This window comes from Pelophylax lessonae (genome assembly GCF_965119305.1).
Source record: "Pelophylax lessonae genome assembly, chromosome: 4".
NCBI classification, from domain to species: domain Eukaryota; kingdom Metazoa; phylum Chordata; class Amphibia; order Anura; family Ranidae; genus Pelophylax; species Pelophylax lessonae.
Window position 1 is genome coordinate 564,139,150 of NC_138771.1, and position 144,179 is coordinate 564,283,328.

General features: G+C 43.1%; 1 protein-coding gene across 1 annotated transcript; it reads right to left on the reverse strand.

Moving 5' to 3' along the window:
- Positions 1 to 15,077: 15,077 nt before the first annotated feature.
- On the reverse strand, positions 15,078 to 82,844 carry LOC309553960 (chromaffin granule amine transporter-like). Its single transcript, XM_082255471.1, has 15 exons — positions 82,623 to 82,844; positions 69,080 to 69,212; positions 68,565 to 68,901; positions 68,412 to 68,470; positions 59,354 to 59,437; positions 50,433 to 50,525; positions 50,244 to 50,333; positions 44,766 to 44,809; positions 44,629 to 44,689; positions 44,369 to 44,464; positions 25,870 to 25,948; positions 25,727 to 25,778; positions 24,571 to 24,754; positions 15,769 to 15,902; positions 15,078 to 15,690 (listed from the first exon to the last, which is right to left on the reverse strand). The coding sequence occupies exons 1-15, from the start codon at positions 82,692 to 82,694 to the stop codon at positions 15,550 to 15,552; spliced, it is 1,659 nt and encodes a 552-aa protein (XP_082111597.1). The 5' UTR covers positions 82,695 to 82,844; the 3' UTR covers positions 15,078 to 15,549.
- Positions 82,845 to 144,179: the final 61,335 nt, after the last annotated feature.

The window sequence follows — 144,179 nt, forward strand, 5'->3', positions numbered from 1 at the left end:
GCCTTTAAAGCAATATACAGTATGTTATATGTGGTTTTATATTTTTTTTCTGGAGCTAATATTACTTTTAATTGAGAGTCACATGTTCACAAACTGGCGGCGCCCAACTGCTGTTTGCACAAGGTGTAGGGCATAGTAAGGTATGGTCTGTGCAAACAGCAGCTTGACAGTATAGTGCTAGTAGTATACTATAGTATAGTACTAGTGCAAAGAAACCACAGACCATAATAAACACATCTTGTATTTACGTTCCCTTGACAATAGGATTATCAATTGTGCTAAAAAAGGTGTGACTGACACTGCGTTATCTAAGGAGCTCTTACCCTGGTACACACAATGAGATTATCAGATGGATGATCATGGTTTTTTTTTGTATAATAGTCTCCATAACAAAAATGAGGGGGTAACTAAAGTTATGAAAATTCTCGTAGGACAGAATAAAAATTTGGCAGTGATGTAACATATTGTATATTGTTTTATAGCATTTTTGGATTTAAACTGTACTGATTAAATGAAAATCAAACAATTTGGTATCGTACAAGGAACGTTTTCCTACTTGTCCTATCGGATAATTTGCACGACCTGTCCTGATCATCTCTCGAAAGCTCTGGGCTAATGATCAGAATATCGTACAATCAAAAGCGGTATTTTTCATACAATTTTCTAATTGTGCGTACTAAGAGAAAGTTTGACAGACAACAAATTCAAGGAAAAGGTGACGTTTTGCGATAGCATAAATGCAAAGCTCAAACTGTATTTTTTAGGCCAAAAAAAAAAAAAAGAAGAGTGAAGTCCATCTCTGCACTGCATGTGCTTTTCGCAGCGTTCATAAGTATCTAGTGGAAATAGATTTTGTAGCAATTAATAATTTGTATCCGCAGTCAAATCCATATTACAGCTATGTCCATTTACCCTGCGGTACACTATATTACCAAATGTTTTGGGACACCTGCCTTTATGTGAACATAAACTATGATGGCATCCCAGTCTTAGTCTATAGGGTTCAATATTGAGCTGCTCCCCCCCCCCCCCACCTGCCCCTTTGTAGCTATATCAGCTCTGGGAAGGCTGTCCACGTGGTTTAGGAGTGTGTATATTTGTGAGGTCAGGCACTGATGTTGGGGAGAAGGCCTGGCTCCCAGTCTCTGCTCTAATTCATCCCAAAGGTGTTCTATCGGGTTGAGGTCAGGACTCTGTGCAGGCCCATCAAGTTCTTCCACCCCAAACTCGCTCATCCATGTCTTTATGGAGCTTGCTTTGTGCACTGGTGTGCAGTCATGTTGGAACAGAAAGGGGCCATCCCCAAACTGTTCCCACAAAGTTCCCACAAAAGGGAGCATGAAATTGTCCAAAATGTCTTGGTATGCTGACACCTTAAGAGCTCCCTTCATTGGAACTAAGGGGCCAAGCCCAACCTCTGAAAAACAACCCCACACCATAATGTATGACCATAGTGTATGACCTGGCTTGGCAGACGACTCTCCTGGCTCTCAACCTCGCATCGGCAGACGATCCCACATCGGCAGACAACCCGGCATCGGTAGACTACCCACTTCTGGACTAGACCCCGGCTTGGATGACTACATGCTTCTGGACTTGACCCCAGCTTGTTCCTGCTCTCACTTCCTCACTCTTGCTGTGCAATTATTGTTGTTTGCTACAATAAACTGCTTTATTTTACCTGCATCCCTGTGTGGTCTAGTTTCCTGGCACCCTGACACCTGCACAGAGTCCTGACCTCAACCCCATAGAACACCTTAAGGATGAATTAGAGCAGAGACTGCAAGCCAGGCCTTCTCGTCTAACATCAGTGCCTGACCTCACAAATGCAATTCTGTAAGAATAATTAAACATTCCCATAGACACACTTCTAAACCATGTACACAGCCTGCCCAGAAGAGTTGAAGCTGTTATAGCTGCAAAGAGTGTGAAAACTCAATATTGAACCCTACAGACTAAGACTAGGATGCAATTAACCACTTGCCTACTGTGCACTTAAACACCCTTCCAGGCCAATTTTCAGCTTTCAGCGCTCGCACACTTTGAATGACAATTGCGCGGTCATGCTACACTGTACCCATATGAAATTTTTATCATTTTTTTCACACAAACAGAGCTTTCTTTTGGTGGTATTTAATCACCTCTGGGTTTTTTATTTTTTACAAAAAAAAAGAAAAAAGACAGAAAATTTTGAAAAAAAAAAAAGTTTTTCTTATTTTCTGCGAGTAAATTTTGAAAATAAAATTTTCTCCCTCACTGATGTGCGCTGATGAGACTGCACTGATGGGCACTGATAGGCTGGACTGATGGGCACTGATGAGGTGGCACTTATGGGCACTGATGAGGAGGTACTAATATGCCGCACTGATGAGCACTGATAGGCGGCATTGATAGTCGGCACTGATAGGCGGCACTGCTGGGCACTGAGAGGTGGCACTGCTGGGCACTGAGAGGTGGCACTGCTGGGCACTGAGAGGCGGCACTGATGGGCGGCACTGATGGGCACTGATAGGCGGCACTGATGGGCACTGGCGGATGGCACTGATGGACACTGACGGGTGGCACTGATGAGCACTGATGGGCGGCACTGATGAGCACTGATGGGCAGCACCATCAGTGCCCACACTCAGTGCCCATAGTGCTGCCAGTCAGTGCTCATCAGTGCCTAGATGAGCAGGCACTGATGGGCACTGACTGGCAGCACTATGGGCACTGATTGTGGGCATTGATGGGGGCACTGATGGCAGGCACTGTGGGCACTGATGGGGGGGCAATGTGTGTGTTTTTTTTTACCTTTAGTAATCAGGGCACTGGTGATCAGTGCCCTGATTACATTTCTCTGTGTCCCCAGCGGCTGTCGGCTCCCCCTCCTTCCTCACACTGCAGTGTCTGTGTGAGGAAGGAGCGCCGGCGATGAGAGATGATCTCATATGTTTACATATGAGATCATCTCTCATTGGACGGCTTGATCACGTGGTGAATGGCCGCTGTGATTGGCCATTCACCACGATCTGTGATCGGCCGTGTCCAAGGGACACGGCCGACACAGATTCTCCCCAATGCGTGCTCGCGGGAGCGCGCGGGGGGCGTGTCACTGGAGGCCGTTTAAAAACGGCCTCCCGAAAATTAGAGTCCGCGCTGCAGCCGTATATAGGCTGTAGCGCGGATGGGAGAAAGTTAAAGTTCATGTGCGTGTAAAGGCAGACATCCCAGTTCTTTTGGTAATATAGTTATGTACTGTATGTTCTTAATGCTCCCTTTACTAAATGCCAATAGCCAGGTTATTGTTTTAGTATTGCAGATTTTTGTCTGTACCGCATTGGGGTTGATTTACTAAAAGCAAAGAGGCTCCTCACTTTGCAAGAACATTTTTTACTTAGTTTAGTGAATGAGGTGAAGGTTTGCCGACTTCCATCATCCAATCATGTGCAAGCAAAAATACTTTTTTTCCTTGTATGTGATTGGGTATTCTGTGCAAAGTGAATTTTCTCTACAATCATTAAGCGAAGGGAAAGTTTGTCTTTCAAAGTGAAAAAAATCTCTTGCAAACCGAGCAGCCTATTTGCCCTTAGTAAATCAACCCTATTGCTTAAGATCTTTGCTATATAGACTGTAATGATATCACGTACTGGACACATGAAAAGCTGTAGCAAGCAGCCATGTTGTTCAGTTATCATAGTAAGCCATATCAGTCTTGCAGAACAGTTACACATTGCCGCAGTGATATTACCCCCTCCCTCCTCCTTTAATTCATGGAATGCATAGGTTTTACACTTCAAAACAGCCATTATCTCAACTCAGAGACATCAGAAACCAGCGCTTAGGCCTGGGCAGAGCTGTAAACCACTAATTGAGTCCTGGCAGGATGTCTGTTTCTTCTGTCCAGGCCTATCGTAAAACTATGACCAAATCCATTAAGAATACCCAGAACTAGTGGGGATCGTATAGGCAATCAGAGAGCTCTGCCCAATTCAAAACTTAACAAATCCACACATGATTCATAAACTCAGACAGGAACATGACACATTAACAATACCTATACATTTAAATGAGAAATGTTGTACTGAACTAAATAAGGTCATACATGAACACACTAGCACATATAGAAGGGAAGAGAGCTGTCAGATATTCCCTGGATGACAAGTTTATCTGAGCTACCCAGTGTTTAGTATCCCTGGACGTGAAATTAAATGCTGAACAATAATCTATCAGTTTCAAGAATGCAACTGGTACAAATTGGAAGATATGATAAGTGGTATAAAAATGTCAGTAGAGGAGGGACCCAATATTGTCATGAACCCAGGACAGGCCATGGACACTCCATTTTATTGGTCAGGGACATCTGTCAACAACCCTTTGAACACAGAGAAAAAAGGGAGACCTAACCAGTTGAGAGAGTTCTCATGGTACCATCAAAGCAGGAACATCTGTCAAGGTTGAGAACCGATAACACCTGGCTCATCGACTGAACTCTGATAACACCCAGGACATTGACTGCAAGTATTCTTTTTCCACAATTCTACCTTTTTCTTCTATTGTTGAATTATGTCTCTATTTCTTTGAAACATCTTTTTTCTGTAAATATTTTATTTGCACCAACTTTGACCTTTTCATTATTAAAACCATATTTTGAAAAGTGTTAACCTTGTCCCTTAGCTCTTAATGCAAGCTAACAAAGAACCTGTCTCTTGAAGAGTGCTACTGTATAAAATAAATCCTATGAACATACCTGTTTGTGGTGACAGTGTGTGGTACAGACGATTATTCTGAAATCATAATTGGTATTGCTAGAATTACGAGCCTTCTCCTGCTCGGACCAAACGGAGGTGGTGGCATTTAAAGGGGTAATTGCCTAATTAGCCCAGTGACAATTGCTCTCAGCCTGCTGGCACCTAGATTGTGGTCCCGCGAGCTGGAAAATCTTTGTGCAGGGTGCAGCTGAGAGATGTCACATAGACATCTTCTGATGTTTAGTCAGCTATACTTTGTCATACTGGGATATTGAAATGAAGACTGAGTACTATATTGTAGGTTGAAGCTCTTTATTGTATACTTGTACAGACAAAAAAAAAAAAAAAAGATCTTCCTCTTTCTTTTAGCAATTTTTCATTATGTGCGTACACTGCTTCTGACCCTCAGATGCCGAGAATGGAGCCACATGCCATGGATGATGTAACTGTTTGCATGTTTAGGAACACCATCCTTAGTGGCACTCCAGCGGCTATAGAGGAGTGACACGAGACCTGGAAGAAGCGGCAAAGAAGACAGCAGCAGTGGAGGATGGCGTAGCAATTGTTAGCCTGGCCCTGCCAACACTAGAAGAGAGCACACTAGCAGGTAAGTGAGTATACTATGATGGCAGTAGCATAAAAACAAGCTTTTGGTGGGCTTCGTAAGGTTTTTAGTAGCTTGAACACTGCCAAAATTAATCCTTTGGCCTGATGCAATATGCAAATTCTTGGTAGTGTCAAGAGCTAGCCCATTATTCCCCGCTTCGCACTGTTGATGAGCTGATCAGAATTTGTGGGACGTGGCACGCCAGACTATGATTCCACCAGGAAGTGTCAAGATTTCCATGTTACAGCAGCGAGGAATCTGGGGCAACTAAGATGCTTGAAGAATCATCTACAAATAAGTGCACATGCCGATAGATGCTTGCATTGTAATGACAGTACATTCATGGTACTGACAGGCTGACTTGAATGGTTATGTCAACTAACACCGTAATCCCTCCCCATCCCTTGGTCCTTGCTGTGCTTACTACCCTGGGTGACGAGCTGTCAGTGCCCATGTAGCTGGTGTACCAGTCTTGGGATTTTAAATCCATGTTCTTCTCCCTCTTCTCTGTGCATCGATTCCAGGACAGATCAGAGCAGCGCTCTGTGCTGGCACTTACCAATTAAAATCGCTCTGATGTGTCCTGGAAGCCTGCAGAAAGAAGAGGGAGAAGAGCGGGGACTGGTAAATCCCCCGATGGCTACACCCGCTTTGTGGGCACTGACAGCTCATCACCCATGGAGGTAAGTAGAGCAGGGACTGGGGGGAGTTTGGAGGATGTACGGTAATTATTCTTCTTTTTGTTTTTTTTCTGAAAAGGTGAACTTATGTAATGTAATGGATATGAGAGGGGGTATTTTATACTCTTTTCTGCATCTACATCTGCCTTAGAGCTATGCGCAGGCAGCCTATGGAAGTGGATGCAGATGCAGCGGCTGCATGGACACAGCTGCATGTCAAAATTTGACATGCGTGCACAAGCGGGTACATAGATCGGAATCAGTGGCGTGTCAGGGTGTTCACTGCACATGGGTCCAGTGGGGGGGGGGGCACTCTGTGACCCACACTGTACCCATGGTTGATCCCCTGGTTCAAAGTGGGGGATGAATGGTGCGGTGGGGGGGAAACAGTTGCAAGCACTGATCTCCATTTTCAGCTGAAAGAAGCTTATCCTCCTCTCCTTCCTGCAGGCTGTCAGCTGAAAAGCTATACAAGGAAATCAGTGCTTGCAACTGTCCCTCCCGCCACACCGATAATCCCTGACTGTCCTCCTCCTCCGCCCCCCCGTGTCCTCCTCCTCCGGCCCCCGCCCCCATGTCCTCCTCCGGTCCCCTGTGTGCTCCTCCTCCGCCCCCCTCTCTTCCCTCCTCTCCTGCCGTCTGCTGTGGGGGAAGTCAGGATGGAGAGTGGAGGAAGGAGTCGGTAAATGTGAAATTTACCGGCCCCTTCCCTTTTCTGAATTGGACACAGTGAGCAATCGCTACCGGTGGCCCCTGTGTCCTTTCATACCTAAGCATAGCATGTGTTTATTCTGCTTCAGTTTATGAACAGGAGCCTCTGTCTCCTGTTCATTCATTTTCAATGCTGAGGCTACAGAGAAAGGGACTGAGGAATCTCTGTCCCCAGTCCCTTTCTCTGTCTCAAAGGTCAGGGGTCTAAACCCCATATTTCTCACTAACAGGGCTGATAAAAAAAAAAAAAAATGCAATAAATATTAAAAAATGTAATTGCGAAAAAATGATAAAAAATAAATTTGTAAAATTTGTAAAAAAAAGTAAACAAAAAACTACTGACACCACCCCCGCCCTACTGACACTGTCTATTGCCCCCCCCCCCCCCCCCAAAAAAAAACATTGTGAAAAAAAAAAGACAATTTAAAAATTGTAAAAAAATAAAGACATACAACACATACAAATAAAAAACGAATGACACCTTTCACTGCTCTACTGACACTGTCCACTGTCCCATACCACCCCCCAACCCCTTTCCCCAAAAGCGCTGTGATATAAAAAATATTTAAAAATGATTTAAAAACATAATAAAACACAATAAAAACAAAATTATAAAAAATAATAGATAATAAAATAATAAAAACAAAAACTACAGATACTGCCCTACTGACACTGTCCACTACCCCCCCCCCCAATCATAATAGAAAAATAAATTGTAAAAAATAATGAAAATTAAAAGATTCTGACACTGGCCATTGCTCCACTAACAACACCCACTGGCCCCCCAAAAAGATGATAAAAATAAAAATACAAAAAAATGTAATCATAAAAAAATAATAAAAATAATTAATAAAAAATAAAGAACTACTGACACCGTTCACTGCCCTACTGACACCATCCTGCACATACTACGCACCGTCATACACTCCACACTTCTCTCCTGCACATTATACCTACCACCATACACTCCATACTACTCTCCTGTACATACTACCTACCACCATACACTCCATACGACTCTACTGCACATACTACCTACCACCATACACTCCATACTACTCTCCTGTACATACTACCTACCACCATACACTCCATACGACTCTCCTGCACATACTACCTACCACCATACACTCCATACTACTCTCCTGCTTATACGACCCACCTATATAAACTCTGCACTCCTCTCCTGTACATACTACCCACCAGTGGCGGCACCAGCATAGCGGGCGCCAGGGCGCCGCCCCCCTACCCCTAAAAAAAAGAAGAAAAAAAAATAAAAAAAAAATGACAAAGCGAACAAATAAAGTTTTACAAAAAAAAAAATTGGGTTCGCCGGCCTTTGTAATGGAAGTGGTGGCTAGGGGGGGGGGGGGTTACGTCCCAGAAGAGGCACCGATCGGCAGCCTTCTGGGGGCGTAACCCGATCGCAAGTGCTTGCGATTGGACACCCCCACTTTCGGATATCCTGGCTGTGATTGGTCCAGTCTCCAGCCTGGACCAATCATCATCCAGGACATCCGATCCCTGACGTCACAATGGGGGCGGTGCCGGTGCGTGAGTCAGTCACTCACCGTCACCGCCGCTCAGAGGACGAGGGAGAAGCCGCTCTCCTTCCCGCCGCCGCAGAGAGGACGGACTGGATTGAGGAGGGAAGAACCCGCCGCCGCCGCCGCCAGGTAAGTGCATTAAATTGAAGGGAGCACGCACGCTGCACTCTGCATTGATTGGGGGACAATGCTGTGGGCACTCTGCATTTATTGGGGTACATTGCTGTGGCACTCTGCATTTATTGGGGTACAATGCTGTGGGCACTCTGCATTGATTGGGGGACAATGCTGTGGGCACTCTGCATTTATTGGGGGACAATGCTGTGGGCACTCTGCATTTATTGGGGTACAATGCTGTGGGCACTCTGCATTGATTGGGGGACAATGCTGTGGGCAGTCTGCATTTATTGGGGGACAATGTTGTGGGCACTCTGCATTTATTGGGGTACAATGCTGTGGGCACTCTGCATTTATTGGGGTACAATGCTGTGGCACTCTGCATTTATTGGGATACAATGCTGTGGCACTCTGCAATCATTGGGGTACAATGCTGTGGGCACTCTGAATTTATTGGGGTACAATGCTGTGGCGCTCTGCAATCATTGGGGTACAATGCTGTGGCACTCTGCAATCATTGGGGTACAATTCTGTGGCACTCTGCAATCATTGGGGTACAATTCTGTGGCACTATGCAATCATTGGGGTACAATTCTGTGGCGCTCTGCATTTATTGGGGTACAATGCTGTGGGCACTCTGTATTTATTGGGGTACAATGCTGTGGCGCTCTGCATTTATTGGGGTACAATGCTGTGGGCACTCTGCATTTATTGGGGTACAATGCTGTGGGCACTCTGCAATCATTGGGGTACAATGCTGTGGGCACTCTGCATTTATTGGGGTACAATGCTGTGGGCACTCTGCAATCATTGGGGTACAATGCTGTGGCACTCTGCAATCATTGGGGTACAATTCTGTGGCACTCTGCAATCATTGGGGTACAATGCTGTGGCACTCTGTAATCAGTGGGGTACAATTCTGTGGCACTCTGCAATCATTGGGGTACAATGCTGTGGGCACTCTGCAATCATTGGGGTACAATGCTGTGGGCACTCTGCATTTATTGGGGTACAATGCTGTGGGCACTCTGCAATCATTGGGGTACAATGCTGTGGCACTCTGCAATCATTGGGGGACAATGCTGTGGGCACTCTGCAATCATTGGGGACAATGCTGTGGCGCTCTGCAGTGATTGGGGACAATGCTGTGGCGCTCTGAATTGAAAGGGGCATGCATGCTGAACTCTGCATTGTGGGGGCACAGCACAGTGTTCATTGCATTGAAGGGGGCACAGCACAGTGTTCATTGCATTGAAGGGGGCACAGCACAGTATTCATTGCATTGAAGGGGGCACAGCTTCAAAGTCACGCAATTTTTTTACTGCGTTTTTTGGCGCGAAGCAATACCTATTACATTTTTCTTTTTGCGCCCCCCCCCAAAAATTTTGAGCACCAGCCACCACTGCTACCCACCACCATACACTCCATACTACTCTCCTGCACATACTACCAGGCTACCACCATACACTCCATACTACTCTCCTGCACATACTACCCACCGCCATGCACTCCATACTACTCTCCTGCACATACTACCAGGCTACCACCATACAATCCATTCTACTCTCCTGCACATACTACCAGGCTACCACCATACACTCCATAATACTCTCCTGCACCTACTACCTACCACCATACACTCCATACTACTTTCCTGCACATACTACCTACCACCATATACTCTATACTACCCTCCTGCACATACTACCCACCCCCTTTAAGCCACACCCAATATTTAACACAATTTAAGCCATGCCTACACTTTGCCGCGGCACACTACAAACACTGCATTTTTTTTTTTAATCAATGACTAGGGCCCACTTTTTATCTTGCACACAGGCCCACTGATTTCATGATACACCCCTGATCATAATGTATTTGGATCCATGTGCCTGCTCCTACAAACATGTCAAATGTTGACATGCAGCTGCTGTGCCTGCATCCACTTTTATAGGCTGCCTGTGCACAGTTCCAAGGCAGATGTAGATGCAGAAAACAGCGTCTCAGCATGTGGGACAGGTGTAATCACTTATATAAATGAGCCCTTGTCTTCCTCCCCTTGCTTATCACCTTCCCTTCACTCCCCTTCTTTTACCTTCAGTGTGTTGTGACTGCATCTGCTAGTAGAGGCCTGGGGCAGTCATTCCAATCATAATATAATTATAATTTATTAGACTAAAGAGCACACCTGTTTAGGGAAAAACAGAGCGGAGAGAAAGATAAATCAGAAGTGGGCCTGAATCAAGACAGTAATTTGACATTGAGGGCTTGAGCACACGATCTCAACAAGGAATTGTTTAGTGCATGCATCTGATGCCTGGAGTTCAGAGTATGCAAATTGTCCTGAGCATAGTACGCATACAGCATGTGAGCACTTAGCTCTACAGCACCCCAAACTAAAAATAATACACACGGCATTATCTAGTGATAATATGCCTGATTCCATTTTTCGGAACATAAATTGGATTCCACTGTTTTTGTTATAAATAAGCCCTTTTTGTGATATATTTGTCCTAAAGCTTTAGGCTAGCTGCAAATGTTAGTATAACTATGAACATAAAGTCCCATAATGACCATTTTGTTTATATTGTGCTATTTAGTAATTATTTGGAGATTCCTTACAGGGGGCTTACAGTGACAATTAGCCCTGTGTCCCATTAGGTTACTTTTTCTTCCCTTTTTTTTATAGACACAACAGGAAGTTAGAGGAAATCCCAAGGTGAGGGGAATTCCCTTTTCCTGACAGCTCAATGACAGCAAAGCTGGGTGAGCTCCTGCCCACCCCCTACATGATCAGGACATATCATTATATTGTCAGCATACCCTAGCCTTGGCGTTCCTTTTTCTTCTTCCTATGGTCAGAACAAGTGGCACCTTCGCTCCTAGCTGGTCCAGTGGCTAAGTAAAAAGAGAAGGATGAATCCCTTCAACAGGGACACAAACAGCAATAAAAATCTGAGGGCCAACCCTTTCCCACTCTACCCATACCTAGGAAAAAGATTTTTCTAGAGAAATATTTTAGGGTATATCTAAAGATATTTTTTTTTCTAGTTTTGGATAGAGCTTTATAAGAATTAGAACTCCTGTCAACTTTTTATTGTTGTCTGTTTTTCTATTGCAAACTTCCCCCCCACATCCTGTCTGGTTAACAAGGTGTCCCCAGGACAGGAAGTGAGGAGACATCTCTTTAACGGAGCCTTGGAGGGCAGTAAAACCTGTTGGTAGGTCGAAACTTTCCCCACTTTATCCCAAACTAGAAAAAAAAGTTTTGCTCATAGATATACATTAAATTATTTGTAATTACTCCTTGATCAACCTCTTTCTGTTAAGCATTTATAGGAGAGCCCCAGAAAATATAATTGGAAAGGACAGTAAAAGGTAAGTGTAATACATTAAATACACCTACCTATGTACAATCCTTTCTGAGATACATCTCTGAAACTATGACTGTACAAATAGCTCAATGCCTATAGCCCAGTGATGGGGAACCTTGACACCCCAGATGTTTTGGAACTTTATTTCCCATGCTCATGCACTCTGCAGAGTAGTTGAGCATCATGGGAAATGTAGTTCAAAAACATCTGGGGTGCCAAGGTTCGCCATCACTGCTATAGCCTATAGGCTTCCTAATTCGTATCTCTTCTATTTTATTATGGCATTATCATGTTAGCATTGAGCTAATGATACCACTTCTCTCTGGGCACAATTTTTAGGAGAGCTGGATCTTAGGGGTAAGTGTAATTAACATGTTTCATTTACCTCCAACTACCTTTTCCATTGATATTTCATGAAGATCTCCTTTAAGACTCACTTGCTAGGCCAGTAGAGTAACAGTGCAGCATTAAAATTAAAATTATCTGTGTAAACTACTGAACTATTGAATGAACAGTGCAGAGACTGATTGCAGGGAATCAAAATTCAGTTTCTTTAAAACAATATTCAACCCCAAAACAAAAAAAGTAACATATCGCAGCTTACCAATCCTGAAATGTGGTGGTTGCATTCGTTTTCTATTTTAGGCATTTCTTACTTTACTTTCACCAGGTGATCAGTAAAACACTTTCCAGCCAGAAGACCGAGCAAAAAAAAAAAGGTTTCCTCCATCCACACATGCAAGGTAGATGGAGGAATCCTCCCCCTTGTGCCAGTCTATTCTGATAGCGGGTCTCCTGTGTTGTGAGAATACACTGATCAGTGGCTGCAGCCGGCTGATCAACAGGAGTTTCCCAAAGGTGCTGTTTGACAAAACTGAATAATTAGATAGACTGATCTAATTTTGGAGTGGGTGGAACTGCCATAGATGGATCGAAATTCGGTTGGTCCCTGCTGAACGTGCTGAATTTTGGTCAATCTATTGACAGCTTTAGGGGTTCGTTTTTCTTCTGCCTCTTCTCAATGCAGTGCTTTCAGGACAGAAAGCGCTAAACGGAGAAGTCAGAAGGATTTCAAATCCCTGGACTGCTGGACCAGCCATGGGGATACTGACAGAAAGTACAGCGGGTACCGCGTGAGGGGGGCTGGAGTGTGCAGTGTTAGTTCACCTTTACTTTTTTCTGTAAAGATGAACTAAAACTTTATCAAATTAACTCAAACAAACAATTTTAAACAGTCACAGCAACAGTTTTTTTTTTTACTTAAAGTTTTTACATAAATTAAGTTTTTACATAAATGAATAACAGTTGACTAGTGTAAGCACCCCTAACAGTGTTAATTGGTTTGTCATGACCCTCTAGCTGACTTTTGTTGGACAACTGTTAAAAATAATAGAGTTAATAGAGTTAATAGTAATAGAGCAGGATCAACAAATGAAAATAGATTAAAACGCCTAAAAAAATTCAAACAAAGGCAGCCATCACATCTAAGAATTGGTAAGCTGCAATATAATACATTTTTGTTTTGGGCTTCTTATCACTTTACTGTAAGTTGGACCAGTACAAGATAGAAGTATTATACAAAACCTCATTCACAAGGGAAAAACTGCCCAGTTCTTCAGTGACAGCCCCTAGCTGTTATAGTAGTGCTAGACACTAATGCTCCTTTCCACTGAGCGGTATGGTACGGTTCGGTACGGTACGCTATTTTTTCCGTTTCCATTGTGAATGGTACCCTAATTCCGAACCGTACCGTACCACTTTTTTGGGACCCTTTCGTTGGGGTACCAAGCACATTAGTACCGTACCAACAGGGTGGAGCTACACTCTGCAGAACTTTGATTGGTTGACAGAGAATCGTCTATCACAGCTTTCCTGCTACACCACGCCTATCATGAAAGTGTACTATTGGCAGTGGAAACGCAAGCTGTACCATTCTGAACCGTACCGTACTGAACCGAACCATACCGTACCACTCAGTGGAAACGAGGCACTTCTTCAAATACCTGCCCATTTCCTCCACTCTGTCATGATTGGTGGAAAACACCGCACCTTCATTTCAAACTAAGGGCCCTTTCACACAGGCGTTCAGCTTGTCTGTTTTTTCGTCTGTCCGCTACTGGATGAAAAATGCAATTCATTCCTATGGGCTTGGGGATGTAAAGGGATGATCATCTGTTTACATCTGCCTACACCCGTGTCTGTTCAGGTCCATTTAAAAAAAAAAAAAAAAAAAAAAACCTTTCCATTAAGGCCTTGTTCACACGGGTGTACTACAATGTACTACAACATACACCTGATCAAAGGCTGTGTTTTACCGGCATGGGAATGCATAGGTTTTCTGTTCATTCCCGTACAGACATACAACAGTTTGATGCTCCATCGACAACCGAGGTCATGGACCTGCTCAGCTGTCAAATTGGGTCCATGCAGCTGTTGCTTCCCAATCGACATGAAAGGGACTGCCTGCAAGGGGATGCATGGAACACCTGGGCATCCCCGTGTGGGCAAACATTATCCTCACGTGAGGCAGATCTGAATGGATGTAATCAGATGTCATCCATTTATGTCCATTCCATTTATGCCCATTTTTAGGCAATAAACATTCTTATTCATACTTTTGTCACCTATGACTCGTTTCTGCAACAACTAAAAAAAGAAAACAGATATAAACTGATGTTAATTTAAAGAGGACCTTCAGCCAGGTTTCCAAAAATTAAAAGTCAGCGACTACAAAAGCTGTATTTGTTTACCTATAATAAACAGAAACTCACCTGTCTAGGAATCCAGCACATTTCTCACCAGGCCAGTTCTTTGCCAGTCTTCAGGTCTCTGGTGCCAGCAGGTTAACCAAAAAAAGCTGGCTGTGACTTCTTGCGCAAGCCACACTGCTCCCTGTGAATGGTCCAGAATCCTCTTGGGAACTGTGACATATCCCAGAAGGTTATGGGCGGGGGGCCAAATGTTCATTAATGGGTACCTGCTTTCCCAAAAAATAAAATATTCCAAATATGGCAAAGGATGGGGGAGGAATGGAAGAGCGGAACTTCCCCTTTTGGGCGAAGTTCCACTTCAAGTGAACTTAAAGTGCAAACTAATGTAACCGGAATCTGTATACATCAGATGTGACTGATGATGCCTGTGTGAAAGGACCCTTAGGGAGCATGAACTATTTTTTCCTAAATCAGCTCAAAATGATGCCAATGAACTGGCACAGCAGAACTAATAGAGTGGGATTTACAGGAGGAATCACAATAATTATCAGATAGATGGATGGATTTGCAAGAATTAAAAGAGAGATGGACAGTCATCTCTCTTCTTGCTGGATGTTGACTGATGGACCATATATAATCCATGTAGCATGAAGACTTCCATAACATATTGTATACTGCTTTAATTTTTGTGGGTATTATCCTTGCTGCTATTATCTTTTATATAGTGCCATGATCTTTCGTAGCACTTCACATCAGGGTAATACTTACATAACATTAGTGGGGAGAAAAGGCGCAGAGTTTGCAGGAAATAGCGCCATCATTAGCAAATGTCTACGACGGCATAAACCCTAAATGTGGATTGGTCTGGAATGGCTGTAATCAAGGCAGAAGTGAATGGGTCAGGGAAGAATGGATATTTTTGATGATTGCATTATTTTCTTGAGAACATGACATAATGTTCTAATAGCGAATTTGTTTTTCCACAGTGCTGACCAATGAGAGTTGCTGTTGGAAGAGTAACAGTCTGCAGGCTTCTAAGTGTACTCCATTACAACTATTGTTGTAAAATTGGTCAATGGGGTATCTTTCCGGTTCTGTTGTGGATAACACTGTCTTCCTCCTCACTGCTGTGGTCAGAAAGTGGCAGATCTGGAGCATTACTCTGAGTCATGTAAGTCCTTGTCTGCATGGAGCATTCCTGGTTTATAATAGCCTACAGATTGGAGACAATTTATTAGAAGCGGTTTTGTAACTGGGACAATGTGAAACTAAAAATTGTGACTTCTCTTACCAGTTTCTCTTCTCTAGCTGGTGGATTGCGCAGAAAGAGACAGAGAGGTGCATAGATGATATTTAAAACTCCAATGATGACCATTAACCATGGAAATCCTATGGCCTTTGCAATGGCTCCTCCAGTCGAAGGTCCTAAAATTGCAATCATCTAAAGGTTACGGAAGCCTATTTAGGTGTTTGATGAATTTCTAATCATATATATATATATATATATATATATATATCAGTGCATGAGTTTATTCAGTAAAACATAACATCCACGGACAATGCAGCATGGACCATTTGCATAAATAGGGTACAAATTTCTCAGTGGACAATTCTTTAAAACAAATTTTGTTTTGCAGCTAGCCCCAATTAGAGCTTCATTGTATGCTACATGAGAGCCATATTACACTCCTTTACAACACATAGGTGTTATTAAATTTGAAGAAAAGCCTAACTTTTCCTAGAAATGTCCCCACCCCACTCTCCTCATCCTACCTATCCTGCTTACTCTGTATTAAAAAAAAGCTGTGTGCTTAGCTATTTTTAATCTGCTCGGTTCTGGTCACGTGATCCTTAAGCTCCTGCTCCCCTGTGTAAGGGAGCACTCGACAGTGGCTGTGAATTCCAAGTGCCATGACGTCACTCATAGGCTCCCATGGCCCAGCTTTGGGGCTCCCTCCTCTTCCTTGCAGCAGTCGCTCACTGACACATCTTCCAATTTCCCTAATTTCAGTTTGGAGAGTTTCTTATTAGGGCATAATCACTGCAGCACAATTAGATGACTCCTTGTACTACTTCCTCTCTCCACATCTTAAGGGGAAGCAGCACAGTGATAAGCTCATCTGTCTGTCACACTGCTTTATATTTCTATCAGCACGGTTGTAAGGGGGGGCTATCATTGGGCATGTGTTGGCACCAAACTGTACAAGTCCCCGCTCTGCTTCGCCTCAAATAGGACTAGCACCCACCTCTGGTTGAGAAGCTCTCCACAATATTGTGTCATACTCCCAGCCAGAGGCCTTAAAGGATAAGTTTACCTCTTCGGGCAGAATTTAACTTTTCATAATAAATAACGTAATGTAAAGGCATAATTTTCACTTTCAAGCCCCATTCACACCTAGAGTAGTGGGAATGCATGCTTTTTGGCTTGTTTTTCCAGTGACACAAATAGGGCAGCCTGTTGATCTCAATGGGCTGCACTAGGGATCGACCGATTATCAGCAAAGCTGATATATCGAGGGCCGATAAGCACTTTCCCCGATATATTGGAATCAGCCACCAAAGTGACCGATATTGCCGATATTTTGGAAAGTGCTTGTACCAGAGTGATGCCTGCAGCTAGAGGCATCACCCTGGTACCGGCGTCCATAGCCTGAAGGTCGGCTGTCTTGTAATGACAACCGATACGGCTGAGAAGCCGCTCGGCTGTCATTACAAGGAGCGGGAGGGGATGCCCCCACTCCCGCCGCCTTCTGCGGCTCACCCAGGTCTCCGGTCCCACCGGGAGACCCGGGCTACCAGCCTGCATGGCCGCCGAAGACCCGATCAAAGCTGCATTCGGCTCTGAAGTGATGTGATGACATTACTTCCGGGTACTGGTGCCAGATTAAAAAAAATGACAGCATTCAAAACAGCCAAACTTGGCGTTTTGAATGCTTTTAAGTGCAAAGGAGGGGTTTGGGGACTTTTAGACCGCCAGATCCCTCCACAAGATTACCTGTCAAGTAAAAAAAAAAAAATAAATACATTTTTTTAAATGTACGAAAATATCGGCCCATATCAGCCGATACCGATACACGATGACCAAAATATCGGTATTGGCAATGAAAAAACGATATCAGTCAATCCCTAGGCTGCACTACACATGGGAATGTAGTTTGTGGGACATTTTTCCACTTTTTTTATTGCATTTGTCACCTGTTATTTTGAAGTAGCAAGAGTTTGGTGTGCTGTTAACAATAATGACACTGAAAGCACAACTAGTTAATTTTAGGTATAAGTGTGGCCATACATTATACAATCTGATTGTACAATCTCTGTACAATCTCTTTTAGACTTACCACAAACTATATAATAGGAGGACACACCATCAATCCAATTACTCTGTATCCAATCAAGCAGGCTCTTGCACTATCAGGGGTGTCCCGTGGGCTGCATGCGGCCCCAGGGAGTTTAGAATGCCTCTTAATGGTAGACCTTTTGTTGCTGGTATATGTTCCCTTAATGAACATTTGGGACAATGGTTAGATGGAGAACTACAACCCCTAGTGAGGTCACTACCCAGTTATCTTAAAGACTCTAATCACATTCTTAAATTAATAAACGACACCACATGGGAGCCCGAATTTTTTTTGGGTCACGTGTGGTGTCGCGAGTTTATATTCTAGTATTCCACATTACTTGGCAAAGGAGACAGTATCTAGAATTTCACACCAGATTACCCTTGATACAATGTACATATATTTTGGAGGTATTAGAATATTTATTAACTCATAATTTTTAAATTTTTGATGGTATCTTTTACCTCTAACAATGTGGGGTCGCTATGGGGGCTAAATTTTCTCCATCCCTTGCCAACCTTGTTATGTTATCTATAACATTTCCAATCTATTCAGGCAGTATATACATTTTTACTGTTGTTATATAGATGACCTCCTCTTTATCTGTGATACAAGTTTAGGGGATCTCAATTAATTTTTGTCCTTTTTGAATTGGAATACCTGCAATTTATCTTTCACAGGTTCCATGGATCATCAGGAAATATCTTTTTTGAAAGTGCTTTTGGTGGGGTTGGGTAATCGGGTTGTTACACGATTGTATCATAAACCTTTGGTGAGCAACAGCCTCCTGTTGGCCCAATCAAACCATCCTAGACAAACTATTAGGGGTATACCAGTTGGCCAGTTTATCAGTATACAGAGAATTTGTAGTGAAGATACGGATTTTGAGAGGGAAGTAGCTTTGCTATATAGTAGATTTAGAGAGCGTGGGTATCCTATTTGGACCTTGAATCGAGCATACAGCATAGCTAAAGCGAAGAATAGACAGGAACTTTTTAAAATTGCCCATGTGTCCTGCCCCAAGTCTAGGAATAAACCAACTTTGGTTACCCCATATAGTCTGGAGTTTAAACAGGTGAGTGAAATAGTGAGGAGGTATTTACCTTTGCTATATGAGGATGATACATTGCCTGAGATAATGAAACAGGGAATAAATATTGTCCCTTGTAAAGCCCGGTCCCTGGCTCGTTCTTTGTCTCCAAGTTTTTATAATTCTGTTTCCAGAACAAGTACTACTTGGTTACATTTTAAAGGAAACTATAAGTGTGGGGGTAGGGACTGCCCTTGTTGTCCCCGAATTGGCCCAGGCAAGCTTGTCGTATCTGGTGTTAATCATAGACAATATAGTTTAAAACAGTTTTTCAATTGCAACACTAGATATGTGGTTTATGTGATCACATGCAAAACATGCCAGTTACAATATGTGGGATGTACCACCAGACGCCTTAGAAAAAGGTTTCTGGAACATTTGAATGATATCAAACTCAATAAATCTACTAATGTAGCAAGACACTACAATACATGTCACAGTGAGGATTCAGGACTGGCATCGGTTCAGATTGTGGAGAAGGTTAAACTTACAGTTCAAGGTGGTGATTTGTTTAGGTTGTTTTGTAGAAGGGAGGTGTACTGGATTTTTCATTTAGAGACGAGAATTCCGGACGGTTTAAATTTTAGGTGGAATGTTTCCCACTACCATGAGTAATCCCACACCTCCCCCGTGACAGCCATACCAAATTGGGCCATGCTGGGGGGCTATGTAGGATGTGTGATACATGATTCTGTAACATATAATTGGATACAAGGTATGTCACAATATCATAACAGGAGATAGTCTATATACATGATTTTTTGTCATTGATGGTGGAGTTTATGCTTGTAGACTATGCTTGGGATGTGGCTTTGATCCTAGATTTAATAGCACATCATACCCCCTATTGGTGTATATTCTTTATAGTGGACATCCCTAATATTGCAATATTCCTTAGAAGATTGATGTGGACGGTATGGTTTTTGATTTTGATATTTATAGAATATACATATACATTGGAAGGTTTGTATGTAAATCTATAGTGGCATTTGTGGCAGTATAGAAGAATGTTTTATATATGTTTACAATTTTAAAACAATGTACACATTTATATTTGTAAGATGCTAGATTTAATAATATCAATATACATGTGAATCCTTTCAACAGATCATGATCGTTCCATATGTTGAGACTACTTTAGGAGGGGAGCTATGATAGTGTTTTGTCTGGTCCCCTGCAATCTCCAGACGGGGGTTTCATGCTTTTGATGGATGATTTACTGTTTGTTTAATTTATGTCAATATTTTTGATTTGATTTAATTTATTTTACATTGGTTATTGATTTGTTCATTTTTAATTTTATTATTGCATATATGAGGGTATTCACATTTATTTTGGTTTTGTATATACAGTATATTTTTGTAATTGTAGCATTTTGTTTTTCTTTGTTTCTTTGGATAGGGTGATGTAATCATATATTTTTTTTTTTTTTTAATTTGTAATGGGTAGTTTTTGTGATTTTATTAGATTTTTTTATTTAACTGTAGTTATCTCACAATTATATGCTACCTTTACATGGGTATATTTGTTGAGCTCGGGTGGGGAAGGTCATGAGAGATATTCCTCACCTGTAGCTCTCCAGATATAAATCAGTGCTGAACCCTGATCTAATCAGCAATTACTAAGCACAGGTGTGTGAAACGCATCTGCTGAGATCATTAGGAGATGTGTGTGTATATTGTGACCTCAATTTCTAATGGATTCTGATTAGAGTGAGGATTTTTAGCTGGAAGTGCCGCCATCATCTATTTGTCATGAGTTTAGCATGCACCCTGGGCATTTCTGAAGGAATGCTGGGGAAGCCAGGCTAATGCATGCATGGAGGAATGCCAGGGCTAATGAGGTCAGCTGGTAAACTCCTTCCTGGGTCTTATCGGCTAGTCTATCCTGTCTGTATACCTGGAAGTTTCTGAAGTGATCTGCAAAATACTACCATGGCCGAGGAAGGCCTTGTCTTCCAAATCAGAGAAAACTTGTATTTTTGTGCAACAGAGGTACATTAATGCTGAATTGGTACATAGGGCAGCTGGATTTTACACAAAAAAAAAAAAAGGTGAACATAGCCTTTCATGTTCATTTGACTGTACATCTTCTATGGATCACAGGAGTGCCGTTAGTTTTTCACTCCTGTGACCCATTTTCATCACACCGTAGACTGCTGTCTGCTGATGTCACAGAGTCGGTCCAGGCTCAGGCAAGATCACGACCATGGAGTCAGGATCCGTCCGCATGCCTGGTCAGGCACCCGGCTCAGCTGTTCTCAGTGTAGAGGCGTCAGGGGACAGATGCTGCATCCACCTAGGTAAGTATAAATGTGCAATAACCCTGATTCCCATACTTTTCTTTTAATATTTATGAATAAAAGAAATGTTCACACACACATATTTCCAGCACTTTACAGCAACTTCAGATTTGGACATCCCATGAACTTCCCATGACATATCATATTTGACATACAGTACTAGCAGAATATACATGTGAGACAAGGCATGCTGTAGCAGTCATTTCAGTGCAGAGTGCAAGTACACATCTTTTGAATAAGCCACCTTCCCTTTTCTCCTCTGGAGCACTATAGAACTGGGATAACTCACTTCCCAACGTATACTAAGTCCACAGCACTAAGCTTCCATCACAGGACCAGCAGCTGAGGGTCAGGTGGAACAAGGTGCTTCTGCATACCAGTCTTTTTTCAATATCTCTTTTATAGCTTTGCTCAGCCAGGCACACTCCCAGATGACCTACTTATTTCCAGGCTCCCACCATTACTCACATCAGAGGACTCTGTCCAGGCCTCCAAGGCCTAATGCACCCTGCTACAGGAACTGCAGAAAAAGGTCAGGGAGAATATAGCTTTTCCTCCCATTTCTGTAATACCTAGTCTGGGAATTCTTTAGATCACGTCTGTGGAAGAATACATCTTAGCAGTGATGATATCTTTCTCCCATTTTCCTAACACCCAATGGCTTCACCCACAGATGGCATTTATATAGGCACTAACTTCACCCATGACATCAAAAAGGAGGGACTTCACAAAAAGGAGACCTAACACATGATAACAACTTTTCATTCACCATAACATAATGACAATAGAGCCATCCAGTGGCAGACAAGCTAATTATTCACTGTACGACCGGGCATTAGTGACACTATAGCCATTACATGGTCCATCCACTCATGCGCAGGAGTTTGTTGTTCTAATTTAACATGAACTGTTAGACAGGACCTTTCGGTTTGTTGCAGGCCGGTTGGTAAGTGAACATTCTTTGTTGATTTTTGACATGTGTCGCCCTTCCATGTGTTCCTTGCTGCTAAGGCCAGTTATAGGTTGGGGTGGTTGCCATTTGTTTGTAACTGTTGGTTTATTGTTTAGGGAATGCACTGGATACCTTCACTGCCATTGTGCTATTGCTGGGTGTCTGGTGCATTTCTGTAAATTTAAGGTGGGGGGGGGGCTTCCTCCAGGATACCTTCCCTCAATCTATCCATTTATTCTATATATATTTGATCCCAAAGCAAAACATGACTTAGTACTTGGTGGAGAAACCTTTGTTGGCAAGCACAGAGGTAAGACATTTCTTGTAGTTGGTGACCAGGTTTGCACACATCTCAGGAGGGATTTTGGTTCACTCTTCTTTACAGATCTTCTCTAAACCTCTAAAGTGTAAGTCCAGGCAAAAACGAACTAACGTTACTTATGCTCTCTGTTACATTCTATAACTAATCTATCTAACCCTGTAAAGCAAAAAACGCTGTACATACTTATTCTGCAGCTGATCTGGTCGGTCTCTAGCAGTGGATGCTGTTTGCAGGAAAGGGCCGACAACGGCTGTGAAATGGCTGGGAATTGACGTCACCCATAGAGTTACTATGAGGCTTTTGTTGTGGGCTGCCTCTCCTGCACCTGCCTCCACACTGAAGACGCCACTGACAACTGATGCTGGGACCCAACCTGGATCGGCTGCAAAATAGGTAAGTATAGAGATTTTTGCTTTACAGGGTTAGATAAATTAGGTTTAGAAAGTGTCAGAGAACGGGTTTAGCGTTAGTTACAATTGCCTAAACCTCTACTTTATAGTTTCTTAGCTGTCTCTTGGCAACTTGAAGTGTCAGCTCCCTCCATAAATTTTCTATAGGATTAAGGTCTGGAGACTGACAAGGCCACTCCATGACCCGAATGTGCCTCTTTTTGAGCCACTCCTTTGTTGCCTTGGCAGTATGTTTTGGGTCATTGTCATTCTGAAAGACCCATCCAGGACCTATCTTCCAAGTTCTGGCTGAGGGAAGAAGGTTCTCATCCAAGATTTTATAAAACATGGTTCCATCCATTGACCCACTTAATGCGGCAAAGTCAGCCTGTACCTTTAGCAGAGAAACAGCCCCAAAGCAGCATGTTTCCACCTCTGTGCTTGACTGTAGGGATGTTCTTAGGGTCAAAGTCAGCATTTTTCTTCTTCCAAACACAGCGAGTCCAGTTAATGCCAAAGAGCTCAATGTTAGTCTCATCTGAGCACAGCACTTTCTCCCAATCCTTCTCTGAATCATTTAGATGTTCATTGGCATGACTGTACATGTGGAGGAGGAGGAAAAATGCTGATTATGACCCTAAGAACACCATCCCTACAGTCAAGCACAGAGGTGGAAACATTATGCTTTGGGGCTGTTTTGTCTGCTAAAGGTACAGACCAAATTTGCCGCATTGAGAGACCAATGGATGAGGCCATGTATTATAAAATCCTATAGAAACGTTATGGAGGGACTTAAAACTTCGAGTTGCCAAGCAACAGCCAAGAAATCTTAAGGATTGAGAGAGGATCTGGATCAAAATAACTCCTGAGATGTGTGCAAACCAGGTCTCAAAATACAAGAAACATCTTACCTCTGTGCTTGCCAACAAAGGTTTCTACACCAAGTACTAAGTCATGTTTTGCTTGGGGATCAAATACTTATTTTACTCACTGAACTGCAACTCAATTTATAACATTTGTGTCATGTGTTTTTTTCTGGATTTTTGGTTGATATTCTGTCTCTATCATTTAAAATACACCTATGAAAAGAAAATGATAGGGCATAAGTGGGCAAACGTACAAAATCTGCAGTGGATCAAATAATACTGTATATATATATATATATATATATATATACTCCAACTTTGTAAACTCTCAACATTTATAGAGTTAGGATTGCAGTACACTGGGGTGCCGTGACTTGGCCTTGTAGCTTACGCATATATTTGCAGATGTATGCAAACTAAACCTCTGGTCTTAATGTGAACTGTTAGAAAGGACTATTTGTTTTTTTGCAGACTGGTTGGTAAGCGAGCTGGGAATTTTTCTTTGTTGTTTTTTTACTCCAGAAGGCCGCTACCAGGTCAATATCAGGTACTTACACTGCTTGGATTTAAAAAAAAATATATGAATGTATTGATGTATTAATGACTACAAAACTGCATTATTTGTCTTTATATCTGCCTAGATGTTAGCTTTAAGCCTCTTGAATGTTATTTGTCCTTGTGTATCATTTGCATATTGTATGTTATATCTAATTATATACAAGAAGAAGATTGTGAAGATATTTGCATAATGTCAGACCTGTAGGTGTCAACAGCAGACCCTTCATATAATATCAAGAATTTTCTATAGATTAAAAATAACAACCATTTTCTTACCCACTGCAAAGCCCATGCACAGGGCGATATCAGAGATGGCATATATCCCACCATAGACAGAGGTGTGACGCAGATCAACTAAATGTCCCATGATGGGCATGATAGATGCATCCACCATTCCAAGGGCAATGCCAATCCCAGCATTGGGACCGATAAGGCCATAAATATTGACAGCAAGTGGAACCTGAAAAATGGAAGAATGTCAGGATGCAAAAAGGCCCAGTACATAGAAGGATAAAGTTCAAACATTTTAATGGCCTTTTAGTTTGCTAGATGTTGGAGTACTTAAGAATTATGTCTTATAGTAAAACTTAAAAAGTTAGAAAATTAATTGGTTAAATGAAACTGTGGGATGTCTTTATACAAGCTAATCTAACCTATAACCCCCTACCTCAGTGGGAGTATGGCACCAATTAAGCCCACGGGGAGTTACTGTGCAGGCATTGATGACATTTTAGGAGATTTCTGAATCCAGGCTGTAAACAACACAGGAGGCTGCTGCTGCTGCTGCCTTGAAGATTTGACTGTGCATTATGGGTGAAAAGGTTCTAAGATATGTTAGCATTTAGTTAGCTAAAGCACACTTTGCTGTTTTCATCTTGTTTTGTTTTTTTTTTTTTTTGCAATTTGGTGTTGTTGATCTTCTCCATCCTCTTTCAGCTACTTCCTATCTACAGGAACTCGCTTGAGTGTCAGTCGCACAATATTGCTCTGAATCAGCTTCCTGATAATGGTGGACCATGCCTGCGCAATGGGTTCCAGTATGGCCACTTGTGCTCTCCACAAGGGACACATGTAACAGGCCAACCACGCAAGAGAACAATTAGGAGGGAGTTGTCACCTCTTAACAGGAAGTGCCTGAACAAGGACCTTCATGTCAGGATCACTGTGTGTTCTTTTAAAAACAATCTATACTATTTTTTTTTTTTTTTGTATCTTTGTTCTTTTATTATGTTTTTCATAGTCCTAATAAAGTAACTAACAATATTGAATATTTTGGATACAATTGTTATTTAGTGATTTGTAAGGGCAATATAGCTTTGCAAGGTACAATTCATTATACTGTAATATTGGTGTAGCATTTCAATAATATATATATATATATATGTTAAAGCTTCACCATCATTATTCTGAAAAATGACCAAATTGTACTCACACAAAGAAGACTAACTCCAACCACAAGCATACCAACAAGTGTACACAGCCACCTAAAAAAAATAAAAAATAAACAAACAAAAGATTGTCACCTTATTCACTCAAATAATAAGCTGGGGTTTCAGTAAAGTATGTTTGTCTTACCTTCCCATCTTATGTGACAGAATCCCAAACAGGTTAGTACATAGTAGGTATGAAATGCTAGCAGGCAAGAAAGCCAGTCCTAGAAAAGTATAAATCTTTAGTTAAGCATTATTTGATGTCTAGATTGGCAAAGCAATAGCAAGCTGCAATAACTAAAATATAACTTTGGATGCGGACAAGCAAAGCTGAAATAGAAAAGATTTGCTATATTATAGGGAACATTTCGAAATATTAATTGAGCCTAAGCAGTCCCTGAAAATGTACTGTTTGTCTTGAATGCCACCTTCCTGGTATGTGAGTATGCCTAGGCACTCCTGTGCCATTCCCATAGCTGTATATCTACAGTGTGAGATCTAAGGCACTGCTTCCTATGACTGCTAGTCTCACTGGTAAGTTAGTGATAGGAAAGGATCGGCTGCAGAAGGATCACAGGTAATACTAGTGATTAGTCCTTTGCCCTCTACTTGCCTTTTTTGGGTGCAGTTTGCACAGTTAAGTTCTCCTTTAAATATATTTTCCAGCCTTAAAACAAACATTTGCTTTGCCAATGCAGGACAAAGCAACAAGTTTGCATTTAACCCTTTCCTCCTCAGTAGCACTTATTTTTTTCTTCCCTCCTCTTCGGCTGTTGTGGAAGTGTTGCAATCAAAGAAAATACCTGGTAGCACTGCAAAATGAAGAAAATGGGATTCACTCCTCGTGACAACACTGGGCTAGTCATCAAGTACCAGCACTGCCACATGAGGAAACTCCCCAGCTTTGTGTAAACTGTTTTATGCACTCCCAAAAGAATAGGCAAATGAAAGGTGAGAATGGGATGTTGGGGCATAGGTTAACTTTAAAGTCCAACCCTACCTTGTATAATAAATGATGTTTGTTAATAAGCCCTAAAGAAGTGGACACAGGTCTTCAAAACGTGTAAGCCTTCTTTCTGATCTTCAAAAAAATACTCTCTATTCCCTGTGTCTCTTTTGGATAAAGAAAGTGGGGTTCCCCTTGTGGGACTTTATAGGCACATAAAATATATACTATGTAGAAAATTATATGAAAAGAGTATTGAAAAAATATAAATTTTATTGTAAACACAAATAATGATTAAAAACAGTACAGGCAGAGGAGAGACAGATATATCAACCGTAGTAGTCTGAACTGTTTATCTTAACACATAATGTGTTTACATTTAACGGTTCCCACTACCTCCAGGTGCAGGGGGTAGCGATGGGCACTTGTTGTGCCCCATCATATGCCAACCTGTACCTGGGGGAGTGGGAACATTTTCTCCTGGATGATGACGCCTTGTCGATGTACACTGGTCACATCCTTTTTTGGACCAGGTACATCGACGACGTGTTCCTCATCTGGGACGGTCCCACGGAATCCCTCCAAGCCTTCTTAGTTCATTTGAACAAGAACGACTTTAACCTCTCATTCACAATGAACATGGATCCCGATCGGATCACTTTCCTCGATGTCGAGATTATGCGCAGTGAAAATGATACCCTAAAGAGTAACCTCTACCGTAAACCCACCGCGGGAAATACAATATTGCACGGATCAAGCTTTCATCCCACCCCTCTACTTAGATCAATTCCCACCAGTCAATACTTGAGGTTAAGACGAAATTGTTCAGACCTCAAACTATTCCAAGCGGCCGCTGACGCCCTCCAAAAACGTCTACTACGTAGGGGCTATTCTAAGAAATCGCTCAAACAAGCTTACCAACGTGCCCTTAATAGTGACAGAGACATACTACTAGCCCCAAAAACATCAGTAGGCTCCAAAAAGGAAGATATCATAAGGATTATAACACCCTATAATCAGCAACACCAAAAAATTAGACGCATTGTCTCCAAACACTGGCACTTGCTGGCCTCGGACCCTATATTGGGCCAACATGTATCAGATACACCTAATTTTACCTATAAAAGGGCCCCAGCTTTACGAGACAAAATAGTCCGTAGTGAGTTCCGCGATACTGTCACGTCCACTTGTTGCAAATACAGAGGGACATACATCTGCGGCAGTTGTAAATACTGTGGCTATATGTTCACACAAAAATCCCCCATATTACCGAATGGAGATGTCCATCGACCTAAGCATTTTGCCAATTGTCGTACGATAGGCGTGGTTTATCTCCTGCTTTGTTCTTGCCAGTGCTTTTACATTGGTAAGACCAAGCAGGAGTTTTGGCAACGCGCATACCGCCATCTTCTAAGCATGAGGAAAGCAGACCCTGAGCTTCCTTTAGGTAGACATGTGGCTACTGTACATGCCGGCAAAATGCCTAAGGTTAAGTTTTTGATTCTCGACCGAGTCCACCCAGCCCCTAGAGGAGGGGATTGGAATAAGTCCCTCCTCCAACTTGAGCTAAAATGGATATATTGTCTTAGGGCCACTGAGCCCCCAGGACTTAATGGATCTTTATCATTCAAGCCCTTTCTCGAGGGTTTTAACTCTGGAGGAATGGAGATTTAATTCCCCCCACCCAAACCAGACGGCCATTCACCCCCAATCATATTTTAGGGCCTTCCCATAACATCATACTAGTCCCAATATCCATATACCTATATGCTTTACTGCTCTGGCCTTAATATGTTTTGTACTGTATGATATTATGTCAACATGCTAATTTTCCTTTTTTCTTTGTATAATAATTATATAACAAAATTAATTTCTTCTGTTACAATTATGCTTAAATATATGTACATGTTTCGATACTTGTTGTATTGTCATTGACATAAGTTGTATGTATGTTCCTTTTCCCTGTATGTTGATCTTGTCATTTTGTATTCCAGTGTCTGTAACCTGTTTACATCTGTGGGTCGTGTCCTTGCTGATATTTACATTCAAGAACTACAACCTTCAATCATGCCTAATCAATATAGTAATGCATTCCTTTTTTGCAACTTTTTCTAATTAATTTGGTTTGTAGATTCCTCCCAGCAATTTATGTTGACTCCGGGCGTTGCCCCTTCTCTAATGTGCGTCCCGGCACGGGGAGACATATACCGCGTTATCGCGGTAGCCTGGTCCTATTCTCCATCTTCTGTGCCCTTTGCGGTTCAGCTCGGACCAATCGGCAGCCTTAGTGCATCTGCACTTCCGGCTCTGACCCCCGTGTCGGTGGAGCGCAGATGCCGATCCCGCCCACGTCGCGTCAGGGGTGACGCATGGTGTTTGTGGGCGGGCTCGGCACCGGCGTTCCGGGAAGCCCTTCCCTTGAGGCCAGCTGTGTCACGTCTTGCACTAATTAACTAGCACTTTTATAGTGCACCTCTCGCAACACACAGCCAGCGCATTTACTTGCTGGCTGTGGTGCTGAGAGGACGCTGTTTGCCTTACTACCATCTACATTCAGGTACCAACTTTATACATGTTAATCAGTTCTCCAAAAAATCTCTATATTTCTTTCTGATCGGCTTCGCTGTTCTAGCTATATTCTATTGCAATTTTATTGCCCACTTTATATTGGGCTACCTTTTTGGTATATATTTTTATGTCATTATGCTCTTTATATACTTACTATATCACTTATAGATATACAGCTATTTTATATGCCGACACTTATCAGCCTCTCTCTTGCTTATTTTGCTACATATATCAATGTACTTAGCTCTGATCTGTCCATTTTTCAGACCGGCGCTACCTACACCTTTGCCACTCACCTACGCTTAAAAGGCTATCTCTGGCCTCTCCCAATTAAGGACTTCAGACGTCCATTGATTGGGGGCTGCACACCTGATGTCAACAGCGGCTGGTTCATTGGCTAGAATAATCATTTACCATCTTACTCATTGCATTTTTGACTGCAAGGACACTCGCACCCACCAGATGCTTTTAACCGTGCAGGCTACCTGAGCACAGTTATTTTTTCAACCCTGTAAGTACTCGTTATTATTGTTATCATAATAACTGTATAAAACTCTATAAAGTTATGTTGGAATATCTTCCTTCCTTAAAAAACCTCCAAAATTTATGGTTTTTGTATTATTTATACTTTTTTATTCATTAGAGTACCGTTTGAACCCCTCCCCTGAAGAAGAAGCAAAATCTTCCCTTTGGCTTCGAAACATGTTGGGTTTTAGTTCAGACTACTACGGTTGATATATCTGTCTCTCCTCTGCCTGTACTGTTTTTAATCATTATTTGTGTTTACAATAAAATTTATATTTTTTCAATACTCTTTTCATATAATTTTCTACATAGTATATATTTTATGTGCCTATAAAGTCCCACAAGGGGAACCCCACTTTCTTTGTCCAAATACTAGGGATGTGGCACACATAAAGCGCTAGGCTGAAGCACCCCATTCATTTAATTTTGGTAGTAGATACCGCCCCCGTCGCTTTCTTTAGCCTACCGCTTAATTTTAGGTTTTGCTTTTGTAGTTTATCCTAGAGTTCATTCTCTAAAAAACTAAATATTTGTCTATATATTTGATTATTTGATTTCCTATTTGAATTTTCATAATGACACAGGATACCATTTTGTCAGATTTCACCGGGGATAGTTGGAACAATCTTATGCAACAATACCAACAAGAGTTCGAGGACAACGAATTTATAGAGACAGAATTGTCATCTATGTTTTTTCAGTTGTCCAAAATGCTAGAGAAAAAATCAATGTTCTTTTGGAATATAAGATCTTTCCAGGAACATATAAAAGAAAATGTTAGCCCGTTTGGCCTAAGAGCCCAAGTTTTCCCGATATTGGAGGATCCAACCCCTAGCTTTAAAATCAAATGGGAACAGGCCTTACAACAATGCTCTGTGGCGCTTATGAACCTCCTCATTGAGGAATATTCTTTAAGAACCACAGAGCTGGATAAACATATAGCTTCTACATGTGAAAGACTAAAAAGATACAAAAGCCATACCACTTTTTCCCATCGGGAAGTCAAATTAAAACAACAATTAGACACCTTCAATAAAAACACCCTTGTGAAGAAACAAAAAATTCTTAACAAAGACAAAAATACTTATATACAAGGGAAGGCTTTTCATTGGACAAATAATCAACACTATATTCGTCCACTTAATAGGGACCCCAATGCCCCAGTACCTAAACTGAACACCAAGTTACCACCCCCTGTGAAGAATCACAAGACACCAATGGAACGTACTAAACGTCCCCATGCCTTCGGCCCAGACCCTATATCTAAAAAGTCTAACACCCAACCCCAACACAAGGAGGGTTTATCTCTTTTTCCTACACCATCAATACCTCCACTGTCCAATATCCCTCTCTCACAACAAACACCACCCCCTATTAATTTATCTAATTTACCTACACATCACTCTTCCATCACTCACTTAGACGACCAAACTTTTTTAGATGTGGTCCACCAACGAGCTTCACAACTCACACTTGCACTCCCATCACCTCTCCCCCTCACTTAACTTCCCACACTGCAACCCCCCCTCCCCCCACCAATTTGGCACAAGACAATGTGGACTTTTCTATCATTAATTTGTCTAGCTATAAATTATCTGAATCTGAATTATCCATATTACAGAAAGGCCTTAACTTCTGCCCCACGAATAACATCAACAAATTTGATTTTGTCAAGGATCTCCATCTATTTGCCCGCAAATTAAATTTTAAATACATTTACCACAAAGACAAACAAAAACCACATGAACAGGACCCTATTTTAGATACTTTAATTACTCTTCTCGAAGAAAACGAGGATCTTATTGATCGTGTGGACCTCCCCTCTTTACTCGCTGGTATCCCGCCTGAAACCAGAGAACAAAAGATAGTAGGCACTGATTTTCGCAAAAAATCCGACGCCTACCCTCCCATTCAGAATGCGAATATCAACGCCTTCTTAAAAATAGTGTCAAAGGAAGTTGAAAAACTTAATATACGTCCGCTATCCCAACCTAACATCTCTCAAGCCCAAAGAGAGGCAATTAACAAATTGGCAACTAATAAATCTATTACTATCAAGCAGGCTGATAAAGGAGGGAATATTGTGATAATGGACAACTCTCAATACATCAAAATGTGCACCAACATCTTAAATAACGCTGATTGGTACAGGCGTATCACATCTGATATAGTTACCAAGTATAACTTGGAATTTTATCAGTTGATAGATACCGCTTACCTCAATAATGTTTTTTCTAAAGACACCTGGAATTTTGTCCGCACTAAATTTCCTGTCACCCCCACATTTTACGGCCTCCCAAAGGTACATAAAAGTACCACAGACCCTCCCGGCAGACCGATTATTTCGGGATGCGGATCTATTACAGACAACGCAAGTAAATTAGTTGATGCTTATCTTCAACCCCTTGTCCATAAGCTACCTTCCTTTACTAAGGACACTATTCACTTTATTAATAAAATTAAGGACCTTTGGATACCCTCCACCGCGATTCTAGTCACCATCGATGTGGAGGCTCTTTACAGCTCGATCCCCCACTCCAGGGGTATCGCAGCTGTAAAGCATATTATATCTGGTCAGGACACAGTGGACGCCTATGGCGAGTTTATACTAGATTTATTGTTGTTTATCTTAACACATAATGTGTTTACATTTAACGGTTCCCACTACCTCCAGGTGCAGGGGGTAGCGATGGGCACTTGTTGTGCCCCATCATATGCCAACCTGTACCTGGGGGAGTGGGAACATTTTCTCCTGGATGATGACGCCTTGTCGATGTACACTGGTCACATCCTTTTTTGGACCAGGTACATCGACGACGTGTTCCTCATCTGGGACGGTCCCACGGAATCCCTCCAAGCCTTCTTAGTTCATTTGAACAAGAACGACTTTAACCTCTCATTCACAATGAACATGGATCCCGATCGGATCACTTTCCTCGATGTCGAGATTATGCGCAGTGAAAATGATACCCTAAAGAGTAACCTCTACCGTAAACCCACCGCGGGAAATACAATATTGCACGGATCAAGCTTTCATCCCACCCCTCTACTTAGATCAATTCCCACCAGTCAATACTTGAGGTTAAGACGAAATTGTTCAGACCTCAAACTATTCCAAGCGGCCGCTGACGCCCTCCAAAAACGTCTACTACGTAGGGGCTATTCTAAGAAATCGCTCAAACAAGCTTACCAACGTGCCCTTAATAGTGACAGAGACATACTACTAGCCCCAAAAACATCAGTAGGCTCCAAAAAGGAAGATATCATAAGGATTATAACACCCTATAATCAGCAACACCAAAAAATTAGACGCATTGTCTCCAAACACTGGCACTTGCTGGCCTCGGACCCTATATTGGGCCAACATGTATCAGATACACCTAATTTTACCTATAAAAGGGCCCCAGCTTTACGAGACAAAATAGTCCGTAGTGAGTTCCGCGATACTGTCACGTCCACTTGTTGCAAATACAGAGGGACATACATCTGCGGCAGTTGTAAATACTGTGGCTATATGTTCACACAAAAATCCCCCATATTACCGAATGGAGATGTCCATCGACCTAAGCATTTTGCCAATTGTCGTACGATAGGCGTGGTTTATCTCCTGCTTTGTTCTTGCCAGTGCTTTTACATTGGTAAGACCAAGCAGGAGTTTTGGCAACGCGCATACCGCCATCTTCTAAGCATGAGGAAAGCAGACCCTGAGCTTCCTTTAGGTAGACATGTGGCTACTGTACATGCCGGCAAAATGCCTAAGGTTAAGTTTTTGATTCTCGACCGAGTCCACCCAGCCCCTAGAGGAGGGGACTGGAATAAGTCCCTCCTCCAACTTGAGCTAAAATGGATATATTGTCTTAGGGCCACTGAGCCCCCAGGACTTAATGGATCTTTATCATTCAAGCCCTTTCTCGAGGGTTTTAACTCTGGAGGAATGGAGATTTAATTCCCCCCACCCAAACCAGACGGCCATTCACCCCCAATCATATTTTAGGGCCTTCCCATAACATCATACTAGTCCCAATATCCATATACCTATATGCTTTACTGCTCTGGCCTTAATATGTTTTGTACTGTATGATATTATGTCAACATGCTAATTTTCCTTTTTTCTTTGTATAATAATTATATAACAAAATTAATTTCTTCTGTTACAATTATGCTTAAATATATGTACATGTTTCGATACTTGTTGTATTGTCATTGACATAAGTTGTATGTATGTTCCTTTTCCCTGTATGTTGATCTTGTCATTTTGTATTCCAGTGTCTGTAACCTGTTTACATCTGTGGGTCGTGTCCTTGCTGATATTTACATTCAAGAACTACAACCTTCAATCATGCCTAATCAATATAGTAATGCATTCCTTTTTTGCAACTTTTTCTAATTAATTTGGTTTGTAGATTCCTCCCAGCAATTTATGTTGACTCCGGGCGTTGCCCCTTCTCTAATGTGCGTCCCGGCACGGGGAGACATATACCGCGTTATCGCGGTAGCCTGGTCCTATTCTCCATCTTCTGTGCCCTTTGCGGTTCAGCTCGGACCAATCGGCAGCCTTAGTGCATCTGCACTTCCGGCTCTGACCCCCGTGTCGGTGGAGCGCAGATGCCGATCCCGCCCACGTCGCGTCAGGGGTGACGCATGGTGTTTGTGGGCGGGCTCGGCACCGGCGTTCCGGGAAGCCCTTCCCTTGAGGCCAGCTGTGTCACGTCTTGCACTAATTAACTAGCACTTTTATAGTGCACCTCTCGCAACACACAGCCAGCGCATTTACTTGCTGGCTGTGGTGCTGAGAGGACGCTGTTTGCCTTACTACCATCTACATTCAGGTACCAACTTTATACATGTTAATCAGTTCTCCAAAAAATCTCTATATTTCTTTCTGATCGGCTTCGCTGTTCTAGCTATATTCTATTGCAATTTTATTGCCCACTTTATATTGGGCTACCTTTTTGGTATATATTTTTATGTCATTATGCTCTTTATATACTTACTATATCACTTATAGATATACAGCTATTTTATATGCCGACACTTATCAGCCTCTCTCTTGCTTATTTTGCTACATATATCAATGTACTTAGCTCTGATCTGTCCATTTTTCAGACCGGCGCTACCTACACCTTTGCCACTCACCTACGCTTAAAAGGCTATCTCTGGCCTCTCCCAATTAAGGACTTCAGACGTCCATTGATTGGGGGCTGCACACCTGATGTCAACAGCGGCTGGTTCATTGGCTAGAATAATCATTTACCATCTTACTCATTGCATTTTTGACTGCAAGGACACTCGCACCCACCAGATGCTTTTAACCGTGCAGGCTACCTGAGCACAGTTATTTTTTCAACCCTGTAAGTACTCGTTATTATTGTTATCATAATAACTGTATAAAACTCTATAAAGTTATGTTGGAATATCTTCCTTCCTTAAAAAACCTCCAAAATTTATGGTTTTTGTATTATTTATACTTTTTTATTCATTAGAGTACCGTTTGAACCCCTCCCCTGAAGAAGAAGCAAAATCTTCCCTTTGGCTTCGAAACATGTTGGGTTTTAGTTCAGACTACTACGGTTGATATATCTGTCTCTCCTCTGCCTGTACTGTTTTTAATCATTATTTGTGTTTACAATAAAATTTATATTTTTTCAATACTCTTTTCATATAATTTTCTACATAGTATATATTTTATGTGCCTATAAAGTCCCACAAGGGGAACCCCACTTTCTTTGTCCAAATACTAGGGATGTGGCACACATAAAGCGCTAGGCTGAAGCACCCCATTCATCTCTTTTGGATAACGGCATTGCCACTCCCTGAGTGTGAAACTGTCCATAAACTTTTTTTTTTTTTATTTCAGGCACTTGACTTAATGCAAAAAATCTAACAGAATCCTCCATCCACACTATACAGTATGGCTGGATGAATCTCCAACTGTACCTACTATATCTTGTATACCCAAACAATACATGCATCTAAATGGAAGCTGCTATTTGATAAAAAATGTTTTGAGGTCAACAACACAACTATCAGTACCTGGTATTAGGTGCCAGGGTGCTAGGTGTGATCCTGAACTCTGACTTTTCTTTTTGGCCCGAAATCCAATTAGTGTCCAAATTTTGCCACCTTGACCTTCGTAAAATTTCCAAAGTTCTCCCCTTTTTAACCAACAACGTAATCAAGTTACTAAATCAGGTCCTTGTTATCTCTCATCTAGACTATTTAAATTCCCTCCTTGTTGGCCTACCTTTTATATAGGCTATCCCAGAATGCTGCTGCCAGTTTTATCCACCGTACCAACAGCTCAGTGTCTGCCACCTCTCTCTGCTCAATCTCTCCGCTGACTTCGACTGCTCAACAAATAAAACTCAAAATACTAACAACATCATACAAAGCCATCCACAACTGTACTGCAAGCCACATCAGCAACCTCGAATAAAAATAACCCCCAAACTGTCCTCTTCACTCTTACCAAAATCTCCTGCTCTCTAGCCCCCTCATCACCACCTCCCATGTTCACCTTCGGGACTTCCCCAGAGCCTTTCCTGTCTTCTTGAACTCGCGACCCCAACCTATAGCTATCTGCTTCTCTGTCCAACTTTAGATGATTCCTGAAAATCTCATCACTCACATTTATTAGCTTTGGTATCACTTGAACCTAATTTTTAATTGTAAGTTCTCAGGAGCAGGGCCCTCCTAACCCTACTGAATTGTATTGCAACTGTACTTTCTCTCTTTTTTTTTGTAAAGAGCTGTGTAAACTGTTGGTGCTATATAAATCCTGTATGGTAATGATTATTATCAGCCTGTTACTTCTTACACTGCTCATTCACAGGCAGGGGGAAGCACAAGACCAGTAGGTATTACTTAACTGTAAGAGAGAATATATCCCTTGTCCTGCTAGACAGGACTGCGCTGTGTGTCAGGGCCTTGTAAAGCTCAGGAATAAATTTAAATCCTTTGGCAAAAAAAAAATAAAAGGCTTCCATATATTGAATTTTTTACTTGTATATTTAACAGTTTGCGTGGAGTTTAGCTTTAGGTCATTTGGAATTGAGGAAGCAGAATGAACCTGCTGGACAAAGCTCTAAATATACTCAGTGCACCCATATCTGCGACTACATTTGGGGAAAGAAATTAAAGCAAAGTATTCTCTTGTAAATTGTTCACCTGAAACGATTTTGAAATTTTGCCACCTAGTAGATTCTCTCTAACAGATAAAGGATTTCAGGTAAAATATTTGTTTTTAATAACATTTCATCTACCCATCCAGGAAAATGTTTGTTTGGACCACACTTCTAAATTTTTCCTGAATGAGGAAGTAAGGGGTAGACAATTGAGTGAGAAAAGTTTTGGTGTCATGGACTTGCAATAGAGCTTGGCGAGCTTACCTGTACCTTCATGTCTGTATTAGAGGTCAGACTGCATTTCTGGATCCTTTTTATCACCTCTACTTCCTGTTCCTGTCCCGCCCAGGTCCAGAAATCCTCATCGCCTGCAGGGGCAGGATTCTTTTTTGTCGCCAAGAAGGATGGTACCTTGAGACCCTGCATTGATTATCGAGGCTTAAACCCTGTTACTATTAAGAACCGATACCCCTTACCCTTAATATCTGAACTATTCAATAGATTGAAGGGTGCCTCCATTTTCACCAAGTTAGATCTCAGAGGGGCATAAAACCTCATTCGAATTTGTGAAGGTGATGAATGGAAGACGGCGTTTAACACTCGGGTGTAATGTTCTGGTACCTTTGGGTACCCTAATTACTCTTTCATAAGTGTATGCGCCCCACCATTCTCTTTTGGTAAGGTGCGCATACACCTTTAAGACTGATGCTGTCATCACTGAGCGCCGGACTGGATGGCTATTTAGATCGCCGGCTCTCACTCACATGTGTTCGTTCAAACTGCTTTGTGCCTTGATGCTAACCTGTCTTACCTCGCTGTCGGAACCACGCTGCGCTGATCCCTGTATCCCGCTACCGGATCATCCGCTCTTGCCGAACCTCTCCTCTGCTACATTGCTATTAGTGATAAGTACCCCACAGGGGAAACCTCTATAACCTTCATACTAAAGCTTACACTATCTAGCTCTGCATACTAAGGACTATTACTACATCTGCATTATCTAAGATTGCTAGCTCTTGAGCCTACTACCACCTGTTCTTGCACTGGGTTGATCTCTCTTGTATGTCCACCTGCTACTCTGTCATCTGCTACCATACATGATTGCTAAACCTATCTGCATCCCATCTGCTACTATCTTACTTTCAAGAACATTTCCTTTCAAGTGTCTGTCATCTACCATCTCTACCCAATCTGTCTCTTCAGCCTATCATCACTGTGTTACTATATACATAAGTCACTCTAGGAAACATCTTACTGAGTGTGTGTATTTACTTGCTGAATTGAAATCATCCACACATGATGAGTCATTGGGAGTTGGGATTGGTGTCTCAGCGTTTCTCTACATGACTACTGAAGTGGAATATTTCTGCAGCTGAAAATCCACATCATACATAAAACGCAGGAGCGTTACATCGGGACAGTCACTACGAATACCTAGTCATGCCTTTTGGGCTGTGCAATGCCCCAGCTGTGTTTCAAAACTTTGTCAATGAGATCTTCAGGGACCTGCTGTACCAGTTTGTTGTCATCTATCTGGATGACATTCTGATCTTTTCGGAAAATCTGCATGTCCATAGAAACCATGTCCACACTGTACTCCAACGCCTTCGAGAGAATAATCTCTATGCCAAGCTGGAGAAATGTTCCTTTGAATGTTCTGAGGTCCTATTTCTAGGATGCTTTGTCTCAAGTTTGGGCCTTCGTATGGATCCTGGGAAGGTCTTAGCCATTACCAACTGGCCCCTTCCTGCTAGTCTTAAGGCCACACAGCGCTTTCAGGGCTTCACAAATTACTATAGGCAGTTCATAAGGAATTACTCTTCCATTGCTGCACCTATCATTGCCTTGACCAAGAAGGGTGCTAATGCCAAAGTCTGGCCCCCCCGAAGTGGTCGCTGCATTTCATGATCTGAAACAGGCCTTTGTCTCCGGGCCTCTCTTGAGGAGACCTAATCCTGGGGATGCATTCTTTATTGAAGTGGACGCTTCTTCAGTGGGAGTGGGAGCTGTTCTTCTTCAACTCTTTGAACTTTTGAAGAAACGTCAACCATGTGCGTTTTTTCCAAAAAATTTTCTCAGGCAGAGAGAAATTATGCCATCGGCGACCGGGAACTTCTCGCAATCAAATTGGCGCTGGAAGAGTGGCGTCATCTTTTGGAAGGTTCTCCTCACCCCATAACGATCTTCACCAATCACAAGAATTTACAGTACCTACAGAATGCTAAACGTTTGAATCCCAGACAGGCCTGGTGGAGTCTTTTCTTTTACCGTTTTAATTTCACGATTACGTACAAACCTGGTTCCTGTAACAGTCGGGCTGATGCACTTTCTAGGTCCTTTGACACTTTGGACAAGGACTCCACTCCTGAACCTGACCTGATCATCCCCACTTCATGCATTATTGCCCATTCTACCACCCTGGACTCGAAGATTCCTTCTGGTAAGACCTTTGTCCCCACTAAGCTAAGAACTAAGATTCTTTGTTGGGGGCATGATTCCAAGGTGACAGGCCACGCAGGGTTTCTCCGCTCCTTCTTGCTCATCAGCCGTCACTACTGGTGGCCTAATCTCCGCTCGGAGGTCAAAGACTATGTCAAGGCTTGTCATGTCTGTGCTCAGTCTAAATCCTCCACACAAGCTCGTGCTGGTCTCCTCATGCCTTTGCCCATTCCTAAGGAACCCTGGGCTCATATTGCCATGGATTTTATCACCGATCTCCCATTGTCGGACGGTAATACAGTCATTTGGGTGATAGTCGATCGGTTTTCCAAGATGGCTCATTTTGTTCCTCTTCCTGGTCTACCTTCTGCTCTTGCCTTGGTTCCCAATTTTATTCGAGAAATTTTCCGCCTCCATGGGGTTCCTTCTCACATTGTTTCTGACAGGGGCGTTCAATTTACGTCTCGTTTCTGGAGGGACTTTTGTAAATCCCTCAATATTGCCTTGGATTTTTCCTCTTCTTACCATCCTCAATCTAATGGGCAGACGGAGAGGGTTAATCAGGAGTTAGAAGTTTTTCTTCGCACCTTAGTCTCCGCTCATCATGACGATTGGTCCTCTCTACTTCCGTGGGCGGAATTTTCACATAACAATCATGTAAATACCAGTTCGCAGAAAACACCCTTCTTCGCAGTTCATGGAAGACATCCTCAACTTCCGCTTCCCATGGCCTGTTCTCCGGATATCCCAGCGTTGGCTTCAGCTCAGGAGTCCTTCAATTCTATCTGGAGTGACATTCATGATTCCCTCCGGGCAGCTGCCGACAAATTCAAAGGCTTTGCTGACCGCCGCAGGCGTAAACCACCTTCTCTTCAGCCAGGGGACAAAGTTTGGCTCTCCACCAGGAACATCAAGCTTCGAGTGACTTCCCTGAAGTTTGCGCCAAGATTCATTGGTCCATATACCATAATTTCTAAACTGAATCCGGTTTGTTTTAAACTTCAGATCCCCAAAAGCCTCAGAATTGCTAACTCCTTCCATGTTTCCCTTCTGAAGCCTTTAGTCCTCAATAATTTTTCTCGTCCTTTCCCTACCATGGCACCGGTCTCTGAGGATAATCAGGAATATGAGGTCAGTCAAGTTCTGGATTCCCAACTCTGTAGAGGCGTTCTTCAGTACCTTGTTAATTGGAAAGGCTTTAGTCCTGAGGAGAGGTCTTGGGTTCCTGCATCGGAGGTCTTTGCACCTCGTCTATTAAGAAGGTTTCATCTGAGGTGTCCCTCTAAACCTGGGCCCAGGCGGGGTAGGGGGAGGCCTCGTAAGGGGGGGGGGGTACTGTCATGGACTTGCAATAGAGCTTGGCGAGCTTACCTGTACCTTCACGTCTGTATTAGAGGTCAGACTGCATTTCTGGATCCTTTTTATCACCTCTACTTCCTGTTCCTGTCCCTCCCAGGTCATCACTTGGGGAATCTTGGGTTCACGTTCTGGTCCATCTGCAGCAGTCTGCTATAGGGTTCACTACCTTGCGCTGCGCCCCTGCCTCCAACAGGGTGCAGTTTGGTAAGTCATTTGTTAGCTGAATCGCCATGTAGCGGATATGAGTGATGCCCATTTAAAAGCAAATTTAGCTTTGTAGTAAAGTACCAGAAAGGTTAAAACAAAAGGCCTCTTCTTTCTGGTAGCTTGGAAATTAGACAGAGCCCTATATAATATAAATTCACCCTTCAAATTTGGGGTGGTTATGTCTGAGTGACTGATAAAAGAAAAGAAGATAATCTGCATAGGTGGAAACCTTGTGACATGTCTGCCCAATCTCCATCCCCAAGATATTAGAATTTGCCCAGATATGCCTGAAAAAGTGTCCAAATGTCAGAATGAAAATAAGCGGTGACAAAGGACATCTTTGTCCCATTCCTACTTGTAAATGGGGATAAAAGGACTCCATTGGCTCTAACCTGTGCTGAAGGTGTCGTGTGCAATGTCCCAATTAATGCCTGCACTGGTGGTCCTAGACCAACAGCCTCCAAAGTAAGTTCAATAAAAGACCAATTTTCCTTTCAAAGGCCTATAGATTCTCTCTAAACAGTGTCTCACTAATAACTATTTTCCAAGAACATTATCGTTTTTAACAGAAGGAAAATAACCTTATCCTTAGAATTGTTTTAAAGTGGAAAATTCAAGACAAAATAGACCACTCTTTAGTCCATTCGAACTGTGCCTTGATATAACTTCTAATAAGGCTTATTCTCCAGAGAACTGGAGCCTGAGACAGTGCAGGAAATTCTAGGAACGTTAACAAGATTAGGAGATGGCAAAACTTTTCCCTTGTTTTTTAGTAATATGTATTTGTTAGAGAGGATGAAATACAAACTAATATAAGAACTGGTATAAGGAAATGGTTAAGTGCGTCAGTGCTTTTATAAGCATTCACGTCTTGTGTCATATTATCATACCATGCTTACCCTGAGGAGAATTCTCTTTTAGGTCGTTAATGTCTCTCTAATAAGATTTACTAGACTGGATTTTGATTAAGTGGCTTGATTTCCAGAAGGACCTTAATGTGATGCTGAACAGTCACTGTTCTACATCTGCACAAGATGAAACAGTCATATATGCAACAGCCACCTGGAAATTCTGTTTGCTTGCTAAACTGTGACCCAAGACAATGGCAATGTTATATATACAGAGAATATATATATATATATATATATATATATATCTCAAAAGTGAGTACACCCCCTCACATTTTTGTAAAAATGTTATTATACCTTTTCATGTGACAACACTGAAGAAATTACACTTTGCTATAATGTAAAATAACCCACACAGCCAATAATGTAATGAGTAAACATGTTCGAATTGGGGCCAAAGTGTCAATATTTTGTGTGGCCACCATTATTTTTCAGTACTGCCTTAACCCTCTTGGGAATGGAGTTCACCAGAGCTTCACAGGTTGCCACTGGAGTCCTCTTCCACTCCTCCATGACGACATCACAGAGCTGATGGATGTTAGAGACCTTGCGCTCCACAACTTTCCGTTTGAGAATGCCCCACAGATGCTCAATAGGGTTTAGGTCTGGCGACATGCTTGTCCAGTCCATCACCTTTACCCTCAGCTTCTTTAGCAAGGCAGTGGTTGTCTTGGAGATGTGTTTGGGGTCTTTATCATATTGGAATACTGCCCTGCGTCCCAGTCTCCAAAGGGAGGGGATCATGCTCTGCTTCAGTATGTCACAGTACATGTTGATATTCATGGTTCTCTTAATGAACTGTAGCTCCCCAGTGTCGGCAGCATTCATGCAGCCCCAGACCATGACACTCCCACCACCATGCTTGACTGTAGCCAAGACACTCTTGTCTTTGTACTCCTCACGTGGGTGCCGCCACAAACGCTTGGCAACATCTGAACCAAATAAATTTATCTTGGTCTCATCAGACCACAGAACATGGTTCCAGTAATCCATGTCCCTAGCCTGCTTGTCTTCAGCAAACTGTTTGCGGGCTTTCTTGTGCATCATCTTTAGAAGAGGCTTCCTTCTGGGATTACAGCCATGCAGATCAATTTGATGCAGTGTGTGGCGTATGGTCCGAGCACTGACAGACTGACCCCCCACCCCTTCAACCTCTGCGGCAATGCTGGTAGCATTCATATGTCTATTTCCCCACGACAACCTCTGGATATGACGCTGAGCACGTGCACTCAATCTCTTTGGTTGACCATGGCGAGGCCTGTTCTGAGTGGAACCTGTCCTGTTAAACAGCTGGATGGTCTTGACCACCGTGCTGCAGCTCAGTTTCAGGGTCTTGGCAATCTTTTTATAGCCTAGGCCATCTTTATGTAGAGCAACAATTCTTTTTTTCAGATTCTCAGAGAGTTCTTTGCCATGAAATGCCATATTGAACTTCCAGTGACTAGTATCAGAGAGTGAGAGCAAATTTAACACACCTGCTCCCCATTCACACCTGAGACCTTGTAACACTAACGAGTCACATGACACCAGGGAGAGAAAATGGCTAATTGGGCCCAATTATGACATTTTCACTTAGGGGTCTACTCACTTTTGTTGCCAGCGGTTTAGACATTAATGGCTGTGTGTTGAGTTATTTTAAGGGGACTGTTAAAAAGCTGTACACTCACTACTTTACATTGTAGCAAAGTGTCATTTCTTCAGTGTTGTCACATACAAAGATGTAAAAAAATATTTACAAAAATGTGAGGGGTGTGCTCACTTCTGTGAGATGTAAATTGTACCTATTGTACGTAAAATACAATAATGTACATTATATCAATATCCTTTACTCATAATGCATTTTTCTACAGTTTGAATAAAATGAAAAAACAGGCAAAATTAAGAGTATGTAAAGCAATACGTAAAAATGATATGCAATACATCTCTGCAATAACTTTATGTTTACCCAGCATTTCCAAGCAAATAGATACCTGTTAATATTCTAGAAATCTGGAGACCTAATTTACTGTTAGAGCTGACAACTCAGTGCCTCATCTGTACTAAAATACCAAGCAGTGTTGCCAGCCCTGTCTAGTTATTTTCTACTGGACTACAGAACATCTCCCTCTCTCTTTATCTGCATAGTATAAGAGGGGAAGGGGGGGCTGATAACACTGCTTGGGATTTCAGTGAAGTGGAGACAGTGTTGTCAGCTCGAACAGGAAGTAAGGAACTCTCCAGTTTTCTGGCAGAATCAACAGTTATTTTTCAGTATTTACAGTGGTCTTAAAGAGACAAAATATGGGTAAATATTCATTCATTGCACACGTTCTGCACATTTGCACATTTTCTTTCCTATTTTGCCTAGCGCAAATCTGACAACACAACAGTTTACACAACAGTTGTGTTCCAGTCAGGTGATGACCATGTTATGTGTACAGATTTGATTACCCTAACAAAATCTCATGAAGGTGTTATTTCTTGCCTGCACAATCCTTCAGCTGGGATAATTTTAGAAAATGATAAATATATAGTTCCCAAAAATGGGAGTGTGCAGCATCACTCTGTAATTTGTACTGGGACAGGTACCTAGTTGCCAGTTCGGGGAGCACATGGTTTCCATCATCCAAATAGGCAAGGTGGGCTCCATTACTCCAATAGCCATATTTGCAATACAGAGAGACCCTGTGAAGAAAAATAGAACACCATGAGCTGTCTTTAGTTTGTTGGTAACATTTTATCAGTCAACCCAACTGCTCTTTAGAAAACTTAATAGTAAAGTATTTCACCACTTTTTGGGCTCCTTTTTATATAGCTGTGGGGGTGGGAGAGAGAGATATATAACGTACCTGCAGCAACCAAGATATAAGGGTCTTTGAGGAGTGTAAGATATGAAGTTGGTGCAATGGTCTAAAGAATAAAACACAATATATTAGAAGCAGGCATAGCAGTGAGTACCCATCTCTCTCCCTTTACTGACACTCACCCCTGGGGAAAACTTAGAAGGCTTCAGAAAAAATAGCTGGAGAGCTGTGGACAGAAAGGGAGACAGCAGAAGATTAAAAAGGGAGGATAAGGTGGTAAAGCTATTAATATGGCGCAGTGCATTGTGATTTTTTTTTTTTATTGCACCCTAATGCATTACTACAATGGAGGGCAAGGCCTCCTTCCCCTTGGCAGTGCCTGTTGCGTCTTGTGGTGAAGTTGGTGTTGCCACCTTTTCTTCAAGCCAAAAACACTTTAGCGGTGCAGGGCATTTTTTTTTTCTTGTAGATTACACTAGAGTATTATAAAAGACCTGGGACACCTTTGGGTTGGCCCATGGATAGTAGTAATGCAGCACGCGTAATGCATCGTGGTGAACAGTGCATGTGGCAAAATTGCTCTTGCTGACATCATTGCCCCGCCCCCCAGTGATGCCGAATCTGCCCCCAGACAGCCAACCACAGCTCCCAGATGGAAACAGATTTGTATCGGGCTTGGTTACTTGGGGAGCCACAGCCCTGTCTGAATAATGTGCCCTGGTTTTAGGCGGACTGAAACCCGGACACATGATTCAAAACTCAGACTGTCCGGATGAATCCTGGACAGGTGGCAACCCTAGGTGCAGTGCATAAAAAAGGTACATTTACATTTTTGTTTCCGTTGGCAGTAAATGGGATATCTTACTGCATGCATTAATGCTTGCTTGTTGATGCACTGCAATGCCCACTTAAGTGTGAATTGGCCCTTTACACACCCCCTGATCATGTGAATTATGACAAATTAAAGCACAAAAAGGATTAATTAAACCCATTTTGGCTTTTTGACCCCTTCATTTCTTATTTTTTATATATATTCTGTAGAGATTTAACGTACTTAAATGGGTTGAAGGGTCACAATTAATTTACCGAGTTTAAAAATGGATGAAGCATTTAGTGCAATGTGAATATTATTTAGTAATTAAATAGTACTTCTAAGTACCGTATATACTCGAGTATAAGCCGACCCGAGTATAAGCCGAGGCCCCTACTTTTACCATAAAAAGATGGGAAAAATGATTGACTCGAGTATAAGCCTAGGATGAGAATGCAGGGCAGCGGGCATGGTACAGGAGAATGCAGGGCGGCGGGCATGGTACAGGAGAATGCAGGGTACTGGCATGTTACAGGAGAATGCAGGGTACTGGCATGGTACAGGAGAATGCAGGGTGATTGGCATGGTGCAGGAGAATGCATGGTACTGGCATGGTACAGGAGAATGCAGGGTACTGGCATGGTACAGGAGAATGCAGGGTACTGGCATGGTACAGGAGAATGCAGGGTGACTGGCATGGTGCAGGAGAATGCAGGGTACTGGCATGGTACAGGAGAATGCAGGGTACTGGCATGGTACAGGAGAATGCAGGGTACTGGCATGGTACAGGAGAATGCAGGGCACTGGCATGGTACAGGAGAATGCAGGGTGACTGGCATGGTACAAGAGGATCCGGGGTTGCGGGCATACTACAGGAGATGCAGTGCTGTGGGCATGGTACAGGTGGACCATGCCCGCAGCACTGCATCCCTTGTAGTATGCCCACAGCCCTGCATAATGGCAGGTAGTGCAGCTGTTTCACTTACCTGTTCCAGAAGCGCCTTCATTTTAAAAATGGCGCCGCCCGGCGCCGACGCGTCATTGCGCACGCGCCGCCGCTTGTATACTTTTGGCTATTCCCGGCCTCTCCCGAGCGGCGGCGGCGCGTGCGCAATGACATGTATGCGCCGGGCGGCGCCATTTTTAAATCTTAAGCACGTCGGAGCGGCCAGGGACTTTTTTTTTTTCTTGACTCGAGTATAAGCCGAGGGGGACGTTTTCAGCACAAAAAAATGTGCTGAAAAACTTGGCTTATACTCAAGTATATACGGTATACATATTTCTACACCTGAGGGACAGTCCCTCCAAATGAGGAGCACTTGAGCACTTTGACAGAGCAAAGTGGATACATTTTCGTGTTTTAAGTCATTGTTTAAGACAAAGGGTACTAGAGTGTGCTGGAGGGTCTATTGATGCTGGCTGCGGGGGGGGGGGGGATCTATGGTCACTGGGGGATATATTGTTGTGGGGGGTCTAGTTTTGCAGAGGAGGTTTAATGTTGCTGATGGAGGATATATTGTTGCTGGAGGTGGGAAAATTGTTGCTGGGAGTGATCTACTGTTGAGGGAAGGGTCTATTATTGCTGGCTGCTGGGAGATCCATTGTTGCTAGTGGGGGTTTGTTGTTTGTGGCAGCTCTATTGTTGCGGGGTGGATCTTTTGTTGCTGGGAGGTCTATGGTTGATGTGGGGGGTCTATTGTTGTTGGCTGCAGGGGATCTAATGTATTGCTTTTCTTGTTATTAGTGTCAAATTGCATACAAATTACTTCCATACAAATTACTTGGTTTTGTATTCCATAAAAGGGGTTGTTATGGGAGGTGGGTAGGGGTGGAACCAAGGGACAGTGTTAAAAGGTAGGTAGGACACATGCACCTATTCCCTGAGAAAAAAAGCCCTGGGTACAGTCCACACCTTTGAGTTTTGGCATGATGCTTTTTTCAAACGTACTTCACGCTTCAGTTTATCCCCTCGCTAATGCATCTCCCTTTTGGAATGAATGGTAATACATGTGTAATATAGTGTAGTATAAGAGAGTGTTGCGGCAAGTAGCTGCACATTTGTTTGTTTCTCTACATTTAAATGCAAATGAACTGCATAATAAAAACACATTAAGAAAATGCACTCCAATGCATCTAAAATGCAATCCACTGCAGAATAAAATGCATAATGCAACAAAGGCATTACATTGGGTTTTTCAATCATCCATGTGTGGATAGGCTCTGAGAGAAAAAAAAACACAGTCCTTTGCAATAGGCTATAGGAAGAAGAGAGACCCCTTTATTACACTCTGAAATCAGATTTATAGGTCTGTGGTGTGTTGAGGGTTAGGCTCTTCATGGCGAAAATCACTGCTATGCCAATCTTTCCAGCAGAGGAGGCCTAATGAAAGTCTACCTGAGCAAGGGATAAAGAGGTTTAGGGTCAACTTTAGAAAACAAGTCTTAGCAATTTTACCTAATGCCTAAATAGACATTAAAAATATTGTGCTATCTCTTTTTTGAGTCTGCTTCTAGAGCCCTATTGTAGCTCAATGTGGAGGACAAAGTTATCCCCCACTTTGTGCCCTCTAGATGTACTAATTTCTCTTCCAGTTTTGACTATAATTAGTAGGGAGCCTAGTACACACGATCAGAATATCGTACAAAAATACCGTTTTCGAAGTGATGGTACAATAATCTGATCGTTAGTACACCACTTTCATCTGAAATTATCCGAAGGGACAAAGATGAAAGTTTTTCTTGTACGATACCAGATATTACTATTTTCATTTAATCAGTACAGTTTTCGTCCGAAAATACAATACAAATACATTACATCACTTCAGAATTTTTATTCTGTTGTACGAGAATTTTCATACTTTAGTAACCTATTTGTTTTCAATATAGAGACTAGCAGGCAAAAAAAAAAAAAAAAAAGCACGATCATTTGTCCAATAATCTCATTGTGTGTACTAGGCTTAAGGCAAGTATTAGAACACAAATTCCACAGAGCTTTCTGTCTTTTGTGTGCAGAAAGCAAAGCTGGCTATAGTCATATGAGCATGATTAGACAAGAAGGCACCATCTCACCTCCAGATCCTTTTTTAATTGATTGTGACATAAACATGCATGCTCATATCACCCGAGGGAGAACATAGATGAGCGTACTCTGATTTATTTTAAATTAAAGCGGAGTTCCGGGCACAGAAAACATTTTTCAGTGAACATACCCCCGGGACAGTCAGGGCTAGTACATTCCCCAATGGCTAGCCTCTGATCTGTCCCGGTTCGCACTTACCTGCAAGATGAAATACTCACTTATAAAATTTCTTCCACAGCGTTGCCATCTCTCTTGTGGGCAGCTGAAGCCGGCGCGGTCCTCTTCTGCGTCTTCTTCCGCGTCCTCTTCTCCCAGAATGCGCCTGCACCGGCCCCTCTCGTCACTTCCGGTGCGGCGCCGCATTCCTCCACAGCTTCTGGGCATGCCCAGAAGCTGTTTAGCAGGGGAATGCGGCGTCGCCCCTGGAGTGACGAGCGGGGCCGGTGCCGTCGCATTGATTCCTGGGAGCGATGACGCTCAGCTCCCAGGAATCATCGCAAGACAGGAAGTGACGGCGGAGCCGCGGCGCTGAGGGAGGAAGTACACCGAGTATTTTCGATCTTCATTTACAAGGTGAGTGTAAAAAAAAAAAAAAACTAACTATCCAATTCCTTTACAGGTGAAGGGGAACTAGCGGACGGGCACAAAAAAAAAGATCGATTTTGTGCCCGGAACTCCGCTTTAAAAAGATATGATTCAAGCAAAATTATCCAATATGTTCTGAGATCAGTGGCCAAGGGCAAAACCAGGGGATAGATATAAGGGACAGACACCTTGGGTGCTTTGCAGGAGGGGGTTTAAAAATTGCAGGTTCTGCAAGCATTGTTGCTGATCTAATTTACATCTCATGGGGGGGGGGGCACACTTTGGCCTTTTCACCTTTGGTGTTACATAGTTAGTGAGGTTGAAAAAAGACATCAGTCCATCCAGTTCAACCTATGATGTGTGTGTGTGTTTGCTGTTAACCGTACATTGTATACCCCTGTATGTCGTGGTCTTTAGGGTGCCCATCTAACAGTTTTTTGAAACTATCAATGCTCCCTGCTGATACGACTGTTTGCGGAAGAGAATTCCACATCCTTACTGCTCTGACAGTAAAGAACCCCCTTTGTACTTTAAGGTTAAACCGCCTTTCCTCTAGTTTTAGTGAGTGGCCACGTGTCTTATTGTATTCCCTTTCTCTGAATAGGTTTTTCCATATGCTAGGGTTGCCAGTACGGTATTTGTACATTGATATCATATCCCCCCTCAATCGTCTCTTCTCCAGAGAGAATAAGTTCAGTGCTTGTAGTCTTTCTTCATAGCTGATGTCCTCCATTCCCCTAATTATTTTTGTTGTCCTTCTTTGGACTCTCTCCAGTTCTAGCACATCCTTCCTGAGGACTGGTGCCCAGAACTGGACAGCATACTTCAGATGTGGCCGGACCAGAGTCTTGTAGAGTGGGAGAATAAACTCTTTAAAGGACCTTGTCCCTGTACTGTGGATGTATGGTGTCCCCAGACATGACAATCCAGACAATCAACAGATATCTATTGGCACCTGTAAAAAATCACAATATCTCTCTCTAAAATGAATTATGGCATCAGCTAGGAGAAACAAATATAAAACAACAATGACAGAGACTGTATTGGCTGTTTACATGTAGCAAACAGTACTTTTGTCTCTGTATCACTCTGCTAGTGTTCAGTAAGTGATAGGGTAACTTAGTCAATATCAATATTCCAATACATCATAAAGAGTACAGTAGAAATAGAGACAAAGATTCTTACCGCCATCCAGTAAAGCGAAAACTGCCAGCACCAGAAATGGGGAAGCCTTTCCAACAAACTCATACATAAGAGAACCAAATGGAGCCCCGGCTGTAGAGATATTCAGAATGTGAGAAAGGAAATCTCAGGAGAAGATTCGGAAACATTCACAGGACAACACAACAAGAGATAGCAAATACAAATACTTACTGAGAACACCCAACGCTAGACCTCCCAGTGCTATACCCATTGCTTTTCCTCTCTCATAGTCATCAGTGTACACATTTGCTAGCATCCCCAGACCTAAGGCAACATATAGAACAATACATGCATGGAAACAAAATCACATTTCGTAGACATTTCTTAGACTGAAAAGGGTCATGTATTATATCTGTCGAAGAGCAAGGTAATGCTAAACAAACAGCAGAGTAATGAGACATTAGGATTCGGCAGCTTCATTCATATACAGTAGTCCTCCATCAGACGCAGTAATAAAACCTGCCCCTGACCACTTTTTTATGTCCATCTCTTTGGAGTGAAATCGGTCTTGTTTCTATTTTTAATTGTGTCGCAGACATGTGCAGAGTTTGTCAGTACTGTGCTGAATACATGTCCCATATGGTCCTCAAAAAGATTATCTACAGGTCAGTTAAAAAGGGCAACTCTGATTTTTTTTTCTGAAGACTAGAGCAGGTACACAGTATGGTAATACAGTATGATATGTTAAGAATTTAGACAGTTTCTAGAGTGCTATGTTTTTATTGTTAGAAAATGGCTGACTTTATGACAGAGAATGTTGGCTGTCCATTACCTGTGTTGGTAGGGAAAGTGTTTCTCTGACACTGTCTAGCCGCTTGCTGACCACCACACGACTATTTACTGCAGCGGTCAGCCCCTCACAGGCAAAGCGAAGTAGGGATACGTAGCTAGTCTGTGAGGCTCTAGGGAGCGAGCGCGCGCCGCCGAAGGCACTAACCCCAAAAGTGTCTAAAATGTCAGTCAAGGGTCCGATCTGTCCGCCGCAATGTCGCAGTCCCGCAAAAAAAAAAAAACGCAGATCACCGCCATTACTCGTTAAAAAAAAAAAAAACAAAATAACTTTTGCGCAAACCAATCAAAATACGCTTTTTGTGATTTTTTTTTACCAAACATATGTAGCATAAAACAAATTGGCCTAAAATGTTAAAAAATTTTGATTTTTACATTTTTTGGGGGAATTTCATATAAAAAAATGTGAAAAATATTGTTATTTTTGCAAAATTGTCGCTATTTTTTTGTTTATAGCGCATGATCAAAAAATCGCACGGGTGATCAAATACCACCAAAAGAAAGCTCTGTTTGTGGGAAAAAAAGGACGTCAAATTTGTTTAGGTACAGCGTCGCACGACCGCGCAATTATCCATTAAAGTCACGCAGTGCCGAATCGCAAAATAGGCCCTGGTCAGGAATGGGGTAAAATCTACCGGGGCTTAAGTGGCTAGGTTTGCACCTAAAGAGTTTAGCATCATAGGGGGCTTTACCTATGACAGTCTGCATGCAAATGAAGCCTGGCTAGGGTCACAATACTATAAGGGCATGTGTAATAACATAAAAGCTATTTTCTTGGGGAGCACACTACAACAATATCATTTTAAAGAAATAATGGTGCTGATATAAGTATAATTAGTTAAACAACGTTTGCTTTTTTAGCAACATCTCTAGACACCAGCAATACAAGTTTGTTTAATTAAACTGTAAATTACTAGTAACTAGTATAAAACCAATATGCAAGGCAGTAGCTATAGCTGTCCAAAATGAATAAAGTAGAATGAATAAAGAATAAAAATATGCTTAGACAATGAAATAAAAGAAATGTAAAAGCACTGCGCATTTGCAGAGCATAGTTTAAAAAAAAAAAAACTGGTTCCTGATATTCAAGCTTCCAATGCTGGCATCATTAGAAGTTGCCATGAGCTTGCCATTGTACTGCAAACCCCATTATGTATAGACTCCAATAATCAGATAAACTAATTCAACTATTTTTTATTTTGAGTGCATTTTTACCAGAGTTTATGGTATTACATTTTTTTTAGCACGTGGTTGTAGTGTATTAACACAGACAAGCTGTACAGGTTGCTTCTTTATTCACTGCACATCAGCATGCAACTAACTTCAGCCACACCCAGCTCCCAGACATATACATAATTGTAACATTTTGCAGACAGCAACTTAACCCGTTGCTTACCATACTACATTCCCTCCTCTCTTTGAATAAAACATAACATGCACAACGTATTAATAAGATTAACAAAATGCATGGATGAACAACTAAAAATTTAAACTATAAACTCCTGACTATACACATAGTCCTTAAGGTAGGCCGGTGGATTTGTTGCTCGTTTTTCTCTTGGCCATTCCGATGTGGATGGTTGTGGATTGAAGTCTGGATCACTGGCAGTATCATCACTACTCTTTGCCTGTTCGCCATCTTCCGATACTTGACCTTCTGACTCAATAAATTTCTTCACAAATGAGGAATTACGCACTTTTGTGTGTCCATCTAAATCCTCTAAAACCACTTGAGTACCTCTTTTCTCCTTTACAACATAAGGCTCAGGTTCAAAGGACGGAGCCAGTTTGTTAAACCGATCACTTTGAAGCAACACCTTATCACCCTGTTGAAGGCCACTAGGTTGACAATGGCGGCGGTGGTTTGCATACTGTTCAGCCCGGATCTTCCTTTCCTCATCAATATGCCGAAAAGGTTTCTGACTTGTAGGAGGACCCCCAATGTCTGGCAATTTTGTCCTGAATTTGCAACCACAAAGAAGTTCCGCAGGACTAACGCCAGTGACAGTATGCGGAGTTGTGCGATAAGCCAAAAGAAAACGCCACAGTTCCTTTTTCCAGTCTCTTCTCTCTAAATGAGCAATCCGCAAAGCTTTCAGCAAGGTTAGATTCTGGCGTTCCACTTCCCCGTTAGCCTGTGGCCAGTATGGAGTTGTACGATGATGTTCAATAGCATTTGATTTCAGATAATCCTGAAATTCCTGAGAAGTAAATTGGGCACCATTATCACTCACAATCCGTTTAGGCAACCCATGAGATGCAAAAATGCTCTCCAACCCCTCAATTACAGTTGATGATGTAGCTTTAGTGAGAACTACCACCTCTTGCCACCTTGAATAATAGTCCACAACAACTAAAAGATGGTGTCCAGATGGAATGTCGCACAGATCAATGGCTAAATCTTCCCATGGTCCCTCAGGTAGAACAGTGTGAGTTACTGGTTCTGGTTTAGGTTTGCTGCCCACCAACTGACATGCTCGACATGAAGAAACCAAACGTTCCACATCCTTGTCAATTCCTGGCCACCAGACTTTCTCACGTAATCTTTGTTTGGTGCGTACAATGCCTTGATGGCCCTCATGGGCTAAATGTAATGTACGTTTCCGTAAATCTTTAGGCATCACAATACGATTGCCACGTAGAACTAGTTGTCCTGCAATACTCAGCTCTTGTTTGATTCTGTGATAGCTTGGGTCACAATCCACCCAAACCCCTTGTCTTACACATTTTCTCAACCGAGCAATTTCCGGATCCACAGATGACAATTCTTCAACCTCCCGCGGTGTCAATGCCTGAGGCATGGCGTTAGTAGCCACAAAACGAATGTACTCTTCTGCCAGGTTATGAACAGGTGCAGAAGACTGAGGCAATCTGGAAAGTGCATCTGCCGCATTAGTCGGTCCAGGTCTGTACCGCACTGTAAAGCGATATGGTAACAATCTGAGAACCCATCTCTCAATTCTGGCGGATGGTTTTGAGCGTGGCGAATATATCACTTCCAGAGGCTTGTGGTCTGTGATGATTTCAAAATCAAGGCCGTAGAGATAGGTGTGAAACCTTTCACATCCCCAAACAACAGCCAAAGCTTCTTTCTCGGTCTGAGAATAACGTCTCTCTACATCAGTGAGGGATCTGCTTGCATACTGAATAGGCCTGTAATCGCCTGTGCATTGTCTCTGAACCAAGATGGCGCCTAACCCCACAGGGCTAGCATCGACAATAACTTGGGTGTGTGCAGTAGGATTGAAATAAGCCAAAGTTGTGGCGCAAGTCAGCCGTCTCTTAAGTTCATCAAATGCACCTTGTTCCAAAAAGCCCCACTTCCACGGGACTGCTTTGCGAGTCAACACTCTCAAAGGTTCACTGACAGTCGCCATATCTGGAATAAACTTGGCACAGTAATTCACTAGCCCAAGAAAACTGCGTACTTCTGCAGGGTTTTCAGGATTTCTGGCATCAGACACAGCTTTAATTTTACAGTCCTCCGGACCAATGCCCCTGTCAGACAGCACATGGCCCATAAAAGTCATTTTATTCATTTGAAATGTGCATTTCTTCTCATTTAATGTTAACCCTTTCTCCTTCAAGCGATTTAGCACTGCACGGAGACGTTCGTCGTGCTCCTGTGTGTTTGTTCCCCACACAATTATATCATCAGAAATGTTATGCGTGCCTTCACAACCATGTAGCACTTGCTGAATCACATGTTGATAGGCCTCCGGTGCGGACGATACGCCAAACATCAACCTCTTGTATCTAAAAAGACCTTTATGGCTTGCAAATGTAGTGATGACTCTAGAATCTGGGGTCAATTCAATCTGATGATAACCCCATTTCAAATCCAGTTTACTGAAGACACTTGCCCCATTCATTGCATGCAGAACATCTTCAATAGTGGGAATTGGATGTCTCTCTCTCTGCACAGCTTGGTTAGCACATCTCATGTCCACACAAATCCGAATATCTGTGCCCTTTGGTACAACAACTAACGGCGATACCCACGGAGTGGGCCCTTCCACAGGTTCAATAATGTCAAGGTCTAGCAGCTCTGCCAGTTTGTGCTCAACAGGTGATCTCAGGCTATAAGGAAGTCTGCGTACTGGCTGTGCAATAGGCTTTACATGTGGATCAATGTGAAGCTCCAACTGAAAATCCTTTAATTTTCCAAACCCAGAGAACCAATCTTTAAATTCCTCTTTCAATGCAGAAATAGCAGGAGACACCATATTCACTCTTGCGCTGCCTACATCACGGCCAATCTGTAACACCCCTAGTGCCATTGCGGTTTGACGACCAAGCAGAGGCGACCCTGTGCCATCTACAACATAGAATTCGGTCTGCAATGGAGGACCAGTCTCATGTGTGTGAACAGAGGTATAAAATTTGCCTTTAAGTTGCAGTGGTGTACTGGAGCCATAAGTATAAATATGTTTAGTGGTGTTACACAATTTAAGGTGATTTTCTCTGCCATTAAGACTGTGCCAAGAAGCCAAGTCCATAACATTGCATGTAGCTCCAGAGTCAATCAACACTGACACATCTGTATTTCCAATCTTAATGGTTAATGTCCCGGCTTGCAGAGAACACAGGGAGAATATAAATTCACAGTCAGGAGCACTCTCTTTATCCTCAGCTATAACATTTACTTGTGCAGATTGTCCTTTGGTTTTGTTATCTCTGGTTGTACTTCTACACACAGCTGCAAAATGACCTGTCTTTCCACAAGCATAGCACATTTTATTCTGTACCACAGTGCAGTCCTGACTTGTGTGTCCCACCCTGCCACATTTATTGCAGGTGATATGTAAAGTCCTCTTTGGAAAACTCTCGTTCCTACTCCAGATATTCCTATTATTATAGGTAGGTTTGGAGACTGTATTGACAGATGCAGTGTTCTTGGTTTCAATATGCAGAGCCTGGAGCTCAGACAGTTCAATGGCTCTTGCAATCTCCTGCAGACTAGTAAGTGTGAGACTAGGTTCTCTCAATAATCTCCTCCTAAGGTGCACAGATGTGCATTTCTCTATGACCTGATCTCTGATTATCTCCTCAGTTACAGTCCCAAAATCACAAGACTTTGCCAGATATTTCAGCCTAGTCACATAACTGTCTGTGGTTTCTCCCAGTTCTTGCACAGCCTGTCTAAACTCATATCTTTCATAGGGAATATTTTTCTTTGGCTCAAAGTACTCACTCAGTCTATTCATGGCTGTCTCATAGTCTGAATCTTCCCCTGTTGCTCCCAGGGTTTCAAAAATGTCCTGAACTTGAGGTCCAGCTAGATGCAGCAGCATGGCTCTCTTCTGAGCAGGTGCAGTCACTCCTGTGGCTATAACATAGAGCTGAAATCCCTTCTTCCACTTGTCCCAGCGCTGTGAGAGACTAGTGTGGTCTCCAGACACATCAAACGGTCCGATAGCCGGTAAATCCAGAAAGCTAGCCATCCTCGTCGCCAAAATGTAGTGTATTAACACAGACAAGCTGTACAGGTTGCTTCTTTATTCACTGCACATCAGCATGCAACTAACTTCAGCCACACCCAGCTCCCAGACATATACATAATTGTAACATTTTGCAGACAGCAACTTAACCCGTTGCTTACCATACTACAGTGGTAAGCCTTTATTTTATGTAAGCTTGCTGTGAACACTGGCTTTTGTTCACATTAGAACTGCTACTTTTCCCATACAAGTCAATAAGAACACAAAAGCAGCTTGAATAAGGTTGATGCAGCTTAGAAAGAGACATACGCAGGTCAGAAGGAGGTGAAATGCACCTCTGAAGAAATGCTAAATGATCTCAGAGGCATCTCAAACTGACCTTTAAATGCAAGTGCAATGTACCACTGGCTTCAAGCTGCAAAGCTGCATTTGTCCATGGCCTAAAGTGAGTGATGATAACCACTGTTTTGGTATATATGCTGTGTGCTAAGTTATTTTCTAAAATAAATAAATAAATAAATAAAAAAATAAAAACCTTCCTGCTGATTGTCCAACTGTTTTATCTTCTATGTGTGCCCACCACCATTTTTCTAGGACAGGTTCACTGTTCATTACAGCTCAGACCGCATTCACACTGAAGTGGCACGACTTCGGGAGTGACCTGTGAAGTCGCGTGCATCGCGACTTTGGCGCGACTTGCACGAACTTCATATAATAAATGTCTATGGAAGTCGCTCCGAGGTCGCACCGAAGTAGTACAGGACCCTTTTTCTAAGTCGGAGCGACTTGTGTCGCTTCTATTAGAACGGGTCCTGTAGCAGTCAATGGACCGCGACTTGTCAGGCTGACCAGTTGCCTGACAAGTCGCGGTAGTGTGAACCGACACTTAAGGTTCTACATGATAATATTGTTGACTTTCTCTTGAGGGGGCAGTGCAGTGGAAGAAGTACTATGAAGCAGCAAATTAATAAAAAAGCAGCAGTTAAGCTGGCCATACATCATGCAATTTTCTTATTAAATTTCCTTTAGATTTACCTTCAACTATGTAATGCAAAGGGCCTTCCTGATTGCATACAAATTTAAAGTGTTTAGATTTGACCTCAAATTATATAATTATATTTTGGATGTCATTGACATATGACAGTATTCAGTACTTCAGAAATGCAGTAATTGAACAGCCCAGGGGTAATGCCTTTCCACTGCCCCACCCAAAAAACTTTCACATGACTTGAACAGACTGCTTGAGGCACCAGCATATATTAGGGAAGAAAACAAAGATTGGAAGTATTTCTTCCTTGTCAACGATTCTTAATTTAACAGCAACTCGGTCAACTTGGGTACAACCAGCATGCTGGCTTTTACCTGCATTAATTACTAGCGACTGCTATAGCTGCTAGCAATAGTCACTGTCTTCTCCCAATGGGGATGACCCCCCCCTTTGGGAGAAAACAATGGCCCGGCAGAAGGCATTCCCGCATCATCAACACTGTGTGTTGATGGGGAAGTCTAGCAAGTTTCTTTTCTGCAACCTATGGTTGCGGGAAATAAATTTGCTCTGTGTATGGCCAGCCTTAGAGAACAATTATCTCACAACTGTGACAAATTTAAAAGAGTTAAAATAAGAGGATATAGGTGGTTTGTATAAAGAGAAGTAAGGTGCATAACAGAGCTAGAAGACAAGCCAAGAACATATTGAGCAGTGGAGAGGCTTTAAAAGTATGAAAAACATCTAAAGTATTAATACCCATACAATAAATGGCAGGGGGGCAATAATACAAAACTGATTCGTCTGTTAGCCAGTTAACCCCTGTGAAATATTGTGTCCATCAGGGCCATTTTAATAAGGAGGCAAAAAAAGAACATTTGTCCATGGCCTGTAGAGGCCTACTCTAAAAGAGCTCAGAGTCATATCCCTTCTTTCATTACCAGTCTAAAATTTCACAGGGAAATATACTACATCAAAACAAAATATTCTAATATAGTTTAACCGTAATTCAGCACTACTTATGAGCCTAATCAGTCATAATAATTTTGTGAGTAACTTAGCTTCAACCAAAACCATACCATAGCTCCCAGGCCAAAAGTAACCAAAAAGCCCCTTGCTCAACCAATGCTTAGCACAGCAGTGCCTTTCAGTTTGGTTCCTCTAGCCGTCCTCCCTATAACTTGTTAGGAAATATTTTCTTGTTGGTCCCCTAGTAAAGCAGCTGTTTGCAGTTGGCATTAAATTGCTCCACAGTATTAAGGCCCGTACACACGATAAGAAAATCTGAAGGGAAATTCCGTCCGACGACCGATCTGCCGATTTTCGGATTGTTAGTATGGTGCTTTCGACAGCCGACTCCGACTTTTCGGCTGAAAAAATCCTGATGTGCAGGCTAAAAAATGTTTATCGTCCGTCAACACAACGTCCGATTTTCATCTCATTAGTACAGTTTTCGACGGAAAAAAATCTTAAGAGCAAGACTAGGCATGCTCAGAGACGAAAGAACACATACAAAGCAATCCGACACATGACATCACTTCTGAAGTAGAATTCTGTCATACGGGAAAATTTGTATGAAAATAACCTCTTCACTTTCCACATCAGACTAGCATGCCACAAAAAACGGACAACAAATCGGTCGATAATCTGATCGTGTACAGGGCTTAAGGCTGCATCTGTGCTACACACCAGTAGTTCTGAATGTACAGTGAGCTTTTAAGGCAAACAGGAATGATTTGCATTGCTCTACCCACAGTCTTGAAATAAGAAGTAATGTCCTTGTTTTTGGTGATGGATTGAGAATATCTTCTGTTCTAGAAAGGCTCTACTGTTCTATGCCATGTTTACATGAGAAACCATAATTGCTATGCTCTTACCTGCCACAGTTGAAAATGAAGATCCAACTCCCTGCAGTGATCTTGCCACGAAAAGTAATGTGTAAGAGCCAGAGAAGGCAAACACTAATAGAAAGAGACACACATTATTGCTACTAGATGTAATGCCTACATACACAATATAAAGACATAAAAAATGTTATTTTAAAAAATGGACATTCACTCTTCTTGTAAATATTGCAATCATATCATTGTCCAAATTCCATCAGTGGTAACATAACAGTGTTGATAGAATTGTCATTATAGCTGTACGGAGAAGCCAAAATTCAAGAAGTCATCTATGCCTACAAAGTGTTTTCTAGTGCACTTTGAGATTTAGATGGAAAGCCCCTTTGAAAAAATGTTTATGTTCATATCAAGCTAAGTGTAAGGTTCCATTTTATTTGAAGCTCTAAAAAAGTGGCAGGGTAATTGCGATTGGTTATGAAGGGCAAAACCGCCACTGCAAGTTTTAAACAAACTCCAAAAGCTTAAAGCGGAGTTCCGGGCACAGAAACCATTTTTCAACAAACATACCCCCGGGACAGTCAGGGCTAGTACATTCCACAATGGCTAGCCTCTGATCTGTCCCGGTTCGCACTTACCTACAAGAAGAAATACTCACTTTTAAAATTTCTTCTCCAGCTTTGCCATCTCTGTTGTGGGCAGCTGAAGCCAGCGTGATCCTCTTCTGCGTCCTCTTCCGTGTCTTCTTGTCCCAGAATGCGCCTGCACCGGCCCCTCTCGTCACCCCGGAAGTGACGAGTGGGGCCGGTGCCGTCGCATTGAATCCTGGGAGCGATGACGTTCAGCTCCCAGGAATCATCGCAAGAACGGAAGTGACGGCAGAGCCGCGGCTCAGAGGGAGGAAGTACACTGAGGTGAGTATTTTCAATCTACAATTACAAGGTGAGTGGAAAAAAAAATGCCTAACTATCCAATTCCTTTTCAGGTGAAGGAGACCAAGCGGATGGGCACAAAAAAAAAGGTAGATTTTGTGCCCGGACCTCCGCTTTAACGACAATGGCATTTGAAATCACATTTAGTTTGATTGGACTTTTTATGGTATGGTTGTGTAATCAGACCCATTCCTATTGTGTAACACAACTGTAAAGTGTCAAATGCAAGGACATAACTATAGCTGTAGCAGTTGATGTAGCTGCTATGGTGCCTGGACTGGAGGTCTGGGGGCAGCACTGTCTAGCTCATGGGTGTCCAACCTTTTGGCTTCTCTGGGCCACATTGAGTGTAGAGAAATTTTCTCGGGCCGCATATAAAATATATACTATTGTTAAGGTATATAAGCAATAAAACGTCGCCGCGCCCTTCCCACGCTGACGCCCCCCAGCACTAATTTAACACAACTAGAGTATGATCCCTTCCGAGGCAGCCCCTGCCTACAGTTAGTTGGAAGTCGCTGTGGCCTTGCCCCCAACCCGACTTCCTTCCTCCCCAGCAAAAAATAAAAAATAAATTGTCAGGGGGCAGTGGGCCGCATTGCCTGCGGTTCTGGGCCGCATGCGGCCCCCGGGCCGCAGGTTGGACATACCTGGTCTAGCTACACAGTGATAAATGCATGTACCATTAGAGTTTGGCAAATGCATTTGGATACAATTAAATTTGATATAGTCAGAGCACCTATACACAAATGTTATGGAAGCAATTAGTGTTGTGCTTCACTATAGAAATTATCTTTAACATGAAGATTAGAGGACTTGTTTTTTAATTGGATCTGCTAAACCTGGACTCCAATCTCCATCTCAAAGACAATACCTCTAGTGATAAAACATAATAACTGCCCCTTCATAGTTGTCATCAGACAGAGGTATGATCCTGACCAATTGGGAATTGTTGGATATATCTACTGCACACTGTTGAGCTCCATGGTCTGGTTCCAAAATATGAAGATCAACAATACCAACACGATTGACAGTCCAAACTGTATTTTTTTAGGATTTTGTTCATCAGCTCTGGGACACTGTCATGTTTTATTTATTTAATCCAACAGTGATGGATCAAACAGTCATGAGCCCTAGGCATTGCTGCAGTCACAGTCATCCTGATCTTTTTTCAGATGTCTGATCAAATATTGAAGTTATTTTTTTTACCATTACCTTTAGAATTGGATTAAAGTGATTGTAAAATTTAGTTTTTTTTTTTTTTTTCCTGTAAAAATAACAAGCATGTTATACTTACCGGCCCTGTGTAATGGGTTTGCACAGAGCAGCCCAGATCTTCCACTTCTTGGGTCCCTCTTCAGCTCACCTGGCCCCTCCCTCTTGTCGAGTACCCCCACAGCAAGCAGCTTGTTAGGGGGGCACCCAACCTGAGCCACAGCTTCCATTCAGACACTGAGCCCTGGTTGGCTCCCCCCTTCCCCCTCTCCTGATGGCCAAGGCACTTGTGGACATCATTGGACAGAGATGGGGCTCAGGTATTAAGGGGACTGTTGCGCACAGTTTTTTATCTTAACCAAATTAAGACCGCCCGACGCATATTTACTGCGGCAGGCAGCCTTTCCTGCAAGAACCAATGTAGCCCTACGTTGGTCATGCGCCTAGTGCTGGAGGGCAAGTGTGCGCCGCAGGCGGAGCGCTCCCGCCCCCACTAGGCAGCGGGGATGGGGATGCATGGGACCAGCGGCACCGATTGCTGCCTGCCATCCGTGAACGTTCCACCGCTGAGGGAGGACCGGCAGCTGTTGTAAACACAGCTGACTGTTCTTCTCTCTGAAATGATCACAGAGCTCATGTGATCCTTCTATATAGGATCATAGGTCTCTGTGATCATTTCACAAGCCCAACCCCCATACAGTTAGTAAACACTCCCCTAAAATCACACTAAGAGCCCATTCACATTAGCGCGACTTGTCAGGCGACTTGTCAGCCTGACAAGTCGCGTTCGGTCACGGTCCATTGAAAAGCACAGGACCCGTTCTAATAGGAGCAACACAAGTCGCTCCGACTTAGAAAAAGGGTCCTGTACTACTTTGGGGCGACCTGGAGGCGACTTGCATAGACTTCCATTATGTGAAGTCTCTGCAAGTCGCGCCGAAGTCGCGGTGCACACGACTTCACAGGTCGCCCCCCAAAGTCGTGTCGCGCTAGTCTGAATGGGCTCTAAACCCTTTGATCACCCCTAGGTTAACCCCTTCCCTACCAGTGTCATTATTACAGTAACAGTGCATATTTATAGCACTGATTACTGTAGTAATGTCACTGGTCCCCCCAAAAGTGTCAAAAATGTCAGTTAGGGGTCCGATCTGTCCGCCGCAATGTTGCAGTCCCGCTAAAAATCGCAGGTCACCGCCATTACTAGTAAAAAAAATAAATAAATAAAAATGACATTTCTTTCCCCTAGTTTGCAGACTAAAACTAGATTTCATTTTTTTTTTAGGAATGTTATAAAGCAGAATATGAAAATTAGTTGTTTTTTTTTCAGAAATGTCGCTCTTTTTTTGTCTATAGCGCAAAAAATATCACATAGGTGATCAAATACCACCAAGAGAAAGCTCCATTTGTGGGAAAAAAGGACATCAATTTTATTTGGGTACAGCGTCGTACGACCACACAATTTTCCGTTAACCACTTTACCACTAGAGCATTTTGCTGTCTTACGTCTGGGCCACTTTTTGCGATTCGGCGCTGTGCGACTTTAACCACTTGCCGACTGCCTAACGCCGATCTACGTCGGCAGTCAGCCCCTCACAGGCAAAGTGACGTAGGGCTACGTCACTAGCTTGTGAGGGTCTAGGGAGCGAGCGCGCGCAGCCGGAGGCGCGCTCCCGCGCGGTCACGGACCCCCCCGCGCGTGTGACCAGCGGACCCGATGTCCGCCGGTCACTCGGCGATCGGCGGGGGAGAGGGAGAATGTCAGGCAGCTTGTGTAAACAAGCCACCTGTCATTCTCCTCGCTGTAAAGACACTGATCAAACGGATCTAGTATGTAGATCCGTTGATCAGTGTCCTTACAGCTCAAGCCACAGCCAATCACAGTAGAAAGCACGCCCCTAGGGATACACACAGCCCCTCCCTCCCAAATAAAGTTAACCCCTTCACTACCAGTGTATTTTTACAGTAACAGTGCATATATATATAGCACTGATTACTGTAGAAATGTCACTGGTAACCCCAAAAGTGTCACAAATGTCAGTCAAGGGTCCGATCTGTCCGCCCCAATGTCGCAGTACCGCAAACAAAATCGCAGATCGCCGCCATTACGCGTTAAAAAAAAAACAACAAAAATGACAAAAATCTTTCCCTTTGTTAGTAAACGCGATAACTTTTGCGCAAACCAATCAAAATACGCTTTTTGCGATTTTTTTTTACCAAACATAGGTAGCATAAAACAAATTGGCCGAAAATGTTAAAAAATTTTGATTTTTACATTTTTTTGGGGGGAAATTTCATATAAAAAAATGTGAAAAATATTGCTATTTTTGCAAAATTGACGCTCTTTTTTTGTTTCTAGCACGTGATCAAAAAATCGCACAGGTGATCAAATACCACCAAAAGAAAGCTCTGTTTGTGGGAAAAAAAGGACGCCAAATTTGTTTAGGTACAGCGTCGCACGACCGCGCAATTGTCCGTTAAAGTCACGCAGTGCCGAATCGCAAAATACCCCCTGGTCAGGAAGGGGGTAAAATCTTCCGGGGCTTAAGTGGTTAACGGACAATTGCGCGGTCATGCGACGCCATACCCAAACGAAATTTACGTCCTTTTTTCCCACAAACAGAGCTTTCTTTTGGTGGTATTTGATCACCTGTGCGATTTTTACTTTTTGCGCTATAAACAAAAAAATAGCGTAAATTTTGAAAAAACAACAATATTTTTAACATTTTTTTATATGAAATTCCCCCCCCAAAAATGTAAAAATCAAAATTTTTTTAAATTTTTGGCCAATTTGTTTTCTGCTACCTATGTTTGGTAAAAAAATTCACAATAAGCGTATTTTGATTGGTTTGCGCAAAAGTTATTGCGTTTACTAACAAAGGTTTTTGGTGTTTTTTTTTTAACGTGTAATGGCGGCGATCTGCGATTTTTTTTGCGGGACTGCGACATTGCGGCGGACAGATCGGACCCTTGACTGACATTTTTGACACTTTTGGGATTACCAGTGACATTACTACAGTAATCAGTGCTATATATATGCACTGTTACTGTAAAAATGACACTGGCAGGGAAGGGGTTAATTTTATTGGAGAGGGAGGGGTTAATGTATGCCTGGTGCTTACTGACGTGTGTGGGGGGAGGTGACTGAGTGAGCCAGGGACAGATCGGAGTGTTCAGCTATGCTGAACACTCCGATCTGTCACTCCCTGTCACTTGGGAGATCCGCCCGCTTGTGTTTACACAGGCAGGCGGATCTCCACACTAGATCCCCGACGATCGGGGCAGAGCAGCGTCGATTGCCGCTGCTCCTCCCCTGGCCCGACTCCCGCTGTGACTGAATACAGCGGGAGCGAGCCTCCGGCGGCGCGCAGCGCCGCCCACAAGGGGGAGTGTCTGACGACGTAGGTCTACGTCGTCAGACGATAACGAGCCACTTTGCCGCAGTAGTACTACGGTACTCAGTGGCAAAGTGGTTAAAGTAACGCAGTGCAAATCGTAAAAAATGGCCTAGTCATTAAGGGGGCAAATCCTTTCCGGTCCAGAATTGGATTGAAATTAAAAAAACCTTCTACCTTTACAACCCCTTTAGATTAAATTTTATAGAAGAAAAAAACAATATCATTATTACATTATTAATCCAAGTTTTTGTTTTTAACGAATCACCCTAATCAAACTCAATTTAATCATGGGCCACATCAGCATTATGGTTGCCTTCAAAGGGCCGGTTATATAAATAAGACTATATAGATGTATCTACTCTTTATCATATTAAAGCGGAGTTCCACCCTGGATTTGTTTTTTTTTTTTTTAATACCCCCGGGACAGTCAGGGCTAGTGCATTCCACAATGGCTAGCCTCTGATCTGTCCCGGGTTGCACTTACCTGCAAGACGAAATACTTACCTTGCAAACGTCTTGTCCAGCGCTGCCATCTCAGATGTGGGCAGCTTGAAGCCAGCGCGTCCTCTTCGGCGTCTTCTTCCGCCTTCTGTGGTCCCACGATGCTCTGCGCCGGCCCCGACGTCACTTCCGGGTCGCGCGCGTCACCCCTCCACAGCTTCTGGGCATGCCCAGAAGCTGTTTAGAAGGGGATGACGCGCGCGACCCGGAACTGACGTCGGGGCCGGTGCAGGCGCAATGATTCCTGGGAGCTATGACGTCCAGCTCCCAGGAATCATTGCAGAGCCAGGAAGTGACGACGGGCCGCGGCCGAGGAAGGAGGAAGAAGGAAGTAAGGTAAGTATATTTTCTTCGCTACGAGGTAAGTAAAAAAAAAAAAAATATGCGATTATCCATTTCTTTTTCAGGTGACCCGGAGCGAGAAGATGGAGGTAAGTATAAAAATAGGGTGGAACTCCACTTTAAATAATTGCCTCTGCATTCAGTTATTACTGGTTTTAGTAATAACTTAAAGTGCTACTGAACCCACAACAGTAAAATCAGTCTGTATATACTTGGTATGCTTACTGTGGAACCTAAGGGGTTAAAGTATATTTAAAGGCAAAACTTTTTTTTTTAGTTTTGGATGGAGTGGGATTAGAACACCTAGCAGTCAGTTTGTATTGCTCTCTGTGTTCCAGTTAAGGCGACCCCCCCCCCCTCTCTATTTTCCTGTTTACCATTATCATTTAAAGTGAAAATAAAAGAAAATCCCAAAACTTTGGGTTGTCCCCAAAAAAGTAATAGAGGGGAAATCTTCCAATGGGGACACTATTTCTAGTAACCTGAGGGTCCCCAAGGAATCCCCTTATTAGCAGTTAGTTGTTTGGCTATGGGACAGGAAGTGAAGGGAAATCCCTGCAATGGGACACAGATGGCAAAAATAAATCTGACAGGGGTTATAACCCTCCCTTGCTCTATCAAAAATGAAAAAAAAAAAAAAAACATTTTCCCTATAGTTCTACTTTCATTCTCTGCATTGTGTAAAAAGGCTGTTTGAGCCTGTCTTCTCTGATCCTCCCCTTTTCCACTGTCCCAAATCTATCTACTGATAGAACAGAGCCTTGGAGGCAAGTGACACATGCTCAGTTTGGTGTGTATTGCTAGAGAGCTTTTTTTTTATCTTAGGAGAGTGCATGTGATCAGCACAGGGCCAATCAGCACTATCCAGACAAAGGGGGTCAGCGGTCCTGCAGCCTCATAGGACAGTCAGAGTAGAATGAAAACTCCTCCTACTCTACGAGGAGACCCCATAACACACAGGCATCCCTGGAGGCACGTGAATTAGCAGACACATCTCCAGGCTGAGCATTGTCACAGTGGTATGGTGGAGGAACTGCCTTAGCCATGTGCTTTTCATTTGACAAAATTGAAACTTGTTTTGGACTTGGTGTGCAGAAAGGAGGCCCTTCACAGTACCTGCCACTGCACAGGCAGCTGTTTATATTACACTGAACAAAAGTATAAACGCAACGCTTTTGTTTTTGCCCCCATTTTTTGCTATCGAATGTGAGTATTTGCCCACTCAAGTTGGTTACGACGACGAACTGCAGTCAGGTTAAGACCCGATGAGGATCACGAGCATGCAGATGAGCTTCCCTGAGACGGTTTCTGACAGTTTGTGCAGAAATTCTTTGTGTTTGCAAACTGATTGTTGCAGCAGCTGTCCGGGTGGCTGGTCTCAGACGATCTTGGAGGTGAAGATGCTGGATGTGGAGGTCCTGGATTGGTGTGGTTACACGTGGTCTACGGTTGTTAGGCCGGTTGGATGTACTGCCAAATTCTCTGAAACGTCTTTGGAGACAGCTTATGGTAGAGAAATGAATGGGCAACAGCTCTGGTGGACATTCCTGCAGTCAGCATGCCATTTACACGCTCAATCAAAACTTGCGACATCTGTGGCATTGTGCTGTGTGATAAAATTGCACATTTTAGATTGGTCTTCATTGTGGCCAGCCTAAGGTACACCTGTGCAATAATCATGCTGTCTAATCAGCATCTTGATATGCCACACCTGTGAGGTGGATGGATTATCTCGGCAAAGGAGAAGTGCTCACTAAAGCCTCGTACACACGCGTCGAAATTCGGCAGGGAATTTTCGTCCGTCGACCGATCTGCCGATTTTCGGCTTGTTAGTATGATGCTTCCGACAACCGACTTCGACTTTTCGGCCGTAAAAAATCTGGTGTGCAGGCTATAAAATTTTTGTCCTCCGTCAAAACACGGCCGATTTTCGTGCAGTCAGTACAGATTTCGACAGGGAAAAATCTTATGAGCAAGACTGGGCATGCTCAGAGAAGAAAGAACAAAAAAGAAAGCAAACCAACACACGACATCACTTCTGAAGTAGAATTTTGTCGGTTGACAAAAGTCCAGTGCAGTCTAGGCACATTCCAACCAACAAAACACCACTCTGGACAAAAGACGGACGACCGGTCGGCCGATAATCGTTGCGTGTGTACTAGGCTTTAGTTTCCTTTCACACTAGTCCGATTTGTCAGGCGACTTGGTCGCATCCCATAGTGTAGTATAGGAACGGTTCTAATAGGAGCGACACAAGTGGCTCTGACTTAGAAAAAGGGTCCTGTACTACTTCGGGGCGACCTGGAGTGACTTGCATAGACAATAATTTTCTGAAGTCCCTGCAAGTCGTGCACGCGACTTCACGGTTCGCCCCCTAAGTCGGATCGCCGTAGTGTGAACGGAGTCTAACACAGATTTAGACAGATTTGTGAACAATATTTGAGAGAAATAGGCCTTTTGTATACATCGAAAAAGTCTTCGATCTTTGAGTTCAGCTCATGAAAAATGGGGGCAAAAACAAAAGTTTTGCGTTTATAATTTTCTTCAGTGTATTTTATCTGCTGATCACATTTTTGGGGTGTTTGCACTTTTAGCAAAAATTAAATAAATAACATAAAATATTAACCAAAGTACCTTTTTTGTTAGTTATAAGATAATGAGCCACTTGAAACGTTTTTATATGCATTGTAAGTCATGTTATTTACTCACTGATAGTAGACAGGAACAGGATGACAAATCCGCAGAATAAAGGTGTATCATATCCTACCCTATGGACAACAAATAATAAAAAAATAGTGAAGCAAACATTTGTGTAGTCTCAAACAGGCCTTCTTGTGTTAGACAGACCGCATACACCCATACCTGTTGGTTATTAGCCCTACTAAAGGGTTCACCAGGAGCTGTAATATAGCTTTGGAGGCAAACAGTAAACCAACTTTTACATTCTCATTCTGTAATACGCTCTTTTCCTTGGTACAAGTCTCATTCTTTGGAGGTCCTTGGATCGTGCCATTGGTCCCTTGGGAATGAGGATTGGGATTATGCTCTGGAACTCCACTGAATACCGTAGAATTGTCATATAAAGAGTTAATGTATGTAAATGAAGAATTGGTGGCATATTGAGAAGAAGGCAGCTGGACTATAGATGTATTTCCATTCACGTGTTCTTTTTCATACAAAAAGCTTGGGATGATGGGCACTAAAGAAAGAAATGTTTGAGATAAGTAGATAAAAATTACTTTTTTTATTGTTTTGACCAGCAGTCCTCACTTTTATTTTGTTAAAAAGGTCAATTTTGTTTATAACAAAGGAAATTTGAAATGCAATGTCTAATTCCATATTATTAATCAGAGGGTTAGCTGGATCTCCAAACATACCTACAACTGTGAACAGCATATTGTCCAGTAGCAGACCCACAGACACCACCACAAGAACCACCTGCCGGGACCCTCTCTTCTCTTTTAGCCACGTACATAAATTACACTTCATCTTGGCAAGATGGAAAACACCCTAGAAATGTGAAAACGAACAATTACATTTTAAAAAAAATTGGTCTCATAAAGGGTGATGTAAAATGGCATTTTGGCACAGATCTCTTTATTAACAGAAAAGCTGATCAGCATAGAAATTAATGGAGATTACTGTAGGAAAAAGCAATTGTATTAAAAAAAATACAGCATGAAGCATTTTTTAAAGGAATAAACAGTCATTTTGTGCTTATTTTATTTGCTTATTATAGTCTGGACCGATAACCTTTTAAAAAATATATTGTTAATCAGGTGGATAAAACAAAATTGAAAATAAATATTTGTTAATTTCATATACAGCAAGCAAGTGCAGCTCTCAATTTATTTTACAGCTTCTATTTACTGCCTGTTGTAAAAAGCTCTCAATAGACCAAGCTGAAGTTTACACATAAATTAATCAGTCACAGCAGTGGCTCCTCCCCCTCACTGCCCATCCCTCCATAGGGCTCTATATGAATTCTGCAACAACAGATATAAAACTGATATAAAGTATGAACTGGTATAAAGTGGAACTGCAGTCAGTAGATGGCTTTAGAAAAATTCGAATTCCTACTCATATGTGATTAAAGCGGAGTTCCGGCCTCAAAAACGACTTTGGGCCATCCGCTTGCTCTGTTTCACCTGTAAAAGAAATGGATAGTCCCGTTTTTTTTTTTTTTGTTTACTTACCTTGTTATTGAAGAAAATATACTCACCTTTCTTCCTCTTCCTCCCTCTGCGGCCGCGGCCCGCGCCGTCACTTCCTGCTTGGGTTGACTCCTGGAAGCTGAATGACATCGCTCCCAGGAGTCAATGCGCCTGCATCGGCCCTCCAGCCTAAGGTATGCCCAGAAGCTGTGCAGAAGCTGTGCAGGGATGACGCGCCTGCCCCGGAAGTGACGAGTGGGGCCGGTGCAGGGCATTGTGGGACCGAAGAGGACACGGAAGAGGACGCAGAAGAGGACACGCTGGCTTCAGCTGCCCACACTTGAGATGGCAGCGCTGGAGAAGAAATTTTCAAGGTAAGTATTTCTTCTAAAAGTAAGTGCGACCTAGGACAGTTCAGAGGCTATCCATTGTGGAATGCACTAGCCCTGACTGTCCCGGGGGTATTTTTAGTGAACAGGAAAAAGAAGGGGAAAAAGAGTGGTGGGGGGGGGGGCAGAGAGAAGAAAAAAAACTGTAATGAAAGAGGGTATGATACACAAGAAAGGGTGATAGGCCTGAGAGGGCGGCTGAGGGGGAACCTAACACCATGCGGGAAAGTAATGTGGAAGAACCACACTTGTATAAAGTACTCTAAACCCATACTTGAGTAAAAGTACAAGTGCTCGATCAAAAAGTGACTTGAGTAGAAGTGGAAGTGCTCTATCAAAAAGTGACTTGAGTAGAAGTACTAAAGTATTCAACATTTTTTTGTACTGCAAGTATTGCAAGTAGTTTTTTTTAAAATTTTGCTACTCAAGTACTGAAAGTTAAAGTACCAGTAGTTTTTTTTTTTAAATTTGCTACTCAAGTACTGAAAGTAAAAGTACAAGTACTGTGTTATGTAGTTATTAAAGAAAGAAGTCAAAAGTTTGAACATCATATTGTTTTTTATTATTTCAAATGATTAACCTAAAGGACAATCACAATTCCTTTGGCTGTAACTTTTTGTAAACAAAAACAGATAAAGCATGTCCCTTCCTTCCCCCTTTAAAGCATCCCTCCTTCTCTTCCCTGCATGTTTTTTTTTTTCTCCACAGCTTATTGGTGCGCAAAATCATATATAAACCAATGTGATATACAACAATATATTCCAATAATGAAATAAAGGAAGAGTGTATGAAATCAAAGCCAATAAAAAGTCCATATATATAATGCCATAATGCCATAATACCATATATATGTGATAAAACAAGATGAATATATTTTCAAAGGTGCAGGAATCAAACAGGTGCTATTCCAAATAATAGGTGCAGACTCCCACCACCTTGTGGATTTCCCCCTTACCCAGCAGATGAAGGTAAGTGCAAAATAATATCCAAATAGACTCTTCCAGTGAAACATAACTGTAAAACCTGTGCTCTCAACTTCCAGTGAAAAAAAGCAAAATCAGCCTCTTACCAGAAAAAAGGTCTAAGTACGCTTGTGACTCTGACAGCAGATATGTAGACCATTTTATTTATACATACAGTAGCATTTATTTTCGTATGCGCTGATTTACACATGACATTATACACATTTTTTTGAACTTCATGAAACCTGCCATCTACTGTTCTGGCAGTGGTAATTTTTATAATTGTAACGAGTAACTATGCAGCACAAAAAAAAAATATTGGAGTAGAAGTATTGAAATCATCGAAAAAATGTAGTGAAGTAAAAGTGGAAGTAGGAGAAAAAAATTCTACTCCAGGAAAGTACAGATACCGCCTTTCCGTACTTAAGTACAGTAGTGAAGTAGTTCTACTTAGTTACTATACATCTCTGGGAAGAACCTATGCATACTGGAGATACATCAGAGAAGTGCAATAGATCTCAACCACCTGGCCTTATGTCCCAACACAGGGCTAAGCAATAGGTTCACTTTTATGATGACCCCCCACCAAATCAGTTTACTGTATAATTACATTCTCCTTGCTCTCTCACACAGGAAACAAAGTGACTTACCTTGTACTTTTGGTTATGCTAGAACACATGACTCACTCCACTGCCTCCAAGGTAAAAGTACTGGTGCTTTGCCAGTGTGGATGATTAGACACCCAGTGCTGTCACATGGGGGAAAGCAGAGAGAGATAGTCCTTACACAAGGCTTCTTTTCAATGTTCCTATAGATGAAAGCAGTAACTGTATAGGTAAGGCAGAGGTTCACTGGAATTGCACTTGAGCCATGTCAGTACTGTTAGGGCTCATTCATATGGGTGGCTAGGTGGTGGTAAAAGCAGGAGATTGAGCTATGGTAAAAAAAAAAACAACGTCACATTTACTGCTGTGGGTCAGCATTTTGACCTGTCACCGCCTGTTAAAGGGCCTCTGTAATGCCATTTACCATGGAGAGCTTTTCAAAGATGCGGCAATAATGGCCACATGTATTAATGAGTCCTTAAAGGCTTACGCACATGGGTTCTTTTCATTCAAATGAAATGTGAATGCAAAAGCAACTCAATAGCAGCTTTGTTGAACCTTAAAAAGATCTCAGGGCAAAAAAAGTTATGTGCACGTACACATGTCCTAAATGAGAGGTTATAAACCTCCAAGATAGAGGGGGGCCAACAGCAGCCTGCAACATCAGCAAAGGGCTGTACATAATGTAATATGTATTGTGATAGTGTGAGTCCCTTCCACTATGTAAATGGGCATAAAAGTTACACTGGCTTCTCATAGCTGCCAATTGAGAAGCTCTGGCAGGTTGATTGTGAATGGAGAAAGTGGTGTTCTATGCTTTCTCTGGATTTAGTAGTTCTGGATCGGGGCTGGGAGCTTTAAGGTTCCAAAGAGTATTGGGAGGGACAAAACCTTCAATCCAGTGTCCAGGCTTTGCTTGACTCTTGTGGCCTGTTTGAGTGCACAGGTATACAGGGTCAATGCAAGGCAGATCTGAGCATAGTTTAGGGCAATAGTAGGTGGAGTTGGAGGTGCAGTTGCTGCAGCCAGGAGTGAGGTGTGCTCCTGTCTGGAGACCAAGAAAATATTTTAGAGACAGTACTCCATGTACAAGAGGTTCAATGCCATTGGATGAAAAGGGTTGGGCCAGCTGAGAAAGTCTGGGAGATTGCGAGAGTCTGCGAGACTAGGGCTGAGGCAGTGGGGAGAGAGTCCAGGGGAGCCAAAAGAACCTGTGAGTCTCCGAGGAGAAAAAGAGCCTGGGGTATTTAAGAGAACCTCTGCCAAGGGGCAAAGAGTGGGACTGTGCAGCGGGGTACTGCAATTAAAGCTCAGTGAGCTTTAGAGCCAGGTGGCTCTGTATTTTTTATTTGCTGTGAAGCTAAAATCCTGGCGTTGGAAACCTGATGTTTTAAGAACTGTCTTTTCTGTTTCTATTTAATAAAGTGGGCAAACAGACCCTTAGCTGTAGTCCCTGTCTGTCATGGACTCACTGTACAAAATGCATCTACAATGAGAGCTAATATCCCCATATCACAGTATTTGTAACGATGAGGTCAGACATAGGAGGGGAAATGGTGGTCATAGACTGCAGACATGCTAAAGGTTTGGTTGGAGGCTGTAGAATACAGTGAAAGACGGGATTCCATGAGGCAAGTAGAGGTCAATGTTATTATCCCTCTATAAACCAATGCTGCCACTCCACCAGAAAATGCTAGGGTCCAAGGGCTACACAACAAATACCAGAGGGCAACAGGTTGGGCACCAGGGACCTAAATGTTGGACATACAGTTTAAATACTCTAGACATGTTTCCTATGTCCAGTCACCAAATGCCAAGCACAAAGAATATACCAGATCTGGAGATCTTTACAACACAAGGACCTGTAAATACAAAGAAAAAGCCCACTGCCTTCATACAACCAACCAAAATGACAAAATGGTGTATAAAGACAACATGTACAAATGGTACATGGCCAAGATAGATTTTTCTAATTGACCATTATTGTTTTTCGGAAGGTAGTGTGGTCCAACCCTTCCCCTTATATCCAAGTACAAATATTTGTTTACTGTGTTTACTATACCTCACTTTATGACTGAACGGGAAGCTCTGTACAGAGCTATTCCTGTTCATTCATTCTGTGCAGCTGTGACTGCAGATCAATCTGTCCTCAGTCCCTTTCTCTTTTTCAAAAGAAAGACATCAGGGGTCTGTTTCGACCCCTGATATATCACCAAAGCCAAAGAGTCCTAAAGAAATATGTAAAAAATAAAATTGTAAAAAAAAGGTAAAAAAATAAAACAACTAAAATAATGCACTGTTACTGTACTAATGACACTGGCAGGTAAGAGGTAAACACCAGGGGCGAGAAAAGGGTTAAATGTGTCCCTAGGGGGTACTTGGTAACTGTGTGGGGGATGGGCTTGCTGTGTTCATAAATAGGAGGAACATAGGATCCCTGTGTTAATCTCTGACAGAACAGCGGTCTGGCATGTTTACATTGCTGTTCTGTCTCCACGGGAGCAATCGTGGGTGCCTGGTGGATATCGGGGCCGCCGGACCTGCTGATTGGCGCACACCCCCACTAGCTGTCCCGCAAATTGATGTACATGTATGTCATATCGCGGGACAGAGCCGACCTGCTGCAGTATAAGGAAGGCGGCTGGTTGGCAAGTGGTTAAAATACCCAAAAACACTTAAAGCAGCATTAAAGCCAAAACCCCCAAAAAATATTACATTGCAGCTTACCAATCATTAGATATAGTGGCTGCATCAGTTTTCCTTTCTTCAGCTTTTTTCCCCTTCTGTTTTTATCTGGCGATCTGGCCAGTAACACCCCTCCTGTATTTGAGTGCCCCCATGCTGGATAAGGAAGCATAGGGGCATCTTTGTACAGCAGCGTTGTCAGTCTGGGGGGGTGGGGAGGGGTTAGATGTAATAGCAGATTTAGACACACTAACAAGTTGAGGCCAAACTCCAGCTCACACTTTACAGTCAACAGTCGCAGCAAACATTGTTTTTTTTCTTTTGGGATATAGGTTTTATGAATAAATAAAAGCTGATCATTGCAAGCACCTTTGTCCATGCTGAATGGTTTGTCTCATCCATGTAAACTGATACATTCTGCTTGAGAGCTTATGCTTTTGAAAGAATCACAGACTCGCTGACTGGATCACCAGATGAAAATAGAAGAAAGAAAGCCTAATAAGAAAAATGAATGCTGCCATAACATCTAAGAATTTTGATTCCTGGTGAAACCGATGTATATCATACCGTTTTCATACGTTGCATTTAACGTGTTATTTCATTGTTGCTAATGTTTGCCTGATTATTCTCAATAAAGCTTTTTATTGCAAAAAAAAAAAAAAAATCTAAGAATTGGTAACCTGCAATGTAAAGAATGTCTGCTTTTAGGTTTATTTTATAGTTTAAGGTTGAAAAAGAAACTAGTCCATCCAGTTCAACCTGTGTGGGTGTGTTAATACTCATTGACCATTGAAAAAGTGCTTGAAAAAGAAAAATGTTTTAAATTATTAAATGAAAGTTAGGTGGTGGAAAGTGTTTCTAAATCCTATTTTAAAAAATTTCAACAAGTGAGCTGTTCTGATTATTGTTTTGTATCAGATAATCAAACAGCATAGAGTTTTATAAAACATTATATATATATATATATATATATATATATATATATATATATATATATATATATATATATAGAGAGAGAGAGAGAGATAGATAGATAGATAGATAGATAACGGAAAATTTATATCAATACTTACCGTAATTTTCCTTTCCTGATAGAACTCCATGGCAGCACACGTATGGTAGGCTCCGCCTCCTCTCCTACCCTATAGGACCCCACTCCCATAAATTTTTGCTCCAAGCCAGGAGCCGTGTTCCATATATAGACTACTCCAGCAGATGGGAGGGAACTCCTGCTGCCATGGAGTTCTATCAGGAAAGGAAAATTACGGTAAGTATTGATATAAATTTTCCGTTTTCCTGACAGACTCCATGGCAGCACACGTATGGGAAATAACTAGCCATACACACCCGGGTGGGCAACTGCTGGTCAAACAGAAATAGGTTTAATTTGCACCGTCAACAGATAAAATCTTTAAACCAAAATCAACTGAGGATAAAGAAGCAGGTTCAACACAATAGTGTGACATGAAAGTGTTAATTGAGGACCATGAGGCCGCTCTGCAAATGACATCTGGTGCAACATGAAGGGAAGCCGCCCAAGACGTAGAAATCCCTCTGGTGGAATGAGCCGTCACCACTTCCGGAGGAGCCAGTCCCTTGGCTCTATATGCCCACTGGATGGTCTGAACTATCCAGCTAGAAATTGTTCTGGAAGAAGCCCTCTTGCCTCTGTTCTTTCCATAAAAGAGAACAAATAGATAGTCTGACTTGCGAAAGGAAGCTGTGAACTTCAAGTATGTTTGAAGGACTTCGCCCACATCCAACGGATGGGTACTCTGGTCATCTTGAGACTTGAATGTAGGTAAAACAATCTCTTGGTTGACATGAAAAACTGAATTTACCTTCGGATTGGACCCTAGCATAGGGACCAGGACAACCCGATCAGGAAAAAATGTCAGAAAAGGTTCTTTGCAACCTAGGTCACTAATTTCAGAGACACGTTTAGCCGATGTGATGGCTACTAAAAAGGCCGTCTTCATAGACAGATTCTTAAGGAAGAAGGAATCTCCATGTTCCAAAACTGTTGTTGAGAGAAACTCAAGGACTAGTGGAAGGTCCCATTTGGGGAACCTGGGTTTCCTGGGAGGTCTCATTCTTGACGCACCTCTGAAAAACTGCCGGACCAGAGGATGTTTTGCCCATGAGGTCCCCGTGAAGGCAGAGATTGCTGAGATCTGTACTCTGAGAGAGCCAACAGCCAGAGATAGGTCTAAGCCTGTCTGGAGGAACCCCAGAATGTGATGGATCTTAGGATTAGTGATGAAATCGGACTCATTAGACATGTAATCCTCAAACTTAGACCAGATCCTCTCGTAGACTTTGTTGGTGCCCGGTCTCCTGGCACTCATCATTGTGGACATTGCCGCACTTGGACAGCCAAGAGCTTTTAGTCTTTCCCTCTCAAGGACCATGCCATGAGATGTAACTGCGCTGGGCATGGATGCAGCACTGGACCCTGAGATAGAAGGTCCGACCTGAATGGCAGGGGAACAGGATCCCGAAAGCTCAGTTGGAGCAGCAGAGGAAACCAGGGCCTCCTTGGCCAAAACGGAAGAATTGCTATGATTTCTACCCTCTCTCTCCTGAGTCTCTGCAGGAACTTGAATATCACTGGGACCGGGGGAAAAGCATATGCTTTGTGGAACTTCCAGTGGTCCGTCAGAGCATCTACCCCGTAGGCTTGGGGATAACGCCATCTCGAGTAGAATTTCGTCAGTTTGGCATTGTTTGGAGAGGCAAACAGGTCTACTTCCGGAAGAATCCCCAGAGAGATGACCCACTTGAAGGTTTCTGGATGAAGAGACCATTCGTTGTTGTCTAGATTGGTTCTTGACAGAAAATCTGCCTGAACGTTCTGGACTCCTGGAAGATAAGCAGCTGATAGATTGGCAAGATTCCGTTGGGCCCATGCCATGATCGGTTTCACTTCTTCCAGAAGGGAGGAACTGCGGGTGCCCCCTTGCCTCTTGATATATGCGACTGCCGTCGTATTGTCTAGCCGTAGAAGGACCGAGGACCCTTTCACCAAGTGACGGAAAGCCATGATGGCACGAAAAGCTGCCCGAAGCTCCAGGACATTTGAGACCAACCCGAGGGTGGGAAAGTCCCACCTGCCCTGGGCCACCTCTGACAGGCAGTGCGCACCCCAGCCCGTCTGGCTGGCATCCGATGTCACAACGATCCAAGGAACGGGAACGATCGAATGACAATTCAGGAGATTTTCCCGTTGTAGCCACCAAGACAGACTCGCCCTCATAGAGGATGTTATCCGTACAGGAGTGTCTGGATTCCCAGAGCTCCATTGGCGGAGGAAACCGATTTGAAAGGGCCTCATCCTCCACTGTGCCCACTTGACCATGGGGGCCGTGGAGACCATGGTCCCTATTATTTTCAGACACTGTGATGCCCGAAGATAAGGAGTTGACATTGCCGGTTGTATTCTGCTGCGGATCACCGGAATCTTCTCCACTGGAAGAGAGATGGTGCCTCTGGAGGTGTTGAAGAGTGCCCCCAGGAAGATCAAGGATTTTGACGGATCCAGATGGCTTTTCTCCAGATTCAAGAGCCACCCGAATTCTTGAAGGGTGGAGATTACCTGAGATCTGTGTTGCAGAATCTGTGCTTGGTCTTGAGAAAGAAGAAGCAGATCGTCTAAGTAGTGAAACAGTCGGATCCCTTTCGATCTGATCAGAGCTACAATAGCCAGTAAGACCTTTGAAAAGACTCGAGGTGAGGTGGTAAGCCCGAAAGGGAGACAGGTAAACTGGAGATGCACTTGACCCACGGCAAAGCGAAGAAACTTTTGTAGTTCTGCTGCCACTGGGACATGGAAATAGGCATCTTTTAGATCTATGGAGATCATCCAATCTTCTGGTTGCACCACTTGGCGGATAGTGAAGAGTGTCTCCATCCTGAACCTCTCTTTCTTTATGAAAGAGTTCAGATGAGTCAGGTCTATGACCGGTCTCCAAGAACCGTTTTTCTTTAGCACCATGAATAGAGGTGAATAAAGGCCTTGAAACCTTTCTTCGGCCGGAACTGGGATGACAGCACCTTGAGAGATCAGGGAATCTACGTATGACAGAAGAATTGACTTCTTTTCTTCCACGCGAGGTAGAGCCGTAGGGATGAACCGCAGAATTGGAGTTTCTTCGAAAGACCAAACGTGACCATGAGACACAGTCTTGACGGTCCACTGGTCCGTAATCAAGGCTGCCCAAACGTTCGCAAACTGACGTAGACGAGCGCCTACTCGCAACGCTTGAGCAGGCCTGATATCAAAAAGACTTTGTGGTCTCCCGACCACTAGAAGGTGTTCCCTTGAACTTCTGACCTGTAGGTTGAGATCTTTTCCAATTCTTTCTGAACTCACGTCCAGGCCTGTAAGAACGAGCTTCTCTGGATCGATCCGAACTTGGTTTGTGCTGAAATCTTCTGCGGTCAAACAAACGGCGATCCTGAGGGAGGAAACCTGATTTACCACCAGTGGCACGGGTAATGGCACTGTCCAGCTTGTTGCCAAAAAGGGACGCACCCTCAAACGGAATCCTGCACCAGGCTTGTTTGGAAGCAGGATCGGCCAGCCAGGGACGTAACCATAAAGCACGTTTGGCCGTGACAGAAGAGAGCATGACCCGCGCCACCAGGCGAATGATATCAATGGAAGCCTCTCCCAAAAAGGCCGTTGCTAACCTTAGTTCATACACAGCCGAGCTTCTGGCTGCTTCTTCTGAGACACCTTTCAGTGTGGTCTCCACGTTATCTACCCAAGCCTCCATAGCTTTGGATGTGGCTGCAAGGGCTAGGGCTGGCTTGCAGGTCATACCAGCTAACAGATAGATCTTTTTGAGATCCGTATCAATTCGTCTATCCAGACCATCTTTAAATGAGACGGAATCTTCCAAAGGTAGGGTAACGTGTTTGACTAGCCTCATCAAGGCTGCGTCTATTGTAGGTGCAGAATCAAGATGCTTCACCTTGTCGGTCTTAAAAGGATATAACCTGGAAAATTTGGACGATAAGGAATTCTTTCTTTCAACTCCATGCCATTCGTCTGTAATGATTTCCCCCAGCTCATTCAGAAAAGGGAAATGATCCCGTTCTTTCTTGAGATGTTTAAAGTATTTCTTCTGTTTTGCTGGGGAGTCTGCTGGCTCTTCCCATTTTAACGCCTCTTTTACCGCTCTTACTAGCGGAGAGATCATGGCAAAATCAAAACCTGAACTTTGGTCTTCTAGGTCATCCTCACTTTCAGAGGAATCCGAGAAGCGACTCGGCTGGGAAGTGCCTGGCTCTACGTCTTCCCTCTGAGGGAGAACTGGAGTATCGGTTGTATGCCCAGACAGCCGGTTGGAATCCCAATCCCTTAAGGATTCTTGCACGATCCGCCTGACCAGGGTTTCCACTGGTGGATCTGGGACTTGTTTTTCCTTGATTGCCCGAGAATAGCAGGCATCACACAAGGATCTATCCTCAGGGACTACAGCCCTACAACCCCAGCAAGATTTGTGTGCGGGGCGGTCAGCATGTCGGGAAGACCGGCTTGGACAATCATCATGGCGCCTAGACCTAGACCTGGATCTATGGTGCCTGGATTTGGATGATGCATGGTGATGGCCTGAAGGTGATCTATCCTTTGATCCCGATGCAGGACGTTGGTCAGACCTAAAAGGGCTGAAAACAAAGGAAAGAAAAGCTCAGGCTACAGTAAGCCAGCTGGCAGACAAGCGAGAGTTAAAAGCTAAAGCTCACCTGTTGCGCAGGGACTGGCCACCGGGGGGCGGTGAGGCATCCATTGCAAATCACAGCGATATAACCTGCAATAGGAAGGATGTAAGAACTCAATCTTACCTTCCCATAGCCGCCTTTCCCCTCCCCCATTCAAGCAGGACTGACCCAGCACAGGACTTACCAAACACAGGCAGAGACACAGCGTGGGGAGGCCGCCGCAAAAGCCCACAGACATCCCAAGAATGACAGCTCCATCAGCTGTTTAAATTTCCCGGGAGCCGTAAAGCCACGCCCCCCCCGACGCCACCGCGTCATGGAGGACCGGAAGTGGCGTGCGCACATGCGCAGACCACTTAGGAACCAAGCCTCGCAATGAACACCCAACTGGGAATCAGGAGGCAGGGGGAGGAGCCGAGAGCGACGGCCTGGAACGCAGGAGCGCTCCAGCCGCCATACTAACCAGGAAGCAAAACGATATAAAGTATAAAGTAAGCAATACATTACCACCAATACCGACAGAAGGACCTGGAACGCTCCTCAACCGGAGACTAGCGTGTGCGTCAGGGCATAAGGGCCTCCCGCTAGTAGCAAGGACGTTTGGCCAAGCGATGCAGCCCACCTCTCATTCAGGATTTATGGCATCTTCCGGCATCATTTCAAATTGCCCGGGTCCACCCAGTAGTACTGAGATTGCTGGACTAAGGTAGAAAGGCATCATCCAGGAAAGCCACACGCCACCAGGTATGTAAGAAAACGCATCCTATAAGGTAAGACTTCTCTTGCGGAAGGAGGACAAAAAAGGAACACGGCTCCTGGCTTGGAGCAAAAATTTATGGGAGTGGGGTCCTATAGGGTAGGAGAGGAGGCGGAGCCTACCATACGTGTGCTGCCATGGAGTCTGTCAGGAAAGATAGATAGATAGATAGATAGATAGATAGATAGATACAGGGCTTTTTTTCCTCAGAGGATAGGGGCAGGAACTCCCGCCTAATGAGTCAGCCTTCGTTTCTGCCCCCTACCCACCTCTGAGCACTGTCCCTTGGTTCCACCTGCTAGCTACCTCCCACTATTGCTCCTTTTAGAGAATACAGAACCAAGTATAATTTTATGCTACTAAGTGATTTGCAATGAATTTGTTAATGATAACAAGAAAGGCAGTAAAATAATTCCCCTGTTGTGAGCAACAATAGACCCCACCCCAGCAACAGTAGACACCCCAGAAACAATAGACCCCCCCCCATCAGCAACAATAGATCCCCAATGCAACAATAGACTTCCTCCCAGCAACAATGTCCCCCCAAAACAAAATACCACTCCAGGAACAGTAGACCCCCAGCAGCAACAACAGATCTACCAGCAGCCGGCATCAATAGACCCTCAAGCACACCCCAGCACTACTTTCCATTATATAAATTAATTGCTGGAGGTTCCGGAACTGCGTTCCCCCGCGTTCCCGCTGAAAAAAAGCCCTGGATAGATAGATAGATAGATAGATAGATAGATAGATAGATAGATAGATAGATAGATAGATAGATAGATAGATAGATAGATAGATAGATAGATAGATAGATAGATAGATAGATAGATAGATAGATAGATAGATAGATAGATAGATAGATAGATAGATAGATATTTATATCACTCGTTGTGATTAAACCGATCAATAATGCAATGAGGTACAGCCTATCTTGCAAACATTAAAATAAACACAAAAATACACTGTACTTAAATCCTAGTCTGCAGATGCAGGAACGCAAATAACCTTGGATTCCATGTATACCCATGCAAAGTTCTGTTTTCTTTGGCAGCCAGCAGCTCTACTATAAATTCACATTGCACCACATAATATAAGCACACAAATATCTGGTGTAGTGACTCTGGCTTTATAGTAGAGCTGCTGGTTAACTGGAACATATGGAACTGTTTTCGGGGTATCCAATAAAGCCAGGGTTCATCGAATAGTTGCAAAAATAGGAGCGCAAAGTATTTCTGTATTATACACAAATTGCACTCCAGGATTCATTGCATTCAGTATTCACATTATTCACAAATCTAAAAATGTCTAAAATGATGACTCTTACATAGCTGTCAATGGTATGCAATTCTTAAAATGAAAAAAGTCTACTATAACCTTATTTCCTGCATTATACATTCATTCTCATCATCATTCTTATCCTATTTGATCATCAATTGACATTCACACAATATTGACTAAACTCTGTACCTTATCGACAAACATATTGGTCCCAAAAAAAATCAGAATTACTCATTGAATGGTCCATGGCCCAATGAGACAGTGTTGTATAATACAATCTTTGCTATCATTATTTAGCAGTATAGTGTCCTTGATTTGAAATGAGTGGCAGTTAGGATTAGAAGAGGAAAAGGGTCTTACCTTGTGAGCTCCTCCTGTAGTAATGTCCCTTACCAAGAGAGACTCTGGTCTGTGTCTTGTGTCAAGGACCATCCAATATCCATCTCAGTGAAAAGCTCCCAGGTTTTGCCCTGCAGTCAGTGTCTGCGTCATGGGAAGACAGGGTTAATAAGGCACTGTGCTGGCTGTTTTCTGTCAACTTTTATCACATCCATCTCTGCACAGTTCAGAATGAGGAGAGAGGTAGACAGAGGGCTGTGACTCACTGTATTTGCTTTCCTCTCTGTGCTTTCCTAAAGCAGCTGACAAACTCTCATCTCTTCCCTTTTTTCTAAAAGCCTGAGGGTGACAGAAGAGGAGAGGAAATGTCCATATGGAAAAGGACAGATGGGGGACAGGAGTCTGTTATATATCTGGATGAATATATCAGATATACTCCTCTGTCAAAGATCTATGGTGTATTTTGTTGGGAGACCCTAGTTGAATAACTACTGTATGTTGAAGTTAAAGAACTAAGTTGGTTGCCGAGGATACAACCTAAACGACTTACCTGGTGACGACTGGAATGTTGTGGAGGCCTCTCTTGCACCTCTTGCCCAATACTCCTGAAGACGGAGTAGAACTGCATGATTCTGGATAAAATGAGAATCACAATTTTTTTGCTTAGAATAAAGATCACGATTCTCAGCGTAACATCTTTCACATTATACAAAAAAATTGGGCTAACTTTAGGCCTCTTTCACACATACAGACGACCGTTCATTTCATCAGTTCAGTCAAGTTTTTTTGTCATCAGTTTTTTTCAGTTAACATCAGTTTTTCATCCTTTGTCATCAGTTTTCCATCTGTTTTTCATCCTGTATCATCAGTTTTTCATCCGTTTTTCGTCTGATCCATTTTTTTATTGGATGAAAAATAGGGCTTTCGTCCGTTCAAAAAAACTGATATTGATGGACGAGGAGGAAAAGGGATGTAAATGAATGATCATCCATTTACATAGGAATGCATTGATGTCCGTTTTTCATCCATCAACAAATGGATGAAAAACGAGCGAACGGTCCGTATGTTTGAAAGGGACCTTCGCTTTAGTTTTTCAGGCGGACCTGATCGGATGCTCCATGCATCCCTATGGGGCAGCAGGTGTCAGGGGAGACATCTACGCTGACACCCGCTGCTATCCGATCTGATCCTGTCCGTGAAATCCGGACGCATGGAAACCCTATTTTCCATCCATCTGGTGGATGGGATCGGCTGAGAATGGACAGGCGGTCCGTTCTCGTCCGATCTCCCCATAGAGGACAGTCGGGATCTGACAGCTCTGTCTCCGCACACAGAGCAGAGATGGAGCTGTCATCCGCCTGCTCAGCGGGGATTAGCGGATCATTCCCCGCTGAGCAGAATGGACTCCGTCGGGTGCACCGCCCGTGTGAAAGAGGCTTTATTGTTTCGTTTTTTTTTTTCATTCATTGAAGTATATTTTTTCCCAAAAAATTGCATTTGAAAGACCACTGCGCAAATAAAGTGTGACATAAAATATTACAATGACTTTCATTTTTATCTCTAGAGTCTCTGCTAAAAAAAAAAAATATATATATATATATATATAATGTTTGGGGGTTCTAAGGCTCCGTTCACATGTAGGCATTTTGGGGCGTTTTTAGGGAGTTTTTCTGCTCTAGGATCAGCTCTCAAAACGCCCAACAAGACAAATCCTATTAATTTCAATGGCCCCTGTTCAAATCTGAGCGTTTTGACGCTGTGAGCAAAACGCCCAACGTTCAAAAAAGTACATGAGCTTCTTTTTGGGCAGATTACAGGCATTTTCCATTGGTCTCTATTCAATCTAAAAACGCCTGCACAAAAAACGCCTGTAAATCGCAGTAAAAAAACGCGCAAAAACGCTACGCTCAGGTGTGCCTAAGTCATTTTCGAGGAAACATACTGATTTTGACTTGTAAGTAACAAGTATCAGAAAAAGGCTTAGTCTTTAACCACTTAAGGACCAGGCCTATTTCTGACACTTGTTGTTTCAGGTGAGAATGTCACCTCTGCGGAGAGGGCAGTCTCACTATTAGCATTCTAGGTTGTATTTGTGTGCTTTTCTTTTGCAGGCTTGCAAGAAGCTCCTATGCCTCAGCGGAGGTAGTCCATGGTAACTTGTAACATAGTTAGTTAGGGTGTTTGGCCATTTTATCCCACCAATCATTATATGTTTGGCGGGGGGTGCACTAACAAAGTGCACTTGGTGGAGTTCTTCTTTAACCACTTAAGGACCATGCCTATTTCTGACACTGATGGTTTATAAGTTAAAATCAGTATTTTTTTCTAGAAAATTACTTAGAACCCCCAAACATTATATATATTTTTTAGCAGAGACCCTAGAGAATAAAATGGAAATTGTTGCAATACTTTATGTCATACCGTATTTGCGTAGCGGTCTTACAAACACAATTTTTTTTTTGAAAAATTGTACGTTTTTAAATTAAAAATAATATTATATTATATTAAAAAATAAGAAAACAGTAAAGTTAGCCCAATTTATTTCCTATAATGTGAAAGATAATGTTACCCTGAGAAAATAGCCTGCTTCAAAATTGCGCACGCTCGTGGAATGGCAACAAACATTGGTTTCTTAAAAATCTTCATAGCCGACGCGTTAAAATTTTATATTAGGTTAGGTTTAGACTTATAGAGGAGTTGTAGGGCTAGAATTATTGCTGTCGCTGTAACAATTGCGGCGATATCTCACATGTGTGGTTTTTACCTTTTATTTCTACACTAACCCTTTAAAAAAATAACTTTTTTGATTACTTTTATTCCTAGTGCAAGGAATGTAAGCATCCCTTGTAATAGAAATAAGCAGAACAGGTCCTCTTTAATTGTGTGATTTGGGGTCAAAAAGACCTCAGATCTCACATCTACCCTTAAAAGCAAAAAACATTTTTTTTATTTTTTTCAGCAAGAAAAAAAATGGGCCCTTTAAGGCTGTTAGGAGGAAGCAAAGTATGACGTGGCTCCAGTCCTCCAAGGCCAAAGAGTCGAGTGGGGGCCATCTTGCCCTCACTCGACTTCCTGCCTGGGACATTGACAGACCGTATCGTTTTCCCCACTACCGACGTCTCCGGTAAGCGAGGAAAATGACCGGGAAGCAGTGGGGGGTGGGAACGACGTGTTACCTCTCCCGCCGCCCATAAAAGTGATTCCACTGTGAATCCACCACTGGGACCACTTTTATGTGAAAGAGGACCGCCAGCCGAGTAAGAAAATACCGGTGTTATGGCACTTACAGTATCTGCTGCCATAACACTGGTATTTAACTTCAAAGTACCCACGTAAAACGGCAGGCGGTCCTGAAGTGGTTAAAGTGGTTGTAAAGTCAGAAGGTTTTTTATCTCAATGCATTCTATGCTGCATTAAGATAAAAAGCCTTCTGTGTGCAGCCCCCCCCCCCATGCTTACCTGAACCCCCTCTCGATCCAGCGATGTCCATGACTGACTCAGCTGTCTGGGACTCCCCTTCTCATTGGCTAAGACACAGCAGCGACGCCATTGGCTCAAGCTGCTGTCAATCAAAGTCAGTTAGCCATTAAGGAGAGAGGGGGCGGGGTTGAACCCACAGTTCTGTGTCTGAATGGACACAAGGCTTGGGTGCCCCCATAGCAAGCTGCTTGCTGTGAGGGCACTCAAAGGGAGGGAAGGGCCAGGAGAGCCGAAAAGGGACCCAAGAAGAGGAGGATCCAGGCTGCCCTGTGCAAAACCACTACACATGGGAGGTAAGTATAAAATGTTTGTTATTTTTATTGAAAAAAAAAGACTTTACAATCACTTTAGTGGTTGAACTGACCTCATTTGCAGACCGAAGTTCATCTCTTTGATCTCTAAAAGAACAGAAGATACAATGTTTCTTTTTTATCTCTGTTTCAGCACATGTTGATAAACACTGCCGGCTGCTTTTTTTTTTTTTGACAGCTGTGAGCAGGGAACAGCTCTGCACTTGTTACATGAATCATGGAAATGCCGGATTAAGATCATGTGGGGGGTTGAATCAAGATCGCAATTTTTTAACAATTAATCGGCTGGCGAAGTCCGCTCCTTAGTTGGATGACGCTGATGCAGTTTGGCACCAGAACAGGAGATGGTAGAAGCGCCGGTTTGCAGGTACTGACCAGCAGTAGCTGAGCAATGAGGGACCAAGTCATCAAGAAGGACAAGTGCAGGGAGCAGGCCAAGGTCGGTAACAGCCTGGCAGCACAGTACAGAATCGTAAGGCAAAGACAAGTCCAGTAAACAGTCCGAGGTCAGAGAGATCAGAAGACCAAGGTTAGGGTAAAGACAAAGTCTAAAGGAATGACACAGGTAGGCAGGTTAAATGGATCAAGTCTCAGGATCCAGAAAGACTATTCAGTAACTGCTCATGATGACAGGCCTCCAGAGTGCCTAGTGTGCATACTAGTTGGTGTGCGCACGTGCGCCTGTACATGTGCGTGCACAAACGCAAACTCAATGAACTGGAATAGTACATCCAACATTGCTTCTTTGCCTACAAATTTGAGCATGTGAGCAATGCGCATAAATATGAGCATAATCCTGCACTGCTTTTCTGGTGTTGGGAATCCATTTTACCTTACACTAAGCCTGTGACCTTTTTTTTTTCTTAGGAAATTGTATGTCTTAAATCGGAAGTGTAGCTAAGATAGAAACTCTTTATGTTTTTTGTTTTTTTGGGGGGTTATGAAGCAAAAGCAAAGTGATGGGTTACCTTGAAAGGAAACCCCCTATTGGTAATTTTCTTTAGTGGACTATCCCTAAACTCCTTTCCTTTGCCAGGATCATCAGAAAATACCTGGTGCTTCTAAGTTTGGGGAAGCATGTGACCTCCTTTCAGGATGCAATACTTGGGCCTCTGCAACCAATCACCAGAGCCAACACTGTCACATGAAGAAGGGTAAGAAGTAAAAACCATGTTTAAGGTCTAACACCATCCAACACTTAACTTACACAGGATTAGAGACAAATCCTGAGAGGGCTGGGCGGATTTGACCATAAAAGGCTGGAGCACCAACTCTGAATTAAAGCGGAGTTCCAGCCTCAAAATGAACTTTGCCCCATCCACTTGCTGTACTTTACCTGAAAAAGAATTGGATAATGACAATTTTTTTTTTGATTAACTTACCTTGTTTTTGAAGAAAATAAACTTACCTTCCTTCCTCTTCCTCCCTCTACGGCCGCGGCCCGTGCCATTACTTCCCTCTTACATTGACTCCTTGGGAGCTGAGCGTCATCGCTCCCAGGAGTCAATGTGCCTGCACTGGCCCTGCTCGTCACTTCCGGTGCAGTCACGTTATTCCCTGCTGAACAGCTTCTGGGCATACCCAAAAGCTGTGAAGGGATGACGCGCCTGCACCGGAAGTGACAAGCAGGGCATTCTGGAACTCCGACGTCATCGAAGAGGACACACGAAGAGGATGCTCCAGCTTCAGCTGCCCACACCTGAGATGGCAGCGCTGGACAAGACATTTTCAAGGTAAGTATTTCTTCTAAACGGTAAGTGAAACAGGGGACAGTTCAGAGGCTATCATTGCTTAAATGCAATAGCCCTGACTGTCCCGGGGGTATTTTTATCGGAAAACATTTTTGAGGCCGGAACTCCGCTTTAAGTCAGAAAAACCAACAAAGCTCAGGAGGACTTTTGATGCGCCCCAAAGAGTAACACACACAAGAATACATAGTTAACAGATTCAGGGAGGATACCTCCCCATATTACACTTTAATAATAACTTTGATTAAAACTAGACATAGTCCAACTAAAATACATGCAAATAAGTTTGTTTCATGGCAAAGCCCACTATGTAGCATATTACTTGTGACTATAGACTGTACCAATCATAGATATACAGAAGCAATAACTCTTATCATCAAAATATGATATCTGATTACTCCTCAACATGTTTCACAGGAATCTATGGCTGCTTCTTCAGGAGCTGAACAACAAAAGAATGATAGCCACTCAGGTGAAAGCAATAAAAGCCTTGGAGTCGGGTGCATGTCCAGTCCGCGGTCTGACCAACATCAAGCATGAGAAAAGTATCAACCACTCTCTGGCATAGAAGGCAATCAAAGGACTTTGAATAAAATATCCAATGTAACAAACATCATGGACATGACATGCAACAAGGAGTGGTTGACGCGTTTCACTTACAATCTTTTATTCATGTAGCACTACCCCACAAGGGGCTGATTGCAATAGCAATAGATAGTAATAGCTAGTACAGAGGCTGCCTATCCCCACAAACACCAGCCAACTCACACCAGCTCCAATAACTTAGTCTAGGGGATGTCTTTTTGATATCTATTGCTTGATTAACTTTTATATAGGAGCAGGGTTAGGACAAGGAATACTCCAAAAAACTAGCACAATAACAGGAGGGCAATTTTCTCTTGGCTCACACTCCAGGGGGATGGCCAGTACTCTGAGACCCTATGAAAGCCGTCTCAGTCCAAGCTACCTCTGGCGCTTATTTCTTAAAAGGACACAGTCACCAGGAATTTATCACCTATCCAGCGACCTTCTGGACATTCCCGCTCAGGGATTGGCAAGGGCATGATACATATTCAGGCTGGTCATATGAATCTTCCTCCCTATGTTCTGAGAGCTTCTTCCAGAGGCAAGGGGAAGCAATCAAACGCTCAGCCTGTGCAACTGAACAAACCAGAGCAATCACTGCTCCCTTAAAGAGGAAGTAAAGTCTTTTCCGTTTTTTTTTTTCATTTTTTTCTTCCCTGCAAAGTAAATGCATAATATGCTAGGTGTAACGCTCCTGGGTTTTACGTATGATGTGGATTTTCAGCTGCAGAAATATTCCACTTCAGTAGTCATGTAGAGAAACGCTGAGACACCAATCCCAACTCTCAATGACTCATCATGTGTGGATGATCTCAATTCAGCAAGTAAATACACACACTCAATAAGATGTTTCCTAGAGTGACTTATGTATATAGTAACACAGTGATGATAGGCTGAAGAGACAGGTTGGGTAGAGATGGTAGATGACAGACACTTGAAAGGAAATGTTCTTGAAAGTAAGATAGTAGCAGATGGGATGCAGATAGGTTTAGCAATCATGTATGGTAGTAGATGACAGAGTAGCAGGTGGACATACAAGAGAGATCAACCCAGTGCAAGAACAGGTGGTAGTAGGCTCAAGAGCTAGCAATCTTAGATAATGCAGATGTAGTAATAGTCCTTAGTATGCAGAGCTAGATAGTGTAAGCTTTAGTATAAAGGTTATAGAGGTTTCCCCTGTGGGGTACTTATCACTAATAGCAATGTAGCAGAGGAGAGGTTCGGCAAGAGCGGATGATCCGGTAGCGGGATACAGGGATCAGCGCAGCGTGGTTCCGACAGCGAGGTATGCTTGCAAGCATGAGAGCTTCAAGACAGGTTAGCATCAAGGCACAAAGCAGTTTGAACGAACACATGTGAGTGAGAGCCGGCGATCTAAATAGCCATCCAGTCCGGCGCTCAGTGATGACAGCATCAGTCTTAAAGGTGTATGCGCACCTTACCAAAAGAGAATGGTGGGGCGCATACACTTATGAAAGAGTAATTAGGGTACCCAAAGGTACCAGAACATTACAGTACCCCCCCCCCCTTAAGGCCGGCTCCTGAAGGCCTCTGGAGCTGGTTTGTCTGGGTACTTCGCATGAAAATTGTGGATTAATCTAGAGGCATGTATGTCAGAGGTGTTTAGCCAGGTGTCGTCTTGGGGCCCATAGTTCTTCCATCGAACCAAGTACTGAAGTCTTCCTCTGTGGATACGAGAATCCAGAATCTCTTTTATCTCATATTCTTCTCCACCTTCAACTTGTACAGGAGGAGGAGGTGGGATAGTAGGCCTTATTCCTTGGTCAGGAACATGGGGCTTCAGTAGCGACACATGGAAAATGGGATGTATTTTGAGGTCTATTGGCAATGTAAGCTGTACTGCAGCTTTTCCAATAAGTTTCTTGATTGGGAAAGGTCCCAAGAACAGAGGTCCAAGCTTTTTGCTAGGGATTTTCAGTCTTAAATTTTTTGTTGAGAGCCAAACGAGGTCCCCGATAGCGTACTGAGGAGAAGGTCTTCTGCGAAGATCATAGTACTTCTTTTGTTGACTATGAGCGTGTGCAATGGTAGTATTAAGCAAACCCAGAGAGTCCTTTATTTGGGTAAGATAGTCTGAGGCTACTGGGTTATTTGAAGGAAGGATGCGTGGTGGAAGAATAGAGGGATGAAACCCATAGTTCAAGTAGAACGGACTCTGCTTGGTCGTACTGTGGGTTGCGTTGTTGTAGGCAAATTCTGCCAGAGGGAGAAGATCCACCCAATCATCCTGTTGGTAAGAAGTGTAACAACGTAAATATTGCTCGATGCATTGGTTGACTCTTTCAGTCTGTCCGTTGGTCTGCGGATGATAAGGAGAAGTGAGCTTCCGCTCGATCCGTAGTATGTGACATAGTTCTTGCCAGAACTTGGAAATAAATTGTGATCCACGGTCAGACAGAAGAGTTTTTGGGATACCATGTAACTTAAAGACATGTTTCATCAGGAGTTCTGCCGTTTGTTTGGACAAAGGTAGTCTGCGAATAGCAATGAAATGTGCCATTTTTGTCAGATGGTCCACTGACACTAAGATGGTATTAAATCCTTTGGAAGGAGGCAATTCCACTATAAAGTCCAAGGACACAACTTCCCATGGAGTTTGGGGTATTGGTAGACTGCATAGTAGACCGGATGGTCTCGTAGTGTCAATTTTGGACCTGGCACAGACATTGCATGAAGAGACGAATTTTTGTATAGATGTTTTCATGTCAGGCCACCAGAATTGTCTGGTAATCAGATTAAGAGTCTTTGTCATACCCATATGTCCTGCCATAGGCACATCATGCGATAATTCCAAGATCTTGGTGTGTATGGTAGGTGGTATGTAAAGTTTGTCATTGTAGTAGAGGAAGCCTTCTGCATCAGTATTTAGTTGTGGTGGGGGTGAATCCAAACTTATACCATGCAAAACCTCTTTCTTCAAGGAACGGACAACTCCAATAATGCGTTTGTGAGGTATTATAGGAACGGAAGGGATTTCAAAGTAGTTTTCTTCAGTTAGTCGTGATAGTGCATCCGCCTTTTTGTTCTTATCTGCAGGTGTGTAGGTCACTAGGAAGTTAAACCTTAGAAAGAATAGTGACCATCGTACCTGTCGGTGCGAGAGAGTTTTGTTAGTCTGAAGATATTGGAGATTTTTATGGTCCGTGTATATAAGTATTGGTAATTGGGTGCCTTCGAGTAGATGTCGCCAATTCTCCAGAGCCAATTTTATAGCAAGCAGTTCCTTTTCACCCACGGGGTAATTTATCTCTGGACTGCTTAGGGATTTAGAAAAAAAGGCGACTGAATGAAGTGGTGAAGTGTGAGTTGGTCGTTGGGAGAGTATTGCCCCTACTGCCATGTTTGACGCATCTACTTCCAGAATGTATTGGAGGGATGGGTCTGGATGGCGTAATATGGGAGCAGAAGTAAACCTTGTCTTTAACAGGTGAAAAGCTTTATTTGCTTCATCTGACCATTTGAATGGTTTTTTAATGCTAGTGAGCTGTGTGAGGGGTCTCACAATGGCAGAGAAGTTTCTGATGAACTTCCTGTAGAAATTCGAAAATCCAAGGAATCGCTGTAGCGCCTTGCGTGTGGTTGGTGTAGGCCAATCCTGAATGCAGGATATCTTACTCATGTCCATCTCGATTCCTGTTTTGGATATGATATAGCCTAGAAACAGTACCTCTTCTTTATGAAACAAGCATTTTTTCAGTTTCACATAAAGGTTGTGTGCAAGCAATCTCGATAATACTAGTCTTACATGTCTTATGTGTTCAGACAGGGATCGTGAATATATAAGTATATCGTCCAGATATACCACAACACAGACATCTAGTAAGTCTCTGAAAATATCGTTTATAAATCGTTGAAAAACTGCAGGGGCATTGCATAGCCCGAATGGCATTACAAGATATTCGAACAATCCGTATCTGGTTCTGAATGCAGTCTTCCACTCGTGTCCAGCACGGATTCGAATGAGATTGTATGCTCCTTTCAGATCAAATTTTGAAAAATAGGTAGCTCCACGCACCTGCTCAATGAGCTCAGGGATAAGCGGTAGAGGATAGCGATCTTTTATTGTAATAGCATTCAATTGCCTATAGTCGATGATAGGCCTGAGACTTGAGTCCTTATTGCGGACAAAAAAGAGTCCTGCTGCTGTGGAAGAAGTGGAAGGTCTAATAAAACCTTTCTTCAAATTCTCATCCAAATAGTCTTTGAGATGGTAAAGTTCATCCTGTGAAAGAGGATAAACATGACCGAACGGCAATTTGCTATTTGGGAGTAGATCAATGCTACAATCATAGTCTCGATGGGGACTATCTAGTGCTTGAGCATTTTTCTCAAGAAAAACCTCAGAGAGGTCCTGATAACATAGTGGTGCAATCTCATCTGTCACCACAGACAGGATCTTCCCAAAAGACGGGAGGTTACACGTACCCTCGCAATAGCAAGAGAGGAAGGCCAGGGTCCGTTCCTTCCAATCTATGGTTGGTTGATGTGTGTGCAACCAGGGAAGTCCCAACACAATGGGAAAGTGGGGTGAAGGTATTAGATCGAAGGTAGTGGTCTCCATATGAGACCCGTTAGTAGTGACTAGGAGTGCCTATGTCTGATCAGTGATCGGACCAGAGGATAAAGGAACACCGTTAATAAGACTTACTGAGACAGGTTTAAGTTTAGAAATAATAGGAACTTTATTTAAAGCAGCAAAACGTATGTCAATATAATTTCCACAAGATCCTGTGTCAATCATGGCCTTAGTAGTAATCCTGTTCTGGTCCCATTGTAATGTTAAGCAAACAGAAAGGTAAGGGTTAGTGATTGAAGTTGTCAATCCCCCTAGGAGGACATGTGAACACTCACCCTTCTTTTTGTAGACTAGGGGACAGACGTTTATCTTGTGATCCGGGGATGCACAGTACAAGCAGAGATTACCAGATCGTCTTTTGGCTCTTTCCATAGTTGATAGAGGTGGGCGTATGGTTCCTACCTCCATAGGAACATCATCGGCTGCATGCAATGTAAATATCTCAGGTGCAAGTTTAGGATATATTTACAGTACCTATAGGTAAGCCTTATTATAGGTTTACCTATAGGTACAAGTTATAAAGGTGGGTTTACAACCACTTTAACTACAGAATGAGGCAAAATGGAATTTGCCTAACATCCTATGCTAGTAGGGTGCTACATTCATCCATTACAACTAAAAGGAAAGAATGGGTAAGTTTATGGTACGGGAAAGTAACGTATATACAAGGCTGGAATAAACAACTATTGCGTTTGTGACTTTAGATATAAATAAACGCAGAATCCTGATATCGTTATGAGTCTGACCTACTAAATCAACACATTATAGGAAGAAGGAATCATAATACTGTAATATCTACAGCAAACAGTAATAAAAGCAGCAGGAAATTAGAATTCACTTTAAGCTCCAGTATCATGTGAATCACTAGGAAAGCAGACAGCTCATAGATAAGGTGCTAGTGTCACAATATGAGTGCTGGTAAGTGTGCTCACAATGTGCAGAGTACTCTGATTAACCCCGTCATTACTATAATCAAATTAGGAAAGCAGTGAGTTCTGATCACATAAACGTTGTAGGTGTAATATGTAGAAACCAACAGCACATTTGTTTTTCTTGACCTAACACCACAGTCATACACACATATGATACCACCATCATTGCTAGGAAGTTGATTTGACGTTGGAGTAGGTTTTGTGACAAGGAGACCATCAATATATCTGCAAATGAAAGTGACTGTGGGTAAAACAAATATTAATGCCCCAGCACAATTTTGCAACTTTGCCGTGTGTTAGTAAAACCTAACTAACAAATTTGTTAGTAGATAACTAACAGAAGATAAAAAACTTTCTGCCTTTACAACTCCTTTAACTTTTTGTGTTTGGTTTTGAATACCACTTTAAGTGCCCAAACAAAGTTGTCAGATTGTGCACACCACTGTATTTAGACAATCTCCTACCCCCATAAAGCACAAAATAAAGCTAATTCCATTTTATTTATTACATAAGGTAAAAGAATTGCTAGAGCAAGAGCTTGTAATCAACAGTATCTACTTTGTTGTCAGTTCTCTTCTACACACAGCTTCCGTCGCTGGAGACCAGGCTGGATCAGGTGCAGAATAGGAAAGTACAGCAATTTTTGCTTTACAGGTTTAGATAGGTTTAGCGTTAGTTAGGTTTTGCCTGCACTTATCCTTTAAATAAGTAGGGGTCCGGTGTGTCCCTGTTCTTTGTTTCAGGGAGGAATCAGGCCCGAATTTTTGCTTGAATTCAGACCTGAAACAGTGCCAAAGAAGCACAGGACCCTTATGCAATCAGCTCCGCAGCCGCCACGGAGATGTGTGAACTGGCTTCATTAAGAGCCAGGCACACTCTGCTGTCATGCAAATTGGATGCAGGGAAACCCACATCCAATTTGCACTAGTGTGTGAACCCAACCTTACTAACAGTGGCGGCTTGTCAATGGGGGGCGCAGGGGCGCCGCCCCCCCCCCCCCCAAGACTAGTCATCTGTATATCAGCATTAAAAAAAAAATGTGTACCTTTAAGTCTCAGCGGGGCGCCGGACACACTGCTGTCTATGGAGAGGGTGGGGGTTTTGGCATCATGTGCTTTTTTCAGGAAAGCTGATTAGCATCCTTTAGATTGTCCTTGGGGCGCAGTGCGATGTGCCCGGAACACTTCCCCTGTTCCATTGCCGTCCTGTAATTGGTCCATAGGATGCCCGACATCATAGGGTGGTGCTTGGGCGTCACTGCCTGAGCCTCAAGGAATGCAGGCATCCACTGTCTGCTACACAGGACAGACCGAGAGGACAGCACTATAAGCCAGCCAGGAGGAGGACAGCTTTTGACTGAGAGCAGGAGGGAGCCCAGTCGTTCCCCAGACCCCGACTTACTCTGTGAACACAGGTGAGGGCAGGGCTGCTGATTGGGCAGTACAGCCGGAGCCGGTCCTCCTGTAGTGGGCCCTATCAGCTTGGCAGGGGGGCCCAGGCAGCTTTAACACTGTAGTGCATTCGTTTTTAAATAGATTCAGCCAGGTTCCACTTCCTAGGCATAGCAGGGCTTAAAGTACATTTCTCTGGGCCCCATTAGTCCAGCAGAGGGGCCCAGGAGGCAAGAGCAGAGAGGGGACTATTTTTTCATTTTCAGCTGGCAGGTGCAGGCTCCACTGTGCTTTGTTGCTCTTAAATTCTCAGCCAGCCACTCACTGCTTTTCCCTGGCGGAGTGATCTACCTTCCTCTGTTCTGAGGGGGGAGGAGGGAGAGGCTGTACATGTGTGGCCAGAGGTGACAGGACAGGGATGCTGCTGACAGCCCACCACATGGGTCCTAATGCACAGGCAGGCAAGTGAACTTCAGAACACTTCTCTATCATTATCAAAGGTAGTACAGAAAGATACAGCATCAGCACCTGTTGTACTACATGTGGCAAGTCAGTGCAGACAGCTATACAGCACTTGCTGTGCTATGATGATGATGATCATCATCATCATCATAAACACAGTGAGATGCTTACTTTTAGATCTTGTTTTCACATATGTTTTTGGAGCAGGAAAAATACACAGCTGAGTTGCATTTACCGCCACCCAACCACTCACCTATATGCTGCAAAGGCACTGCCACCATCATATGCAGTAGGACAGTGGTGCCAGGGAATCTTGTACACATTCCCAAAGGTGTCATTCACTGGGGGTGTGTAATACTACCGATGATGGTGGTAGTGTGTTTGCATCATAAGGGGGAGTAATTGAGTGACGGTAAATTCGGCTCAGCTGTGCATTTTTACTGCCCCGAAAACATAAGTGAAACCAAGACCTAAAATAAGGCATCTTGCTTAGTGTATGTGAATCGGTCATGCTAACTGCTGGCTATCAGAAACAATCCAGTAGCAGTGCAGCCACCAGATCGATTCCACACACCACTGTTAGCGCCGGCCAATTTCCTCTTCCCACACACGGGCTCTGTGCAGCCATGGACAGACCCAGGACTGGCAGTGGCAGGTAGCGCCAGGTGAAAGGAAGAGAGATCAGCGAACATCTGATCCTGATCTCCCCTTCCTCTTTGATGGCCCAGAAGCAACATGTATTGGTGTGCAATTTTTTTTACCGTGTTTCTTGCCGCGAAGCAATGCCTATTACATTTTTCTGTTTACGCCCCCCCCCCCCCCAAAAAAAAAATTTTGAGCACCAGCTGCCACTGCTTACTAACAACTTCTTTTGTGTGGCTAAACCTGAAACATTTTGTAAATAAACCTTCTTATGAAAATTGGAACAATTGTAATATGTTGGATGTGCTTTTTGTGAATGGCTTTAGAGTGAAATACAAATGCAGTAGAGCTATGCAATGAGTGTTTGGTAAGTTAGCACCATCTTTAAAGAGACTGTTAATGGTAAGATGTGCTGACTGAGCATTTGCTACTTTGATATGTGACATGTTTGCTGTATTGTTCTTGATCTATAAAGGAAAATAATTCAGTTGTGGGGAGTGAAGTAGGGTTGCTAGACAGCCTCATACCTGGCCCCTCTACAGATGCAGAGTGCCACTGTTTGCACTTGAAAATAAGATTACTACCTTTCTTGCACCTTTGAGAGGTGTGATCAAAAGCCCAAGTATGTTGGGTGCATAGCAATGGAAGCAAGGTCAGAATAGCTCTCATGAGTGTGAGGGCAGGTGGCCTAATGGATGTTCAGTTAGCTTGGCTGCCCAGTTAGGGGGGAAGGGGTATATGTTTTACCATTTTCCCTGTGCGTGTGTTTTCTGGCTTGTTGCTGGGGTCCAGTCTCCTTCCCCTGTTATATAAAAGGGGATAAGGTCCGGATCTTAGGGCAGACTCGAGACCAAAGAGAAGATGGGACATCTGCGAGAGATCTCTGGGACCTGTGGTCCAAGGAGTGCATCTTGGGACTTTCACCCAGTTCTCATCTGAATCATTCAGATGTTCATTAGCAAAGTGTTATGGTCAGATGAGACCAAAATTGAGCTCTTTGGCATCAACTCAACTTGTCGTGTTTGAAGGAGGAGAAATGCTGCCTATGACCCCAAGAACACCATCCCCGCTGTGGAGGGAGCTGAAGGTTCGAGTTACCAAACGTCAGCCTCGAAACCTTACTGACTTGGAGAGGATCTGCAAACAGGAGTGGGACAAAATCCCTCCTGAGATGTGTGCAAACCTGGTGGCCAACTACAAGAAACGTCTGACCTGTGATTGCCAACAAGGGTTTTGCCATCAAAACCCTTGTATACGTATACAGTATTCACGTATACTTTGCCGAATTGTTCCACGCACATGGTGGGGCATTATTTGGACTGCCAAACATCTGTGATAGTGTACAATATGTTCTGCAGGAATCGAGCAGTCTATATTGGCAAAGCAATAAGGATTTTTTTGGAAAATAATATATGATCAGGTTTACAACATTAGGAAAAACCTCCTGTGTTCCCCCATTGGAAGGCATGTGGCAATGAAACATGGCCATGATACATAAAATTCACTGTTCTAGATAAAGTTTTAGAGGACCCTAGGGGAGGGAATTTTGATAGAAAATTGCTACAACGGGAGGCAAGATGGGTATATAACCTTAATGCCACAACAGTACCTGGCCATAATGATGCTCTGAGCTATAAACCCTTTTTGTAATACCCAAACCTGACATGAGTCTTAAATTACATCATATTTAGGGCTATTTTGAATTTCTAGATCATTGTGTATTAATATTGGGCCATTTTATTACTACATCTTTTTACTACACCGTAGTTTGGATTGTGCCCATTTTTTGATGCTATTACCTTAAATGTGTTTTAAGGCTATTGGCGTTCTATTGTTCTTCTTGTTTGAGTTGGCTTTAGATAATATTGCTTTATCATTCCTCCCACTCTCTTTTGGGCTAAGTGAGTAATATTATTTTGTGAGAAACCTAACACAGGGTAGTCAATGGAGTACCCCAATATTATTACACTGTTTTTGTTCCTTTAGAAAGTCTGCCTCAGTTTGGCCAAGTATATACTATACCCCGCACCCTGTTGACTATGCCTTTACAAGTCATTCGACCATCGTTACCGAAGCTCTCGAGTGGATATGTAAGTCATGTTATGGGCACTGCATGCTATGGTTTGAAACATATAAGACCTATGTACAATGTATTTCTAAGTTTCTTACATTTGTTTGAATAGGATATATCTCTTTGCTGCCAAGGTAAAAAGGTCCTGAGGAAGCGACTTAATGGGAAACGCATCGACCTCTTGGATGTTGGGCAGAGACAATTGATTAAGATATATCGCCCATATGTACTAAGAGAGCAAAATTTAATGTTTTTATTTTTTTTTAATGATTTTGTAATAAACCTTGATGTTTTATATTATTGACATACAGCGATTCTCTTCATTCTGGTACCTGTAAAATGCTACAAAACTTTTTTCCTTCTTGTTAAAAAACTTACCATTAAAATTATAGACTGATCATTTCTTTGTCAGTGGGCAAACATGCAAAATCAGTCAAATTGAAATGATATGCACCTGTCAAACAGGTGCGGAAAAATTGCTCTTTGGGTGTCTGTGGCGCCTTTACACCATAACCTTTTAGTGTTACTCTTGATGAAAGCAAGAATTGGCCTTGCTGTCAAAAATTGAAATAATATGCACCTGTCGCACAGATGCAGAAAAATTGGTCTTTGGGTGTTAATTGTGCTTATGATGAAACCTACACCAAACCAATTCTTCAAGATGAAATCAACACCCACAACACTAGGCAGACTAGAAGTCTTTCAGAGATCCTACATCCCAAAAACATCTAATCAGTGAGATCAGCATCAGGAGCTTCATAGCTGCTGGTAATCCAGGACTGATTCATTTTTATAAATGTCAGACGGTCCACAGAGTCTGTGGACAGACGCATTCTATTATCAGTAAAAAAAAACCTCCAGCAGCACTAAATGCCCTTTCAAAAAGCATGCTGGATGCAGGACAGCCCAGCAGCTCAAATGCATACTGGGCAAGTTCTGGCAAGTGGTTTATTCTCTATTCTCTAATCCAGTGGATTGTCAACTGGAAAGCTCTCCATCTCTGTTTTTGCCCCTAGATAATCATCCACCATATGATGCAGATGCTGCCAATGGGATGTGGAAGCTGGGAGCCATGGGCGTCGAGGACTAAAAAAATTGTGAAATGCATCACTTGCATCATCACACATCAAATGCCGCCCCTTCTCTACTGCTCCCCTCTTGACCAACAGAAACCTCAAAACTACAATTTCAACTACACTGTAACCTACAAGAGTCGGGAAACTCCTCTTTAAAGTTTCCTCAAGAGATTTCATCTCCTGTACCCTCTGTGGGGATGGGATGAGTTCTGAGACTTTCCCCTTGTAACAGTGGTCAAGGAGGGGTGCCAACCAATAGTGATTCTTCTCCTTGATGCCACGTATTCTTGGGTCTTTTCACAGGTTTGAAGCACGAGGGAGCCCATGCACCACAACTTTGCGGAGGCATGAGAAGCTAACTCCTCGAGGTTGCTGAGGATTACAGTATCTGGAACTGCCTCCTCCCAGCCACGTACTACTCCCAAGAGTTATGGAGATGGAAAACCATCTTTTTAAGGTTTGACATATGTCTTCCTCTGCTTCAATGCCTCAAAAACTGGCAGAATCCTCCTCCTCCTCCCTGTCCTCTTGAGCATTCTGTGGCGTAGGAAGAATGGTGTTTGCATAAAGCAGGCCTTGAGAGGAAAGGAAGTCCTCCTCTTCCTCCCGCTGATCTGCCTCAAGTGCCTCTCCATAATACCATGCAGAGTCTGCTCCAGCAGGAACACAACAGGGATTGCATCACTGATGCTTTTATTGTCATGGCTCACCATTCTTGTGGCCTCCTCAAATGGTGACAGTACAGTGCATGCATGCCTTATCAGCAGCCTTTGGCGTTGAGAAAAAAAGGCCAAGCCCGTCTGAGGTTGTCCTTGTGCCATACTCACACAGGTACTCTTTGACGGCCCTCTGCTGCATGTGCAGCTGCTGCAGCATTGCCCCATCGAGTTCCACCTGGTGGGCATGTTACAAATTAGGCGGTTTACAGGCAGGTGGAATTCCCGCTGAATTTCAGCCAACTGAGTACTGGCTGTGTATGACCGCCTGAAATGGCTACAGAATCTTCTGGCCTGCTTTTGCAGATCTTCCAACCCTGGATACTTATTTAGGAAATGCTGCACCACCAAATTGAGGACATGTGCCAGGCATGGCATATGTGTCAACTTTCCCTGTCTAAGGGCGGACAGAAGGTTTGTGGCATTATTGCACACCAACATTCCTGGCTCTAGCTGGCGTGGCGTGAACCACCTCTGGGCCTGCCTCTGCAGAGCTACAAGAATCTCTGCTCCGGTGTGGTTCCCATCCCCTAGACACACCAACTAAAGCACTGCATGGCACCTTTTAGCCTTACTCATTGAATAGCCCCTTGAACGCCTAGGGGGGTACTTGTGGCTTGTAGGATAATTCAGCAGAGGAGAACATGAAGGAGGAGGAGGGGGTAGAGCTGACAAATCTTGCATCATCTAGCTGTATGGAGACGTGGTAATTATTAGCTGGGTTTGCAGAATAAGTTATTTCATGAAGTTCCCCCATGTTAAGAAGGTTAAGAAAGATTGACAAACTATAAAAAACCCAAATCAGGTAAATGGATTGCATTCTCCCATGGTTCTTCTTCATTTTCGTACATTGATCCCAGTGGACTTTTGTACAAATATTTACCTGATACTCTTCATTATAAGTAATCAACCTGGATTATTAAACCTCAATAAATTGTAGTCCTACAAGGTCCTCAAAATGTCTACAGTCTCTTAACATATGCATATGCCACACACTTGGAAATCACATCCAGACAGAGAGATATAATTTTGCCCCTGCAGTTCAGTTTTAGGTTCTCAAAAAGGATATCGGGGAACTGGAGGAAGTGCAGAGAAGAGCAACCAAACTGATAAGAGGCATGGAGGAGCTCAGCTATGAGGAAAGATTAGAAGAGCTGAATTTATTCTCTCTGGAGAAGAGGTGATTGGGGGGGGGGGGGGATATGATCAACATGTATAAATACATAAGGGGTCCATATAGTGATCTTGGTGTTGAGTTATTCATTTTAAGGACATCACAGGGGACAAGGGGCACTCTTTACGACTAGAGGAAAAGAGAATTTGTCTCAAAAATATGGAAACGTTTTTTCACCGTAAGAGCTGTGAAAATGTGGAATAGACTCCCTCCAGAGGTGGTTCTGGATAGCTCAGTGGATTGCTTTAAAAAAGGCCTGGATTCTTTCCTAGGTGTACATAATATAACTGGGTAATAATATTGATAGGTAAAGTTGATCCAGTGAATATTTGATTGCCTCTCGGGGGATCAGGAAGGAATTTTTTTCCCACGCTGTAGCAAATTGGATCATTCTTTGCTGGGGTTTTTTGCCTTCCTCTAGATTAACTGTGGGTACTGGATTGTGTTTATGGGATTGTATGGTTGTGTTTTCTTTTTGTTTTTTATTTTTTATTGGTTGCGCTAGATGGACTTGTGTCTTTTTTCAACCTGACTAACTATGTAACTATCTCTGCATGAATAATGTACCATGTTTTCCCTGGAGTCACATTATCTTCACCCTACTCACAATCCCTTTATGGATGACTGCTATGTTCATCCTGGATGCACATTAAGAGAATACATTCACTTGTACAGCTACCAAAGGTGCAAAGAGCACAGATATTTCTGAGACCATGAAGATTTATGAAACCTGAGTTGTATTGGAGATCATATTGTTTCTGTACCTTTGGTCTCCAGTAGACTCTGATGATCTCTACTGTTGAAGCCGGGAACCTATGGATTGGGTGAGTACCCCACTCACACACCCCCCTCCCAGCCGCTAGATGAGCAATTTGTGTTCCTCTCTCCCCTCCTGAAAGCCTCAGAGTGGCTGATCTGGAGAGAGGAAGCTGAGCTGTACAGACCAGTGCCAGAGCTTTTGCAGTGTGGGGACCAGAGAGTGCAGACCCACCACTGGGGTGCCTATGCCTACTTTAGGAGGGTCACTGACCTTTTGCTAATGTCTGAGCATAGAACTAGTTAGACTGAGCCACTGAGAGGTCATTTGCTGAACTGGGACCAAAGCTGGAAGAACCTGTTGCTGTGAGTGTCTACAGTATGGGAGAACCAGTGAGGATCAGAGCTAAAAAAACTGAGCCTTGTGAGGACCTATTTGTGACGACTGCATCACTGGGATCCGGGTACCTGAGGATAGCAGACTGCTAAGTGATCTGGACCGGTCCTGTTGTGTGGCAGGAGTGGTGATCAGAACTACCTTGCTTAACCCTTTGCCGCACATAGTAAATGCCAATAGAGACTGCTCCTTACTCAGCAGCCCATCAGTTATCCAACGCACACTCCTAATGGGACAGCTTCATGTGCACCACCTAACAGAAGGGCCCCAGCAGAAGTCGGCTAATACTGTCAATTAGACGCTAGGTACTTTACAGCCACCTCCAGGAGTACCCCTTATCAAGAACGCATATACCCACCCACTATTGGGGCTGTGTGTGTAAATTTCACACAAGGACATTTATTTTTAAATAAATACCTACACTTTTAACCTCATTTACATCAATTAAAATTAGGTTTAGTGCTACTACTGATCAGGTGATTGTAATCTTATGGGTGAGTGCTCACATTATCTAGTAAAGTATCTTAAAAATGTTCAATTGCTTTTTTATGGATTCCTGCATTGTTTAACTGCCTTGCCATAATACATACACTAATCTAACATCCAGTTGCCTGTGGCCTATTTTCTGTGCACTGAGTGGTAGCATACTAATGTTAAGCTACAGAGATGTGAGCGGCCTTCAAACTACAACCAAGTGTGTTGCTACACCAGGGACATAGATAAAGGGGGGGGGGCTCAGTGGGGTTCAAACCCCCCACCCCCAGAACATTCTGTCAAAAATTAACAGCATGACAGAGCAACCAGGGACACACCATTCTGTTGATTTCTGGTGGTCAGCAAGACTCTGGCAGAGTCAGTGTAATTGTTGTGCTTTAAAGTTTGTACATGTTAGTGGAGGCTGCACCTGCACAGTGACCATCTGACTCCTGCCTAGTCCAGTTGGCACTGACTCACCCACACTGCCTGTGGCTGGCTGTTCTCTTATAACGCCCGATTGCTGGGTATGTCGACCCCGGGGGCTAAGGTATGTTTAGGAAAATACAGTCATCTTGCTGTTCTGCCTTGGCACCTCCATCCAGTCCATGACTATTGTGTGTCCAGACTCCAGGACAGGAGGCAGCACTGAGCAGAGTGGCCGGTGCCTGTCCCACCCACCGCTCTATTACAATTGGCTCCACTTCCTTGCACCGCTCCACTTCCTGTCTTTGGCTGCTGCTTGGGGGAGGTTCTTTGCCTGGGCCCTCAAGGGTGCTGTTTAACTGCAGGCCTACCTCATGGACGTGGATAAACTTGTTCTAAAGTGCTGCTGGCTGCTGCTCTCTGTTCCAGTCCACTCCAGGTGTGATCCTCTTTCCCTTGTGTCCTCCTCAGTGAGTCATGCTAGCTTAAAACTGCTGTGGTTCTGTTAAACTTCTTCCTGTCATTCAAACTAGGTATCTGAGAGATTGTGTCAACTGTCTGCTGGCAAAGTTGATGATTGGGGCTGGGGCCCGGGCTGAGTCTTCCATTTCTGTTGGGTTAGGCCTGTCAGGGTGCCAGGAAACCAGACCACATGAAGATGCAAGTAAAATAAAGCAGTTTATTAGGGCAAACAACAATAAATTGCACAGCAAAAGTGAGGAGGGAAATCAGGAACAGCCAGGGTCAAGTTCAGAAGCAGTTAGTCATCCAAGCCGGAATCGAGTCTAGAAGTGGGAAGTCTTCCAAACCGGGGTCGAGTCCAGTAGCAGGTAGTCTGTCGATGCCAGATTGTCTGCCCATGCGGGGTCATCTGTGGATGCAGAATTGAGAGCCAGGAAAGTCATCAGCCAAGCCAGGTCATGCACGGAGGAACACAGAGAACAGAAGATAGCTAGCAGTGATGCACCTTGGAGCACAAACACAATGGCAAGGACTGCAAGCCTTAAGGTGATATATATAGTCAGGTGTGCAACATCATCACTGGGCGATGCCCAAGCATCAGTGATGATGCAAACAGAATTTATAAGAGACAGCAGTCTGCAAATGTCCAAGATGGCTGCCAACAGGAAGGCAAGGTAAGACCTTGACAGTACCCTCCCTTCAACGGCCCCTCCTCCGCAGAGCAAATAACGGTTTCTGAGGAAAACGAGCATGGAAAGCGCGGAGAAGGGCAGGAACATGAACATCAGTGGGGGTAACCCAGGAGCGCTCTCAGGATCATAACCCTTCCAGTGCACCAGGTATTGAACCTGACCTCGGAACAGATGAGAATCCAAGATGCTGCTAACCTCATACTCTTCATGATTGCCCACAGGAATGGGACGAGGGTGAGGAAGTGAAGAAGTAGAGCGATTGCAAATCAGTGGCTTCAAAAGTGATACATTATAGACATTGGAGATATGCATGCCAGGAGGAAGATCAAGGGCATAGGCCACCGGGTTCACCTTACAGGATGCGAAAAGGTCCAAAAAATGAGGGTGCCAGTTTAGTAGTAGGCACCCTGAGGTTGAGATTACGGGTCGACAACCACCCCCTCTCCCTGACCTGATACGAAGGAGCAGATAAACGTCTCCGGTCTGCCTGGAGTTTCTGATGCTGTGCAGAGACCCATAAAAACTCTTGAATCTGCACCCAAGAGGAACAGAGGGCACAAAGATGATCCTCCACACCTGGAATGTCCTGTAGTGAGAACGACTCAGGCAACACAACGGGTTGGAACCCATAAATGGCCATGAATGGAGACATTTCAGAAGACGAGTTGATGGCAGAGTTGCTGGCAAACTCTGCCCAGGGTAGCAGTTCAACCCAATTGTCCTGATGGCCAGAGATATAGCAGCAGAGAAATTGCTCCAGAGCTTGGTTGGAACGCTCAGCGGCACCATTGGACTGTGGATGGTAGGCTGAGGAGAAGGAGAGTCGAATACCCAACTAGGAGCAAAAGGCGCCCCAGAACCTGGAGACAAACTGGCTCCCACGGTCTGAGACAATCTCCTTAGGCAACCCGTGTAAGCAGAAAACCTCCCTGGCAAACACCTGAGCGGTAAGCAGCTGCTTAAATGGAACACATTGGCACATTTTGGAGAACCAGTCGACAACCATGAGGATAACCGTGTAACCTCAAGACACAGGAAGTTCCACAATAAAATCCATGGTCAGGTGGAACCAGGGACGCTCCCCATTGGGAATGAGATGCAGTAAGCCCAAGGGAAGGTGCTGCAGAAATTTGTTCTGGGCACAGACCGAACAAGCAGCCACATACGCAGCAACATCAGTGCGGAGAGATGGCCACCAGAACTGACGGGAAATAGCCCAGGCCAACTGGTTCTTTCCAGGATGACTGGCAGTCTTGAAATTGTGTTATGTACACAACAGTCTGATGCGCAACCCTTCAGGTACAAAACATTTGTCAGCAGGTCTCTCTGTGGGAACATCAGGTTGGGAGGCCAAGATCTTTTCCCAAAGAGGAGAAGTTAAGTTGGTGAGGATGGCAGCCAGGATATGATTGGAAGGTACGACCGGTGTTGGCACGGAGTCCCCCCTGGACAACTCAGAATACTGGTTAGACAAGGAATCAGCTTTAATATTCTTGGAGCCGGGCAAAATGGAGACCATATAGGTAAAACGAAACAAGAATAAGGCCCATCTGGCCTGACGGGGTGTGATGCTCTTGGCCTCCGAGAGATACGTCAGATTCTTATGATCGGTAAGAATGAGAACTGGAACCACAGAACCCTCAAGCAAGTGTCTCCACTCCTTGAGAGCCCGAATAATGGCCAAGAGCTCTCTTCCTCCAACCTTGTAGTTGCATTCAGCTGGAGACAGCTTCTTGGAGTAGAACCCACAAGGAAGTAAGGTTCCATCAGGTGTCCGACGCTGAGACAGGAGGGAGCCTACTCCCATCTCAGATGCATCCACCTCTAGGACAAAGGGCAAACCAGGATTGTAATGAGACGGAATGGGAGCCAAAGCGAAAGCAGACGTGAGGGCCTCGAAAGCTTGGCTGGCAGCACACGTCCAACTGTGGAGATCGCTGTCCTTCTTAGTCAGGTCTGAGATAGGTTTGGCCAAAGAGAAAAAGTTCCTGATAAATTTCCGATAGTAGTTGGCAAACCCAAGGAAACTCTGAATGGAACAGAGACCACTAGGGTGAGGCCATTGTAGAACAGCTGAAACCTTCTGAGGGTCCATGGAGAAGCCTTCAGCAGAAATGATGTAGCCCAAGAAGGCAACCTAAGACAGGTGGAATTCACATTTCTCAAGCTTACATAAAAAAAAATTCCATTCTCACGCAACCGTTGCAGCACTAGTCTGACGTAGTGTGATTTCATGGAGTCCGAGTAAATCAAGATGTCAACCAAATAGACTACCACGCATTACTGCAACATATCACATCATTGATGAACTCCTGGAAGACAGCAGGCGCATTGCACAAGCCAAGGGGCATCACTAGATATTCGTAATGACAGTTTATGGTATTAAACGCGGTCTTCCACTCATTGCCCTCCTTGCTCCCTTGAGGCAGTCCAACAATTCAGTAATTAACTGAATTGGGTATGCGTTCTTGACTGTGATGCGATTGAGGCCCCTATAATCAATGCCAGGTCTCAACTCACCCCTCCTTCTTCTTTACAAAGAGAAAACCGGCACCAGCTGGAAAAGTGGACTTGCGAATGTGCCCCCGGGCAAGCGCATCCTCCACGTACTCCCCCATGGCATTATTCTCCGGAACCGAGAAAGGATAAACCCTGCTATGAGTGGGAATGCCACCAGGTTGCAAGTCTATGGCACAATCGTTCGGACGATGAGGAGGAAGAATACCAGCGCGCACCTTGTCAAATACATCTTAAAACTCATGATAGTCAGTAGGCAACACTGAATCCGAGGAGGTACAAAGTACCCTAACAGGCCCATGGATACAAACAGCGCCACACTGTGGAGACCAAGAGAGGATCTTGACTGACTGCCAATCAAAGGTTGGATTGTGTTTCTGAAGCCAAGGGTACCCCAAATCAACAGTGTAGTGTGGGGACGATATAACCTGGAAACAGGTTGACTCCCTGTGAACAGCCCCTATCGCCATGTCAACCGGAACAGTCTTGTGGGTAACCTGTGCCAGTTGCAGGGGTCTGCTATCAATCGCCTCTATGACTAGTGGAGAAATACGGGGCTGCAAGGGTATGGAATTCACAGCAGCAAACGTACTGCCAATAAAGTAACTGCCAGCACTGGAGTCTACCAACGCCTGAGTAACCACCGAACCTACTGTACAGGAGAGGACAACTGTGATTAGCAATTTATCTATATGGATAACCGGGAATGAGGAAATTCCTCCTAAGATCTGCTCCTGACAGGACCTTAGGTGTGAGCGTTTCCCGGACGGGTAGGACAAGATTTCAGAAAACACCCACCAATACGCTGCAATACAGTAACTGGCCCTCCTTCCTCCTAAAGGCTCGCTCAGCCTCAGAAAGGTGAATGAACCGCAGCTGCATGGTTTCACAGCCAGATGCACCATCCCCAGGAGGTGTGGGAGGTGAGGGAGGGATGGATGGGGAAGAAAAGTAGGAGCCAATCTGGTAGGAGGCCTCCGCAGGCACTCTTTAAATGATGGTCTTGTCCTGAGCCTGGTATTGATCAAAATCAGGAAAGATATGAGAGCCTCAAGCTCGTCAGTGAGATCCTTGGCTGCAATCTCATCCTTCAATGCATCGGAGAGACCGCAGCCACCAGAGCCTCATTATTCCAGCCCACCTCTGCTGCCAGGGTACAACATTTGATGGCATACTCGGTAATGGTAGTATACCCTGTTAAATCGACAGGAGCAACTTTGCAGCAGAGGCAGACCAAGCAGACACATTGAATATCCTACGAAAGGAGGCAACAAAACTCGGGTAATCGAGTATCACAGGATTATCATTCTCCCATAAGGGATTCGCCAAGGCCTTGTCTGAGATCAATGAGATTAGGAAGCCCACATTGGACCTGTCAGAGGGAAAGGCCTGAGGAACCATCTCAAAAATAAATGCCCACTTGATTTAGGAAGCTACAACACTGACTCGGTTCACCCCCATAGAGCTGCGGGAGGGGGACGAACCAGTCATGTGGAATCGAGAGCCAGGAAAGTCGTCAGCCAAGCCAGGACATGCACGGAGGAACACAGGGAACAAAAGACTGCTAGCAGTGATGCACCTAGGAGCACAAACACAAGGGCAAGGACTGCAAGCCCTTAGGTGATATATATATATATATAGTCAGGTGTGCAACATCATCACTAAGCGAAGCCCAGGCAGCAGGCAAGTGATGATACAAACAGAGTTTATAAGAGACAGCAGTCTGCACATGTACAAGATGGCAAGACCTTGACAAGGCCCTGACTATTCACATGTAGCGGTTTGGAATTGTGGGCAGAATTGCCATGAATCTGTCTGCCGGTGTGCCCCGACTCCAAAATGCTAGCAAATGCAGCACATGTTTGTGTCCCATTCATTTTTAATGGCACCAAAACCCCCCTATTTTGGTGCCACTAAAAATGAATGGGACACAAACACACGTGATGCATTTTTCCAGCCTTGCAGAGCGGTTTGGAAATGCAGGCACAATCACAGCGATTCTGTCCATGATCCCAAATTGCTACATGTGAAGGGAGGCTAGGTCGGGTCCACCTCCTCCCCATGTCCCCCTATGCTTAGCCACAACCCTCGGTCAGCCAATCCTGTGCTTGTGAAGGGGTTGTGTGGACGGGAAATTAAAAGCAGTGAACATAATGTCACTGCCTGAGATTCTGGGGACCAATCCGCCTCGGGTGAGTGAACTCCCCCTCTTTCTTTCTTTCTTCCTTTCATCTAGTCCTTCCTTCCATGTGCCACAGTGATCCTTATTTCCTGCCTTCCATGTGCCATAGTGATCCCTCCTTCCTACCTTCCATGTGCCATAGTTATTCTTCCTTTCTGCTTTCCATGTGCTATAGTGATTCCTTCTTCCTGCTTTCCATGTGCCATAGTGATCCTTTGTGCCTTCCATGTGCCATAGTGATCCCTTCTTCCTGCGTTCCATTTGCCATAGTGATCCTTCTTTTCTGTCTTCCATGTGCCATAGCGATCCCTCCTTCCTGCCTTCCATGTGCCATAGTGATCCCGCCTTCCTGCCTTCCGTGTGCCATAGTGATCCTTCCTTCCTGCCTTCCATGTGCCTTAGTGATTGTTTTGAGGTGTATATGTATGCCTGAGACTTCAGCATGTGGAACAGCAATCAAAGCATATTTTATAGGTACAAGGTAGACCAGGTTTTGTTTAACCACAAACCTTAAGCCCCTCCCACTATCTTGTTTGGACCTCATTCTCAAACTCAGAAGTTAGGAGGTATGTTCTGTATATATTGGCTCTGCACAGTACCACTTCTCTTGTTGGGTTAACAAAAAATAATAGTGAGTGTGCTGCCTTCCACAAGATGGTGCTCTTTGCACCTGCCCAGTAAGATTGAATATTACAGTGCACCGACCTGTGGTAGGTAGTCCAATGGCTGAGAGCACTGACTGATGTGTTCTGGAGGTGGGGGGACACTTACCCTGTCAGAACACAATAGCACAGAGGGGGGAGATCGCTGTACTAACACCACGTGATCTGTCAGGTTTTGTGAAAAAAAGCATACAGTGTGTACCAGGCTTTAGACTGGACAATAGTCAACCTCACTGGGCAACATTCATAAAAGCTTGAAGAAGTCAAAACTGAAATTAGGTTCAATTATAAGAGGATCTGAGAAAATAGAATTAATAATGTGATTGCTTACTACGGGCAACACATATAGTTTTTCCTTTTTCCAGTCTTTTTAAGTTTGGCGCAATTTGTTTTATTTAAAAAGACTTTTACTTAGTACCTGCCGTTGAACAAACCCACCCCACCCACCAGAACAAAAAATTATCTACGGCTCTAGCTTTTTAGTAAATAAAGGAAAAAAAACATCAGAGAGCGAAGTAAACTAAGTGCTCCACCTGTCATTACATTCGTGATCTGATCTGATCGTGAGGCGGCATCGCCCTCTGCTGGTGACACTGAACATCTCACTTCAACACATATCCACCAACATGAACCTTCCCTTCAAATATGGATTTTTCCACCATTGCAAACCCCTCCTTTTTAACCCCTTACTTGACCAAATTTGACTTTCCGGACATACATGTTAAAATTAAAATATTCTTTTGCGGGTGGCGGAGCCGGCCAGCGAGGGAGATGGACACCTAGTTTCTCAGCTCCCCGCTCAGCAGTCTATCCGGAGCGAATACCGACACCGAGGGTCACACAGGACGCACACCACAAGCTCCCCAGGATGCCTGCCACTCAGCAATTATGCCGGTGAAGAGAAGGGGGAAGTCAAAGCCTGGTAAGCTCATTAATTTCTTCTACCCGACGGATGGCCCGACCAGCCAAGATGGCTCTGGCGCCTCTTTTCACAGTGCCACGCTACATGCTTATGCTGTGGATCAGCGGTGCGCACACAAAGGGGGACCCCATAACAGAGATGTATAGTAACTAAGTAGAACTACTTCACTACTGTAATTAAGTACCGAAAGGCGGTATCTGTACTTTCCTGGAGTAGAATTTTTTTCTCCTACTTCCACTTTTACTTCACTACATTTTTTCAATGATTTCAATACTTCTACTCCGATATTTTTTTTTGTGCTGCATAGGTACTCGTTACAATTATAAAAATTACCACTGCCAGAACAGTAGATGGCAAGTTTCATGAAGTTTAAAAAAATGTGTATAATGTCATGTGTAAATCAGCGCATACGAAAATAGATGCTACTGTATGTATAAATAAAATGGTCTACATATCTGCCGTTAAGGGGAAAGAGAACCTCCCCCAACCAAGGAGAGTCACAAGCGTACATAGACCTTTTTTCTGGTAAGAGGCTGATTTTGCTTTTTTCACTGGAAGTTGAGAGCACAGGTTTTGCAGTTTTGTTTCACTGGAAGAGTCTATTTGGATATTATTTTGCACTTACCTTCATCCGCCGAGTAAGGGGGAAATCCACAAGGTGGTGGGAGTCTGCACCTATTATTTGGAATAGCACCTGTTTGATTCCTGCACCTTTGAAAATATATTCATCTTGTTTTGTCACATATATATGGTATTATGGCATTATGGCATTATATATATGGACTTTTTATTGGCTTTGATTTCATACACTCTTCCTTTATTTCATTATTGGAATATATTGTCGTATATCACATTGGTTTATATATGATTTTGCGCACCAATAAGCTGTGGAGGAAAAAAAACATTCAGGGAAGAGACGGAGGCATGCTTTAAAGGGGGAAGGGAGGGACATACTTTATCTGTTACAGCCAAAGGAATTGTGATTGTCCTTTGGGTTAATCATTTGAAATAATAAAAAACAATATGATGTTCAAACTTTTGACTTCTTTCTTTAATAACTACATAAGACAGTACTTGTACTTTTACTTTCGGTATTGAGTAGCAAATTTTTTTTAAAAACTACTGGTACTTTTACTTTCAGTACTTGAGTAGCAAAATTAAAAAAAAAAAACTACTTGCAATACTTAAGTACAAAAAATGTTGAATACTTTAGTACTTCTACTCAGGTCACTTTTTGATAGAGCACTTCCACTTCTACTCAAGTCACTTTTTGATCGAGCACTTGTACTTTTACTCAAGTATGGGTTTCAAGTACTTTATACAAGTGTGCCCCATAATGACAGCACTAATCCCAGCACCTCTGGAAGCTGCCAGGAACCCTCTCCACCTCATTCTAACTGTGCCAGCCCTGCCAAATCCAAAATGAAACTGCATCACACTGAGGGGGGAAATGCATCAGCGTGCAGCATAGATGACACATTAGAATTTCATGACACTATCTCTTCATTTCCTACCAACAACCTGTGTTAGACTCTATGCTTAAAGAGATGATGCTGTCCCTGAGAAGTGCCATACATGCAGATATGCTGCAGTTGATGACCCAGTGCAATTCAGCAGTTAAAGCAGTAGATGGCAGAGTTGCTCATGTAGAGAACAAAATGGGCGAATTTGCTGAAACCTTCAATGCTGCGGTTGATACCCATAATGAGCACGAAGATGACATAGCCTGGCTTAAAGCGGAGTTCCGGCCTCAGAAACGTTTTTGAAATAAAAATACCCCCGGGACAGTCAGGGCTAGTGCATTTCAGAATGGATAGCCTCTGAACTGTCCCAGGTCGCACTTACCTTTTAGAAGAAATACTTACCTTGAAAATTTCTTCTCCAGCACTGCCATCTCAGGCTGACATCTCATCTGGGCAGCTGAAGCCAGGGCGTCCTCTTCGGTGTCCTCTTCGGTCCCAGAATGCCCTGCACCGGCCCCGCTCGTCAGTTCCGGTGCAGGCGCGTCATCCCTGCACAGCTTCTGCCCAGAAGCTGTTTAGCAGGGAATGACGCGCCTGCACCAAAACTGACGAGCGGGGCTGGTGCAGGCGCATTGACTCCTGGGAGCGATGACGTTCAGCTCCCAGGAGTCAACGCAAGCAGGAAGTGACGGCGCGGGCTGCGGCCGCAGAGGGAGGAAGAGGAAGTAAGAGGAAGTAAGGCAAGTATATTTTCTTTAAAAACAAGGTAAGTGAATAAAAAAAAAATTTGAATTATCCAATTGTTTTTCAGGTAATTTATAGCAAGCAGAAGAGGAAAAGTGTATTTTTAGGGTGGAACTCCGCTTTAAATCAAAAGTTGCGGATCTTGAGGATCGCTCAAGACGCAACAATATAAAAATTAGAGGGATCCGGAAACAATTAAACCCCCTGACCTGGCTGAATTTTTAACATCTATCATGAAAGAGGCACTTCCAGATGTTCCACTATGTGACCTGGCTATTGACAGGATCCACAGGCTCCCCAAACTGAAACACATCTCGGCCTCCCTCCCGAGGGATACTATAGCCAGGATCCACTTTTTCACAATAAAAAAAAAAAATTATTGTCACTGGTGAGAAAAGGAACCAACCTACCTCCTGCCATGAACAACTTGTCATTTTATGCTGACCTCTCGGCATATACCATGAACAGACGACGCAATTTGTCGACAATCACGAAGACCCTCAGAGACCATTGCATTCCTTACCGGTGGAATTACCCGGCTACCCTTGTCATAACCAGGGGTGACAGGGAATACCGAGTTTCATCCATGGATGAGGGCCTTGTCCTCCTGCAACGCTGGGGGATTCTGGAATCAGAATTGAGGGCTCCACAGGAAATCCCCTCCCCTGAGGCTTCGCCTGCCGGAGATTGATGAACTCCCTTTGTTACTACACTGTTGTCCACTGTGACCCTCTTTGACCTACTTTCTGAAACCACAATGCTCCAGGCGACTTGCTCGGCTACTGACTGTTATTTGTATACGCCAGCACAACGGTATAGTTCACGGCGTTGCCTTTTTTTATCTCCTGCGTTTTTTGAATTACCACAGATTCTTTTCTTTTTTGTTATATTTGTATATATTTTCTACTCTATTAACCATTCTTCTAATGGTTTGTACCCTGACTAGCCCCCACAGGCCCTAGACGGCTCCTTGAACTCCTCCACTTCCTTGTATTTGAGTCTACGGAAGTTGAACTCCACTCGCCATCAGTCTTCCCACCGACCTTTCACCCACCATCCTCTCGCTGCTGACCACTATCCCGAACACACCAAGTGCTCCTAATACTAATACCTTATTAAGGCTCTTTACCTCAAAGCAAGAAGATGTCACTTAAGCTCCTCTTGCTCAATGTGAACGGTCTTAACAGCCCTCACAAAAGACACATGTTATGGGGAGAACTAAAAGACCACAAATGCAATATAGCCGCTATTCAGGAAACTTACTTTGTGGCCAACAAACACCTGCAGCTTTCGTCCAAACATTTCAAGCATGTTTTTTATCCTAACAGCCCTAAGAAGAAATGTGGAGTGGCTCTACTTATTAAAGACACTTTGGATTTTACGCTGATTTCCCAATCAACTGACCCTGATGGAAGATTTCTGGTAGTGTCCTGCATAATCAACAATACTACTTATACAATCATTAATGTTTACTCTCCTAACACTAGGCAGACCGCATACATTAAAAAATGATGGCACCAGCTTACCCCCCTCATCAAAGGCCATGTCATTGTTTGTGGCAACTTCAACAACTACCATAACTACCAATTGGATGTGTCTAGGGGTTCTCCAAGATGCCACCATCGTACAGACTTGTCCACATTTTTGTCATCTACCGACCTATATGATGTTTGGAGGTGTTATCATTACACATTTTACTCTAAAATCTACCACTCTTACTCAAGAATCGATATTTTCTTCACGGACAAATATCTCTTGCAAAAGGTGTCATGCGCTACTGTGGGCTCAATAACGTGGTCGGACCATGCCCCTGTTCTCATTGTTATCGGGGACGTGCCCTTCACCACCAGGGCTAACAGATGGCGTTTTGATGAAAATCTCCTGGCCAACATAGAAGCTACCTCAGAGGCACTTTCATTGCTGACTGGATTTTTTAAGTTTAATGATACTGCTGATATATGCCCGTTCACCTTGTGGAATGCCCATAAGGTGTTATGATGTCTAGGGGAGCGAATGTGAGGAGACAGAGATGGCAAAAACTAGACAATATACTCAATTCTATTAAATCTCAGGAAATAGAGAACAAGGCCAACACCTCCCCTGCCTGTGCCGCAAGGCTTTCTCAGGTCCACTACGTGTCCTTCTGATTGGTCAGCACTCCACTACTCTACGTAGGCTAAAGGCCACCCAGTACTCTCACGGTAATAAGACTGGCAGACTTTTGGCAAACCATCTGAAAGTTAAAACTGCCAGGCAAAAAATACCTTACTTGATCCATCACTCAGGTGCAAGGGTGACCAACCCGAGGATATAGCTGATGCTTTCAGTCATTATTATTGTTCTCTGTATAATCTAAATACGGACTCCTCTACTCCCCAACTGTCGTCTACAGATATTCAAAAATTTTTACCCTCTATTTCACTCCCAAGCTTAGCACCTGCCGATGTGGACCACCTAAATGCCCCAATCTCCATCTCGGAATTGTGCAGAGCTATGAAATCTTTGCCTAAAGGGAAAGCCCCCGGCCTAGACGGATTCACGTCTGAGTACTATGGGTTGTTTGCTTATACTCTTGCTCCTTACATTCTACGGGTCTACCATGAAGCTGCCACTAAAGCCTCTTTCCCTGCAGACATGTTGGAGGCGACGGTGGTGACACTGCCAAAACCGGGTAAAGAGCCGAACAAAGCGCAGAATTTTAGACCCATCTCGCTCCTGAATGTGGATCTTAAGGTTTACACTAGAGTTTTGGCCAATCATATTTCTACGTTCCTGCCTAGCCTAATCAAGTCGGATCAGGTAGGCTTGGTAATGGGACGTCAGGCCACAGATGCATCCAGACGCCTGGTTGGCCTCATCCACCATGTACACTCTAAAGGGCTCCCCACTGTGTTCCTTTCTCTTTTATACTGCTCCCTCTGCACGCGTCTTTACTGAAGGTCTTTTCTCTGAGAGTTTCCATATAACTAACGGCACACGACAGGGGTGCCCATTGTTGCCACTTATCTTTGCCATGCTCATGGAACCTCTGGTGGAGAAAATAAGATCACACCCTGGCATAAAAGGTATCAAAGTAGGCAAATTATCCCATGTCATCTCGCTTTTTGCGGATGACGTTATCCTGTTCTGTACCGACCCGGTGTCTTCCCTATCTCGTATTCAAGAGGTTTTGGCGGAATTTCAATTAATATCTTACTATATAGTGAATGATCTGAAATCTAACCTACTTGGTGTGGCCACAGACCCAAAGACAAAAATACAGATTAAACAACTTGTACATTACCAGTGGCAACTAGAGGCCATGGACTACTTAGGCATTAAACTTACGTCCTCACCGTCTAACCTTTTTAGACTTAATTTTTCTCCTATGCTCACATTGGTGTCTCATGACTTACTCAGATTGCGGAAATTCTACCTCTCCTGGTCAGGCAGAAATGCAGCCTTCAAAATGTTAGTATTGCCCAAGATTTTATACACCTTCAGAGCCCTCCCTATCCAGATCCCAGGTACTTTCTATAGATCCTTGCAGAAACTTTTGAGCACATATCTATGGAGGGACTTGCAACAAAGCTTTACGGAAGCACAATGGCTGAAGGCCTTTCGGTTGAACTATGCACTTACCAAATGCTCCAGCTTTCGAGAAGGAGCCCAAAAAATACACCTTCATTGGTATAGGACCCCATATACCCTAGCTAAGTTTCATCGTGCTTATTCTAATCTCTGTTTGAGAGGGTGTGGCCAAGTAGGCACGCTACCGCATATGTTGTGGTCTTGTCTGTCCTTGAGGGGATTTTGGGCATCAATTCACCGTTTAACCACTTAAGCCCCGGAAGATTTTACCCCCTTCCTGACCAGGGGGTATTTTGCGATTCGGCACTGCGTGACTTTAACGGACAATTGCGCGGTCCTGCGACGCTGTACCTAAACAAATTTGGCGTCCTTTTTTCCCCACAAACAGAGCTTTCTTTTGGTGGTATTTGATCACCTGTGCGATTTTTTGATCACGCGCTATAAACAAAAAAAGAGCGTAAATTTTGCAAAAATAGCAATATTTTTCACATTTTTTTATATGAAATTCCCCCCAAAAAAAATGTAAAAATCAAAATTTTTTAACATTTTCGGCCAATTTGTTTTATGCTACCTATGTTTGGTAAAAAAATCGCAAAAAGCGTATTTTGATTGGTTTGCGCAAAAGTTATCGCGTTTACTAACAAAGGGAAAGATTTTTGTCATTTTTGTTGTTTTTTTTTAACGCGTAATGGCGGTGATCTGCGATTTTTTTTGCGGTACTGCGACATTGGGGCGGACAGATCGGACCCTTGACTGACATTTTTGACACTTTTGGGGTTACCAGTGACATTTCTATAGTAATCAGTGCTATACATATGCACTGTTACTGTAAAAATACACTGGTAGTGAAGGGGTTAACTTTATTTGGGAGGGAGGGACTGTGTGTGTCCCTAGGGGCGTGCTTTCTACTGTGATTGGATGTGGCTTGAGCTGTAAGGACACTGATCAACGGATCTACATAGTAGATCCGTGTGATCAGTGTTTTTACACCGAGGAGAATGACAGGTGGCTTGTTTACACAAGCCGCCTGACTTTCTCCCTCTCCCCCGCCGATCACCGAGTGAACCGGCGGACATCGGGTCCGCCAGTCACACGCGTGGGGGGGGTCCGTGACCACGCGGGAGCGCGCCTCAGGGGGCGCGCGCTCGCTCCCTAGACCCTCACAAGCTAGTGACGTAGCCCTACGTCACTTTGCCTGTGAGGGGCTGACTGCCGACGTAGATCGGCGTTAGGCAGTCGGCAAGTGGTTAATAGCTGACATAACTGGTATTCTAAATAAATTAAAGGCGGAGCAGGCCTTCCTAGGTATTGGGCTGGACTGGTTCCCACCCTCTTGCAGAGGGGTCGTTCAACATATTTTATATTCCGCTAGGCTAACGATAGCTCGTAGATGGAAGGATGCTGTAATACCGTCTCGTCAGGAAGTAATTCAAATTGTAAAAGAGTCTTATGAATATGAGAAAATTCTAACTTGCTCTCCCCATAACTTTAAACAAGTCAAAGAGCGGAGGAATTTCTGGGAAGCTTTCATGTTGTCTGCAGTCTAATCCTTTTTTCTTTTTATGAATAAACATGGTGGATGAGGCTTGGGTGCGGGCGTCCCCTTGGGGCAAAAAGTGCTCCCGTTTGGGTGCCTCGGGGGAGACGCATGCGCCGTAACTTATATTTGAACTAACACACTAGTCTATGGGTACATTTTGCCATTTCCTGTTGTACTGTTACTTCAACCTCAAATGTTATATATGTATTTACATTGATCTGTTTATTCACACTGATGTATTCTCATCACTTTGAGCATTTTTATTTGTGTTCTATTTTGCTTACATGCACTGTTTTGTTATATTTGCATAAAAACCAATAAAAATAATAAAAAAAAAATATTCTTTTGCTAGAAATAGACCTAGATCTCCCAAACATTGTGTATTTTGCAAAAGTAGAGGTCCTGGACAATAAAATTGCGGTTTTTGCAATTTTTTTGTATGTCACGTCATTTGTGCACAGTCAGTTATCAAACTGAATGCTCTGCTCACCCATCCACATCATGTGTTCACACTTGTGGTGACAGCATTGCACTTGTAGTCAATTGATAATGTCCTCCATCTCCTTAGCTTATGGTCAATAATTCAGTACAGACCTGGGGCTTGAGGAATAGTCCGCAGAAGCCAGAGCATTGCACCCATGTTTCTCTGATCGTGGTAGCAATGCTTTACAAGCTCACATGCAAAAAATAAATAAATGCACGTTATTGCTTTTTGCAGTACGAGTTCATTTATTATTTTTTAATACGACGTCACTCTGACGAAACCGGTCGGGAGGTTCCGGACATCGCGCTTGTCACGCCCCCAGGATGCCGGCTTGTGTTTTACCTTAGCGGGACGCCGCTATTTTATACTGCCTGCATGTATATGTCTACAACAATGTAAGTAGAACTTAAATAAAACTGATGAATTCACCATACGGGATTACGCTATGATTTCCTCTATTCCTTGCATATTGCCACACATACTGGAGTCATATCTGTACTTGTGACTGAGCGAGGTATAGGAATACACGGAATCGATCCTGGTCTATTAAAGTGGAGGAGAAAGTCCATCCCATAAGGGTTAATATCTCATGCCTAAGTGGCCTGTCCATTAATTTGGAGGCCCACTAGTTGCGGTAAGCAGCCACCTTATCCATACACTCGGGTGTCTTTCCATCTCTGCTCTCCGCATCTTGGGATTTCCACTCTGAATTGGACTTTCTAACATCCTTGCATGCTGAATGTATTTTTTATGCAATGGACTTATGATTTTATGTACACTTTGGTTTGGTTTAGTGATTAACCATACTGCAATTTTAGTCTTTTAATGCATGATTTATTTTGATGTTCCTAGCGCTGCACTATTTGATACATATTTGAGTGGGATTTCTATAAGTCCAGTGTTCTAGCTGCTAGCCTGTTTTGTGTCATTGTATATGATCATTTTGTCATTTGAATTTTTCATCTGTCATTAAGCGCAGGATTCCCCCCTTGATTTTATTATTATTATTGTTTATTTTTTTTTTCTTGCAAAAGGTGGAATTCCTTTTAAAAAATTATACTTTTCTTTTAGTGTTTGTTTACTTTTTATTGTACCCCACCCCTGCTTTAAATTATGACTAAAAGAGTTCTTCTTTAATAGTTAAAATTTAAAGCTGACCTCTTATCTGCCCCCTTTCTCTCAATAACATAAATAGCAAATAGGTTTTAAATAATGGGCAAAGTTAATACCTTTATATTTGTGGTGCAGCCCCCTCTTCCTGATTACTGATACACAGGATCTAGCAATCAGAAAGGAATAACAGTCTCCCTGAAGAGGAGTTTTTAGGATTTCCACACAGAAACACAGCAATGCAAAGACAATTTCAGTTGCAAGAGAACATTGGCCGCTTCTAGCAGCCTCCTGGTACAATGCCAATACATATCCCAGGAGGCTGCAGAAGTAAAGATAGACAACAGCTAAAGAGTAGATCATGCACATCTGTGCAAACCATTCTTTGATTGGATGAGGTGGAGATTGTGATGCCCCCCTCTCATCTCCTCTCCTCTCCACCACATCCACCCAGAGAATGCCCTGTATTCGTCGGAAAAAAAAGAAAAAAAGGCATTCTGTAAATAGAGGTGATGGCCAGGGTGGGATTCCCCCTGTGGCGATTGTGTAGAGCCATGTCATCACCATCTCCATCTTGTCCAATCAAAGAACTCCTTGTATGTAGCCTGGTCGCAGGGCTAGTGTTGTTCAGCCTGTTGTTCTGCCATTAAAGTTTTGCAATGACATTGACCTTTGAATTATGGGGCCTGGCAGTGACATCGGAGCTGAAACGAGCGGTGTGAGCGTTAGGATCTCGGTAGTGTGAGGGACGCTAAGCAGAGCAGGACCTGGTTGCAGTGCAGAACGGAGTTCGTGGTATTGGGTGAGAGAAATCCAGTATCTGCATCTATAATACACTTAGACTGAGCCAGGGCGGGACTGTTGAACTTTTTGAGCAGATGGCCACACTGAGTTCAGAAATCGCCACAGGACACTGTAGCTACACGTGCGTGGTGGGTGAACAAGGCCTTAAGCCCTTATACAGTACTAGGCTGGCTGCCTATTGTGAAGCATCACAATTTATTCTCTCATTCACTTGTTTGGATTACAATTACTAACTACCTTGGTGATCAGTGGCGGCCGGTGTGTTGGGGGCGCATGGGCGCCGCCCCCCTATCCATGCGTCCAGCCCCCTAATCTACATGCGGGGCGCCGGACGCATGGGGTTAAATGGGCTTTTTTTTTTTTGCATCACCCGATTAGAGCCAGAGGCTCTAATCGGGTGATGCAAAGGGTGGACCCGGGGCGCAGAGCAGTGCGCCCCGAGCCCACCTATTGTGTGACAATAGCGAATGAAAATTGGGAGCAGTGGCTGTGTCTGTGCAGCTGCTGCGTCCTAATTGACAGCTATGAGACTGCCAGGACGGGGATGGATGCAACACCTGTGCATCCTTGTGCCCATAAACACAGCCCTGCATGGATTAAAACAACCCATGTGAATGAGTCCTTAGATTCCAACCAAGGATCACTGCTCTGCAGTATATGAATTGACCAACTGGCATGCTGTGGTTGTCATGCTGCTATTCTCTGGCTGATATCAATGGAACTACAGTACTAAGCTAAAGTAAATATTAGAGTATTAATATAATAATATGGGCCGGATTTAAAGAAACTGCAGCTTCAAACCTCTATGACGTGTTTCAGTTTCGCCGCGTTCAAATCAATTAACTGGCGCTGCGGCGAATTGGCGAGTAAAACAGCAATAATGAATTCCGCCGTCAGCGGGATTCACTTACGATCGCGGCTTCGCCAATTCGCAAACTTATGTCTTCGTGCTTATAGCAGTTTCACATAGCGATGTGGGCTAGTGGATTAGTGCACACATCACATGTCTGTAATTCATCTCCCTCTGCTGTAGGTTCGAGGCTTACCATCTCCACCTACTTTTTTTATTTTCTTTTTTTGTTTATATTGCTAAAATGTAACGGATTACATCATATATATTGCTAAATAATGTTACACTCAGAAGCGCTTGCAAGCTTACACCATTTTAAGTGTTTTTTTGATCTTGTCTGTGTGTCGAATCGATCTTATGAAGGAAAGTACCAAAGGCAAGTGACCAAACCCCTACCCTACTTCAGGGCAAGATGAAACCTCACAATTTTACCATGGTCTTCTTCCCACATTCCATACAATGTTTAGTTCTTTAGCTATATGTGCTTTTTAGCCTTAACACACTCCATTTTTTCCACCATACAGCTTTATTCTGCACAATAGCTAAGTGCTTTGCAACTTCACTGCAGTTCACAACGTCATGGGTTCAAATCACATCACTACACTTGGGATCTCTTTTCACTCTCTTTTTTTTTAACAGTTTTTTTAAACTATCTTGAATTTGGGGGGGGAGGGGGGTGTCCTACCCAAATTTCAAGCACATCAATGGAAACAACACAATTTTGATTTTATGAGTGTGGTCCTAGTTTTATCGAGATGCAATTCTTTACATATTTACCATGGTTCTTACAATTTCTTGACCAATAAACATAGGTGTCTGATATTGGACTCTCTCCATATTTCAACAACACAGGCCCTCATAGTCCAACACTACATTTGCCTCACACCTCAACACAACACTGTCACATCCCTACTCTACATTACAACCCCTCACATCACCAGTACAAGCAGCATGCAAAGTGCAAAACTCCGGCCTTGGCAGCTTAATGGGCCATACACTAACAATTTGTCTAGACTTTTTCCTGTAGACTTAACCAAACCATATAATAGAAGCTCAAACCTCAACACTTTCAATTTGGATGCAATCAGGCAGGCCCTTGCACTACATAGAAAATGTCAATCGGAAGGATAAAGTCTTCTCTAAATCTTACAGTGTGGATGGCCCTTTTGTCTGTAGGCACCCACACAAAACAAAAAAACACATGTTCAATTCTAATGTATTTATTTATTTGAGAATGACAGCAGAAGGAGGGATGCAGCAAAAGAATATTGTCACTCTCCAGTCCGTGTGCCTTTACAGCGCCAGACCACGATCTTTGCTCCATGGCTACGGGATTCTGATGTCTTCCACAACTTCCGGCAGAGTTCAGAATCCATTCTGCACCTCTACCAGCTCATAGGGGACAGGCATGGCAAGGTTGCTGGGCAGCTTCCAAGCCACTTTCGAAGTTCCAGGGTGTTCATGTTGGTCATTGGCCATGTGCCTTACCAAATATCCACTGACCACAAAAGAAAATGAGTGGAGTCCATCAAGGTGGGTTTCTACCACCTACACCCGCAAGCAGTACCACTCCTGGAAAAATAAAACAAAGGATAAGACATTTCATTATGAAAATCACATCTTAATGCCTGTTTGCTTCATTCTGAACTTCATTTAATTTCGACATCACGAGTGAAATAACACATTTTATGCCAACTTACACAAACCAGAAATCATTAATGTAAACATTTGAATACACACCTGTGACGCCAGACAGCCCATCACCACAGGCTTCCCATGGTACGTGCCATGATTCCAAGATGTTGATGTTCTGGAAAATTACAACACCATAAGATACCAAGCAGCCGTTCATGTTATCAATAACTACACAGGTGGCATAGACACAAATAAACACCTGCCAGCTCTTCTCAGCCCTTTACACTATTCACAATACCAACATGTTTATGGTTAGAGGTGCATGTTTTTGCTCAAGTAACACAATTTTACCAATGTTGACTACACTTTATCTACAATGGCAAGTGTCATTGGCAGATGATAATCACCCTCTGTCTCCCTGTGAGTGGCACCTCTGCTAACTAGCTAATTAATACACATGCCCTATCTTGACCGGTTACAGTACTTACATGTAAAGTGGCTAGCAACCAGGGTATTCCGGGTGGCCATACCGGCAGCGGTGCTCCGCCGCCTGGGGGCCGCCGGCTGACGGACCTCTGGCTCCCTCTCCTCCGTCAGCTCCCAAGAATCATCCCGGGCAACGCACATGTTGTGCAACACGCAGCACGCCAGGATGATCTTGGAAGCCTTTGTAGGAGAGTACAGGAGTTCACCCCCAGGCCGGGCCAAGCAGAGAAACCGGGACTTGAGAAGACCTATGGTCAACTCAATGATACTCCGGCTTCTCCGCAAGGCCCTGTTGTAATTCCTCTCTGCTGGGCCCTGGGGGTACCTGATTGGAGCCATCAGCCACGTCAGCTGCGGGTAACCAGCATCCCCTGAAAAATAAGAAAAATATACATTAGTTCTTCCTATCATGTGACTTTAGATGACTCCTCAAAATGGGAGACAATTAGGCATTTTACTAAACAACCTGCTCGTCTGTTTGCAAAAAATCATATGAAACATCTCAACTCTGTCTAACTGCCTAAATCACTAATACAAATGGGAAAAAGGACACACAAAGTGGTGGGTTTCTCTTGCAAGTTCCAACTTGGCCCCTATTTTGTTCCTATTACATTAGCCTAGGTCTTACTTCTGGAATATATCTGCAACTAGAGTGAGGAAACCAATATTGACTCACTTATGCAAAGTACTTTGGGGATATGGCAATACCATTGGAATCATTTGTAGGTTTTCTTTGGGTGGCTAGAGGACACCATTTACACATTGGTTAACCACCTTCATTGGACTCAAAGACAACTTTGCAAATCTTTCTTTTGTGAGCTGCTAAGCTGCTGATCTGGTTGTGTGTGAACAGCCTGACAACTAATAACACATCCATTTTAGGTAGGCTTTGCTTAAATCAGGGTGTACACCGATGTAGCTTATTCCTATGTCTATGTAATCTTACAGTTTATGTTGTTAAGACAAAATACTTTACCAATAAGCCACCCTTCGGGCATTTGTCCACTTTCAAACACCTCGTACAGAGTACTTGTTCTTAACATACTGGAATCATGGCACGACCCTGGGTGACCAGTGTTGACACTCATGATGCGCTGTTTGGCGTCACACACTAATTGGACGTTCACAGAGTGGTACTGCTTGCGGTTCCGGTATTCACTTTCGTGGCTCCTTGGGGGCCTAATGGCTATGTGGGTGCCATCGATTGCCCCTAGGATTTGCGGCATGTGTGCCCGCCGGTAGAAACCCAACTTGACTTCATTCCACTCATTTTCATTCTGTGGCCAGTGGATAAAATTGGGCACTATATCCACTATGGCATTAATGACCAACATGAACACCCTTGAAACTGTGGGCTGGCTAATGCCCATGATACTTCCCGAAGTGGCTTGGAAGCTGCCACGCCCTAAAATATACAAAGTGGCCAGCAAATCTGGCCATGCCGGGCACCGCATGGCCGCGCTGTGTGTCCGGGTCAATTTTCTCTGCTATGAGCTGGTAGAGGTGTAGAATAGTTCCTCGCTCGAGCCGGAACTTCCTCCTGACATCAGAATCCCGCAGCTTGTCCAAATAGATCCTTGGAGCAAAAATGCGTGGCTGGCGAGGTAAGGGCACACGGACTGGAGGTGCTGCTGCTGGAGGTGCTGCTGCTGCTGCAGCTTCCCCACCTTCTGCTGCCTCCTGTGCCAGGGCCTCCTCAAACAAGGCACCAATAAATGCCAGCATTGCACCATCTAATGCGTCTGGGATATCGTCCTCCATTTTGAACGCGCAAATTCGCGAATGCGCAGATATATATAGAAACGGCCGCTAATTATCACACCTGTGAGCCAGCTATAAAAGGAGCACATGGCCAATATGGCTGCTGGATGTTATAGATCGATGTTTCTTATGTGCTAGCAAGACCCTGTGACCCACAACCTACATTATCTGGAGGTAAGACAATTGTATCTCTCTCTCCCAAAAAAAAGGAAGGAGACAATTTGTACTTATCTTGGGTGTGCTTAAGTTGTCTATGGTGAATCCCCTCCAACCCACAATAGCTTGGGAACCCCTCAAGTGTCTTTTAATCATTGGCAGTTGGCCCCATGTGCATGTGGTTTGGACATGTGTTTTCTCATGTTTGTTAAAGGTGTGCAGTCTAGATTTGGCATCTAAACCTGCCCCCTTACCTTCCCAGCTTCCAAAGACACCATTTTTGCTTTCCTGATAACTGTAATTTATTATGTGCACGTATGTAGGTCATGCGATTTCTCATGTATGTTTAATGTTTGCAGCCTCCTTTTGCCTATAAAGGATTACACCACCACCACCACCACCACTGTGTTTGTGCCATTAGGTAAGTGTTTGGAGGGCCTCGTGTGATTTGTACCCCTATGCGTTTTCTTATGTGTTTTTTTTGTACATTTCTTTGCAGCCTCTTCTGCTCTTTGCCACCACCACCACCACCACCACCACCACCACCACCACCACTGTGTTTGTGCCATTAGGTAAGTGTTTGGAGGGCCTCGTGTGATTTGTACCCCTATGCGTTTTCTTATGTGTTTTTTTTTTACATTTCTTTGCAGCCTCTTCTGCTCTTTGCCACCACCACCACCACCACCACCACCACCACCACTGTGTTTGTGCCATTAGGTAAGTGTTTGGAGGGCCTCGTGTGATTTGTACCCCTATGCGTTTTCTTATGTGTTTTTTTTGTACATTTCTTTGCAGCCTCTTCTGCTCTTTGCCACCACCACCACCACCACCACCACCACCACCACTGTGTTTGTGCCATTAGGTAAGTGTTTGGAGGGCCTCGTGTGATTTGTACCCCTATGCGTTTTCTTATGTGTTTTTTTTTTACATTTCTTTGCAGCCTCTTCTGCTCTTTGCCACCACCACCACCACCACCACCACCACCACCACTGTGTTTGTGCCATTAGGTAAGTGTTTGGAGGGCCTCGTGTGATTTGTACCCCTATGCGTTTTCTTATGTGTTTTTTTTGTACATTTCTTTGCAGCCTCTTCTGCTCTTTGCCACCACCACCACCACCACCACCACCACCACCACCACCACTGTGTTTGTGCCATTAGGTAAGTGTTTGGAGGGCCTCGTGTGATTTGTACCCCTATGCGTTTTCTTATGTTTTTTTTTTTTTACATTTCTTTGCAGCCTCTTCTGCTCTTTGCCACCACCACCACCACCACCACCACCACCACTGTGTTTGTGCCATTAGGTAAGTGTTTGGAGGGCCTCGTGTGATTTGTACCCCTATGCGTTTTCTTATGTGTTTTTTTTGTACATTTCTTTGCAGCCTCTTCTGCTCTTTGCCACCACCACCACCACCACCACCACCACTGTGTTTGTGCCATTAGGTAAGTGTTTGGAGGGCCTCGTGTGATTTGTACCCCTATGCGTTTTCTTATGTGTTTTTTTTGTACATTTCTTTGCAGCCTCTTCTGCTCTTTGCCACCACCACCACCACCACCACCACCACCACCACTGTGTTTGTGCCATTAGGTAAGTGTTTGGAGGGCCTCGTGTGATTTGTACCCCTATGAGTTTTCTTATGTTTTTTTTTTACATTTCTTTGCAGCCTCTTCTGCTCTTTGCCACCACCACCACCACCACCACCACTGTGTTTGTGCCATTAGGTAAGTGTTTGGAGGGCCTCGTGTGATTTGTACCCCTATGAGTTTTCTTATGTGTTTTTTTTTTACATTTCTTTGCAGCCTCTTCTGCTTTTTTTGCCACCACCACCACCACCACCACCACCACCACCACCACTGTGTTTGTGCCATTAGGTAAGTGTTTGGAGGGCCTCGTGTGATTTGTACCCCTATGCGTTTTCTTATGTTTTTTTTTTTTACATTTCTTTGCAGCCTCTTCTGCTCTTTGCCACCACCACCACCACCACCACCACCACCACCACTGTGTTTGTGCCATTAGGTAAGTGTTTGGAGGGCCTCGTGTGATTTGTACCCCTATGCGTTTTCTTATGTGTTTTTTTTGTACATTTCTTTGCAGCCTCTTCTGCTCTTTGCCACCACCACCACCACCACCACCACCACCACCACTGTGTTTGTGCCATTAGGTAAGTGTTTGGAGGGCCTCGTGTGATTTGTACCCCTATGCGTTTTCTTATGTGTTTTTTTTGTACATTTCTTTGCAGCCTCTTCTGCTCTTTGCCACCACCACCACCACCACCACCACCACCACCACCACCACTGTGTTTGTGCCATTAGGTAAGTGTTTGGAGGGCCTCGTGTGATTTGTACCCCTATGAGTTTTCTTATGTGTTTTTTTTTTACATTTCTTTGCAGCCTCTTCTGCTCTTTGCCACCACCACCACCACCACCACCACCACCACCACCACTGTGTTTGTGCCATTAGGTAAGTGTTTGGAGGGCCTCGTGTGATTTGTACCCCTATGAGTTTTCTTATGTGTTTTTTTTTTACATTTCTTTGCAGCCTCTTCTGCTTTTTTTGCCACCACCACCACCACCACCACCACCACCACCACCACCACCACCACTGTGTTTGTGCCATTAGGTAAGTGTTTGGAGGGCCTCGTGTGATTTGTACCCCTATGAGTTTTCTTATGTGTTTTTTTTTTACATTTCTTTGCAGCCTCTTCTGCTCTTTGCCACCACCACCACCACCACCACCACCACCACCACTGTGTTTGTGCCATTAGGTAAGTGTTTGGAGGGCCTCGTGTGATTTGTACCCCTATGCGTTTTCTTATGTGTTTTTTTTGTACATTTCTTTGCAACCTCTTCTGCTTTTTTTGCCACCACCACCACCACCACCGTGTTTGTGCCATTAGGTAAGTGTTTGGAGGGCCTCGTGTGATTTGTACCCATATGCGTTTTCTTATGTGTTTTTTTTTTTCCTTTTCTTTGCAGCCTCTTCTGCTCTTTGCCCACTACTACCACCACCACCACGACCAAGTCTGTTTGTGCCATTAGGTAAGTGTGTTCTGTAACTGTTCACTAATTATACTGTATATGAAGAGCAATCTGCAAATCCTGTTTTTTCTGTTTTCTCTTTTGTCATTTCAGATTTAGGAGTTTGGGGCTCTTTGCTGCTGCTGGACAGCCAGATTCTCTGCCCACCTCGTGCTCCCATGGCCCCACCCACTGGAAGGATGAGAAGGGCCAGGGGGGCCAGGGGGGCCAGGGGGGCCAGGGGGGGCAGGGGGGGCAGGGGGGGCAGGGTGGGCAGATCGTCTGGCTCTGGTGTGAGGGAGGCTCCAGCTGTATCCATGAGGGAGTCCACCATCCCCATCCCGGAGGAGGAAGCCGGGGGAGGTGTTAACACACCAAGTGGACAAGCTGGCTCTTCTGACAGTAGTCCTGGAGCGGGTCCGTCCACCAGAGTCAGCTTGTCCACATTACCCCGGCTTCCCCGTTTCACCCACAATCAGTGCTGTGCCCTGGTCCACGCCTATATGGCCAGATATCAGGCGATACATGGGACCAGGGCCGCGTCTTACTCAGTAACAGAGAAGAACAGATTGTGGGATGAAATCCGGGATGCTGTAAATGCACTGGGTGAAGCACCTCGCCACCGTGACAGTGTGCGGAAGAAGGTCAACGACATCTGTGGGTCCGTTCGGAAGAAGCTAATTGCATGGGCTGCGGAGGGTCTTTATGACCGTCAAGGTCGGCTGGATGAACGTGCACGAAGTTCTCTCTGGGATTATCAATTACCTTTCTTGAACATCATAGGACCCGATACCATCTTTCCCAGAGAGGACTTAGATTCGGATGCTTTGCACCGAGGTAGGATATTATCTTGGATGTCAATTGTGTGAGTTGTTTGGAAAAGATTAACTACTATCCTATGTGTGACATTAAGAGAATGTGATACTTGCCCTTCCAATTGTCCTTTTTTTGTTTTCCCCAACCTGCAATTTGTTCATCTGTAGCACGGATCTCAGCCCCTCCACAGCCCATGCAGCTTGGCGAACCAGACGGACTCACAGGTGTTGACATCAGTGCTGACCCTCCTCCTGGTAGGTCCAATATCATACTGTGCCAAACAATGTAGATGTTTTTTTTTTGCCAAGATAGCTCATATTGCTATGTCCTTTACAGAAGATCCGCAGCAGGGAACACACCCAGTGCAGCTAGGCCTGGAGGAAGGTGTTGGTATGTCTAGTCAAATAATGTTTTTTTGAATCTTATTAACCCCATTAACACACATGTTTTTTCTTAGGAAAGAGTGTTGCCTTTTAGATGTTTACCCTGCAAAACACAGTTGACAGCATTAATGGGTGCCGTCATTAGTAGGCAGACCAAGCCTTCTTAACCTTTGGGAGGGTTTAGCAAGTGTCCTATGAGCCCAGGAAAGCACTTTTGAATGTTTGGCCTCAATGCTTCATTCATGAAGCTAGGAGGGCAATCTGGCCATAATCATTACTGACTAAGGTTATGTACTAAACATGTTTTTTTTTTTTTTGTTTTTAAAAGAACATCAGGCCCCTCTTGACGTTGCAGCTGGAGTTGGATCAGGAGCTGGCGACGATTCTGCATCCAGTGCTGTGGTATGTGATATAAGGGAACAAGGTGCACATGTAACATTTCAATGGTAGCATTGATTTTGGACTAGATGTGGCTTACATTGTGTGTGTTAAATTAGTGCTATGACATTCTGACGATGCACCAGCACAACAAGAGTTCTATCTTGAACATCAGGGAATTATGTTATAATTTGGTGTGCCACTAATGTTCCAAAAACATCCAGGATCTTTAAAGTCCGGCCCGTCTTTGATTTTCCAGGTCCAAATTCATGGGTATCGTTTGGTTGGGTTGTCCTGTAGCCGATTGATGGCAAGATTTTAGACAACATACGTAGATGTATAAAGTCATTGGTGTAGTAACAGATTTACCAAAAGCATAAACAACCTACCACACCAGGGTTAATTGGGAACACCTTCATGTTGAATCTTTTTTGCCTTTGTCATATTAGTCACACCAATATAATATGTACCCATTATCAGAAGTGTTGCTAGCTTGGATAATCTTACAATGAACAAGTACTCATTAGAAGCACATCAAACTTTTCAACGTTCTGCTTGGGGTGTTAAGTTGTCAAACTAATCTGAAATATTTAGTCATGATGTTTGATAATGATTTGGTCTATTTCTTCTGCTTTCAGGTAGCCTTAGATGCAGAGGGATTGTCACCTACCCAACTTCGTCCATCTATGCTGGATGTAGCCGAGAGGCTGCTTGATGAGTATCAGGTCCAAAATGAGTTAAGGAGGCGTACTCAGCAATCTACTGAGGCAGTACGTCTGCTCGGGCTCATACAGGAATCTGTAGCAACAATGGTACAGGTTCACCAGGATATGTTACAGGTTCAACAGGATATGCGTAACAGCTTGGTAAGTTTAGCAGACCAGCATCAACGGGATCGGCAAAGTGTTGACACTCAGGTGCTGGCCACACGCCAATGCCTGTTTGGATCTGAAGATGCCCCATTGGCAGAGCCCTCCCAAACATCTCACTCACCTGCCACTGCAGGTTGTGGTAGTGGGAGGGTAATGCCAGTGTTGGCCACTTGTCAGGCAGCTGGGGATGGGACAATTCCTCCTGTAGCCACTCCTAGCACTTCACACTCCGTTCGGACTCCCACACCCCTCAATGAGCAATCCTCCTGCACAACCTCAATGCGCACTGGTTCCACAGTACCCCTTCCACCTGACTACATTCCCTCCACACCTTTATCACTTCACTCCTCCCCAGGCCGTTCTTCTTTTTTGTCACCAATGCGACATGTCGTTTGCCCCCGCACCGTGGACCACAACAAACAATCAACCACCACTCCCCACACATCTTCACAACCCTTGCACCACCAGCAGCATCAAATAGCCTTGGAGCAGCAACGATCCCATCTCATGGTAATGGCACACGTTGCCCAAATGCTTAGGCTGACCCCAGAGCAGATGACACTATTGGCCGAACATCTTCTGTCTGGGACATTTCCAACGTTCAACACCCTGCATCATCAGCAGCCTCAGACAGAAGATATGATCCTAATGGGCCACTTGAGCACAACTCTACAGTTAACCCCAGACCAGATGGAACTCTTGGCACACCATTTGATGGCAGGAAACTTAACAATGCTCACCACACTGCTTCAGGCACGACCACCAACTTGATTTTTTGTTTTTTTGTTTAATTTGGTTTAGTTTTGTTAATGATTTACATTGGCCAATTTTTTGGGCCATTTTTTTTTTTAATTTGAGGGTGGCACAATATGATTTATTATAGTGCTTCTTTTGGGGATGAAATAAAATTTTATGCAAAATGATTAGTTTGTGTTTGCTCTTTGGTTTTTTAGGAGTGTTGGTGGCCAAGTAATGGCCCTGGTTAATGTAGGCATTTATACACACGTGCTTCTCTATCTCCAAACATATGATTTCATGTAAATTTAGATAACTCAATGTTCACATAACGACCCAAGAAAAGGTCTCCCTTCAAATGTAGCTTCAAAACAAGTCTCAAGGCTAACATAAACCAAAGCCAACATACTAACAATTACAGACCACACCACTCAAGTAAACAAATACAACACAAAAGACATTCGATGTGTACACCAAAAAGAAAACTTGGTTAATAAAATAAATGTTTTAATAACACATGTGGGTGTCTACCAACTGTAGCGTACAAAAAATATATTACAATATATAATAGAATGAACTAAATTGCCAATGTAACATTTGTGTTGCAAAGAGCAACATACTTAAATTTAATTTAGATAAACATTTTAAACATTTTTTATGTTTTGACATCATTTTTTGGAAGGTTTTCACAAAAACAATTCTTTTTTGTAAACATTTGTGTTTTTTTCCGTTGCCATAAAAACAACAAGGCTTATTTGTAAACATTTGTGGTTTTGTCGGTTGCCATAAAAACAACAAGGCTTATTTGTAAACATTTTTGGTTTAGTTTGTTACCAAAAACAACAAGGCTTTTTTGTAAACATTTTTGGTTTAGTTTGTTACCAAAAACAACAAGGCTTTTTTGTAAACATTTTTGGTTTAGTTTGTTACCAAAAACAACAAGGCTTTTTTGTAAACATTTTTGGTTTAGTCCGTTGACATAAAAACAACAAGGCTTTTTTGTAAACATTTGTGGTTTTGTCCGTTGCCATAAAAACAACAAGGCTTTTTTGTAAACATTTGTGGTTTTGTCGGTTGCCATAAAAACAACAAGGCTTTTTTGTAAACATTTGTGGTTTTGTCCGTTGCCATAAAAACAACAAGGCTTTTTTGTAAACATTTGTGGTTTTGTCCGTTGCCATAAAAACAACAAGGCTTTTTTGTAAACATTTGTGGTTTTGTCGGTTGCCATAAAAACAACAAGGCTTTTTTGTAAACATTTTTGGTTTTGTCCGTTGCCATAAAAACAACAAGGCTTTTTTGTAAACATTTGTGGTTTTGTCGGTTGCCATAAAAACAACAAGGCTTTTTTGTAAACATTTGTGGTTTTGTCGGTTGCCATAAAAACAACAAGGCTTTTTTGTAAACATTTGTGGTTTTGTCGGTTGCCATAAAAACAACAAGGCTTTTTTGTAAACATTTGTGGTTTTGTCCGTTGCCATAAAAACAACAAGGCTTTTTTGTAAACATTTGTGGTTTTGTCGGTTGCCATAAAAACAACAAGGCTTTTTTGTAAACATTTGTGGTTTTGTCCGTTGCCATAAAAACAACAAGGCTTTTTTGTAAACATTTGTGGTTTTGTCGGTTGCCATAAAAACAACAAGGCTTTTTTGTAAACATTTTTGGTTTTGTCCGTTGCCATAAAAACAACAAGGCTTTTTTGTAAACATTTTTTTTTTGGTTGCCAAAAACAAGGCTTTTTTTGTTTTTTTTTTTTTTTGGGTCCCAAAAAAAGGGTTTTTTATAAATTTTTATATTTTTTTTGGTTGCCAAAAACAAGGCTTTTTTTGTTTTTTTTGTTTTTTTGGGTCCCAAAAAAAGGGTTTTTTTATAAATTTTTATATTTTTTTTGGTGGCCAAAAACAAGGCTTTTTTTTTTTTTTTGTTTTTTTGGGTCCCAAAAAAAGGGTTTTTTTATAAATTTTTATATTTTTTTTGGTGGCCAAAAACAAGGCTTTTTTTTTTTTTTTGTTTTTTTGGGTCCCAAAAAAAGGGTTTTTTTATAAATTTTTATATTTTTTTTGGTTGCCAAAAACAAGGCTTTTTTTTTTTTTTTTTTTGGGTCCCAAAAAAAGGGTATTTTTTTAAACTGTTTTTGATTTTTTTGTTAGATTTTTGTTTATAATGGGCAACAATTACAAATGTGACATTTCTTTGTGTTGCAACGTGCAACATAAGTAAACAAACAACAAAAAAAAAAATACTAGGATCTTTTTAAAGGTGTGACATTCCTAACGAATGGCTCCTTAGGGTCTGGATCCACGCCACAAAGGTGTTCCAAATATAGAATTCGGTCTCCGCACCACCTCATATAATCCAGGAGGACCTCGTAGGTGAGGTGGGTGTGCCCTGGGTAGAAAAAAACATGACAATTAGTTTTAGGCAAAATGATCCAAACAAGGATTGTAATTAATGTGCCTCAACAAATATGCTTAGGAGTCTATTGGTTGGCTTTTATCAACACTCTGAAGCAAATATGCTAAATTGCTGTTGTAAACCTTAAACTCAAACTTTCACAGCAAATTGTTCAAAAGGTTACATAAGATGGCTTGGAATGTTAGTAGCAGTTCCACCAAAGCTAAGTAAAATGCTTTTCTGCATGTAAACACAAGCAATCATTTTGAAGAATGTAAGGTGTTTTGGGTTCAATTGGTCAACACGATACATGTGCACACATTTATCTCTATCACCATTGGAATCTGTGGAGCGTTCTCTCTCACTCTTACTGTCTATAGATTGAACCTGACACATAGTAGAGACTCACCCTTAGGAATTTTGAGGGCCAGTTCTGGACGGAGCAGATGTGTCTGCTCCCCTGATCTCCTTTCCGCCATCCCAGCTGTGTTAAGAGAGAAGAAAAAGTTTATCAACAAATGGACTCACGCTAACTGTAGGTTACGCAGTCATGAAAACGCTCTAACACCCACTCATTACCCCTCCACATTTCCCTGAAAGTTTTATTTAGACATTGATATGGTGGTGATGCAGATTTGTACAGTGCAAGCGTCATTCTTCTGGGTGAAGCTTGTAGCGTTAAGGATACGTACTCCCTGCTTTTGTGCTGATTGTGTTTTTCTGATGTTTTTGGTGCCTCAGCCCTGCCTGTTCTAAGTGTTGGAAACATATCATTTTGGGAGGGCTGCGGAAAACTAATCAGGTTAGACTTACACTCTCTAGGTTTTTGGGGACAAGAGAAATAACAATCCTCCTTTTTACATGGCCCCTGTACACACCTCTAGGCACCTCCCTCCTGTTGTTTGACCCCACAGCAGGCAGCTTGCTATGGAGGCACATGAGATGAAGCCAAGCACCCTGTGCCTGTTCAGGCACTAGGCTGTGAGCCAGCCTTGCCCCCCTCCCTTCCAATGGTCTCAATGATTAGGAGTGACAGCATCAGGAGGCAATATTGGCATGCTGTCACCTCAGTTAAGGAGGAGGGGGAGTCTGTTCCAGACAAGTATTAGTGCAAAAATTTGGACCGTAAAAAATGGTCCCAGTAAGTCTTAGGGGGAATATGCACACCTATCACTTGGAATACTAATGCATAGAATGCATTCACATAAAGAACCTGCTGCCTTTAGAGGAACTTGAAGCCTGAGCGGGGACATACACAGTTAGCATTTCTCCACTTACTAAGTAGACACATTCCTGGAAAAGCACACAACTTACCATCATCAGTTTTTTTTTGGGCCCCCGAAGTTGATGGCGTGGCTGGCTCGGGAGAAACTGCACAAAAAGAACACAAATTGTGAACTGGAATGTGGTACATTACCGAGGAAGAGTATTTATGAAAGATTGACAAACACACATTTTCAGTGTTGACTAAATCAGGACATGATTAAATTACAATGTCCACAAAAAATTGACAAGTACAAAGCACACCATTTCCAATGTAGAGAAACTAACACCAATTTAGAATAGGGTGGCTTGAGATAACTTACAAAAGATAACATGTCCTGTAAAGCTCCCCAAAACCACCTTGCAAACATGAAGGTTAAGCAAGAGTGTTTCATGACCAACCTTCCTGTCACATATAGCAAAACTACACTTGCTTAGACTCCAACTTAGATTATCCTAGATACACATCATCCTAGCACACACAATTCATGTGAGAATCTAATTTTAGGTACTTACAGACTAGTTCAGGGGAGCCTGGAGTGGGGGAGGATGGGGGAGACCCTACATGGGGGGATGGTGTCCCTTCATGGGGGGATGGCGTCGTATCTCCTAGAAACACAAAGACACAAATACAATCCTTTAACCAAAGCTATTTGATAAAGGCACACAGAAAGTAGTTGGGAAACATTGAAGGTAGTAGTTACTTTGGACTGGGTAAGCAGCAGCCCCTCTTCCCCAGTCCTCCACAACTAACATCCTCAATGTCAGCTGCTACATAACCCCAATGGCAAAATATAGATATTACAGCCCTTAGATTTCCCAGGACACATTGAACACACAAACACATGTAGAATACTTACTTCCCATTTGAGGAGAGCCCAGGTCCTCATCCGCTTGAGACCAATTGGCCTCTTCTTGGGCACCAATGTGTTCCTGGCCCGGATCCAGGCGACTTGGCCCTGCCTGAGGCTCCTCTCTTGCTGAAGTTACATCAACCACAAAAGAAAACAAAACAAACAATCATTCCTCCAAGTTCGACCTAATACACAACACACCAGCACATCCACATTACTTACAGGGGGCCTGAGAAGGCTGAGCCTCCACATCCTGATCACTGGTTTCTAAAATAAAAGAAAAACATTATATATTATTTATGGACACAAATAGGCAGTAACCTCTCATCATGCTAGCACCATACTCAATGCCCCTACAATTCAGAACATAGAAGTGCACTTACACCAATGAGATGCATTGACCATGTTTTAAAACAGGAGGGCACCATGCAAATTAAGCGGGCGCCTAAGGCCTCGCACCTACAGGGGCCTTGCGGCCAGTGGCGGAGCACCAACATTTCGAAGGGCGCAGTCAGGGAAATCTCCCAAGTAAAAGATTGCTTTCAATCCTCGGATCAAAAAGTTGCAGCAGTGTGCTGCAGTCCCTTCACTGCGTCTGCCAGGTGTCTGTTGTCCGCTGACACTTACTCCTCCTTCTCTGCCTGGGGATTGGCCGTCTGATCATGTTATCCTAAGATGTGGAGGAATCGGTAGGTGTGTACCTGCACCAGTAGGAAGTGACTGGCCGGTCAACTCACTCTGCTATCATCAGTTGTTGCTCTGGGAGGAGAGCTCCGCCCTGGACCCGGAACATACAGGTAACCAGGCCCAGACTTGATATTTTGCAGGCTGGTCATAGATTTGTTGTGTCCACTATGCAAAGTGGTTGAGTAGCCCCAGGGAAGTTGGAAGAGTCTGAAAATGGTTGGTGGAGGAGGAGGAGAAGAAGGCCCTGGGTGGCTGGGGGACAAGGAGAGGGCCCCTGGGGGTTTTCTAGAGGAGGAAAGATCCACAATGACGCCAGAGTCAATTGCCAAGGAAGAGAGTGGAGCTGAGCAAGTCCTGCCTATCTGACATGAAAGCCAAACATGGTGTAGATGGAGCCCTTTGCCCTACACAATGACAGCACCAGAGGTGGAAGGTGAGTGGTAGCGGGTCTTTGACATTATAGAGCATATGGACTCTGTCCATTATTGGTAGTTTTGTTTGGAGTTGTCCTTTAGATGTTTAACTGTGTTGTTTTTGACCCGAGCTGTGAGGGACTGAGGTATGACAGCCCACTATGCTGAGACTTATAGTGCCCTAGAATGTTGAGGACTGAGGAATCCTTAGTCCCTAACAGAGGGCACTACAAGTCTTAGCATAGCAGGCAGTATTTCCTCATTCCCCTACAGAGAGGATTACAAGTCCAAGCAGGTAGCCTTCTGCAGTGGGACTTGTTGTGCCCTTGACTGTGGTGGACTGAGGAAGGGAAGTGTAAGAGGGTCTCTGTAAGCTCAGATGTATGGGGGAGCTTTGGGGAACACAGAGTTCCCTTTTACACCAGAGTCCCCAGCTTCCCCCCTCAAATAATGGTTCCCAAACTCTCCTTATATCAGAGTCTTCACACTTCCCTCTTACAGTGTAGTAAGTCTGGAGACTCCGATGTAAAGGGGGCTCTGTAAAATGTGATTAGAGATTAGAAATTTCTAACATTTTTATTTTCTACTTACGATCCACAATTTTCAGCTGCTCAAATGGCTCGCTGCCTCTGACTGCATATTGGAGTGTGGCCGTCCTCCTCCTCCCCTTCTTCACCAAAAGCACAAGAGGGTGCCGTCCGTCCGCTTTGGCTAGAAGCAGAAGAAAAAAAAAAAACATAAAAAATACGAATGTACATAGTAGTATTAAAGGTTGTGAAGAGACACTTGATGGAGGTAGGAAAGGTAGGAGCGAGAGGGAGGGGGGGGGGGGGTGTTGGTATTAGTGTTGTTGCATAGCTAAACACATGTCCACCTACCCAAAAAATTGTAACCTATCTGGTCACATGTAATGTATATTTTTACTTACCGGAGATTTGCTCCACAGCCTTTAGCAGGAGCTTGGGTGAGCGCCTTTTGGCATCACTCCAGGCCCGCTGCAGATCCACTATCTCAGGCAGAAACTGAAATCTCCGCTGCAGCCTCATCCGTAGACGACACATCATCTTGTGCTTTTGGTGAAGATGCGTATATACATTATCATACCCCCAGAGGAGGAGGAGCTGTGGAAAGAGCAGTGTATGTTTGAGTCCAAGTATGTCCAAAATAGTACAGTCTTCAAATAACATGCTAGGTCGTCTTTGAGATATTGTAGAACAAAGAATTCCATTTCTGGTGATACATATACATCGATGTCCAAATCTACCTCCATGACATAGGTTGCCCCACACTGGTGATTTCCTCTACATGATATAGCCATTTTCTCAATTGGCCTTTCATGACACACCCAGGGCCGCCATCAGGGGGGGACAGGCAGTCACTGTATTTACAACCTTATTGCTGTCCATTTAGCAGGGTGCAAGTAACTTTACACACATGTAGCATAGGTATCAACTTTTGTCACCATGTTAAAAGGACAGCAGTATGGGTAGCATTACAGTGACTGTTATTAGTCCAGGCTCACTAAACTAGCCAATGCTTGGAAAAGCAAGCCATGCAGATTGCTTTTCAGGTCCCTTTTAACACGAGCTGTCTGATTGGGTGTGGCTGTTAATTTTTGACGCAGACCTGATAAGCCCCTCAATTCTCCTTTATGGAGTGTTATATGTAAATGGGATTGCTTCATTTGAGATGCAGATTTAAACTGTGTATGGCCAGGCTGAAGGTACCCAAGTTGATTGGTCGATCACCTGGAGGACAACGTACAACCAGTCTGTCAGATTTTACACACACTTATCGCTAGCATCTCTTGTAGCCACTAGCAATAATCACTGTGTTTTCCTGGCAGGGGCAGCACCAGGAGAACACAATGGCTCCGCAGGAGGGTTTCCCCTGTCTGTGTTGATGGTGGAATCAAGGCAAAATGTTTTTCCTGCAAGCCACGGGACAAACAAAGATAGTTTTTTAATGAATCCCTGATTTTGCCAAAATGGAAAAAAAAAGATGTTTGCTTTGTATATTCTTAAGTTTGCTACATAACTAGAACATGTAACAGTGTTATATCATTGCAGGAGATTTCCCTTCACTTCCTGTCTTGGTGTCACCAGGACAGGAAGTGAGGGAATCTCCCGTGGGGATACAGCCAGCAATTCTTTCCTTTTATATATACTATGGACATTATAAGGCAACAATTGCAAGCTATTTCCCCACAGTGATATTCCCCTCACTTCCTGTCTTGGTGACACTAAGACAGGAAGTGAGGGAAAATCTCATGCAATGATATCACCCTACTAGAAATTGTAGTTCCGTCTAAAAAGTATACATAAAGTAAGCACTTGGTTTCCAAAGTGGCAAAATTATGGAGGAGTTAAAACCCCATAGTGTGATCGGGTAATCTGACGGTGTGTTCCTACACTCCTCAATGTGTCTGTTCATTAAGCTGTGCTGAATTATCCTTGATTCACAATTCCTGCAAGAGTTGCACATGGTATGTGGGAGATGCAAATTTAAGGTGGCATAATTATCCACACAATCACACATAATCCTTTTTAAAGGTCACCAGCAGAATTTGATGGCATAGTGGTTCACAGCAGTGCCATCATATTCCAGTTAGATCTGTAAATTAACAAAGCAATGTGATCTGGGGGTGTATTTAACTTGCAATGGACACCCCCATTCATTATCATATGGCAGTGTGAGATGGGTGTGTTGGGAATGTGATCCATTGAGACAAGTGATTATACACTCATGTGTTTCTTTTAGAGGTGATTTGTTCAAGGCAATCCTTTGAAGACATGACCATTCCAGATTTTTGTGATCACTGATTCCATCTCAGGTGAACCAATTAGCTGCTGTGTGCAGATCCAGCTTATGATGGTAAGAGTGTCAGACAAGACAAACGGGGCCGAGCTTGCAGTGTGTATGGATGTATGTAAGGCAATAATTTTTGGCATTATGCATTTAGGGAATATAATGTTTCTAATCTTGCATATATGAAAAGGGTCAATACATTTGTCTTTATCTAGATAGATTCCAAAGCGTCAGAGCAATCTGTCACAGATAATTGGGTTTCATTTTGTGTAAAAGTTGAAACGAATCAAATCTATCTATATACAGGCATAGCCCACTTTAAGTACACAATGGGACCAGGGCATGTATGGAAACTGAAAATGTACTTAAAGTGAAGCAATCCCTTTTTTCTTTTCTCGATGCATGAAAATACACCAGCTCCATTGTAAATTTTGGCCACATTGACATAGCCTTACTCCCAAACCATGTGGGAGCATGTTAAGGGGATCCAGGACTATGACATGATAGATTACCTAGGCAAGCTGGCCAGCCACAAAATGGATATGGTGTAGTCCTGGGTACCTGGGTACCCTGTCGTTGCTCCCTAAGTTTGTTATCCCTGTCACTTATGGTTTGTGAGCAGTGTCATGGCAAGCTGAACAAGCTGTGTCCTTACTCACGATTGTATATAAAGTGAGTGTACTTAAAGCAGGGTATGCCTATCTATATCTATATAGAAAGTTCAGAGATGTGAACCTGTTCCCTATTATATACACTAATATATGGTATATAACATATTCTATAATGTATCTAATGTATATATATTGTATATAATATATACATAGTATATATATTGTCTAATATATATATTTTGTATAATATATATTTTTTAGATACACATACATATAATATATATATATATACATATAATATATATATATATACATATAATATATATATATATACATATAATATATATATATATACATATAATATATATATATATACATATAATATATATATATATACATATAATATATATATATATACATATAATATATATATATATACATATAATATATATATATATACATATAATATATATATATATACATATAATATATATATATATACATATAATATATATATACATATAATATATATATACATATAATATATATATACATATAATATATATATACATATAATATATATATACATATAATATATATATACATATAATATATATATACATATAATATATATATACATATAATATATATACACATATAATATATATACACATATAATATATAATATAATATATATATATATACACATATAATATATATATACATATAATATATATACATATAATATATATATACATATAATATATATATACATATAATATATATATACATATAATATATATATACATATAATATATAATATAATATATATATATATACACATATAATATATATATATATATACATATAATATATATATATATATATACATATAATATATATACATATAATATATATATATATATATATATATATATATATATACACATATATACATATATATATACATATATACACACATACATATATATACACACATACATATATATATATATATATAGGGAACAGGTTCACATCTAGGAAGTTTCTATAACAGGAAGCTTCTAGATCACGTCTAATAGGCAGAAAGTGCATGCGCAGATCAGCAGACCAAAAGTTTCTTGCACACCCGCTAGATAAGCGACCCACCCAGCCACCATCCCCCATCCCCCATCCCCCATCCCCCATCCCGCACCCTGCACACTCACACCCCCTCCTTACCTTACACACAAATGCCACTATTTCGGCTGTAAACAGTGCAGGAGCCATGATGCACACTTACGACAGGGCCTGGACAATTTCCGGAAACGTGTGCACGCACCAAAAGTTTCGTTTCCGGTTTCATGTATAAATGTGAGAACGCGGTTTTGTATATTCGCGAATTCGCGAATAGTGAACATACACAACCATTAAGCAGATTTAACTTAGAAAAAGAAATACAAATACATACATTTGTGGACACCAGAAAACTTTATTTAGACACATGAAGACATTTTAAAAAAAAAATTGGAAACATGCTGTTTATTACATTTGTATTTTTCAAACCAAAACAACCTTTGTACAACATTTAGACCATATACATCGACAAAGAGCCCATAATCAACAGATGCATGTGCAGATTGACAGAATTATGTTAACAGCAATAAATACTTACAGAGAGTCAACACACAACACAGCCAAATCTCACCTCCATAAATAACAAAGGGCCAAAAATGTTACCCATAAAACATGTGACACACAAATATATTGGACCTCTTCGTAGGTCAAATCTTTCCTGATGTCTGAGTGAGCTATATATAATCCAAGCAAACACACCCAGAATGGTAACGCCCAGTCCAAAAATTAACTGTGTGTATCCTGTGTGTTTTGGAGCATGCTCAGTTGCCAAAACAAGGGAAATAGAAATGAGGAATAGAAATGTATGTAGGTGTGTATAGTATATGTGAATTGAAAAAATTCTCTCTTGAAGTTTGCTAGTCATTATTTAGAATGTTTAGATACAGGAATACATACATATATATACAATTACGTGAGAGAGAGAGAAATATATATTTAGGGAAACAATTGAAACACACCTTTTGGGATTTGAGAAGTGAGATTGTGACGATTGAACAGATATGTAAGCCAACAATCTGACTCATCACTCATGAACATCCCTAAATTTGGCGTGGCAATTATATCAGGCGTTCTTATGTGCATTTTGGCTGGCGTTTTCCCAGGCGTTTTGACATGCATTTTTTGGGCAGGCATTGTTATATGAAATCACCTACAAAAGCCCCAAAAACAGACCACAAACACGTACATGTGAACGTAGCCCGTTTGGGGGCGTTTGAGGGGGATTTGTCCAGCTCAAGGATCAGCTCCCAAAACAGGCAAAAAATCCAATCCTGTTCAGTTCAATGGCCCCTGTTCCCATGTGAGCATTTTGACGGCATGAGGAAAACACCCAACGCTCACTGAGAAATAGCACAATGATTAGGGAGTCTGCCTTCCTGCTGTAGGTTTGTAAGTTCGAATCCGGAAGGTGCCCTCTGTATGGGCAACACTTGGATATCTCCAATCCTCCAAATGTTGACATCATTAATTTTGTTCATGTTTGAAAAAGGCATGTGTATCAGCAAACTTTTAATCCAAAGACATGAACAAAATACAAAAGATGCCCCATAAAGTCAATATGTAGCAATATTGTGAGCTAAAGCTCTATTTGTTTGTTGGGCATACTTTGCTAATTAGCCAAGTATAAGGGATATATATATATATACCTTCAGTTAAATGTGTAGTAAAATGGTAACACTTGGCCATACCCATATGGAAGAAAAGGTAGTATTTGCAATATATTTCTAAAAACATTCTTTGGAAACACATAAAATATTGTCAAAATTGTGACATTTCCTTGATATGTGTGAAATGCTAATAATCTTTCTTTGAAATATGTTTTACATCTATTTTTTTTCTATCTGACGACCAATTCCCCAATGTAATATTTTGTGGGTTTTTTCAGAGAATGTGGAGGTTCTATATAAACACTGTAGATTTGACTGCTATGATTTCGGAGTTAGCAGGAAAGGTGT

Bases quoted from the DNA above. Each gene is read 5' to 3' on its own strand.
- LOC309553960 (XM_082255471.1), bottom strand. From the start codon at position 82,694: ATGGTCCTTGACACAAGACACAGACCAGAGTCTCTCTTGGTAAGGGAC. The intron at 68,902-69,079 runs GTATGTTTGGAG...TTCTTTCTTTAG, and splicing joins TATGCTGTTCACAGTTGTAG to TGCCCATCATCCCAAGCTTT. The intron at 50,526-59,353 runs GTAAGAGCATAG...ATGTTGCCTTAG, and splicing joins TTCATTTTCAACTGTGGCAG to GTCTGGGGATGCTAGCAAAT.